Here is a 144,179-nt window from a genome sequence, read left to right as displayed (position 1 = left end):
AATTAAATAAAATAAAACTGAATATATGGCTACAATTTTTGAGATTAAGTACGCAAGAACACGACTTGAATACACACAAGTTCTTGCCTCTCTGTTAGCCCCATGTTCCCAAGCCTAATGCATAAGTAATGGCACTTAAGGCAGTCTTCGCTTGTGGTATTGTTCAAAAACATGAAATAATTTTCACCTTCGCACATATTTTATATTTTATACTTGAGATTGATCTTTGTTAATTTCCCTCATCATAAATCAAAGATAAACTCAAGCAATCTAGGTTGTGTTGAATTCCTAATTAATCTTTTTCGCAAAGAAACATCTCTTGCGTCTGCTTCTTGACAGAAATTAGATAAATACTTTTGAATTGCCGCTTATTTAGTAATTTATTGGTTATCTCAACTCTTTTATGATTGTGCCCAATGAAATAATGAATACATTATTTCTTATAGCTTGGATTAAAAATCTAAGTAACATTTTGATCCAGAATGTCAAAAAATGTATTTTTATTCGTGTTTCATTGAATAACTAAACTAAAGATAAACAGTACATTTATCTGCTTGAATTAGTGTGTAGTCTATACAATTTTAATCATTTTATTTTGTAATTTGAGTATTAATACGAGTGTAATTCTCGTATTTCTTGCCCAAGAACTTTCCTTGAGCTACTTGTTGAACATAACGTTACTATTTCAGTGGTAAGCTACTTAAGGAAATTCCATTTCATAAACTGTGTTACAAGAGTGATTATTTGTTTACTCGATTATGTAACTATCAATACAGTAAAACTCCTATTATCGTTAAATGGGAGTTGTTATAGTTTGGTAACGTAAATCATGTGAATGGCGTTCCTGTAACGTCTTCTTAGTGCTCAAATACTTTTTCACACAGTTTAAATATTTTTATTTATTTTTAAGTGAAAAGAGTTGTAACATGAACTCACCGTTTCCTAGGAGGGTTAATATTCACAGACTTAAATTACTACTTAACTATAAATCTTTTTTTAGGAAAGATATACCATTTGATCAAATTACCAATTCTTTGTTTAGGATGTTAACTTTTGAAAAAGAGAGAGAGAAAATCAGTGGAAGAGGCCTAGTTTATGTTACTGCTGGTTCTAAAAGTTTTGTCTTTGTTTGTTTTACAACAGTTGTTTCGAACTTTAAAATACATCCATGTATTAACTCTCGGTTACAAATAAAAGTGTTCATGTTTAGTATGAATTCATACATTCCAATGGAGTGTCTTTGTAAAAAGATGTTTTCACCACACTGCACTGTTTTAATGGACTTTCCTCACAAGGATTTAGTCCACAGCTGTTTTATACCTGCTTAATTACGCACTACTGTACTGTATTGTGGGGGAGCGAGCTGGTCTAGTGGTTAGAGCGCGGGACTCCGGCTCCTGGGGTCCCGGGTTCAAACCCCTCCAAATCACCAATGGATTTTATCTAAGTGATATTGCCGTAACCTCTAGGTCTAGCCTAAAGTAGTGTGAAAAACTATTCCTGGCTCATGCCTAACGTCCTAGGACAAAAAAAAACTGTACTGTAATGAGGTTTTACCAGACATCAGCTGTATTATACAATGAGTGGTTGCATTACAATCAGTGGAAATGAGAATGAGAGGATATAAACGAAAAAAAATAACCTTTCTTAGAAGTTATGCGTAGTCATTAATTGGTGGGAATATATAACGAATCAGTACAGTCTTTTGGTTAGCTTAGAGTAGCATGCCGAAGAATATCATACATCACTCGTCCAAAATGTGTTTTGGGGTCGTATTGTAATCACTATTAACCAAACTAGTAACGTAAGCAATATACTATCGTTGAATTACTGTTGAATCACGGTTAAAATAAAGATTACTAGTTCAAATCTGTAACATTTATGGCATCTACTAGATTGAACATTGGTATACGAGTATTATCGTATCCAGGCTAGGTCAAGCAGAAGCCATTTTTGAGCCATGTAATACAATAACTTTATCTGATATTAGATTTGATACTTTGACAAAAATGTAGTGCATCTCATATTCCTTATATATCGCAAGTTATTGTAATGATTAATATTTTGGTACACTATTTTTGATTACCAAGACTTTTTGTAGAGTTTAATTCAAATAATTTTGATCGTATGGTTTTAACAACCAATTCCAGCAAGATTTGGTTAAGCTATGCAAAAGCAAACTGTATAATACACTGTGAGGTATATAGTGAGCAAAGCTTGTTGATACATGTGTGTAGTACAAGTTTCTAAGCTATTTTACGCTAATTAGCTACATTAACAGGTACGCTAAAGTTGCAAATTATTCATGATGCACTAATTGCTAAAATATGTGTAGCGGCAGCTGCTAGGAATCCTTGCTAACAAAGGAGATTAATTTCGATTTGAAGGCAGTTGGAATTCGTAGCTGATATTTTGACAGGTGTTTTTAATGTACAACAAATTAGTATGTAGAAAAAAATAAAAATGAATTATTATATTCATAAAAAGACGTTTAAAATATTTGATCACATTATTACCAATTTACTTATCTATTCAGCCTCACTTCTATTCAACATCTTGTTCAAACAATTATACCATATTCATGTTTTTTTTTTTCATAAAAATTAATACAATATTTGTATACAGGGTGTCCCGGAACTCTCTACCAATATTTTAGGGCATTGATCCTGGGTAAGAAACATACCTAAATATCATATTTAAATTGTCCGGAAGTCCTTAGTTACTCATAGCCGCCATTTTGTTTTTTTCAGTTATTATTTTTTTCTATAGAATGGTTAAACATACGAAATAGAAACTTTGCACAAACATTTATGACAACTAGACAAAGCTACCAAAAATTATCACGATTTTTCAAATTCATAAAACAAAATGGCGGTCATTTAAAATTTTTGTAAAATCAATGGTTTTTGAGTTATTTAAGAAAGAAAATTTTAAATGGCCGCCATTTTGTTTTATGAATTTGAAAAATCTTCATAATTTTTTTGCAGCTTTGTCTAGTTGTCATAAATGTTTGTGCAAAGTTTCCATTTCGTATGTTTAACCATACTTTAGAAACAAATTAATAACTGAAAAAAACAAAATGGCGGCTGTGTGAGTAACTAAGGACTTCCGGACAATTTAAATATGATATTTAGGCATGTTTCTTACCCAGGATCAATGCCCTAAAATATTGGTAGAGAGTTCCGGGACACCCTGTATATTATAATTAAATTAGTTTGTCTATTGTGAAGAAGACAAAGCCCGTATGACAAGGAATTGGAAATCTATAAAATATAAATAGGGGCTTATGACAAGGAATTGGAAATCTCTTTTGTCAAGCTGAGTCATAAGTTTTGAGGTTAATAAATGGGTATTTAAGAGTATCTAAATCTAAATGTAAAGGTAAAACTGGGAAGAAGGAAGGACGCAAGATGCAGAGATGTATTTAGGTAGTGTGTTGGGGAGGCCAAGTACCATTTAGGATACCAGTGGCTACAGCAGTAAGTTTTTTTTTCGCTGATACCAATTAAGTTGATTTAAATTATTGATCCCATTGTAATTTGATTGCAACAACACATGAGAAATTTCACCATTGTTTCTTATTTAACTTGATAACAAAAATTGTGAGTGGCAATTTTTCTTTTTTCTATTTTCTTGGACATTGAAAAATATGCCTTTCCAAATAAATAGCCATACTATATAAATAAATAAAACAATACAGAAACGATAGAACAGTACTTAAAATAAAAGGTTAATAAATTATTTGTAAAAATATCGTAAGGAACAATAAAAATGTGCGTAGGTTTAGAGACTAACAAAAGACAAGTTGAAGGCTCTCGCCCGTCAAGACAACAATGTGAAGCACTTTAAGCGTTTAAATTTCTTTGAAGCTGAACTGTTTTGTGAGTGTGTTTGTATGCATATTTAAAAATCCAGTTATATATTCTTTTTATTCTTGTTGTTCGTTTCTTAAACCGATTATTATTTGGGTATCTCAATGATCCGGTAATGTTGCATTTAAGTACTTTAAAAGTCACCGTTTCGTAAGATTTAGAATAAATTATCCTTATTACTACTTTGTTCTTGGTTCTACAAAATGTATCATCATACGAGAATGAGTTTTAACTATTTAATACAATAGTATTGTAAATGATAACCTTGTATACGTGATACCAAAGTTAATTGTTGATTGGGATATTGTGAAACTGAAATGGTACAGAAAATAGAAGGTAAAATGCAATAGGTAGATGAAAATAATAGGAAAGTCATGCAATTTGGCGTCCTGCAACGAGGTACAATTTAAATCATCTTTATTCTACTTTCTGCAATTTTTTGCGAAGATTTATTTTCAACTCATAAATATTTAAAGGAGTTTTTAAATGTAAATTTCCTATATTGCTTGTCGTTGCGAAATGTAAAAAAAAAGGTAGTCGTGTGTAATAAGTTCATGATTATACTCTTTTGACTTTTATATTTTACTAGCAGTCACCCGGAGCGCGTTGCTGCGCTTAACAAACTATTATTTTTAATAGTAATTTGTTTTGTACGATAAATAATAAAAATGTATACAAAAACGAAAATAGAATATTTATTTTACTTAATTGTCAGTGGATAATAACTTTTTAGGCGTAAGTTACCCTTTTCTGCCTACATATTTAATAGAGGAGAATTTAAACGTTGTTGAGTGTACTATTCCAAATCATGACTAACACAGAATGTTGTGATTATTAAAACCTACAAAACAGTTGGTGAAAGTAAACATCTGCTTGTAAATTATTTATTTTTTTTAAATTGTAGTTCCAAACATCTGACATTGGACCCCTTAAAACCCTCTGGCATTGACTATGAATCCTTCATAGTCAATGCCTCTGGGGTGGAGCCCTTTTGACGGATCTGTACCAAACTTCACACAACCCATCCTTGAATGATACTTAATAATGCCTGAAAGTTTCATTACAAGCTGTCGAGTGGTTTCGGAGTTCATAAGGTACATAGTTCCTCTTTTATAGATATAGATTTGTATTCAAAATTAAATCGATGTTAATACGTTTTAGATATATGTATTGCATTGCTAAAGCTAATTAAGCTCTTGAAACGACCTGCTGCAAGCGAAATTACTAAACTTCCATGTGCTTTTGTCACACAAAGGTAAGAAGAGATATAACTAATCCCCGAGCTTTCATAACATAGGACTTTGCATAATGGGCTATTTAAATGCTTTATGGAGACCTTCCTAGTATTACCATCTGTACACATTGAGCTTTGTTCTATAAACGGGTAGTATTGAGGTGTATACAGTTAAAGAACCAATTGGCATGTTAGTTTGTATCAACCAATAACATTGTATAACTTTTTATAGGACTGAAATCGGGGCGTCGTCCTGTAGTCCAGCTACCTGGAGGTCACAAATTGTGGATATTTATAAGCATGATCTGTGGATGTGATACTCCCTGGTGTGGATTAACGTCCGCTTTACTGAGTGCTACGACTATCCGCAGTACTATCCTGATAATTAAACCAATTCGTAAATTACTAGGCAAAAGTAGATTCCACTATATACTGTAGGTCCCTTGTCTGCCATTGGCTGTATGGGCTATTAATTAACAGCTTTGACTTTAGGGAAATATGTCGGCCTTAGCCGCTAACAAGACTAAAAGATCGCGCCACTCAACCTACACTCATCTCCATTCATACTTAAAATGCCTACCTGCGAATAGTCACCGTTTCAATTAAAAGTATAAAAAACAGAGAACAGCACTATTAATTTTATATTTATTTATGATGGCAGCTTTTTTAACTAAATGAAAGAGCTATGATACACAATGAGAACTATCAAAGTAGAATTGTTAACAGCTAATTTTGTTTAGGTTTTTACCGTCATAAATAGGTTTAGATATTGTGTGAGTTAATTGGGCGTTTTAATTTTTTTAAGTTCATATTTTTTTAACTTAGTCAATTTTTTTTTTTCTACATTTTTATAAACATGTATGTTTGCATTGTATGTTTGTTTTGTTCTTTTCAAAATGGCCAAAATAATGTCTGGGAACCGGATTAGTGTGTTTCTATTTTTAGTGCTATACTGGTAAGGTCAATGACTTGGATGAAAGGAAGTAGGCCTACAGTATATAACATTATAAATGTGAAAGTTTGGAGTGTCGCAAATAGCCAATCACGTTACAACTACTTGACCAATTGAGCCAATTTAGTCCTTGAATGAGCCAATACATCTTGGGCTTAATGAACATAGGCATTTCTTTTATTTTAATACTCTCCTAGGGCTTTGCCCCGATGGCTTCTAATGATTCTATGTTGTTCTAATGAATACACTTAATATAGAATTGTCGAATTGATATGAACCAGGTGTTTGAAAATTATTTTGTTGGTACGTTATCAAAATTCTGGACATTTATCTGTTAGTAATTCTTTTACACACTAGATCTAAAGAGGATAATTTATCTCTTAAGCAATCTCTTGGCGATGCAAAGTGCAGATATGGTAGCCGGTACTTTCATATTTACAATATCATTTAAAGACACAAAATATGCTTTAAACATGTATTGCATTCGTCACAAAATATTTGCATTTTTTCGCTAATTAGCATTTTATTGCATAATACTTATTGTAATCGTTTAGTAAAATTGAAAAAAAATCCTTTTTCGATAACTTATTTTATTTATGATTAGCACTCAAGAAATATCATTAGAGGTTCTTGAACATGAGTTTTAAACATGTCTTCTATCATTAAGCTGGATATTCGATTTTATCAATTATAAAACTAATCACAATCATGCTAAAAATATGATATTCAATTATTTCGTCGGAAAATTTATGAAAGATAAAACATTGAAAGAAAAACATCAAAAACTGTTTTGAAGGTGGGGAACACGGTGGCATGTAAAGGTTTTTTAACAGGTAATGTTCCTTTGTGAGATCTTAGATGGGGCAATAATATAAAATAATATAAATAATAATATAAAATGACAATAATATAAAATTGGGGCAAATAACTGTAACCATGTCAGTTAATGCTATTAGTGAAATCCTCTCAGTTTAACTTCAGTAGCGACATATGTGGAACTGTGGTGATTATTTTATCAACGGATTTTAATAATACGTTTTATTTATCATAAGAGATCGTTTAGATATTTATTTCAATTGTCATAGGTAAAGCTGCGTCGGGATGTGCTAGTAATACAAGGTACATATATACAAAGGTAAAGTACGGTAATTTTGGAGAAGGCTTAAATTGGATAGATAAATTTTGATGGCAAACTTATCTATTATGGGAAGAAGACAACTTTGAACGTAATTTTACGCTATTGCTTGCGCAGTATCATTAGTGTGACTGCTTCAATGGTGCATCATTATTTTAGAAGAAAATCTTTTAGAGCACTCTGTACAAATCCTATCACAATTGATATTTCTGTATTTGATACGTATTTTATTCATTCTTAACAGCTTTTTTAATGCAGTATTTATGTCATAATAATGTTTTATTGATTTGGACTTATTATGGGTAAAATATAATGGTGTGGTGCCGGCAGATATTTAGATGAAAATGCACGACACAAAAGTAACGCATAAAGAAACCGTGAAAATGCAGGAGCAATATTCAACGATAGGGTCAGCCCATCTAAACGTTGCTTTTAAATAATATGTTATTTATGCAAATGCATTTGACCAGTGTTCTTTTATTTTGTATAAATTGAGTATTCAAAATATTTATTTGTACACATACATGTATTTATTTAATCGAGAGTACTAGTTTCACTTTGAATCTTAGAACTTAGTTTTAAGTTTAATAACGGATAACAAAACAAATATTCTTCTCAAATTCTACTTAATATTGAACATTTTTATCCATTAAGTTGGTAAGACATTATATATAAACTATACAACTAATATATTATAAGTAAGCAAACGTGAAATTGATACTAAAGCAATATCTTTAGTCAAAGATTCCTTAATCGACATTTTAGCTTTCGGTTGAATTCATTTTACTAATTTGAAACGAACCTTTGTTATAGAACTATTAGAATTTAGTACCCGAAACTAAGTGATACTGTAATATTGACCAATGAAATGTACTGAGACAATCACGTTGGGTTTTACTACAAAAAGATACTTTTGACTTAATTAGCTGAAACAATTAATTGAACGATTTTCCTGCTGTTGCATTCCTAGAAAACTATTGTCTCGTTAAAATTTACTCATTTGTTACTTCTTTGGCATCGTAATTGCTTCAAAATTAAATATTTTTAACTGGAAAGTCAAACAATAGATATAAACTTTTTTACATGAAAACATTTTTATGCAGGCATTTAAAATATTTATTATAAGACTAGCAAACCTATCTAAATATTTGATTATCATCATTAAAAATATTCAAGTTGAAAGAATGTTGTTTATGGTATTTGGGAAAACTAAAACCAATAATTATAGTCATCTCAAACCTAGGTCTATCGACGAAAACTATGAAAAAAGTTATAAAACTAACCTATCTAAAAATCCTCTAAATTTGCTTTTATTGCCAACAGCATTTTTTACGTATCCACCAACGCATTGACTCCTTATTATTTCGTTAAGAGCCGCGTCGTATAGTCTTTTGTCGTAGTTTATGGTGTTTTTATTGTCAGTACATCACACCCTCTCTTATCCGGCCCCCAAGGAACTGGGCTTATGTCGGAAAACCTAGAGGAGGGGTTCAAAGAGAAGACTTGTCTGGTTAGCCGAGCAGTTATAGTGCTAACCTTCAAATCTGAAGGTTGGTGGTACCATTCTAACTGCAATCGTTTTGGATTAAGATGACATTTGTCAAAGGGCTATCATTTAATGATGCTTTCTAACAAAAAGATGGACGTTAGTAAGTGGATATAACTAATGTCGATCTTTTTTTAGATAGTAACAAGGACAGTTAGTTAGGATAGGTTGGGACAGTTATCTTTAAAAAAGGTTTAAAATGTCAATGTCCTCAATACACACAAAGAAAATAAAAATTAATAAAAACTATGTAAAATAACGTACCATCCATACTATTTACTATTGTACTGATATAAGGGAAATGTTCATTAAATTTAAATTATTTTAATTTACAGGATATATAATGTACAATATGAAATGTCTTGATCAATGGTTATTAGTTATACAAAATTACACATCACTATGTTGGCAGAACTGGAGACCAGCTGTCAATCAACTCAATTCAAATCTGTAATGAGCTAATTTCTTCCTAGTTGGCTGATTCCGCTGATTCCTATTATATGCACAACTCATGAAATAACGAGTTCAAGCATAAGCCCGACTTGGAACAAATGATAGTACATAACCATTGGGAATGAAGTCTATTCAAGCCAGTCAATCTCTTTGGAGTATTACCAAGTAAGACTGTTGCCTTATCTTAGTTTACTGAAATAGTAAAGTACATGTTTACAGCTAAGGAAGGTTATAAAGGGTTTCTTTTTTTAATTTAGAAGAATAAATTCTAATTTGTTATCACCATGAGTTGGAGTAATTTGTTCAGCATCCTACTATCTGAGGGAAAACACCAAATCGCAGGCATCAAATCCCATTTTAGCTGTCAGTGAAATGTTGAAGAATAGTAATTCTAAATTAAATCTTCCTATCCACTCTCCGGTGATTGGCCTATTCAGAGGTACTGGGCAGAGTGTACTATAAACATCGTTACTTAAGGCATTTGATAAGTACTACATTTAGGTATGGTTACGTTAGATAATTCAAACAGATTAGATGCATTCTATGATAAGAACTATACTTTGTTTAAATATAGATTCCATAGTACTTGAAGAGGAATAAAATCATTTGTAGCAATTGAAAATAGTCACTGATATGAATAATGGGAAAATGTAATCAATCGTGCTTAGGGAACAGTGTGGTGAATTCTATTATTGTACTTTTTTATTGCAAAGCCTCTTTGCATCAGATTTAGGTCGAGCGTCTATGCAAAAAACCTAGAAGCCCAGGGTTGCTATAGTGGTTTCAATTTTGGACCTGGTTGACCTGCTGTATTTAATTTAACTTTCTTACCAACAAGACACTGTTCAGCCATACAAGAAAACGGTGTCCAGAATACAACAGCAAAAAAGTTAATGGCGTACTTAGCAAGTTAATATACAGATTTAGCATAACAACTAAATATTTTATTTAGATAACATTAAATATTTTGTTATATATCAAATGTATTATAAATACATAACAAATATTAATATTTGAGGTGGTGTCTGTCTGTCTGTGCGGCTGCCACGACTAAAATACTAAACCGATACAGCCAACATTAAACACACCGATGGTCCACATATCTAGGAATGTCATAGGCCTATTCACTTCCCTGAGTTCCACTCGGGCTACGCCCCTCGGATGTCCAACGTTTTGAGGTGAGGTTTTCAAAAGTAAATATTGATTGGTCTCCATGGGAGCATTATAAAATTCACAATCTTTGTTTACCTTTGTGTTGACATTTCAATGTAAACAATCAGAACTGTTGAATGCTTATTTGACAATTTCAGACAGCTGATCCAAACAAATTAAATAAATTATTTTACACAATTATTTCTAAAACGATGTAATTGATAATGAAATTTTAAGAAAGATTCTATAACCGTAAGTTGTTATTGATATGGAGACAATTCAATGTAGGCCATACCTTTTTGTATAAATTTGGTGGATTTTAGTTTATAAATTTGAACTACTTTTGGATTAGGGGGTATAGTACATATTCCCGTTGCGAAGCACGGGTATAGAAGCTGATCTATTTATATAATATACATTCAATATTTTATATAACACATAAATTGGCTGGGTAGCTGATTGGTTATAGTACTTATAATGTAAAAGGATGCCAATCTGATTCGGGGAAAAGTATGTAGCTTTTAGATTGTTCAAACTGAACCCAGCTGTCTCTGATTGTTGGGTTTTAATGAAACTATCTTGACCAAATAAACAGCTGATTATCGTAGTCATCTTACTCCATTCTACATTTACATTGCAATATTCATCTTAAAATACGCGCATAGGTTAGTGTCGCTGTCTTAAAATTTAAATGACAATATAGCTGTGGTTCATGCTGTAGGTGCAGGCTTCAATTGGAATGACTGAGACATGAAATGAGATGGAACTTGACTATGATTGGCACAAGTACGCCTGCATCGTTATTATTATTTTATTAGAACGATCCTATACTAAATGGATAAACCATAAGCGTGATTAAACTAATTTATAAATTGTCTACTGCTGATCCATAAGGATAAACCAAAAGAATATGTTTAAGATAATTTCTTAGTTAGTGGTTTTAATAATATGTTCCTAATCCAACATAAAAAGGGAATACATTTTCCATTACAGTTATATTTTGTTTATTTAAGCTGTTGAAGTAATACAAGAGTCTAAGAAGTAAATTCAATAATATTTTTTACAACAACAGGAGACATCCAGGTGTTGTACCTGAACAGAAGATCCATATCTACCAGTTTACATCTCTGTTACATAAGACCAGATGGAGAGAAAGTCATCCATGACAGCTTCTGCGAAGTCGGTGCCAGCCAAGAACATATGAGTAATAGGACAGATTGCAACTCTTACGTTGGGTGAGGTAATAGGATCGGCTCAAGTAACAGGTTGCTCCGGAGTAACAGGTTACGCCGAAATAACAGGTTAGGTCTGCAGGTTACTCCAGGACAATACACTAAGATGTTTGATAATAGGTTCTGCTGAATTGATAGAGTATCAAAATTGGACCAGGAACTGTGATGAAACCGGATTAAACGAGTTAAGAAAATAAATGTTGGTTGATTAACAAATAGCAGTACCTATTTGTGGAAAACAATAGGATATTATTATTAAATGAAATAAATTATGTGATCTGCAGTAACAGGTATTTGTGTAATACTTGTAACAGTTTGCAGCTTTAGTAAGAGTCCAGAATCATAGAACCAAGTGTGAAGTTTTTTTTAATGGCCAGTTAACATTCCTATTTAATTGATCTAGATAGTTTTTATGAAGTAACGAGTTAGATAGATACGTAATATTGTAACCAAAAAAAATAGGGCGAAAAAGGTTTCTCTCTTAAATAAACAGAAGTAACTAATTTAACCTTATTTATAAGGTATAGAACCATATAAATATTAGAACCTTATTTATAAGAGGAATTTGAACCTTAAGCATAATCAAAAGCTAGTAAACCTATTTAAGGACCAACTACTTACTTAAAAAGTTATTTTATTAGAATTAATTAGTACTTAAAACTAATTGTTCAGGCGACTTGAAATTATTTGCTTTAAAACTGTTATGTTGTTCTGAGAATTAAATAAAGTGTTATTATGTAACAAAGAGCAGAATCTACACTTTGGACTTGTTTTAATTTCAGCTGTTGAGAAAATCATGTATAAAAAACTAAAGAATGTAAATGATGGTGTACCACATTGTAATATTTTACTATAGGGCGATGATTTAGCAGTATATTCAGTTATAAAATTGGTGTAGTTGCCAATATAATTCCCGCTTTTTTCGAATTTTGTAAAAGATAGTTTTTTCATTAGTTGGGAACCAGATACAGTACTTTATAGTCAATTAGGATTGAATGAAACAAGAGATGCAGTTTTTTTACAGTTATGTAGATGTGCACTAAACACTCAGTAATTAATTAAATACGCTTTACAGTAGTTGAATCAGAGAATCCTTACAGACCTCCTCATTTTAATTTAGTTTTTAAGGGCACATTACACAAAATGAGTATCATTAACATTTTCATTTAGCTAGGATCATAGACTAACTAGGAAAATGCTTCAATAAAATAACTTCAGAGATCAACTCCACTTTTATGCCAGATAAAATTCAGACTGGAAAAGCTAGTTACTTTAAAGAATAATAAAATAGTTTGGTATCTTAATAACTTCCACTAACACCATCGTCTGTTACCAAGCATCCAGAAGTTGCAACTCTCTGTAATGTAACCTCATTTTCATAATGGCAGAGTTTTCCAAACAATAACGATACCTAGAATCCATAACTGTTTGAGACGATCTCGTTTCGATGAAGTTCTTTTCAATTTAGAACTTGGTTTTACAACTCTTTGTGGTTTTCAATAACCGTAAAATTACAAAAATATTGTTTGAATTTTAAATTAAATTGAAAACTATATAAAATATATAGCTACAATATTGTCAAAAGCACAACAGCAAAAATAAAATGATTGATTTTGTAAATTTTTTGATGTACTGACAACCAATTAAATGCCTATAATATAATATGTAGGATATATATGTATTTACCACATCATAAAAAAATACTTTTCCTTCTATGTTAACTGGTTCATCCCATGTCATTAAACTGTTCTTTAGCATTTTCATCGGTATTTCTTGGAAAATATAAAAAAATATAATTTTAGCGAATTTCCCATATAGGGAATAAGCCTGAAGAATATTACCTGAATATTACGTCAGAATATTACCTGGACGCGGGACCGATTTGTTTACCGTTTTGAGGTCCCTAGAGGCCAAAAACACCATCCGTTCAAATTCATATATATATATCCGTTACACGATAACTATACACGATATATCCACAGCACGATAACTCGGGCATAAATGATCCGATTTTGATGAAATTTGGTACAAACGTGTAAACCTACGTTTATTCGAACGAGTTCGCGATCCAGCATGATCGAACCATGGGAACGGGGATTTACGGGGGGTTTTATGGGGTAAATATAGATTTTTCCCACTTTTGACCCAAAAAACGTAAAATTTATCAATTTCTTTCCAAACCATTTTTTAGAGCTTAAAAAACAAATAATATAGTGTATTGAAACGTTGTTATGCGCCTAATGGTTACGGAGAAAATTAAAACCTAAGTACTTGTTAAACTTATTCTATTCAAATCGGGAATAGTATTTTTAAGTAGACATTTCAGTGTAAATCCAATCAGTTAATTGGAAATTCACTTAGTCCGCAGGTTTGCTGCGGCGGGGGTATTATATTCATGTTGTCGCTTATATTTGCGCTCAATTAATTCAATTTATCTTTATTTCAAGATACTTAAATCTACAATCAATTATGTAGATCTTTGTTGAGTAATAACATTAACTATTGAATACTGAATTATTAACAAGGGTAATATACTGTATTAATGTTGTAAGATAATAGTACAAAATAATGACAATGACAAATAATAGTGATGAATAATGATTTAAGATTTAATGAATCGTAAATTTTCACGATCTTTCAGCCAGATCTGCGTTTGATTTCCTTGTGTACTTGTTAACTTTTATGTTTCTTATATTTTTTATAAACTTATTTCTGAACGCTCATTACAGACGCGGTTGATTCAATAGCAAAGAAAGCCAAACACTGTCCAACCACATGTTTACTGGCACTATTAGCCCAGCAGCGCCTGAAGGACTTTTAAGACCCTCTACCAGTTCCCGAAACTGTTTGGACGAGAAAGTACAGGATTGTTGAGACGCTGGAGACTTTCCCTGCAGCGCAGTGGCAGTCAGGACTGATAGCAGACTAGGTAGGATGGACGTGGGGGACCGTCTTCTGGTGTTGCTGCTGGTAGTCTGTAGTCTAGTAGAACTGTGCCTCACCACACAACCCAGAGTGCTCACCAGTCAACGTAAGTCAATTTAAATTATTAATTTTTTTGAGAATTTTATTCAAATGAGATTGGAAATCAAAAAATTTTTTATGATTTAAAATATTTCATGAATAAGTTATGGTTTGTGTATGCTCATACTCATTCATGTTTTCACCGTATTTCATACATTGTGTCAAAGATGTATTGTTGCGTTTTTTTATGACGGTTAACCTAGAGTTCCCGTGCCTACCACTATAACGCGAGAGCTTGCACGGGGTAAATATTTACCTCATCAAGTTTTTTGTTTGGTTAGTAAACAACATGCAATTTGTTTGGAACACACTACAAACATTAAGGAGAATTGTATTAAACGTGTATACACTTAATTATGTGAACATATCAATAGCTTAGTGTTACCCATTAAAACAGCCAATACAAGTTTTCTACTTCGCGGTCTTCCCAGATGCTTTATTGCAATTTTAGCATAACAGGATGCCTTTTTAGGTATAATTCCATTGAACAGAAATTGTAGTGGGTAGGTACGCACTAAGAAGAATGGCAGGGATGTGCAGTGAATCCACTCTTAAAATTATTTACCATTCATACATTAATTCACACATTTCATTTGGAATTTGTCTGTATGGCTCATCTAAATTAGAAAATCTAGATAAAATACTTAAAGAACAAAAGAAAGCAATTAGAATAATAAAAACCCTACATCCAGGTACATCATGCAGGGAACATTTTAAAATGCTAAACATATTAACAGTTTATGGTCAGTTTATTTTAGACACTATTATGATATTTTTAAACAATAAGAAGGATACAATTTTAGAACAAGAAATACACCATTAAAAGACGCAAAAAAAAATGAAATCATACCCACTCACCATAGACTTGAATTTTACACAAAGAAGCCGTCTTACAAAGGAGCAAGTTATTTTAGAAAATTGCCAAAAAAATTAAAGTGTCAAATAAATAGTTCCAAATGTAAACTAAAACTAAAAACTTACTTGGTTTGCAAAGTATTATATTTCATAGAAGAGTATATGAATAATTAAGCAAATGTTAATTTAAATAGCTAAGTTGACGCTATTCAGATGTACTAACATGTACTTGTCTTGTACGAATGAAGATAGTTTTATTTGATTTGATTTGTATCTGCCATTATTGCGAAATATCTTTTATCTTAGTTCTCACTGCGGTAGTTTTAACGAACAGGCTTTATCCGAGTTTGTAGGGCTAAATATAGTTTTCTGTTTTTTTTTATAATCTTTGTTGTTTTTTACCAAAGGAATATTTATTTAAAATTATTGGTACTGGATATGACAATGAACACTAACTTGCTGCCACACTGGAGTATCTACTTTATCTCAAATCAAAAACGTTTCATAGGAGATGTACTCCACGCGGGCATTCTATGATTAATCTTGCGGTTAAGTCTAATCTACTTGAAAGCATAATTGGTTGATCAAAAAGGTTACAAAAAGATTGGAAGGATTAAAGTCTGAAAGAATTAAAGAATTCATTACAGTAATGTAGCACGTAATGAAACCCCATTTGACTAAGCAGGTGGCAAAAGGCTGTTTTCTGGACTAATTTCATGAGTATAAAGTCTATTAAAACAGTGTAGGCCTAGTATGACCAAAATATATCCAATTAACTTAAAGGGATACTCGATTAGATTGTTTAAATATCTGGCAAAGGCTAGGATACGCCCCCTCCCACTAATTAAATCATAATATCATAAACAACAGGATTTGACATTCGTATACATTCTTTAATGTTTTACATGGATAATTCAACATTAAATATTTTAGCATGTTACAAAGCTTATTTGCCATTATGCAATGAATTTGGTTGATCCAAAATAGGACAAAAAATACAAGAGATGAAGAAAGTATGAAACTTTTATAGATTATTTAGAGAAACAGGTGAAAGTGATATGTGTCTTAAGTTTGATTGAGAATTACCTAAACCTCTCTGTTGTTTGGGGCATTCCAAATTCTCCAACCCCTAAACTGTAAAGCCCCCCCCCAGCATTTTCGGATCCACCCCTGGTCAAATCTAAAGTAGTAATTTCACACTATTTGGGCAACTTAAATAGCCAGAGACTAAACTTCATATTGTTTGATTGTAAAACTGTGTAAACCCTGGTCAACTGGTCAATGTCGACCCGTCCATCAATAACATAATTACCCAATAGCTAAAGGGAAAATTTACATCTGAACCCATTATCAATTCATCTTAATTCCAAAATGTTTGTTAAAGCCTGGTAATCTTTTGTAACTTCAATAATGAGAAAGAACTTTGATTACATGTGAATTAAACAGTCAGTATGGATTAGTATGGAACATATAAACCAATATAAAAATATCGGTTTATTCTTAGTATACCTCAAAGAAGAAATATTACATCCTTAGTAATTAAAACACATTATGTAATTCAGTAATAAAGAGCCTAAAGAGTATAATCTATCATTTTTTCCACACATCAAATCAATATATATTTTGTAATGCCACCAAACTTTAAGATATCACATGTTAAGATGTACAGTAAAATAATTACCTATCAAAATATTTAATTAGAATCTTTATCAATGAACCTCCTTTGTTTATTCTGTATTTATCAATGCTTCGGTGAAAAAAATCACTAACAACGCAATATTTTGTTGAGTATTTTCAATTAGAGTTTATTGTAACAACGAATAAAAAAGTTAACGATATTGTTATTGCGTTTGTCTTGTATTTTTATAAGATTGCAATCCTCTTGACAACGTAATCTTACCAAGTGCTTGGTTGGTTATTGCTTTTGTTTCATTATTTGTGGTTAATAGACAGAAACCTCTGTTCCACCTGCAAACGACGATAAAATAAAGCTAATTATTCTATTTGTGTGTAATCAGTAAAGTGATGCAACATTATGTGAGTGAGGGATTTTTTCATCAAATAAGCGCTACATTCAAGGAACGTAGCAAACAATTTCATTGTTTATGATTGATAGTGAATGTAATCCTATTTAGGTGATGTGTGGTTAGCGCAGAACGTATAAACAATCTCCGACCAAAATAGATTCGTAACTCTATTCTGAACAAAATAAATATCTCTTGTATTTTTAAGGTCCATATTTTATAAGAAGCTTCGTCAGTACTTTGATTAAAGATAGAATCCTTAAAATATAGAATTCTCCCCTTAAAGACGTGTTATATACCAAACCTCATTATTGTGTGTATAGGTCCCAATGTTTGTGGGAATGACATTTATTACAATAACAATTCCATTTCAACATTCACTTACTTATTGGTGATTGCAAGTTTTAGTTTTAGCTCAAGCATAACCGATGGATGTTTATTTTAAAATAATAACACGGTTTTTTTTAAAGGGTCAGCATTTCTAGAGCATTTTTTTTGTATATTTTAAACTGAAGACTAAAACTCAAAATACAGTTGATAAGTTTGATCCATAGTATGTTTTTAATCCATATGACGTCGAAAGTTTTACATTATCTAGGAAATCTGGGGTCATAGTATATCAGGTTTGCTATTAAGCACTGCAGTACAAAATTATAACCGTCGAATGACAGTTTCATTACAAAGTATTTTAATTATTACATCGTAATGTAAAAACAAACAAAAAATGTCTACAGTGTATTTTGACAAACCTAATATACAATAACACAAATTCACATAGATAACTTAAAATCTAACTGCTCCATATTGTTTGAAAACATATTATCGTTCTACAGTAACTAGGAAAATACCTGATTTTAAACAACCCACGCAAAGGTAAAGCATAGCTTAGGGTTAGTTTATCCTGATACTCTATAATATTATCGCGAAGTAATTCACCGTGCTTATGTAGGTGGAAAAGCTGATAAAGCCTTACCTTGTTAAGGGTTGGTAAATATAAATCTTCGTTTATACTGTTAGGGAAGAAATATCGCTTACACAAAATATTGTGGTTGGTAAATTGCTCTCGCTGTTTAACAAGAATAACACCATGCGTCTACCTACGGCTTTTCATCTCCAGTCTTCCTACGTTGGTGAATAATGAATAGGGCAATTTGAATATCCAACTAGATTTAAGTCCTTTTCAAACATTTTAGCATTAATGTATCTAAATTATATATGTTAGGTGAATGAGTGCTATTTTGGTAAATTGTTTTATAAAACTAACATTTCCAACGCATTTTTTAATTATTTATATCAGCAAGTACATACTGTAGGGAGTTGATACTGTTTAGGTAAATTGCAGATTAAATTATGTTCCATTTTATTTTATTATGCAATTAAATGTTAATCTAGTAATATTTCTATCAATTAATTGTAAAGAATAAAGTGATTTTTGTACTGGGTATAAAAAGATTGATTTTGGACAACTAGTCGCTAATCTTATATACTAAAAAAACTTTTGCAAAACTGACAGCTAGGCTGACCATACTACTGGAACGAATTAAACGCGGTTGGTACCAAATGAAAAATATTTTCCTGTAGATGTGCAGAATCCCTTATTAAATAAAAATAGGCTAAAAATGTACAAACAATAATTTAAAATTATAAAAAAATAATGGGCCTAATGGGTTGCCATGTTGGGGACAAAATAACAACAAAATATAAACATAAAATCAAAACGGATTTAAATAAGTCCTATCAAATGTTTTATTTACAGTGTGGGTTGAAAATAGAGTAATTGTTGTTGAGCAGTTGTTAGTAAGTGATTCGATAATTACGATTCTGTTACTAAAACCAACAGCGCATGACCAAAAATAGTAGTTTACGCAACGATCACGTAAAGATAGTGTTAACGACACGAGTAGAAAATTTACGAGTGTCGTTAACACTATTTACGCTAGTTGCGTACGCTACTTTACCTACGAGCGGTTTTAATTACTAATAATCACAAACAATCACTAATTGCACCAATCGTTAACAATTAAATTGTTAAATGGCTGATTAGTTCAAGTTCGAAGCATCACAATTTTACTTCTTTTCTCTCAATCCTCGAACCTCATTGGTCAGTTACCCGTATTGATAAGTAAAACTGTGCTGTTATGTAAGTAAACAATGCTGTTATGTGAAACTTTTCAATTCAAAGAACTGAACTGAAATGGCTACTTTAAAACACGGTCGTAGGTAAAGGCATTTGTACTCCCTTGGGAGTAAGTACGCCACTGTATACCCGCAACGCATGTATTACAATCAGCTGTTTTATGCAGGTTGACGAAAAATGGTTAAATAATAATCTATGTGTCCCAGAAATAATTTAAATCGTTTAATATATTACGGAAGAGTATTAGATTTAATAACACAGAAAGGTAAGGCTGAAATAAAGTGTAACCGAGAGACGGTGTGTAACTGATCAAGATCAACTGTTTTTGACTTTTGTCAGGATTGAACCAGTAACCATGATTGTCACACTGTAACTACTCTAACCATCTACGCTTAGTATATAACCTAACTTAAGCAGCATGTAAACAACCTCGTTACACACATGCCAGGAGCACTGCACATGAGATTACCTAATATTTACAATGCTAGTCATTCAGGTAGTTTCAACTTTCAGCTCGTTGCGGTAGACACATGTCACAGTGGCTACATTACTCCAGTTGGCCACAGAGCTCGTAACTCGAGCCAAGTCCTCTTGCCAATAAACAACAATGTCGTCCGCGTGTACAGAGTCATTGTTTTAACTGTAAATTCGTGGTTGAGTTTTTTTTCGCTTTAGGGAGGTAGGCCTATATATTAGGGACATTTTCGTGGTAAAACCTAAATATGGGTCCATCCTTTTTATCATCAATTGAATTTGTAATTGGTATAATTTTTTTTCTAAAATATGTATGTGTATGTGTTTGCCTTGTTTAGGAACTGCAAGTCTCGTAAAATGTTCCATTGTTACAGAACTTTTATAAAAGCAACCATACAACAGTTAAGTAACCATAAATCAGAATTATCTCACAAACCTGCTTTACCTTAAAATGGAAAGGAATTTGTTGTACTCAAAAATTGCATCTGAGCCACTCAACTCACTTTTCAAATCATCAGCTAAATTTTAGTTTTACTTTAAAATTTATTTTGAAGGACTTTATAATTTGCACTTTTCCAAAAAGGTGTCAAATTAAGTTTTTACATCACTAATCATTCATCACATTGTTAAATACGTAAGAAAAAATAGTGTTAATATTACGTGTGAGTGTGAGTGAAAAATATTTTTGCTTACACGTGTTAAAAACTCATCATAATCGTTTTATTTTTAGTAAATATCTCATGATTAAGTTCCAGACGGTGTACAATGTTGGTCTGGGTTTCTTACCTAGACCTAATGCGACTACTAGGTACATTGGATCATCTTTATCAATACCTAAACTAACAATAGTACGCAGGGTAAAAAAAAGTCTGGAGACCCCCTGTTAATTTTTAACAGTGCATACTAGAAAAACTAAACTCGGCACACCTTTATGGCATGTTATGAAGTACTTTTTGGGCATAACCGACACTTGGTTTACACCCCCAAAATAGGGTATTTTGGGGGAAACTCAAAAAGTTCAAACGGTAAGACCCATCGGGTGACCCCTCATTTTGAAGGACCTGGCAAAATAAAACCAACAACGCAAACTAAAGGGTGTCCCAATAAGAACGCCGGATTTGAAATGTTAACTAACCATATATTTTCTCGCTAAATTTACAATATGAAACATGAATCTTAAAGCATAGTATCTCCGATTAATAGTTGAGTATTATGTCTTGTAAGTGCCAACCTGCTGAATACTGACAAGCTCGACATTTCTTGACAAAGTTTTTATTCACTTTTTCACACACTTCCTGTTGAATTCCATAAATGGCACGAATCATTTCCTTCTTCAAGTCTTGGATTGTTTGAGGGTTATTGGCGAAAACAAGCGACTTTAAATATCCCCAAAATAGTACTGAGCCAATTTATTCGAACCTATTAATCAATCTTCGGACAGATGGATCATTTGGTGCATTGTCCCGGCCGTAAATAACGCGCATCTTCCGTGCTTGTAGTGCACTTAAACTATGACAACGCGTTGTTCCGTCGTGTAGCGATTCATGACTAAAAATGGGACCTAATACAGAGAAGATCGCTGATAAATTGAGAATTCCTATTGAAATACAGATAAGGATAAGACGCTCCTCAATTCCGGCGTTCTTACTGGGACACCCTTTAGATGTCTCTATCTCAATCCAGTAAAAATGGCAGCTGATTGAAATCTTTAGAAATCAGTTGACCCACTTGATGGGTCTTACCATTTAAAATTTTTGAGTTTCTCCCAAAATCCCCCTATTTGGGGATGTACACCAAGTGGCGATTATGCCAAAAAAGTATTTCATAACATGTCATAAAGGTGTGACGAGTTTAGTTTTTCTAGTATGGGCCGTTAGAAAATTAACGTCTTAATTAAAGTCTCCAGACTTTTTACTAACCCTGTATAGTGATTAAGGTCATTCGGTGGTTGACCTTTTAACGAACCAATATGACATTTAGAGGTCAAACACCTTAGTGTTTAGTTCCTTTTTGAGGTCTTGCTTTCCGGATTACTTAACAATTGTACTATTCTAGAGGTAATACCTCGTTGCCATTGTAATCCTGTGTCGTCTGAATGGCAACCGGTTTTGACACCGTCATTGTTAATCCCAAGACAATGATTCTAGGCTGTCGCTCCTTGTAGGTCGTCAAACGTTAATATTACGTGTGAGTGTGAGTGAAAAACATTTTCATTTACACGTGTTAAAAACTCATCGTAATCGTTTTATTTTTTGTAAAAATCTCATTCCAGACTATGCACAATGTTGGTCTTGGTTTCTTACCTAGACCTAACGCGACTACAAGGTACTTAGATCATTTTTGTCAATACTTAAACTAACAATAATATCTAGTGATTAAGGTCATTCGGTGGTTGACCTTTTAACAAACCAGTATGACATCTAGAGGTCAAACACCTTAGTGTTTAGTTCCTTTTTGAGGTCTTGCTTTCCGGATTACTTAACAATTGTACTATTCTAGAGGTAATACCTCGTTGCCATTGTAATCCTGTGTCGTCTGAATGGCAACCGGTTTTGACACCGTCATTGTTAATCCCAAGACAATGATTCTAGGCTTTTGCTCCTAGGAGGTCGTCAATAAGTCTTAAAAACACATAAACGAGACAATAACCCAATAACAATAACTTTGAACATTTTAACGAAAAATTACTGAATTTTTTACTCATGCGATGCAACTAATAATCACGGCACGGCTGCCGTGTATGTCTAGATTGACCTTCCAGGGACTGACAAAGCAGCCTCATTCATAGAGAAATTATAAAAAATACAATGGAGCTGATAACAGCAATATGAAAAGTAGATGTGAAGGGGAAATCACAGTCACAGAATTTTGCAAAAATTAAAAAGAATATTATACAATAGGTTTTAGAAATGCCAAGTACCGCTAAATAATGTCTTTATCTGCATTGTACTTGTTATTTAGTTACCTGAAAGCAAATCAAATATGCTAAATAACACTAATAATAATATATTTACACGTATACTGTTTACTCACAAGACGGTAAATACATAAAAAAGATGGTAAGTGGTGATCGATTTCGATTGGACTGGAGTGAGCTGGGTCCAATCATTCGCCTATTGGGTCTGATGTTCATTGAAGTGTCCAATCGAAATCGATCACTACTTACCATCTTTTATATGTACCATCTTGTGAGTAAACAGTATAAGTGTAAATATATTATTAGACGTGTTATTTGACGCATTTGTTGTGCTTTCAAGTACAGTACCTCTAAAGCAGGGCATGCTTTTAACTGTTTACATAATATTTTATAAAAAAGCTAATTTATAAGTTAAACTTAAGGGGTATAATAACCATGCAATTAAATGTAGTTAGATCCTATTGTGTGTAAGAGATTTAGTTAAATAGGTCCACTACATTACGTCCTATGCAATATTAGTTTGATGAATGGGTTCATTCGGTAATTGAATGGGAATTACTGACCCACATTATTACTGTACAAACTTATTTATGTTTCTCAACGGTTTATTTAGCACAACGTAAAGTTTAAAAGATTTTCACAAAGGTTTGAAGGCAGCTCATTGTTATTAATTTCAATACCAAACCAAGCACCAAACATAAATACCGATATAAATTAATTTATACAGGGTTGATAAAAAGTCAAGACCCCCTCTATAGTTGTTTAAGTAAATATACAGATATATCCTTTTGGTGGTCGTGCAATCTTAGCAGGAAGTTTAATTTTATGATTTTGAAAATATTGATTGTCCCCCAAAATGGGGGGATTTTGGGGACAACTCAAAAATTTTAAACGTAGACCCCCATCAAGTGACACATCATTTTTAAGTGTTTATAAAAACTTAGAGAATGGTGAAAACCAGAGATCGCTATCTCTTCTCTATCCAAAATGGAAACCAATATTACCATTACATTGATTTTTACATTTCAGCCTTTTATTTTGGATAGAGTAGCTCTGGTTTTCATCACTCTTTAAGTTTTTGCAAACCCTTAAAAATGAGACGGCACTTGAAGGGGTTTGCATTTAAAACTTTTGAGTTGTCCCCAAAATCCCCCTTTGTGGGGTACACTCAAAAATGTCAAAATCATAAAATGAAACTTCCTGCTAGGATTGCTTGATATTTCTGTATATTAACTTAGAAAAATATTGGAGTGTCTTGACTTTTTACTCACCCTGTATACGATTATAAGGTTAAATATTCTTGAAGAGTAAATCTGCTCTTAAATAAGCTAAATCCTCCGACCTTGATAATATAATAAGATTGCAGCTCGGAAACAAGCAAACAAACTAGGTCGAATAATAAATCACTAAAAGACTATTCTTATTCGTTCTATAAATAAACTAGAGACTAGACTAAATAAAGAAGTTCGGTCAAATCCTCAGTGACGAATTGTTTTAAGATTTATCGTCGAGTTAATTCATTTCATTCGAAAACAAATTTCTCAAGGGGTTTATTCGAGTTTCTAGGTCGTCCTTGATTTTATACAACTCCAGTATTTTTAACGTTATTCAAATGTGAATATTTTGAGCAATAGCAATTGTGTGGAAGGCAACTAAACATTCTATTGGTCTATTTTATATCCGTGCTAAAGTCCTGATAAGTTGTTCATTTACTTACCAACAACTACATATTTTAAACTATGATTGCATATACATATTTTGAATTAATGCTCTTAGACATTATGCCTTTTAGGTTATAAGTTAATTTAACCTCATGCTTGTCCTTATTGGTTTAAAAATATGATAAGTTATTTTAAGGTGGCCTTATTTTAAGCAAATCAATCAGCTTCCTTGAGCTGTCAATCATCTAAGTAATCAAAAAGAGCATTTGTTTACTTTTAGGTTACATCAGTATAAAATGTTAAATAATTAATATAAAGTATTGTAAGCCTACTCGATAGTTTAAAACAAGTTAAATTATCTATCAATATTTTTCAGACATTAACTTTTTTTTATATGCCTTTAATATGACTTTCGGAATATTTTACATTGCATAAAAGCATTAAATGTTTTACGGAAAATGGTTCTCCCTAAATGTGCCTTATCTGGGTTTAAACTATAAAAAACTGAATAACCATTATAAAGTCCTATGACATAATAATTACAAAAACTTATTACTATTAATAAGTTTAGTTAGAGTTTTTTTGTACTTTAAGTCTGCAGAAAGAAGCTACATTGCAAAGGACAAGATGAAGGACCAAGCAAAGTACGCCCTGGGACTGTTCCTTTGTGCAATGTAATGCACCTGACTTTCAATATTTTCACGAATTCTCTTGAGTGTTCCTGAAAGATAGTCCTTGCCCTCAATATATACTGAAAAAAACACTTTTCCCATGAGCAATCCTACTATTAAGTACACGCAAAGTCTCACTGCCATCTTTCTTGCATTTCAACCAGGGTGTGTTCTTTTTTCGCTAGTGAGGAAGCCCCTAACTTAATGATGTACAAGTATTGTCCTTATACCTCATTTAAACGTCGTAAAATTTTTGAGAGTACATGAAAATCGGATTTTAAGAACTCAAAAATTTAACATAGTTCTTTAGTTGCCTACACAGTAATTACCTTTGACTATTATATCATAGTCAATGGTAATACTTTATATACTAACACTGACACCCAATATCAATTCGTTTTAAATGTTTTATTAACTTCCTACATACTAAAATCATAATTATTTTTGTTCCATAAAGTAAGTAGTAATATAATCAATTTGAATATAAAAATGCACTATGTAAACATGTAAGCGAACCTGGAATGTTAATTAAATCTCGTTACTATGACATAATGTTTACGCTTCAGAAGAAAATTTTTAGCCATGATGTACGGTTCAAAAAGTGTTTTCCCAATGATTCCCATTGCATAGAACTGTATACGTATGCCATGGACAAAAACTAAATAACATATAATTGTTAATTATTTTGGAAAAAAGGTCCTATGTTTTTACACAAAAGCAGTAACGAATAATCACAAGGAATCTAAGATACAAAACGTATAAAATAAGCCCAACCAAACGGTAACCAAAATAAATCCTTTGTCGTTTAAATCACCCATCAATCATTACACACTCACCTAATGAACAACGAACAATGAACTCGTCAAGGATTAGTTCCTCGGTCGAGTGACCCTGAATGAACGAGAACGAATTCGGAAGTGATTACATTCAAATACGTAAAGCTATTCTCGGATAGAGAAAGTTGTTGCGTAGATTACGTGATCGAGGAAGAAAGCGGGGAAAGTGACGGCTAAGACGGCATTCCTGCAGCTGGACCGGGCATAGAGTAATCCAACCTGGGCTGACCCATAGAGTAATGCTGTAACGCGGCGTCATAGTGACGAGTGTATAATAAACACTAGGTCATATATCGCAGCTACAAAAAGACGCTTGGAACTGTGGAACTTTTGTAAATTGCACTTAAATTAGTAGTTGTTTTTGTGAACACGTTATAATGTGTAATTTATACATTTTGACAACTTTTTTTAGTTACTTTGGGTATTTTATGCCATTAGCATTTTTTTAGAGGACTGTTCAAAAACCTTTCTAATTTAACCATTTTATTGATGGCATAATCAGGTGTCCAACTACAAATGGCATCTAAGTCCAAAATCCATTATCACGCTTGGGAACGAGCAATCTTTGTATTTTAAAAGGGACATTCCAAATACTCGGCTACCAAGTAAATAAGTACGCTTTAAACACAGAAGAGATGTTAAAGATGTTGTAATTTTTAAAAGTTGTGTGTAAAGGTTGTACAATTGAATTAGCTCAAACTAATATTGTATTAGCTATTAAAGTTAGAAATTTACTCTCAAGACTCAAATCGTTTTGTTTATTCCTCACTGGAAATCTTTTATTGTCTATCAAATTTGATTGTTGTTTGGGGTTGATAATGCACAGGTAATTTAACAGTGGTATAACAGTGGATAACAGTGGTAATTTTATGCTTGGATAAAACTTTGTTTCTATTTCTGACGTTATTGTTCTAAGATAATTGTTTTAGTGCACGTTATAAGATGACTAACTTTATGTATGGAAATTGTTTGTCATGTATATTATAGAATAATTGTTTGTTTGATTTTCTAGCTGAATGGCTCAAGAAACCATGTCGACGAAAAGATCCAAACTTAAACCAATGTTTGAAGGACCTGTTCCAGGGCATGTTCCCTTACATGGCAAAAGGTAAATATACTTTAATTATTTAGATTCGTTTAAAATTTGAAGGTTCTGATCATGTCTAAAATGTTTTATTCGTCAGTGCCTAATATGATCTATAAAGTTTCTGCATTGGACTCCAACCCATAGATTTACTACTGTATTCTAAATTTAGTTCATTAACTTGGTGTATTGAATTTTACTTATCGCTCAAAATAATTATATTGGTGTTTTCAATAAAATAATAGTACGCATCAAATTAAACCGCAGGAAAAGCTGTTTTATAAAGTTATCAAAAGGTTTAATTCCGACGAAATGTCTTGTATAATCACAAAACATAACATCTAGTTCAAACTTTAAATCTGACAAGGTGAATAAGTGCTCTGAACTTCAAAGTCGATATATACATTTACATGTCAAAACATATTGTACATTATTTTATGGTAAAATAATAAGGAATCGCTATACAAATTAATGATAAATTATGTTGATAGAGCTAACTATGACGAATCTGAGCCTGTTCAGCTAATCAGTTACAATTTGACAAGCCACATTGAATCAGTACTTGTAATTTTCATTTTCTCCATAGGTATCCCAGAAGTAGGGATCCCCAGGTTTGAGCCCCTCTACATCGAGAAGATATTTATCAGCAAAGGCCACGGTGCGGTCACACTCGCTGGTAACTTCGACAAACTCCACGCTCACGGTCCCAGCAACTCCACCACTAGGGCGGTCAGGTGAGCATGAAACGAAGCGTTCCAATACGGATACTCATGTTAATGAAACTGCATACTAAGTAGCTTACTAATAACGTACTACTATCAACAAGATGTAACGGAACCCCATGCTTGAATCAAAAGTTACCTAAACGTACCTCAGCGAATTAAATAGGTGATGGTGTTTTAGGTAAGGTACTTTCCAAAGCCTTTGATTCTTATAAGGCAACCACATCATAGACTCAGTAGATGAGTCAGTGTTCCCTCTTACTCCTGACAGAACCTATAATTCATCACAAGCACCAAATTCTTAAGGCGAGAATTCCCGTTAAAATCCAAATACTTCATTCGATTAGGGTTATCTCTGTAACATCCCTTTTCCAGCTGTTCTAATTAACATTTTACGATTGAAGTGTAATTTAAAAGCTTATGATTTAGTGGAGGTATGAATAGTAATCAAAAGGCCATTTCCTTTAGGGCTTCACCCTAGTAGCCTTTTGATTTACCTTTACTTTAAAAGTGGTGTCAAAGATCCAGAGATCCTGGCCAACTTTTGTATAACTACGGATTTCAATGTGAATTATAATTTAACAGCTGTTCGTCCCTCGAGTGCTCCGCTGCTCCTAAAATTCTTGGCGAGCTTTATCAACAATCTCACTTCTGGCTATAAAGTCCAAGTAGTTATTTAACCAGATTATTTAGATGGAAGGGCCAAACACATTCTTGCTCTTCATTTTCTTAATGCCTTACAGATTCTTCTTCAGAATCAAAGTGTTAAATACAAATTTAAAATCGTATTACAAGGTCACTGGATTCTACCTTCCTATTAGACAACATAATATTTTTTGTAATTCAGTCATTTTGTAAACGAATACTTAATTGGCCTTTTCTTGGAAAGGAAGTTTTTACACTCATCTAATTGTGATAAGTGATTATTGTCAATGCACTTCTGAACTTTAGCACTTCACAAAGTCTATATTCTTAACCTTCATCATCGGTCATGGAACTAGTACTTAGGAAAAGGTCTTGTTAAACGTAGACTCTATGCTAAATCAATAGCCAATCAAATCAAAATATAAACTAAGGCTAAAATTTAAGTATCTTCCAAATTCCAAAATCATTACACGTGGTCTACGTAAAAAATGTATGTGACTACAAAGATATGACCAACTTACCCAAAACAAATAGTATTTAAGAGCAAACTACTCTTAACCTATGTAAGATCAACTTTGGACCCTTTTTCGCAGATTGGACGTTGACAAAGGACGGTTGGACATCAGCCTACACATCCCGGTGATCCGCACAGAGTCAAAGTACGACCTTAGAGGAAACATTCTGCTGCTGCCCATAGTAGGGGTGGGGGACGCAAGACTGCTGCTTAGTAAGGACTATATTGGACACAGCTCTTAAACTTATAAAACGTTGATAGTAGGCTTATATATGATTCGAAATAATAGGATTTGACTTTACAAATTATAATTAATTATACAAATTATAGTAAGGTGTATTCAACCCAACCAGAATTTACCTATTGTTGAATTTTAGTAGGGGTAAGATGATGACAGTGAGGACGGATGAGTTTGTACTACTAATGTATATAACAATTATGAACTCAACTGTAGTCACACCACTTTACGATGTTTTTCGATCTATTCTAGTTTAGTTTACGTTGGCCTTTACAATATTAGATGCACTGTATGATAGGTTTTCAAAACATATTTTCACTTATTCGTTTGTTTATGCCTACATAATGTTATGATAATGACTAACCAAGACTGTCCATCTTCGTATACAATACCCTGTCTGTGTGTATTCCGGAATACTCGCTTTTTAACTAAGTCTAAATTGCTGTTTTATTTGCTATATAAATTACCAATCATCCGGTAAACCACTATGTAAGCTTAAGGGATCTTAAACGTATAGCATAATTAAGGTAAAGGTCAGTACATGAACATGCTTGGTCCAAAAATCCAACGGATAACCATATCTACTTTTAATTTTAATTTTTATAATATATGACCTACTAACTTTATTATAATTAGGGAACGTGACAACTGATGTATACATGAAGGTGGTGTTCCCCAAGCTTCCAACAGGGCAGGAGGTGATGGCCGTAACTGATATGAAGGTGGACTTCAGAATGTCCAACGTGAGAGTCCATCTGGACAACCTCTTCAACGGAAACAAAGTTCTCGGTAAGGACAGTAAAATATACTAAGTTTCGCAACCAATCCAAGTTACATGCATTTAGACGCGAAAGATTTATATAAAATTTGGTGCAGAATCACATTCCATTGCAACTTTTTCCTGCTCAGACGGTAAATTTACCAATACTTGACAAACCGTTGACATTAAAGAAAATTAACTTCCTATGCTCTTTAAGCCAAACTGAGACTACACGTTTATATGTAACGTTTCTGAAGATGCTTTCTAATCATGTTCCAAACCCAAATCATATTAAGTTTTCCCATAAAGCATTTGACTAACACTCTCTCTTCTCCTTTAAAAAATACCACTGGCGTAGACAAAAAAAAAACTAGGTAATTATATTATATATCATGTTCTGGGAAGATATTAATTATCTCTATACTTTAAAATTGTTGTTTAAACTTAGACAAAAAATATGGATTTTCAGTTTTAAATTCACAAAATGTATCAGAATTAATTGGAGTTACTTTCTCACTACTCCTGCGTTTTTTCAACAATCAGTAGTACGAAATATTGACAGGAGTATGCAATTGTTATATTATTAGTCAGCTGTACCAGCTTTATTTATTTCAAGGTACAAAACAGACACAATACATACATACGGGATCGAAAAATCTTGGGGATGAATTATTCAAACAGTGTGTTGACTAGAATTTGATTTAGCAAGTAGTAAAGCATTATAGCCAGCTTGACTGAAAGACATTCAATGTTTACAAACAGCTGTTAATGAATTACGAACTTTATGGTGCGGGCCCAGTAAACAGCAAACTTCTCTTAGAACAGGAAATCTGTGTTCTCATCAAATTATCTGACCAACGAATGTAGACGTGAATTTTAAAGTTGAAGGAGTAGTTCCAGATAACGCTTAGAGAGTTAATTACGTTAGTAGGAAGTAATAATGTTACTAGTCTTAGAAATGTGGTGTAGTTATTTTTCCCCCAAAGAAATACAACCGATTACTTAACTAACTAAACACTAAATTATAACTGACGTAACTTTCCGCTGAAAGAGTTTGAACAGTTCGAAGGGAAATATAGGAATTCAGACCTAGTTAGGATTTTATGCAGAACACAAATCAAATGAGTATGAATATTCCAACGAGTATTCATAGTACAAATATTTGTAACGTGTACTTTTGTACCTACTTCAGACATAATAAAACGAATAAGCTAAAGTGGAAGCTGTATACCTTAAGCCCAATATTAGAAGAAAATTATCTTACAAAGTTACAATTTTGGTAGTTTGTTTTTAATATATTCTATTCAATGTATTCTTATATTTTGTCAATAAAATATGAACTAGAGGTTTAACTTGACAAACACTTATTAAAATATTAACTAAACAATATTTTACTTGCAGGCTAAATTGAAGATAACAATTCAATATCCAGAATAATTAGTTTATAAAATCGTAGAAATTGTGTGAGCGAACTACAACAAAGGTTTGAAATTATTTCCAATTTACCTTAATATCCATTTTACACTTCGTGGAATTCCAATAGCGTATTATATTCTAGAAATTCGTTCCTAGATATTAAAATCATCACTGAACGCTCAATCATCATTTAACGCCAATATAAGCTTCAAAATTGCTGGAATATTAATTTATAAGCTCTTTCAAATTTGTTTTAATACCCAGAACGCGTTTACCCGACCCAGTTTCCACTGCAATAGTTAATTAACAAGATACAGTATAGGATTTGTTCGAGCTCCACCCATGCAATAACCAATTCGGCTTAGTTTAGTGAGTAGTTAACGCTCAACGCCTTTCTAGAACAGAATGTAAATACTGTATCTAGTTTGTAACTAATGAATACTTGTTTAAATCATTGAATATTTATAAACTAACTTCAAACGAAAGTACATTTACATGTTAAAATGTAATGTAAAAATATCACGGTGGAAACTACTGCATTTAGCTTAACACTTTGTCATTGGTTTTCGATTAGTTGTTTTCTGTTCTACATTGTTGTTACTCAATCGACTGCAAAGGTATTTAGGTAGCTAGGTATTTTTCTTCGTCTATTTATAGATTCAGGAAAAATATTATTTAATAACCATACATTTATTAAAACTTTGTGATCCCTTTCTAGATCTGAAAGAAAATACATTAGAACACATGATTTTTTTAATAGTTACGTCGGTTTTAGGGTTAATATATCTTCAATGGAGGTTTATAATGTGTATTCATTTTTTTTTCAAAATCACCAATATTCTATTAAGTTTTGAGACAATAATATTATTAACTTGTGTATTTTATTAAGTTGTGTCTCTTGTGCAGATTCTTCATTTTAGTAAACTTAGTGTGATCTACCATGTGGTATTGGTTTTTGTTCATTGAAATTTAAAGGTTTTCCAGTTGATTAAAAAATTAGGTTTTTTGAGTACAGCTAAATTTAAAAATGTAGATCACGATTCTTAGAATTAAAAATCTGTACGAGAAGAATGGGAGACATATACAAATACAAATACAAATACAAATATATTTATTATGAAAATTACAACAGCTTGGCCTCACCAAGTTTATAAAACTTGTCGGTGAGGTCCAATTGATACAATATAAGGCTAACAAACAAATAATTTACATTTTTTTTCTTTTTTTGAACAAAGATTTCTTAATATTTCTACGGCGGTTTGTGGCAGGCACTTTAACTTAAAACAAAGTAGTTGGCAGCACACTAAAAAATCTAAAATGTTGTGACATAAATATTGCTTTACAATCTACGGAATTCTTTTGGATTACTCATATTTGGTCCTCTTTGTTTTTTATGGTTCGTAGACCATGTTTGAACTGTTTGTTTGTTTGCACAGCAGACTGGCAAACATATGAATATATGGTTTAACAATATAGGTATGCAACTAAATTCTGACAAGAGTAGGATCTGTAAAGAACTGAGTCCAACTAATATCATGTAGTTTATGTAATAACGTATAATCTCCTCCTATCAATTATTCTTTATCTTCTCTAATCTCTACGCATGTATGTAGGACACACGGTCAACAATTTCCTCAACAAGAACGCTATGGAGGTGGTAGACGAACTCAAGGACAACGTCGGAGACGCTCTGACGGAAGTCTTCAAGAAGATTATGAACGATGCCTTTGGCCGAATCCCCACAAAGTTTTGGCTTCCAGAGGACGACGATGTCAGTGAATAGTTGCCTACCCTTCCTGTACATACCCCTAAACATTTAAGTGTTAAATATATTTTTTGTTTTTTGTAACTTGTTATCTGTTTGCCTTTTTCTTTAGTGTATAAGGGTCCTTGAGGAATGTTCACTAATTGGTTATGAGATTTAATAGTTTATCCTCAGAGACTCTGAGGTTTATCCTAGGACGATCCTACCTGAAGAAAAAATCTTTGAAATGGCTTTGTTATAATGTATTGATAAATGCATACTAGGACATGCATTTGGGTAGTTGATTTATTCGGGAAAATAAGAACGAACAAATCGATTACAAGAATTATGTTCGCATGAATGTTCACCAATGAAATGCACGTAGTGTACAAAATCATACTAATTAAAATGTTAGCTACTGTCTATAAAATTACTTTTGAAACAAGGAGACTGGCATTCCTTCTGCCCAAAATGTGTATTTTAAATCAGAATACTCTTAATTTATTGTCTGGAACAAACTACAGTTCTTAGAATTAAATTGCTGCATTTAATATCTTTAGCAGTGATTGTTTGCTTTTATATTTCTGTTTTTTCCTATGTATTACGGTCCTTAAACTTTTGTAAGTGAGAAAGTAAGTCAATTTTTCCAAATTAAAAACAGAAGTATTATTTTCTTGTAAAAAATCTTACCCATGTGTGCAAAAATCCTACCGCCTAGATGGATGTATGAAAAAACTATTAGATATTGAAAGTGGAACTGAAAACGCAGCTTTTGTGTAGAATCTGAAACCATAGATCAAAAGTTAGTTACTAACTATTTAAGCAAATTTTTTAATCATGTAAGGCTAAAAAGGAGGATTAATTGTGTTAGGCTTTCTACAAAGAGTCGTAAAAATACTCATCCACTCCCCCAAATGTCATTTTAATATTATTTTTCAAAAGTTAACTAAGTTGTGTGGCCCATTAAGGGTTAGCTGGATCAAATTTTTTAGCTGGAAAAGAAACAACTTCCATGTACAATCTTTCTCCACTAAACAGATCAATAATAACGAGAATTAAGGGATACACAAAATTTTACCCTTCAAACACAATTATTTGTGGTATAAGTATATTCATAGAAAATACATTTACAGCACATATTATCCTAGTTTACTCTAACACTATTCGTAAAATATACATACCTTACATAAATACAATAAAGCTTACTGTACAATAAGATTTCATGATATTAAACAGCTGATGAAAGTGGAACATTAATGCCTTGCAACAATCGACAAATATTTATTCGGAATTCATTGTTGAATAGCTCGTGTTTTAGTTAATAATATTAATTTATCATTCAAGCTTGATTCAACATTAGCAAATAAATATAATAAAAGTATTTAAGCTGAGGTGCAAAAGAATGCGGAAGTGGCTACTTTGTATACGCAAATAATAATGAATACGTTGTACCAAGTCATAAGAATGTCAAGGTTGACCTTGAAAAAACACACGTGAGTACAATGACTTCTTGTTCAATGATTTGCAAGTGATAATTCTTGGCATCATTATTATTTCCTCCATCTAATATTATCCGGAGGGTTATGAAAATGTCTACAAAAATGCTAGCCACTTTTTTTAAGAATTATAACTAATGATGAAGTAAAATGTAAAGACAAGTAATGTGAAAAGGAAAATCCTCTTTAGGACTCTAAAACATTAAATCTTGGAATTCACTGAACATATTAAAGTTAAAAGAATTTGTAGAGTCACTAATGTATAATGGAAACGCATTAATAAAACATTTTCACTTGGACGCTAAGCTTCTCTGCCGGCTATTGCACTACCTTTATTGAATTGCCAATATCGTATAATACAGTAGTTGCAGAACATAATTTTTAATCAAACTTTACCTTAAATTTGTTAGAATATTTCAGAGGTTGTCTGATTAAATCCCATGTTTTATTTTTTTACAATTTCCTTCTGCTGAACGAAAAGTAGGCTTATAATTTGTCATAACTGAATTCTTTAATAATTTTGTGGCCGAATAATGTTGGCTGTTAAAAAAATGGTTTCAAATTGAAGATATAACCATTTTGGTATCATAAATAAAATCTTCCTAAATTTTCAATTATTAATTTCTTATGACATAGGACGAAAATAGTTATTTGTGTAACTAGTGAGAAAAGTGAGCAATTGACTCACTCGAGAGAAATCCTTACTCACGAGCCGTAGGCGAGTGAGGAATGGTTTCTCGAGTGAGGCAATTGTACTTTGAACTCGAGTTGCACATTATACTTTTCCTACAGTTACCATAAAACAAATAAATTGGTGAAGAAACATAACCTATTTTTACACAGAAGTGAACTTTTAATATAACATTTAATAAGAAGTGACAAATACAACAGTACAACAGCTGACCAGCTGATTTACAGCCAGTGCTGCCAACGTATTTCGCGCGCATACGACGTTGCCTGCATGTTACGTGCTCACTATGTCGTGCCTTCACGTTGCAAATCTGGAGTGAGACAAAGTAATTAGAGTGAGACAATGTTAACATTGTCTCACTGATGCTTTCTCAAATCAGTGAGAGAACATGTACATTGTTAGGTAACTGTAGGAAAATGTATATAAATACTTTTCCCCCTTATAGTACAATGTAAAATTATATTAGAGAGCTCATAAATTGATTCTTTTTGGTCTTTTTGTCTCTTCTCTCACAAAATGCTTTCTAATATGTCTATTTATTCTTTCCTTCGTTAGGTCTGTAAGTCTCACAGTCCTGTACATACAACGTTTCGTTCCTATGCGCAGCACGTCATCAAGGCGCCTTCTCTGGTTTGCTCGTGGTGGTGGATGTAGTATTGGCGGGTGTGTCAGGGTAGATGTACTCGTAAGGTACCAGATCCGCGATGTTGGTCAGTAGTAGTCGGAACACCTCGCCTATAGCTTCTCCTATAGCCGGACCGAGCTCTTTGGTCACTTCTCGCCAATTTTGGTTGAGGAAGTAATTCATGTTTTCTCCTATAAAATAATGGTTGTGAGATGTGGTGAAAGGGGATGATTGATAATGTGTTCTTAATTCTATTATTTTAATTATAGCTGGTAATCGCAATAATGGAGAAAGATTCTATGTAATCTATTGCTATTGAACTCTTTTAAAAATAGAGTTGTGACATTTTAAATCCCACAAACAGAGATGTATTTTCATTTTATTCCACTTTCTGATATTTAATTGTTGCCAAATTTTTCAAACCCTTGTTGATTATTTACCAAACTTATTGTCGAAATATTTACAACACTCTCATTGCTCTTAAATGTATTTCAAAATATTTCTAATGGGGATTCATATTAACAAGCCATAATTTAACAGTAGTTTCACCATTCGTTTTTAACCAACAGGTGCTCAATTAAAGTAAAACCATATTTAGTCAACCAGTTCCTGTTAACGTAGTAACATTTTACTTAACATTAACATTTTAAAATGAAATATGTATTTTTCTAAAACAAAAATTTGTTTTAGTTTCATAAGTTAACTTAGGAACACCCGTGGAATCGTATTCAGTAATTTTACTGATATGTACTGTCAATTTGCGCAAAAATAATCAACATTGAATGGCAGAAATGTTGATTAAGTTGCAACTAAACAGCAATGTCTAAGAGATAAAAATGAGATAAAAACAAGTGAGATAAAAATGGGGTATTATAAAAGCTCTTAGTTTTTTCACACATTACTTTAGGTTTAGACACTGGTAGCGGCATTATCACTTGGATAAAATATAGTGGTGATGGGCGGGACCTCAGTGACCTACCACCAGACCAGCTCGCTCCCCACTCACTCACCTTACAGTTTATCCATAAATTAAACATACTGTGCTTGATTGAGGAGTAAGCTGGCGTAGTGGTTAGAGCGTGGGACTTCAGTCCCTGAGGTCCCGGGTTCGATCCCCGCCAAGTCACCAATGGATTTTATCCTAGTGATAATGCCGCAACTCCTAGGTATAGCCTGAAGTAATGTGAAAAAAAATCCCAGGCTCGTGCCTAGCGTCCTAGGACAAAAAAAAAGAAAAACAAACTATGCTTAATTTATGAGTTACCGTTGTTGATAAGGAGTAATTAGAAGAATTCAGAATTGATCAACTTACCTAACAGTTTGTCCCCATTGAAGAGGTTTTCCAGGTAGAACGATGCTCCCCCGATGTCAAAGTCCAGACTACTCTTGGTAAAGTTCATGTAGTGCTTGGAGCCTTTCTTGTTCAGAACCCAGTCATACTTGTATGTTATCGTCAGATCATCTGTAACAAGTGTATTGTGTTTAAGACTAATATTAACTTATTAATGATCATTGCTGCGTTAGTATCTATAGTTTTTAAGTATTCAATTATAGTTGGTTGCTTCAACCAATATCAATTGTCGCTAGTGTTAAGTTTGCATATAAAATACATTTATTTAGTTAAATCCTGAAAGGTATGGAGTTAAGTGACGTTACGCTCATTCCATATTTTGCTTTACTTTAATGTCCGTGCTCTTTGAATTTCTATACAGTAGTAATAGCTTCACCAATTACTTTTATCCTATGAAAATCCTTTAGGAAAACTCTCATGTTATCAGATTGATATACGTATGGAACATAACATAACTTATGGTCTGAAACCAAAGGTATCTAAGTAAAATAAACGTTTATTCTTAATATTTTGTATGGAATACGAATATGTAAAGTTTATAATATTTTAAGTAAGTAAACAATATAAATAGTGTGGCTGTCTTTCCATTCATTAGGGATCCAATCAATAAATTATTCCCAGAGCACCAATTCACAACGCTTAAAGCTTTGGGACAGAGAATTGGGTCGATAAGGCAACGTACTGGATACCGGTAGGTGATTTTTTTACTTAGTTGTTTTCAAGATTCAAGAGGCAGACCTTATTTTTCTCTCAAATAAACAAAATAACCTAAATAGTTTGGTAGAGTGTTAAAATAACTCTAATAAAATTTGTATATTTAACAAGTCTTTTATAATATTCCTCAAAAGAATATATAAATCAGTTTACACACTTTAGATGTACTTTATGATTCCTTCAATATCTAAATCGTCTACAATGAATGTTTTGCAACACAGATGATAACGATGTGCAGGAAATTATATCAGCTGCTGATACAGCATGCAGATATGTTGATGAATTTAAGCAGCAAATTAAATCATGACCCGAGCTGCGTTTTCTCGTCATATTAGCTAATGGAACAGTATAATGAAGAGATGACCCTTCGTCCTCATCTCAATGCAACACTCTAGGCCTTGAACTTGTGTGTGACTAATCATTAAATTGAAATTTCCTCAATTATTTTAACAACATAACCATTAGATTGGTTTTGACTAAGTCCTTGCCAATATTATGCATATAAGTGACCTAAAATGTAAAATGTACATTGAGGAAACTTGACACATATTATTTATTATTATTTATGTTATTTGGGCTATGTAGCCTATAATTTTTTAAATTAAAATAAATAGATAAGTTTTCACTAATCCCTTAATCTAGTATAAATTTTTTAATGAAATCCTTCGGTATCCTTTTCTAATAGCTAACCGTACCTGCGGATACATTTTTAAATTACACTAATTGAAATTAAGTTGGAAACTGATTCCTGAGAGAAATAAGCTTAAGTGTAATGTGACTAAACGGGAACAGCTTAAGTTTTAGTCTAAATGACATTCACTTTCACAATACGAGTTTAAATTAGCTTTCTTGAATTCATATTAACGTGTTCGTAGGTAAAGAATCATTTAATTGACTCATAGGTGGAAAGAATTATAACACACCCTGAATTTCGGGCTATTAAGGCTATTCGATTGGATTTTATTTTATTTAAATTTACTAATTCCACGATCCAACACGACGCGAACAACCCCAAACTTTAGCAACTACTTGTTCCTGATTTATGATATTCTTTTCATTTGCCACCAACAATAGTCAAGAATCTAAATAAATAAAAAAAAATGCGAGGACACGAATACACAAAATTACATTATGAATCTACATTGTCGGATTTCTACTTTTAAAGAATTAAACTAAAAAATAAAATTGTGTGGTATAATCCTCAAATTTGACCGAAAATATGAAAGCAATGAGGGTTAAAATCAAAACTTATTTGAATTCTTCATTTTTCGTTAAATTAGACATTTTTATCCTCAATAGAGAACAACGTCATGGATTTTTAGTACCAAGACCAACCAAACAATGTTTTCTTATCATTATTTAGATTAAGATTATAGAAGTAAAATAAAAATAATAAAGGTATAGTAATGTAGCTACTGATTGTGATGTTGGCGTGTCCGTTCCCCATGATTGGCAGGATCAGGACCTGGCCAGTGATGTTGTAGATGCCTCGGATGAAAACCGAGGGAAACTTGAAGTCCCACTCGATGTGTCTCTTTTTCAAGTCCGTTCTGAAAAAAATTGTAAATTAGAATGCATCCATTTCTGCAGTTCAATCCCTACACTAAATCAGAGAACTAATTACTGTGATTCTGCTAAAAAGATGTTGCTTTATTTTTCAGTTTCATGTTCTTAATGGAATTTGAATTCATAAGGTGCTGGGATGATTCTCAGATTTGTGTACAACTCACTCCAAGAATGCTCAGCTAGCAATCCCCATGAGACTAATGATAGATCAAAACAATAGCAGGATTAACAGCTTTCCTATATTTGAAAAAATGCTATTCATACACTAGAGAAAGAGGTTAATCATATTTCTGACAGAAGATCCCTTGATCCAATGTATAGAAATTGGAAGTGAAATAATTCCTTGTGAAACCATCAGGAATTTTTCCCTCGCCGACAAATTTGGTAAAGTCTTTAAAAGATGAAGATGATTAGGCAATTGCAAATAATCAAGTACAATCGTGGTGAGGAAAAAACAGTCTATGAGACCCAATAAGTAACATTGCTTGGTAAAAATAAGTAGCCTATCTTTTTGGGCACTTTTTCCTTGGACAATTTTAAGTTTCATAACCACGTCACAATAAATCTATAGGAAATTGAATTACTTTCTCTTCATCTAAACCATTACTTGACAATGCAACCCTGAGTACCGCGAATAGAACACGACTGTAATATACTCAATAACTTAGTCAAATAGTTCATGGATAAAATGCTAATTATTCCAGCTATGTTGAATGTAGGCCCACAATGAAAGATATGGAGGGTACCTTGCAGCGATGAACTGTGCATTCTTGAGGCCGTAGATCTTGCACTCTCTGACCATGAGGTTGATACCGACCTGCCTCGTGCCTTGCCTCACAGCCAGCTGGTCAATCACTAGAGGGTCCAACTTGGGCACTCGGTACTTAGGGTCTCCTGCAACAGTACAGGGTGGGCTAAGGTATGAATGTAATATACAGGGTGTCCCACGAAGAGGTTGTTATCGTGAATTAATGTACCGTACGATGGAACACTCTACAAAATTGAATCTCCACAGCTACGACAAGCATACTTTTTTTAAAAATCACCCCTTAATCTTATTTGATTATGATCAATCATAACAAAATTGAGGAACATAAAAATGTTTTGGTGGGTTTTCGTTCAAATGGTGGGTTGATTGACATTTGGAATTTGGTCTCGATGTTTGTCAATTGTAGTAAACCAAATTAAAGTAATTAAACAGATAGCATAATGGCAAATCATCAATTAAATTAATTTAACTCATTACACCTTTGAAAACTGATGTCTATAATTAATTAGCTATGCACTACTACGCTAACCATAAATGCTGTTGTTATTTTGTTCCTCCACTTTTTTCACTGAATTGTCAGAAGCAAATGTGACTCGATGTTTTTTACGACATTATAACTGTAAAGTTCCAAGTTTGTAGAGTGTTCGGTACGTTTGGTATATTAATTAAAAAATTCAATACCTTTGTGGGACACCCTGTATAATGGTATACATAATATGTAATGAATATATGGCCTGTGGATCGTCCTAATATTGGCAAATAAGGTGAATCTACAGTACTACAAAAATGTAGCACATCATCAGGTTACCGTGTCTAGCTAATTAAGAATCCCTCACTGAGGGGCAATCTAAAATTTCTGACAAACTCCGTCATGAGCGACTGAGGCTAGGTGAACAGCTAGCCTAGCCCATCTTTCGTTTAGAATAGATATTATAACCTAAAGTTGGGCAACCTTTTACCCAGCACGAAACAGCCGTGGGTGGTTTACATTAGGGCTTTCGGGCCATCCTGACAGCAGCAGAGGCTACATAAACAAAATAATACTAGAGCAGCAAGAATAACATTCTCTGATACAGTCTCCGAGACAAGAGAACATAATTTTGCTTGTTTAAATAGCGTGTAAATCAGGGGTCTTGTAGTAACTGGTATCACTATGGCAATAATGCAATGATCACTCGATTAGAAAATACTGTGAAAAGTTATGGTGAGTGTAGATATTTACAGTTAATCGTGGCGGATCACCTTCATGAGAAAACTTGTTCTCATGTAAATGAAGTATTAGCTAAAGACCTACAGCAAGAAAGGGCCTCTTTGATAGATGGCCGTGTTTGCACCTTGGTTAAATTATTTATTATTCGTTACTAATTTTTAACCTTGGTTAAAATTAAAGCATATGTAAATGCATTTAAATTATTGAAAATTGTTTTCCTCATTTATTTTTATATTTCCAAGGTCGATTAGTAAGGTAATTTTATCACTAAAGACAAATTCACAGAACTCAAAATATCATTTTAATTTAAATTTTGATAAAAACCCACACGTAAATCAATTAAACATTCCCGCAGAGTAAACTAATATTTGAATCGAGTTGAAAACTCATTAAGTTCTAGGAAAGTTCTAAATTGAACTGAAGCATTGTTGTCTGAAACTGAAACGATTATTCAAAATCTATCAGTAAATGTATTGGTTTACGTCATATGTATATGCTTATATATAATCTGTGATATTGTGTATACTGTATACACTTACCGTTGATGAAGTGCGGTATAGCCTGCTGACCGTGTTTGACCACGCAGTCGTTGAGGTTGGGATCGTTACGACTACATGCTGGAGTGTACCACGCTGCAACAAACACAAACAATTCGATGAACTGTACGTTGTGACAAACGTACCAATGAACATCATGCTGCATCAAACTCAAAAAGTCTGAGATTAACATGCTGCAACAAACACAAACAATATTTTTTTTTACACGTTGTGACATACGCGTCAATGAATATCATGCTCCAACAAACACAAAAAGTCTGAGAGTAACATGCTGCAAGAAACACAAACAATATAATGAATGACACGCTGTGACATACACGTCAATGAATATCATGCTCCAACAAACACAAAAATGTCTTAAATTAACATGCTGCAACAAACAAATCCATGAGTAACATGCTTCAACGAACACAAACAATTCTATGAATGACACGCTGTGACATACACGTCAACGACTGTCATGCTTCAACAAACACAAAAAAGTCTGAGTGTACCATGCTGCAGCAAACAAATCAATGAGGATCATGCTTCAACGAACACAAGCAATTCTGTGAATGACACGCTGTGACATGCACGTCAATATAAATGTCATGCTCCAACAAACACAAACAAGTCTGAGTGTACCATGCTGCAGCAAACAAATCCATGAGTAACATGTTTCAACGAACACAAACAATTCTATGAATGACACGCTGCGACATACACGTCAACGACTGTCATGCTTCAACAAACACAAAATGGCTGAGATTAACATGCTGCAGCAAACAAATCAATGAGAATCATGCTTCAACGAACACAAGCAATTCTATGAATGACACGCTGCGACATACACGTCAACGACTGTCATGCTTCAACAAACACAAAATGGCTGAGATTAACATGCTGCAGCAAACAAATCAATGAGAATCATGCTTCAACGAACACAAGCAATTCTGTGAATGACACGCTGTGACATGCACGTCAATATAAATGTCATGCTCCAACAAACACAAACAAGTCTGAGTGTACCATGCTGCAGCAAACAAATCCATGAGTAACATGTTTCAACGAACACAAACAATTCTATGAATGACACGCTGCGACATACACGTCAACGACTGTCATGCTTCAACAAACACAAAATGGCTGAGATTAACATGCTGCAGCAAACAAATCAATGAGAATCATGCTTCAACGAACACAAGCAATTCTGTGAATGACACGCTGTGACATGCACGTCAATATAAATGTCATGCTCCAACAAACACAAACAAGTCTGAGTGTACCATGCTGCAGCAAACAAATCCATGAGTAACATGTTTCAACGAACACAAACAATTCTATGAATGACACGCTGCGACATACACGTCAACGACTGTCATGCTTCAACAAACACAAAATGGCTGAGATTAACATGCTGCAGCAAACAAATCAATGAGGATCATGCTTCAACGAACACAAGCAATTCTGTGAATGACACACTGTGACATGCACGTCAATGAATATCATGCTCCAAGAAATACAAGATGGCTGAGATTAACGTGGTGCAACGCATGGTGGTTAACACAGTTGCCGTGCTAAAATCATTTAGTTTCTCAACTTTTAAGTAAATTGGGAAATAACCTAAATACATTAATTACCAACAAACAAAACAAAATAGCAATATACACACTGATTAAAATGCCTCACAGTAGCCTTATTTTCTTATTATATGTATAAAAATAAGATATAAAATAAATAGAATATTTATAAAAAAACTAACAGAATCCATTAGTAAGAGCTCATCATGTGAAAAAGATCTAGCACAACATTGAATTCTATCCTGTACTGTATTACAAAACTCATAGCTTTATTGGAGCCTGATTATTTATAAATGTGACAACTGGACGTACCTACATTGCAGGTTGCTGCACTAACATAACCGGCGTAAAAGAACGGTACTAACAGTACAGTGTTTCGTTAAAAAAGTAAAACATGATGTTTCATGTAGCCTACAATGAAGAATGCATTATAAAACTGATTGAATTTTTTGATTAAACAATTGCAAGTGCAAATACGCTATGAAAATGCATCATTGATTTTCACAGCCAATCTCAGAAAGCAATCAGCGATCCAAAACATTTCAGTCATTAAATATCAGAAGATTGGATTTGATTATCTATTTATGTCACTTTACCCTGTAATCCAAATCCAATATTTATAAATGTGTAAAATTCCCTTTACCTTTTGTGTAAAACACTGTCGATCTATACACGGCCAAAACAAGTTGTATTTTTATTTCTAGCGAAACACATGGATTAACATGAAATGTGGGCAGAGAACTGTTGGTATTTAACAATTCACTTAGCTAATGATTGTATGGTTGAATGCAGTATTTACGATTACACAGAGCTTTAACCAAATACAAATCCAACTCAATGGCAATATTTGTAGAACGTACCTGTAAATTTATTTGACTTTGTTTTATAACAAAGCTACTTCGAAAAGCGCTTAATTTTAATTTACTGGAACGCAGAGCTAGCCGTTAGCTACAAGTTAGCAGTACTTAAACATTGTTTCCTAACAAAGAAATGTCTGTGATATTCACAAATAAAACCCATATAATATCTTTACACAACAAAAAATTCCAATAGGGTAACTATATTTAATACTTGTTTATAAACTTGCAACGAATTTGGGTTCGCTTCTGCGCTCTTTAATAATCTTGTTCGTTGACTAGATCCACCATAAAAATAAACCATACAAATCCTAAGATCCGTAAATAAAAATTTAAGGTTTTAATCTATCGATTCCCCATTAGAACGCTCATTAAAATACTGTAATGAAAATATGTTAACTAAAATGTTAATTTTCTGTAGCGTACAACATGATTCTTCTTCCATCAAATAACTCGAGTCTTATTTTTAATGCAAGATGAGTCTGGTTATATAGTCTTCATGTATGTCAATTATTCGGTCCCGGCATAACTCATGTATTTAATGTAACATATGCCTGGTCAAATGGTATGTATGTGTGTCAATGGGGCTTACCATGACTCATGTATTTTATGTAAAATGAGTCTGGACATAGGATTTTTGAATGTGTCAATTGGGGCTGGCCACAACTCGTTTATTTAATGTAAGATGAGCCTTATAGATAGATATATTCTAGATATAGTCAATTAATGGGGCATACCATAACTCATGTATTTAATGTAAGATGAGTCTGTTCATATAGTCTGTATGTCTGTTAATTAATGGGTCTCACCATAGCCCATGTATTTAATGTCAGATGAGTCTGGTCAAATGTTTTGCATGTGTGCCAATAACTAGGGCTTACCATAACTCATGTATTTCATGTAAAATGAGTCTGGACATAGGATTTTTGCGTGTGTCAATTGAGGCTGGCCACAGCTCGTTTATTTAAATTAAGATGAGTATGGTCATATGTTCTAAAAGTGTAAATTAATGTGGATCTCCATAACCTATATATATGTATTTATTTTAAGATGAATAGACCTATGGTCATATGGTCTAAATGTGTCAATTAATGGGGCTCACTATAACTCGCGTATTTATTGTAAGATGAACCTTATGTTCTATACGATTGTCAATTAATTGGGCTATACATAAATCATATAGCCTAAGTAATGCAAGATAAGTCGGCCCATATGTTCGTTATGAGTGTCAGTTAATATGGTTTTAAAACACCTGTGCCCATGTATGATGGGTCTTGCCATGTCTCCTATATGTCATGTCTATTTATGAGGCTCGTCATGTCGGTTGGTTCAAGGTAATCTTGCCTCACGTGCGTTACTCATTGGTATTGCGACCACACTGTGTAACTTCTACAAACACCACCAGACCCGCCAAATTCTCCCTCGCAAATGAACAGTGTTAGTCTGCAATGTACACTCTAATGAAGTACTACTCTTTGTTCGTCAGCTGATTTAATTAGGATAGTTAATAAATAAAAAATAACAAGATGTGATTGAAAAAATTTAAAATTACTAACGGTTTGTCTTTTTTGTGGATATGTTCACATTGACTTTCAAAAGTACTTTGACAATTTTGGTAAAGAAAAATTAGACGTTATGTTGTTTTAAGGAGAATTGCAAGAAATGAAAAGTAATTGTTTACCATTTATTTCTACAAACTAAAGAAATTTTATTTAACAAATTAGTTTGATCTTTTCTATTGTGAAATTATTTTTAACTTTTTTTCTCTCTGAAAAAGTAAAAATATGCTTACCTGTATTCCAATTTTATTTCAATCTCAATCTAAGGCCTTGTTTATGACTCTACGATGCTACAAATTTTATATCAACTGTTTTAATTACTTACTACTCATGACGAGTAATAGCTACTCCACAATAGTTTATGAATAAGAGTCCACCCATATTAATTCCAGTTCTAAAACTTTTTAAGAGTCGTTAGTAGTGATTTCAAGCCTTAAACTACAAGGGTTAACACAATCTGCACAGTTTTTCCCTTTCCCCACAAGGTCGACAGTACAGTAACAGCGGATAACACTAAACCCATTGTTTTATGAACTGAATTCCACATATGAACAGAATCATCCACCAAAATAATATTGCATATCGTTTAATATTCTACATCGTTGAGAGTTGATAATAATTATTAATAGCCTAGCCGGGTTCAACTCATTCTTTATTCTACGTTCCTAACATTATTTACTGACAGATCGTTTATATATATTTTTTGCAGAATTGTTACTGTAACTGGAATTTGGAGTTAAGTTGAATTTTGAAAAAATCCATAATTTTGGGAATGCTAGTGTCGATGTATAGTTAAGTACACCACAATATAGGATATCAACTATACATAGTAAATAGATTATTCAACCCAAATCTTTGTACCTCTTGAAACCAATCAATTTCAAAACAGGTGAAAAAGCGATTGGTGCAACACACTAAAAATCGAAGACTCTTCAAGGTCAAACTAATTGGTCGAACAGGTTGGACTGGTGTTTAACAGTTTATATAAACTGTAGAATGCGAGTCGAGCCACTAACTAGGCTGGAGTCGACGAACCGAGATAAATCTGAGGCGGTTCCGTATATGTGAGGCAACTGCAAACCTGCTCAGCTTGCAGATCCACTGCTTGACTCATTGTTACATAACTGAAGTCACTGTGTCAGTTGGTAACCTCAATATCCTCAATTTACTTTCCATTGATCGGCTACACAGCTCTAGGTGGCTGGGGATCTTCAGGAGGAAATGTTCAGACATTGTAGAAACTGAAATTTGCTTATGAGTCTATGTTTCAGACTACTTTTGGAACAGTCAAATTGGCCAACAAAAGGAGCGTTCGGCCACACAGCTGTAGACCAATGGCTCATCTCCAGGGGAGAAATATCCCTTCTAGACATTGTACAAACTCAAGGATACAATCTTATTTCACAGAATATCGTTTTTCACGCTTATAAATTGACCATCAACAGTCGGTTGAGCTTCAAACCGATGGTGGCAAGAGACACTTCGGGATGAAATGTTCTGTCTTCTGTAGAAACTGAAGTAACAGTTTAAGATTGCTTGTGAGGTTATTTCCAGATTACCGGTAAACTCTATTTCCTAACATTTACCTTTAACAGTTCCGACGGTGTTTTGTGACAGCTGACATAGCTGTGAGGTCACAGGTGAGACAGTTCAGCTACCAAAGTAATTCGTTTACTGAAACTAATTGGTAACTCAAATTCCATCAGTTCTATTTTGCAGTTTCGTTTTGCATCGAACTGCCGAAACTGTCGAAAGACAAAACTATCCATTGTTTCATAAATTGCCCTTTAAGGTCGTAATTCCTTTCTCAAGGGGACTTTCCATTTGTATACCTAATGTTAAAAATACCTCAGCTGTACTTATTTGTATGTCATTCTTTAAATTAATTTATAACCTTATTAAAATCAGGTGTGATTTTTTTAATTTTTATTCTGCTTTGTTTATTTCAGCCAATAGTTAAATTAATACTTATGAAGTCAAACGGGGTGAAGCCCGTGGGTAACAGCTAGTTGTTATAACAGTCGATCCAGTGCAGTTTGTCATGGATACCAATTAACCCATGTAGACAATTAAATATATAAATCAATCTAGTGTGAATCAATTATAAATCAATTATATTCATAATGTGACACGGACGTTAATATATTCTATAAAGTTTGACACGGGCGTAAGTTTTACATCGGGCTTCAATGCCAAAGTCTCAAGAAACGAGGAGAAACGTCGAAGGATGATAAAAAGAATACAGTCTGGATATAAAACTATATTCTTCTTTGTTGAAGCAATGTAATTAATCCATCAATATAGTTAAAATTACTTAATGACAAATTTTAATCAAAAAATTTATAAAACTAAAAATATTTGAATTTTGCAATCAAAGGTAAATATATTCCCTGAATTTGAATAACGCATTGCTATGTACTGTATAGGCTGATTTATATTAGACATTCCCAAATTTATATCACAATGCTCACATTAATATTGCATTGTGTCTAATGTAACAATTAATTGTGACAATGCCTGAGGTTGATTGATAACTCTGTTCAATACAGTAATTGAATCCAGTTTAATTAGTGTTCATCATAATTAAAACTGTAATTCGTTAATCAAGCAATGATTTTTATTACACTCTAATTGGCAATTTCGATATCTGACATATTAACTGGAATAATTGTAAGCAATTTTATATTTAGTGTTGTATTTATGCAATGATGGCCTTAAATGATACACTTGATCATTTAATAATGAATGCATTTATTTAAATGTTTTAATTGGATACTTAAACCAGTATATTTTGAAATGCCAAATAGCATCTTATACCACAGATATTTATAGCTATTATGTGTCCGTTAGCGCGATAACTCGAATAATATAAAAAAATAATCCGATTTTGATGAAATTTGGTACAAACGTGTAAACCTACGTTTATTCGAACGAGTTCGCGAATCAACATGATCCGACTATGGGAACGGGGGTTCTGTGGGGTAAAAATTGTTTTTCCCATTTGACCCTAAAACACAAAATTTCACAATTTCTTTTCAAACCATTTTGTAGAACTTAAAAAAGAAGTAATTTTGTATGTTGAAGCGTTGTTGTATGCCAGACAGTTACGAAGATAATTAAAAAATTTAAAATTCCTATGTTATTCTTATGGAGAATAAAAAAACATGTTATAGAACGAAAAAATGTTGTAGTTTGCTTGTTTATGGGTATATTTTAATCAAATGTGTCAATTGTGTTTATTTCATACTCGCGATCAACATTTCAATAAAAAGAACACAATACAACACCTTCCCTGTAGCAGCAAACCTAAGTACTCATTAAATTTAACTTAATGTTATTTAAATACGAAAATAAATCTGAAATTTTTTATGGAATATTTTAGTAGAAATCCAGCCAGGAAAATGGAAATTCGCTTAGTATCTCTGGTTTGCTCCAGCAGGGGTATTTTAGTATTGTTAACTAAGATAAATCAAATGTTTACTAGGTGAAAATTCAAATACTGTACAGTGCGTGCAATGACAAGGATAAAATATTCTTCAAACATTCACTTTACGAAATATGGTTTTATTTCTTTTAGAATAAATCTTTGGCACATAAAAAGAAATTTACTGCTACTGTAAAAATACTGTAAAATATTACTCGAGGATAAATTTTGAAGAGATGTTGAAATAGTGAAATTACACTGATTCTATTATTGTTTACGTTAACACTAGTTTAATTTTAAGTAAAACCTTCAGTATCCAATAGACAATGGTAAAACTTATCGAACCAATATCGTCAGGTAGTATGAAAACTCTTATAAAGATCACAGGTAGTGATGACAAAAAAAGTTATTTAGAAAATACAATTAATTATCAGTCATAGCGTAGTCAGTTGAACCCACGTTGGATCCTAACATAAAGGCAGTTTTATATTGGTAGTAATGAAAGGAAAGCACTGGCGTTTGTAACAGACAACAATTATTATAGAGAGGCTAGTAACATACGTTTTCATATCGTATATTCTAATATAACTAATAATACGGTATACTCAGTATCGTCTTTGACTATTTCATACAATATTGACCTCAGTATTCAATAGTAATGGTAATCATTACTGTAGTGTTGTAGGTGGTCGTTTTAACATTTGTCTCATGACTAACATTGTTACCTCACGATACGTGTATATACTGATGATGAGACACACTACATTCTAACTGACAACCTAGTGACCATCACATCATTAAATACAATATAACCTGATACTAGCTAACACATACAACAGACTACTGAGTAGCATATACTGTAGTGTTGTAGTTGGTCGTTTTGTCAACATTTGTCTCATGATTAACATTGTTACCTCACGATACGTGTATAAACTGATGATGAGACACACTACATTCTAACTGACAACCTAGTGACCATCGCATCCTAACCTACAATATAACCTGATACTAGCTAACACATACAACAGACTACTGAGTAGCATATACTGTAGTGTTGTAGGTGGTCGTTTTGTCAACATTTGTCTCATGATTAACATTGTTACCTCACGATACGTGTATATACTGATGATGAGACACACTATACATTCTAACTGACAACCTAGTGACCATCGCATCCTAACCTACAATATAACCTGATACTAGCTAACACATACAACAGACTACTGAGTAGCATATAATGTAGTGTTGTAGTTGGTCGTTTTGTCAACATTTGTCTCATGATTAACATTGTTACCTCACGATACGTGTATAAACTGATGATGAGACACACTACATTCTAACTGACAACCTAGTGACCATCACATCATTAAATACAATATAACCTGATACTAGCTAACACATACAACAGACTACTGAGTAGCATATACTGTAGTGTTGTAGTTGGTCGTTTTGTCAACATTTGTCTCATGATTAACATTGTTACCTCACGATACGTGTATAAACTGATGATGAGACACACTACATTCTAACTGACAACCTAGTGACCATCGCATCCTAACCTACAATATAACCTGATACTAGCTAACACATACAACAGACTACTGAGTAGCATATAATGTAGTGTTGTAGGTGGTCGTTTTGTCAACATTTGTCTCATGATTAACATTGTTACCTCACGATACGTGTATATACTGATGATGAGACACACTATATTCTAACTGACAACCTAGTGACCATCGCATCCTAACCTACAATATAACCTGATACTAGCTAACACATACAACAGACTACTGAGTAGCATATAATGTAGTGTTGTAGTTGGTCGTTTTGTCAACATTTGTCTCATGACTAACATTGTTACCTCACGATACGTGTATATACTGATGATGAGACACACTATATTCTAACTGACAACCTAGTGACCATCGCATCCTAACCTACAATATAACCTGATACTAGCTAACACATACAACAGACTACTGAGTAGCATATAATGTAGTGTTGTAGGTGGTCGTTTTGTCAACATTTGTCTCATGATTAACATTGTTACCTCACGATACGTGTATATACTGATGATGAGACACACTATATTCTAACTGACAACCTAGTGACCATCGCATCCTAACCTACAATATAACCTGATACTAGCTAACACATACAACAGACTACTGAGTAGCATATACTGTAGTGTTGTAGGTGGTCGTTTTGTCAACATTTGTCTCATGATTAACATTGTTACCTCACGATACGTGTATAAACTGATGATGAGACACACTATACATTCTAACTGACAACCTAGTGACCATCGCATCCTAACCTACAATATAACCAGATACAAGCTAACACATACAACAGACTACTGAGTAGCATATAATGTAGTGTTGTAGGTGGTCGTTTTGTCAACATTTGTCTCATAAATAACATTGTTACCTCACGATACGTGTTTATACTGATGATGAGACACACTACATTCTAACTGACAACCTAGTGACCATCGCATCCTAACCTACAATACAACCTGATACTAGTTACATACAAAAGACTACTGAGTATCATATACTGTAGTGTTGTAGGTGGTCGTTTTGTCATCATTTGTCTCATGACTAACATTGTTACCTCACGATACGTGTATATACTGATGATGAGACACACTACATTCTAACTGACAACCTAGTGACCATCGCATCCTAACCTACAATATAACCTGATACTAGCTAACACATACAACGGACTACTGAGTATCATATACTGTAGTGTTGTAGGTGGTCGTTTTGTCAACATTTGTCTCATGATTAACATTGTTACCTCACGATACGTGTATAAACTGATGATGAGACACACTATACATTCTAACTGACAACCTAGTGAACATCGCATCCTAACCTACAATATAACCAGATACAAGCTAACACATACAACAGACTACTGAGTATCATATACTGTAGTGTTGTAGGTGGTCGTTTTGTCAACATTTGTCTCATGATTAACATTGTTACCTCACGATACGTGTATAAACTGATGATGAGACACACTATACATTCTAACTGACAACCTAGTGACCATCGCATCCTAACCTACAATATAACCAGATACAAGCTAACACATACAACAGACTACTGAGTAGCATATAATGTAGTGTTGTAGGTGGTCGTTTTGTCAACATTTGTCTCATGATTAACATTGTTACCTCACGATACGTGTATAAACTGATGATGAGACACACTATACATTCTAACTGACAACCTAGTGAACATCGCATCCTAACCTACAATATAACCAGATACAAGCTAACACATACAACAGACTACTGAGTATCATATACTGTAGTGTTGTAGGTGGTCGTTTTGTCAACATTTGTCTCATGATTAACATTGTTACCTCACGATACGTGTATAAACTGATGATGAGACACACTATACATTCTAACTGACAACCTAGTGACCATCGCATCCTAACCTACAATATAACCAGATACAAGCTAACACATACAACAGACTACTGAGTAGCATATACTGTAGTGTTGTAGGTGGTCGTTTTGTCAACACTTGTCTCATGACTAACATTGTTACTTCACGATACGTGTATATACTGATGATGAGACACACTACATTCTAACTGACAACCTAGTGACCATCACGTCATTACTGACAATATAACCTGATACAGTACTAACTAACTCATACAACAGTCCATGGAGAATCAAATATCGCGACAAAACCCCTAATAACATAATGGATACAATTATAAGTCCTTAAAATCCTTGATTTCTTAACAAGTGGCATGCAGTTCGCCCGTATGAAGTGGGTTCACTTAAAACCAGGGTGTGTTGGTTGCTTTGGTTTGCACCACAGTTCTTTGGTTGTCAGCATGGTGCTTTGGTTTGTACCGACGATGTGTGTTTCAAACGACGCTCTAAGACATTTAAGTCAGAATATGATACGGATCATGCAATGTGACCTTGAGGTCTATGCTTATAAAATGTATACAGTAACATAGCCTACTTCTGTAGGTATAGATGGTATTTTTAAGACCAATGAAAAATATATTGCTAGAGCTTCCAACGCATGTAAAACATTCGCGTTCAATTTGGTTAGAGACCTAGATTTGGTTTGATAACATAACTGATGTTTCTGCAAATAAGTTTAGGTTTTTTATTTGTTTCGAAGAATTGGCACAAAAAAAGATGATATGTAAAAGATATTTTTATCTACACATAGTTGGAAACTGGTTCCACCAGCTTAACGTGGTAGCTGGTAGGTTGTTCAGCAAATCTTTCCACTCTTGGATGAATTTCATAAAACTCCCTCGTTAGAAAGTTAATACATTTTTTCTATCCAGAATTGGAATTTGATTGGGCTACCTTTTGGTTGTGTCAGATTAGACAATTAGCAAATAGGTTAAGAGGTCGACCACGATAAAGCGGTAATGGCTTCTTATGAAATATGAGGAGAAACTTGAATGACAGAAGCTTGGCTTGCTGACTTACACTTGGTAATTTTGACACGAATTGAAACCCTTATTCAAAGAGCTAAATTAAATTATGTGTACACTTATAGAATTTTTAGGTTTTAAACCTAAATGGTAAAAACAATCGATCAGGTAAGCGCGAATGTTCTTCAGTTTCTACATTTCAAATGGGCTGGTTGTAAAATTATTTTATATAATATATTTTTAAATGAGCTGACCAATGTATTGGGGAGTGTAATTAATTTGTTTTCAGTGCTATATATTTATTTTTTTTCAATTTTTACAGAGTGCTGCGGTAAAATATGTAATCGGGCCTAATATCATGTTCTGTACAATAAAGTCAGCAATGTGATAATGTAGGCCTATACAGTCTGCGATGAACCAAATATGGTTGCTTTTATCTCCTCCGCATATTGTAACTTTTCAATTTATACTACAGTATAACTAAAAATATCCTCGAGACATACAGTGTGTAAATTAAGTCTTGAAACAAATCTGTATTTTTTCAAACTGAAATAGATAGAGAAATATTCTAAGTGTGGCGTTGACTGTTAACAAAGGTTCCGTAATTTTTTACATCAAAATATTTTTAACCCCCCTAACAGGGTAGTGGATTGGGGGTGTCGTTTTTTTCAAATAGCAATTCCTATTGAGTGACCCCTCATTTTGAAGGATTTGTCAAGAGAAATACAATGAAGCGAATCCGAGGTAGATATCTCACGCTTAGCCAAAATGGTAGGTATTCCAAAATTTGAATTATGTGAGCACCGCCCATTACACCGATTCAAATTTGGAATGTCGTAGGAGACCGAATGGCTAAGGGTGAGCGTCTAATACCTCACATATCTACCTCAGTTTTGCGTCACTATATTTCTTGAGACAACCCCTTAAAAATGAGGGGTTGCTATTTTAAAAAGTCAACTCTACCCCCGCCCTGTTAGGGTAGGCCTATTTAAAAAAGATAGATCTATTTCTGTAAAAAATGGACTTATTTTTCATATTTTAGTGAAACTGGTGATTTTTTGCATAAATTAAATTATGGAATACCTGCCATTTCGGCTAGGGGTGAGATATCTGCCTCGGGTTTGTGTCATTGTATTAATCTTGACAAACTGTTCAAAACGAGGGGTCACTCAGTAGGGGTAGCTATTTGAAAAAAGTCAATGTTAGGGGGTTAAAAAATATTTTTGATTTAAAAGTTTACGGAACATCAACAATCAATGCCACAAACAGAATATTTCTATCCATTTCGTTTTTAAAAATACAGATTTGTTTTCATTCTTAATTTACACACATTGTATATAGTTGAGAACCCTCATCGATTAATTCTTGTCATTTAACGTACGGTGAACAAAATTTAAAAGCACAATAAACTAATAATATTACGCATGTTTATTGGTACCACCACATATGATATAATACTTTTGTTAGTATTATCATAGACAAAAAGAATTCTTTTTGTCAATGTTATTATCCATCGAACAAATCCTTTACTGCTATCTAGTTTTAAACATAAGTAGTTGTACAATGCTTCAGTAGCCTCAGACATTAATTCGCTGACATAATCCCTAACACATTTTATAAATGCGTAATGGTTTTGATTATTTTAAATTGTTCTCTGTAAATGTTTTCATATTTCCTGAAAGGTAATAATACTGGCAAACGTAAATACAAGAATATATAATTCCTACTTTCCAGGTCTAAACAGTAAATGTATTGGTACTAGCTAGCATTTGTAAATCAGAGAGAATATTCTACTGTTCAAGTTTGTACAGCAAACATTGTAGGTTATCCATTCAGTTTATACGGCTAGTATTTTAGTATTTACCTGTAGTAAATCCAAGGCAATTTCTTACTTTTCAAGTGTGTATGTAGAGTAAGTTTGTTGGTAACAGTAAACCTATAAATAATTGTGTTCTCTATTGAAACGTCAAATCTGTCGACGCCAGCAAGTGTAAAGACGAGAATAATCTATTCATCAAGTTTGTGCACCAAGTCTCTCGATACTGATTGAAATTAAGGGATATTCTGCTTTTGACATGTCTATAACGGAACGATACAGCAAATTGTCAAACATAGTCTACCTAATGAGGTAGACATAAACAGTTTTACCTCCATCTACGTTGCAAGGTAAAGCTGCCTCTGAACTGGTCTGGAGAAAACTCTATTTTGTTGCTTCTATCGGTAATTAGCATGTTTAATTACCCAACTTGACAGAGTAAATATAGTTTAGGTTGAAAACCTGCGCTACTGGTTTTGTTGTAAACAAACGGTGTTTTACCCATGCATCTGTTATAATAACATTTGCCTGGACATATTGTTGAAACGACTTTAGTCTATATTTATTTATATGTATGAGCACGAATGTAATCATCATGATTTTAAACTTAGTATCAAAATTACATCAGTTATCAATCATAGTATGCCTATTAGGCTATTCTAAGATGCAACACTGGCTCAATTTGAGGCAAAGATAACAAATTGAAGGATGAGTGTAAAATGAATTATGAGAAAGATTTGCTAATGTTTGAAACCGTACTGAGTCATTGTTTTATTGTTTATACTTTGTTAATAAACTAGGGGTGGTGCTACATTCCAAATCATAAATAATAAGAGCAAAACAGCGCAGAAAACCTAATTGTTAACATATAAAACCTCCAAATACTACAGATGAATTATATGGATTTATAATACGTTAGACACAAGAAACCAAACGAAAATGTTAATTCTTCAATTTTAAGTACAAATTGACAAATATTAAATAGCAGCATAGTAGCTTGTAGCAATTATCTAAAACATTTTGTTATATTATGTTATTTATCTTGTTACATTATGTCGGCCTTAACAAGACTACAAGATCGGCGCGATCATAGTGCGCACTCATCCTACACATCTCCATTCATTAAAGTATTTAAGTTTCTGCACTCAACATTTTTTGGATGGATATTAAATTAAACTTAGGCTTATGTATGGCTCCGACGGATGAATTTACTTAATTTGATTATTTTCTGATCCGTTAATGTGATAATTATTAATTAATTTTGTGTATATAGTATATTTATCAGCTAGTAAGTTACGCCTTAGGATAATATTTTTTTCATTGCGCAATTCCATCAAGTTTTGTACACACGTAATTCAAAGCATTAATAGAATATCTCAAATATTTTATCAATCATACTCTTCAACCTACAATTAGCCATATACAACGCGCGCGTTTTATAACACATCGGATAGTCTGACTACATAGTGCAAAATTGTCTGTGGATAATATGTAAACATGTATGTATGCTAGTTGTACTCACGTAGTTTAAGAGCCTGTGATGTAGAGAGGACAGCTGCAAGGAGCAAGTAGGACGCTGCCATGGCGGAGGTCGACGGGGCACTAAACACCAACACTAAACACTAAACACCAAACACCACTCACAACCGCGGACCGTCCACACTGCAACAATCGTCCGTAGCGTCGCGACCAAACTTCAGATCCAAGTTTAGAGTCCCCCGAAAGATTCGGTACCACGAATTGTTGTTGCAATAAATTTCTTTTCCTTGCAAAATAAAAATTCTACTACTTCTTTGGCTCGGCGCTAGAACGGTGGTAGAAGTAACAAAGGTGTCGCATACATTTTTGTTCAAGGGGCAACCTGATATTTGTGTTCATGGGTTTGGGAAAATACCATCCTCTGCTAACAAATCTATTAAAACTTTAAGAATGTTTTCTTCTCCCTAAGATTCTAACCACTTTATTATTAGACTGTGTTTATTGCTATAAATGACATCCGTCCGGTAAGAGGATGATCGATGATTTATAACTATCTACTAAATACAAGGGTTTTCTCTGTTACATTCATGTTTCACCCGTCTCGTCGTTCACTTGGTTTTATTAAGCACTAGCTGTTGTACCCGTGCTTTGCAACGGGAAGAGGACATAAAATATAAACGTTTTTAATCTTTATCTCTTGCATAATAGTTACACATCCGCCAACGGCGCCAACGCTTTTAGAAACAAAATTCAACTTTTATGGCCTTAATAGAAACGTTTAAGTTATGACTTTTAAATCTGGTAAGTAGGTGGTGGATACAATCATTTTGGTTTTGATTAATTTTAAATCTTGTGTAGGCTGATATGAGAAAAACTGACCAAATCTTTGAGTAAAACTTTGACATACATGATTTAATTACCAGATTTACCTTCATCTCCCTTAATTACACATCTTTTAATTTATTATTGACATTTTAAATTTCAATTTTGAAGTTGCAAAAATACTAATTATTAAATTTAAATATCTTTATATTAAACTCTTCTTTATATTAAATCACAAATCCTTTCATCTTCAGTTTTTTCACTCACAATAAATCATTAGCTAAACTAAGTCAGCTGTTATAAACTTTAGAAATATTGCTGTGCCTTATCAATACAGTCTTTTGAAATATTAAAGAAACATAGAAAAAATATATCTATAGGTACTATAAAAAATTTCAAACAAATAATTTAGCATTAAAGACAGCAGACAAAACTAATATGATTATCAAAGCATCAAGGACTAAAAAATATAATAGCAAATACAGTATATGTTTAATTGCATCTCTGATTCTACTATACAAAAATATCAACAAACAACAAACCAGTTCTTTTAATCAGTTCCATCGTCCCTTGCCTTTACATTTTCACACTTACCATTAAGAAAACATAGTAACAGATATTTCATTGATTTTAGAAACAAAAGAGCACTGTGTACTGCTTAGTTTTATGATATTGTCCTTGGTTTAATTTAATCAGTGGTGTGGCAAAACAAAACACAAATAATAAATGTATCAAATAAAGTAAATGTGAACTGAAAGCTATGTTAAGATAAAATAAGAGTATTTTGTATTACCATTTGATAATTAAATATAGTTACACATATTCAACATATTTTAGAAAACAAAAATCAACGACAATAGTTATTGATGATATTCTTTAGTTTAATTTAAGCATAGGTTTAGCAAAACACAATAACTTAATTTACCTAAATATACATATAAAACACAATGTGATGTGCAAGTTATGTTAAGTTAATCTAACATGTGAAGCAGTTAGAATTTATTTAAAGTAGCCTCCAAATTCATACAAAACATCTATACATTGTAATTTTCATACTGTTTCCATGAAAACATATCAATAACATTATTTTCACTTAAGATTATTAACTTAAGACGCTTTAAAATATCCAAAGCAGAGCCGGAGTTGATACAGCAACGGTTATAAAATCTTTTTTTATATAATCATTGACATAGTTTTAGAATAAATAATCCATCATAAAAGGTTAGATTAAAATAAACCTACTTCATATTTATGGAAAATATTATATTTAATTTCTTTGTATCAGCTGTCTGAAATTGTGAAATATACAGTTTAGCAGTTCTTCTTGTTTATATTTAAATGTCAAAGCAAATGTAAACAAACACTGTTAGTTTTCTCATCACAGCCATGGAGACCAATCAATATTTACTTTTAAAATGTTCACCTCAGAACTTTTAAAGCCAAAGGGGCAAAGCCTACGGTAAGTATCGAAATGTGAATAGTCCTATAATGGTCCTTGGTATGGTAGCTATATTTTTGTAAAATTTAAGCCCAGTTGGTTCAGTAGTTTTTTCACCTATTAGTAATACACATACAGACACCATTAGATTTTTATATAATAGTATAGATTATTCAAGGATAGTTTGTGTGAAGTTTGGTGCAGATCCGTCAAAAGGGCTCCGCACCAGAGGGTTACATAACGCCGAGGAAAACTTTATGCTTAAATTCGAGTAATTGTCTTAAATCTTAGAGTTGTTTAAACACTTGTTAGAAACTAATTTGAAATATCTCTGTTTGCGTCGTCAAGGTTCACCTACATTATTTCTGCTCTTAGTTTTAATTTATAACTTATAATGAATGCTAAACGATCCGTTTCAATTCTAGAACATGTTGCAACAAAGTTTTTCCAGCATTGAGAATTGAAGAAAACTGTTGCCTTAGGCCTACTGATGACCTGTGTTTAGTAATTTTAGTTGGGTCATTTCATTTCTTTGATTTGAGACATCCCCCTAATCAAACGAATTTTCTTCGTGGATACCCTGAAAAGTGAAATGATATCAACCATTTCATGTGCTCCATTTTCTGTCAACTGGACTGTCATAATCCGCTTTGAATAGGCTAAAGCAGCAACACCATTGAAAGTTGGTTAACGTATTTTAACGTGTTGTCTGTCAGTCTCACGTTTTTCAGTGGAGTTTCTCTAAATACCTGTCCCAACGTTTTGAAAGTATGGATTCATTTGTCGAAATAGGTTGGATAACTCTTGTAGCTATACGATTTGGATAGCAATTTTCGTATTCTCTTTTTGAACAGCGTATATTATTTGCCTTTCCTAAATCATAAAAATAAACTTGAGCGTAACAAACTCGATCGTTGAATACATAAACACTGATTCCTTCACTTATGTTTGGTCTTATATTGCCACTAAAACTTTCAATAGCAAATGAGTTGTTGAAACTTCTTATTTTTGACTTGAAATGTCTGGATTGTGTTGGTAAATTCAGTCAATAAACCTTGTACTGTATAAGTTTTTCCGAGGAACTGGCAACATAACCATGAAGTAAACAATCCATTTGCGTTTTTTCTAAATTGAAGTAGAGCGAGTGATACAAAAGTTTACAATAAAAACATAAGGTACGCCTAGATATGGTATAATCTTACTACTTGAAATCATCATAGTCAAGGCATTAGTATAGTTTTGTACTAAATGTTTTGAAATATCTTGTTTGGTCTGTGTTAGAAGTAAACATTTCTTGCATGCATTCATTTGATCTGACATTAGGCAAGTTTACTTTACCACCGTAACAACACTCTTAGTACAATAAAAATATGTTTTGAACAAAAAAAAAAATAGCACAACCGGGGAATTTGGTACAGATGTTGGGTGTACCTTCCTTTTGAACATACTAAATGTCCCCTAAAATTGAAGCTGTGCTACGGCCACCATGTTGGAAAATGGCAGCATATTTCTGTATTTTTCGCTATAGTGACATTATTATTAGAGATACAAGAAAAAGCTAAATATACAAAATGTAGGTCATCTAAAAATACACATTTTTTGTACTAACCATCTTTCTCTAAACCCAACGGTTTTTGAGTTATTTGTTATTAAGTATATTTAGTTTTTTTCTATTTATCAAAAACTAGTGTACCTGTTGCTCGAATTCGAGCAATTGCGAAGCATTACAGGCGACTCACGAAGATTATGGAAATACTCACGATCTACACAACAGTTAGATATAATCAAAATCTTTTGTAAATATCTTATCTTTTCTCAAAAAGCTTATCTTGTTTTTTAGTGTTTCTACAAATTTTTCCCTCTCATAGCCGCATTAGGTTGTCTATAATAACAATTAAAAATGAAAAAAAAATATTTCTTTTCTTCTACTTGGTTGTGTTCTATGACTTTTTCTATGTTTCCATTGTTTGCAAATCGGCTATTTCAATGATTGCTCAATAAATGTAGCATATTGTTAATTCAGTTTTATTTTTAGCCTATATCAAATTGTCCAGGATTTCTCGCTTTTTTCCATTGTAATAATTTCACCAACCCAAGTTTCGTCTACAGATGCAATACGCCAAAGAATATCAAGAGTTACTGTGATATTAGGATTTTCCACTGATTTGGTAATAGAACATTATATTGCAAAACATGACACGATGCAGAAGAAAATCCAATTTAAAATCAGAAAAACCCATTGCAAATACTGTAGGCTACTTCATTTTGACAAATTCAATAAATCACAATTTAAATATTAACAGCTGATTCATTAAAAAGTAGTGTAGAATTATGCATATGGTCGTAATGTAAACAAATCTGAAGAGGCAACTTTAAAGGCTTCTGGGGCAGAGCCCCATGGGAATTTACCTCGTTCCTCTTTTGATGGCTCATCTACAGACCAAGACCTTTCTTTAGAGACCCCTACCAAGTTTCTACGCCCAGCCGTTCTCTCAAATTAGCTGTGACAAAAACCCCGTTTTCCTTCATAAGAATAAAATGGGATAGGAATTTAAAGGCCACTGGGGCAGAGCCCCAAGGGAATTCACCATGTTTCTCTTTTGATGGCTCATCTACAGACCAAGACCTTTCTTTAGACACCTCTACCGAGTTTCTACACCCAGCCGTTCTCTCAAAATAGCAATGACAAAGAAAAACAGTTTCAAATTAATATATAGATAGGTGAAACACATGGAAATTGACCGTTCCTTTCAAGGATTATGATAATTTATCCCATTTAGTTACATAGTGTGATACTATAAAATCTTAAAATGTAAGCTTATTTTATGAGTAAAACAACTCCGCCACAGCAAACCTGCAGACTCAGCAAATTTCCATTCAATTGGATGTTTTATTAAATGTATATAAATAAAATTAGGTTAAACAGGTACCTAGGTTTGCTGCTACAGGTAGGTTATTATAGTGTGTTTTTTTTTTGTAAAATATCAATAACTTAGTATACAATAACTAATTTCCCAAGTTTGATCATAATATATCTAAACAAGCAAACTACAACAGTTAACTAATTCATAAGAATAGCATGGGAGTTTGAAATTTAAAATTTACAAATTTGAATATACAAATTTTGGTTGTGTTTAATAAAATGATGGCAATTATTCGTTACAATTACAATATTAACCAAATGGGTTTTCAAAGGAGATGGAGCCTGTTATTTAAGTAATATTAATTCGTACCAAGCACCGAAAATATTGTATGCAGTGAGGTAATCTACCATATTTTGTAAAATACGCAATAGTCATATTAATATTTTATCCTCATTTTTTTTCCATTTAATAGTTAACATTTTAGTATTTTGATGGCACCACCACACTAACTAACTATACTTGACATCCCATTGTAAATTTGGAAGGCTGTTCTTCGTGTCTAGTTCATGTCGGTGACTAATTAAGTATGGTATAGTATAGTTTGAAAACTAAGTATAGTTAGTTTTATTTATCAAAAATCGGTGAAACCCATCGCAATCGACGGTTATTTTCAAGGTTTACGACAATTATTCATCCCACTTAGTTGATATCATAGTGATAGTGGTAGGGCCATCAAAATATAAAAATGTTAATTTATTAAATGGGTAAAAATGAGTATAAAGTTTTAATATGACTATTGCGTACTTTACAAAATATGGTTTTTTGATTTTTTTTTTAGGTTTATGGAATTTTTCTCTTATTTTTACTGCAGTATATGTGCTTCGTATATTTTTTCACTTCCAAAGTGAGTTGCATAGCAGAACCGTCGATGTACTGTATAGCAGAACTGGCAAATATTATTCATATCACCAAGTGAATGTGTAAATGGCTCTCTTTTTCTACTCTCCTCATACGCATAAGATATCTTATTATTAATTGTCTCCTACTCACGTTTTCAATATTTCTTCTTTGAACTTGAGGCATTTTCTGTTCTTCCTACAAAACTGATTACCGGTTTAACTTGGTCTTAACCTACTCAATATTACAAACATTAATATTTACTCCCAAAAAGCTAAGGAGTTTCTTTTATAATCAGCTGTTTTTTGTTTTTAAATTTGTTCTATGTATTTCTGATGAGGAAAACCCAACCGTTGAGAGAGGGCCTCACGCCCTTAGGAGTAGGAATTTCAAAATTCTAAAACCTTATTGCAAAACTACTTATTGAGACGAATCTTTTGACACCTTAAACATTGAAATTGGTCCACAAATAAGGGAGGAGTTGCGTTAACAAAAAATGGCTTCACGTATTATATAAAAAGAGTCTAAATAATATACAGCCGCTTATGTAACTCACTGAGGTATACAAATTCTAGACCACTTCTAGATGTGCCAGGGAGTTGAAATTTGGCACACTTGTAGTTCTTGGCCCCAAACCACCCATAAAATTCCAAAAAGTCGCATTTTCAAATTTTAACCCCCCCGAAATTTCGAATTTCCCAACCATGTTATTCTTATGGGGAATAACATTAAAAATGGCCGACTTTGGTGTGCCCATCTGAATGGTTTAGAAACGTGCTAGAGACTTCAAATTTGCGTAGTATTGAACTATGGGATCTTAAATTAACGGTAAATCTTGCAAAAGTCCCATTTTCAAATTTTAACCACCCCAAAAATCCAAAATGGCGGACCTCTGAAAACGATAAAACGCGTTTTTTTCAAAGGGCTATAGCTCGAAAACGGTAAGTTTGAAAGAATCTTAGCGAAAGGGAATTAAATTTTCTACAAAACCCTCTTAGGCGTTTTCCGGAAATCGCACTCCTTAACCTTCAAAAAACGCCCTACTTTCAAAATTTAGTAAATTTCTTTAACAATTTTTACGGTTTTCGCTATTTTTTCATATTTAAATAATTCTTTTTTGCAGACATTATTAGTGCTCTGTGTTCTCCTTAATTTACTTAAAATTTTACTCATTTAATGTTTTTTTGTATCTTTACTCCTTAACCCCCAAAACTTAGGTTTAATGTCAAAATTTAAAGGTTTTTTACCACTTTTACAAGCCCCATGTTGTTCTTATGGAGAATAACATTGAAAGTGGTCGACTTTGGTGTGCTCATCTGAACCGTTTAGAAACGTGCTAGAGACTTGAAACTTGGTATTATTGTAGTAGGGGATCTTATATTAACGGTGAAATGTGCAAAAGTCCCATTTTCAAATTTTAACCCCCCCAAAGATTCAAAATGGCGTACCTCTGAAAACAAAAAAACACGTTTTTTTCAACCGGATGTAGCTTGAAAACGATAAGAGCTAGAAAAGATTTGAAAGGACCTTAGCGAAAGGAAATTAAATTTTCTAAAAAACCTTCTTTGGCGTTTTCCGAAAACCACACTTGTTAACCTTCAAAAAACGCCCTACTTTCAAAATTTGGTGAATTTCTTTCAATTTTTTACCAGTTTTCGCAATTTTTTCATACCTTAATAATTCCTTTTCGCAAATATTATTATTGCTTTGTATTCTCCTTACTTTACTTTAAGTTATACTCTTTACATGTTTTTTCGTAACTTCACTCCTTGACCTCCAAAACTTAATTTTAATCTGAAAATTTGAAGATTTTTTGCCACTTTTACGAGCCACATGTTATTCTTATGGAGAATAAGATTGAAATATAATTACTTTGGTATGGTCATATGAATCGTTTAGAAACGTGCTAGAGACTTGGAATTTGGTACTATTGTAGTAAGGGATCATTAGTTTATGGTGAATTTTGCAAAAGTCCCATTTTCAAAAAATTAACCACCCTAAAAATCCAAAAAACCTCTAAAAACGACAAAACACATTTTTTTTAATCGCCTATAGCTCAAAAACGGTAAGAGATAGAAAAGATTTGAACGGATTTTCATGAACGGGAATCAAATTTTCTACAAACCCCTATTAGGCGTTTTCAGAAAATCGCAATCCTTAACCTTCAAAAAACGGCCTACTTTCAAAATTTTTGTAAATTTCTTTAAATTTTTACCGGTTTTCGCAATTTTTTCATACTTAAATAGTTTGGTTTTGCAAAAATTAATATTGCTTTGTATTCTCCTTACTTTACTTTAAATTTTACACATTACGTGTTTTTTCGTAACTTTACTCCTTGGCCCCCAAAACTTAGGTTTAATGTCAAAATTTGAAAGTTTTTACGAGCCCCATGTTATTCTTATGGAGAATAACATTTACCCCATAAAAACCACCATAAATCCCCATTCCTATGGTCCGTTCATGCTATAGATTTACTCTGGTTTACTTAAGGTTTCATCCCCCTATCGTATTTACAACCCCCCCCCCAAATATTAAATACCCCCCAATGTTATTCTTACAGGTGCATAATTCGAAATCACGTTTACTCATTTCTAGATTGACTGGATATCTGAAATTTGGCATAATTGTCGATCTTGCGCCCTTTCCGAAAAGTGAAATTTTACAAATGTAATTTCCCCCCCCCCCCCCACGCAATATACAATCCCCCCCAATGTTATTACTACAGGTGCATCGGTCTAAATCAATTTTACCCACTTCTAGATTAGCTAAAGATCTCAAATTTGGCTGAATTGTAGGTCTTGCGCCATGGCCCATTTGTATTTACCCCCAACCAAAAAAGGGGGCGTCGTATTTTCAATCCCCCCCAAATATTAAATCCTCCCCCCGAATGTTATTCTTACAGGTGCATAAGTCTAAATCACGTTTACCCATTTCTAGATTAACTGGATCCCCCACGGAAATTAGAATCCCCCCCCAAATGTTATTCCTACAGGTGCATCGGTCTAAATCAATTTTACCCACTTCTAGATTATCTAAAGATCTGAAATTTGGCTCAATTGCAGGTCTTGCGCCATGGCCCATTTCTTTTTACCCCCAACCAAAAAAGGGGGCCTGGGGGCGGAGCCCCCAGCGACCCAAAGGCAAGTATAGATATACGGGCTTCTAAGTACTTCCTAAGCCACTACAGCACATTTTCTACCCTTGAACCATTTTTCAGCATACACATCTGTCAACTGGCAACAATAATCACCAGGGATTGATTATTTCCAAAGAAACTTAACTATAGAACGCAATTCATACTTGGAGAGTCAGTTAATTACTTTCACATTTTTTATATATGGCCAGACTAATCATCTCATAGCGGTGGGAACCAGCTAAATAAATACCCTAGTGAATGAAATAAGGAAATAAATAAACAGCAACGTAAGAATGTCATTGATCTCAGATTCAAAGTGGCTTGCTTGGTTGTGACGAAAGCGCTGGTGATGAATATCGGATTGGAAATATTTCTTGTAATCAAAAAACATATTATCCTTATCTCGCATGCGGCGGGAGAAACAATAATTTTACAAATTTCTACAACACAAACTAAGTATAAACGTGAGCAATAGAGCTGTAAATGGTGTCATTCTGTTCACAAATGATGTCAGTAAGCGCTGAGAAGCCTCACTTTAGCGCAGCGTACATGCGAACTACGGAGCTATACGCAAAATTGGTTCTTACTTACAAAAAGCCCTTGTAAAATGCCTAATTCCTTAGTAAATAGCCCTAATGTAAATTTGAAATAAAAACTTAAGCAATATTTATGAATTCTTAATTTTATGAGGCCTTTTGCCAGCTATGCTGGCATCATCAGACACATCACAAAACTTTCAGCAGTGGTCATTCGATAGAGTTCGTGCTGCTGTGGAAAACAGTCTGCATAGGCCAGCCCGAAAACAAGCGGCTACCCGAACATGTCTGACTACGCAGTTACACGAATTTTGAGGTTCATTTTAATCCCTACAGATCAGTTTGAATAATAATCTTTTTAATTGTGTTATCCATACAGATAATCATGACGGAACCTCTCCATGTTGACCTAATAGAATAAAAGCATGGAACTGCCACTGAGTTGTAATGACTAATTTACTACTTTTTTAAAATGACTAAATAACAACAGCGCGTAGCTCATACAACCACTGCTCTATGAGTACAAGAAATGGCATTGTATAGGCTATCCAACGAGCCTACTCCTACCACCCTCAGACGGCCTGTCGCTTAACAGTGCGCTGAAGAAAATGGATCGTTTTTTTGCCGCACCCTGTAGTAGTATTTATTATATGTGACGCAATCTATTCCGACTTTGTCGGTCAACGATGCAGTATTCAAGTAAATAAGTTTTTTATTGTGTGTCTTTATTGCTTGGTTAAAGTAGCCTACTATAGTTTACCCCTGCATGTCCCAGTGTGGTTATCAAAAGCATCCTTTATTTTTGTATTAACTTCTCATGAACACTACTTTGTTGTTCAGATAAAATGTAGAGTGCCATTTGTTCATGAATAACCTTACTATTCACATGTGAATGTTTAAAAAAATGTTGCATATACTTACAAAGGGCTTGATGTTATATTGGAAGAGCTTAAATAAGGAATTTACGTTAACAATTCAAACTTATTACACTGCCAATGAAATTCAAGTAAAGATATTTACTGAGAAATCCACTCTGAATATGTTTGCCCACTCCACTGTGTTATCTTTTGTGATTGTTAGAATTAGAGGAAATAAAATAAATCAGAATCACTTACAAATTTATAAAAAAGTTTATATTCTTTGACAACTTCATCATTCTATAACATTTTGGGAAAACCTAAACACAGCAAAATTTTTAAATATTTTAAACTTAAACTTTTCCTTTGTTTTAGAGTTAAAATAGAACTGATTTATAAAACCTTAGCAGATCAGATGTCTCTTATGCCACCTCGGGTGACCTGAAACAAACAAAGAAAAGCTTAAAACAAACAGAAGGAAGATAAGATGGCACAGTAGAGCTGGTTTATTGCATAGCTTTATAATAGGCATGGCTGTTACTGTGGAAATATTGTACCTGGACAAAAATAAAGGTTTCATATGGAAAGGAATGGTAGGGATGGACAGTCTGATGTACCTGGTCCTTGGTTAAAAACATTCATTTAGGCTTATGGTACCTGCTACCATACACTAAATAATATAAATACTTCTCATCCCATTGTAACATTTGAAGCTCATTTTTTAACCTCCTTCATGTTGGTAACATTGGGAGCTAGTGTCGACAAAATATGGTTACTATTGTTTTAGGGTTAATTTCATGATTTGTGTTTCTCTGAGTTATTGTTTATGATTAGGTTGTTTTATTTGGTTGAGTATTTCAACAGCTCAAGTAACAATAAACAAACCAGGATCCTAGTGGCCTGGAGCTAACAATAGAATTGTCTTCCACGATCTTCCATAATTGTCTTCTTTGATCCATAAAGATGACAAATCTACTAAAGGTCTATTTTTAAACCATGCTATGCTGCTAATAACCAATTGTAATTTAAAACGTTTGCTACTGCAATAGTACGAAATTTTCCATTCACATGGACCAGCGACGCACATATGCGACGGCCGGTTTCCACCCATAGACTGCCGTCGCATATATGCGACGGCTAGTCTCCCGAGCCGACGCATATTTGCGTCGGGGTTCTAATGTTATTAAAGTTCTTATATCTTTGTAGTGGTCTATTTGAAGGCACTGAATTCCCTGCAGTGGTCTACAGAGATGTCTGACACACAACTGCGTCGCTTGGTCTGTGGATATGATGATTGGTGACATCATATAATAGTTGGAAAAACTGGTCTTCACTTTTCTGCATCACTGTATGTATGTATGCAGTATGCTGCATTATCCTATGTAGCTTTTACATTTGTTCAGTTATAAACTGTTCTTGAATAATCTGTTTATTTTTTTACTGACTTTCACCTTAAAACACAAAAAAATGAACTGTCGCATATATGCGACGTTTAGTCTATTTCAAGAAAACTATGATAATTTTCACTATTGTCTTCGCTGTAGACCGGGCGTCGCAAATATGCAACATTACTAAAGGTTATAAAAAATACAAAAAAACAAGAATAATTTATTTACAAACACGATTGTAGCGTATTACAATGTAAATGATCACTGTTTTACAGGTTTTCGCCCGTGGTCTGTGTGTACTGTTATCCAAGTTACAGCCGGTCTATGTGTAAGATTCAAATGTATACCTCGGTCTGTGGCAATGACCGCGGCGTCGCATATATGCGACGCGCAGTAGCGAACGTGTTAAAATATATTCAGTAAAGGGGGCCAGTGTAAATTATGTAAATTAATAAAAATGTATAACAAATTTGCAGAAACAGTGAAGTCCTGTTGTTACAAATTTGACCTTAGCTTCTAATATCTAGACAGCACTGCTTCATCTGGATTGTGAAATACTCTTGGTACTGTCTGTGGGCTAACATTCACATAATTACGAACCTTCCTCCATTTGACTTTCAATCAAGTGTACCCATCTGTGTGAAAATCGGTTTAACATTGCCTTTATATTAGGGGGTTAACCGCATAACCTGCCAACAACTACTGTTGAATCTGAGATAAACGTCTTGTTCTTGCCAATATAAAGTAAGAATCGATTCTCTCTATGCTGACGGCAATTGGTAAAGGTGGATGACAGCAAGGGCGGGTCCAGGGCTAATTTTCGGAGGGGGCCATTCTATCGAGGGTGTGGGGCTATTTTAATTCTAGGCCAGCATGGCCACAACCTCTGGGGGGTTTGGGGGGTATGGAATACCCCCCATTGTGGGAGGGGGTCCGGGAAATTTTGGAAAAGTTATACTTACAAAATCGATTTTAAGCACTCTGACAAAGAAAAAGTTAAATCTCTTGTAATCTGAAAGGGAGAGTTTAAATGCAAAACTTCCTTAAACCATTCATAAACCTTTTTCTGTTCTTACCGGCCCTGTTATTTCACCTATCTATTTTTAAATGTTTAGTTTCATGATGTCGACGCGCATTGTATTCCTTTAACAATGATTGTTTCGGAAAATAAAAAAGTTCTCCGCTTAATACATTTTTGACGTTTTTAGTGCTGTTAAAAATCGACCATCAATCTTAATTTGCCTAAATAAACTATAAAAAAAATAAGTTAAGGTTCTAACTAGCTACACAGTAATAAGCACTGTCTAAAAATATATAAATTTGAAATCTTTATTTTAAAAAATAAGTGTAGCAAAGGTATGTTTGTGTAAAAGAGAGAGGTCCATACGACCCGCTGGTGGCGCCGGCCTCAGTATCCCACCATTTTGAATGGTGGGCACGTCCTGTTTTTCCACCACACAGCGCACCAGTATCCAGGGGAGTATTAGATTAAGCGTACTCCGTATTAAGTTATAATATAGATGGTATCTGTACTACATTTCCCAGCCAGGCGGGTGAGCATGCAACACTGCGACGTTGATGAGGTATACACTCGAACGCACATGTCTACGTGAGTGAATACTCTGTAGAAACGACAGTGTGGTAGTCAGGTAGACATCGGCAACGTCGCACTCGTAGTACTGTAATGGCGGTTGCTCAATCATGAGTCTAGACTAACCTAACTTAGAAAACAGCTAAGCAAAGCTTAAGCCTTAAACGCTTCCATTACTTACCATTATAATTTTGTCATGTGCTTGTGCTTAAGTGGAGGGATGCACATATGTTGAATCTTATAAAACTGTGTTACTTATAAAAAAAACGTAACAAAACAAATACTCAACTGACTACTGAGCCGCATTTTTTTATGGTGGGTATAGTACAGGTAAAATAATACAAAAACACTCCATATAAACAACAAAATTTGTACATTCATGAAATTTCACCTGTGAGTTACTAATAATATGAGAAATGAAGATCCGATGAGTCCCCAAAATTTTGGGCGTGCTAAGGCCCTTTTTGGGGCCCTTTTTGTTCCGAAGGGCCCTTAATCCTGAATAATTTTGTTTTTACGTTTAAGGTCGTGTGAGGTGTGGTTTTCGATGGTTTTAGTTATTTTAAATCGATTGGGACTAGTTTTATGTGTATTAAACCACTCCGTACAGGGTGTTTAGAAATATTATTACTTTTTACGATATTTAAACATTTATTCATAAAGTGATAAAATTAGTTACCTCCATGCATGCTCTATATAAAAGGGGATTATTGAAAATAACTAATTCTTTACTATATAAGAGGGAAGGATCTCAAGGAGTAAGAGAAAATATTAAATACCCCAGTCACAGCAAACCTGCAGACTAAGCGAATTTTAATTTGCCCGATTTTCAATTAAATCTAATAGTTTAATGAAATGAGGTCTAATAGTTTAATGAATACTTAGGTTTGCTGCTACAAGGAGGCTAATAAAGTGTGTTTATAGTAACATCTTAATAGCCTAGTATAAAACAAATAAATTTGACAAGTTTTACTAAGACATATCTATAAACAAACAAACAAAATCATTTTACACTAATCTCCTTAAGAATAACATGGAATTTTAAATTTACTATTTTTGAATTTTATTCGTAACTAACACACTTACAAAACACGTTAATATACTAAATTATTTGTTTTCTTTGAGCTCTTTAAAATGCTGTAGAGAAAAATTGGGAAACTTTGTCTTTTGAGGGTCAAAGATTACATATTTTTACCACATAAAACCCTGTTCCATGGACCGATTATGCCGGTTTCGTTAAAATTGAACCTAAATTACTCGAGTTATCATGTTTATGGACACGTATATAACATGGATATATTATATTATATATGGATATAAACACATATATACTATTTTGAGTAGATGGTGCTTTAGGCTTCTGGGGCCATCGAAATGAAAACGTAAATCGGTTTCGGGTCTATGTTTTACCATGAGACCTTCGGTAATAGCTTATCTCCTAAATGGGATGTTCGCTAAAAGGGGATGGATGAAGTTTCACACTATAACATGATAACATAGGTTACTAAGCAAAAATTTCAACTTTTAAGGTGGTGTGAATAATCTTTCAACGTGTTTATTATGCAAATCTATTAAGACCAATTTCAAATTGATATGTATTTTTCTAAGGTAGTATTTAAGTTATTTTTTTACATTTATTAAAAATTAAAACAATTGCATTTGTATATAACCTTACATTACATATTAAAATGAAGTACTTAAACTAAAGCTATTTTTCTACAATTTATGTAGTATCTCTCTTTACAATTTCATTATCACAATAATTATTCTCAGACGACTCATTAAAAATTTTATTATTCTTAGAAACTTGTCCATCTTTACTGATTTTGTCCAAGTTGGTGTTCAAGCAGGATTCCCCTTTACAAACCTAAAACCTTGCATATTGCAGAACAGGCAACACCAATCTTAAAGCATGAACAATGTGGTGCAAAAACACCTTTCATACATACTGACGTTTGCAACTTGTATCTTAAGTTCCTCAAACTTATTTTCAATCAATCCAAGTACAGTTATCTTTCGTGGTTATGACGACCAGGACAGCACTAAGACATCAGAGCAGCATTGTCGGCACAAGCATTTTTGTCCTGAACAATGGGAACGAGGTTTATGGGGTAAAAATTGGGTTTTCTTATTTACTTTACCCTCAAAACACAAAGTTTCCCAATTTTTCTCTAGAACATTTTAAATAGCTAAAAAACAAATAATTTAGTATATTAACGTTTTTTTGTATGGTTATTAGTTACGGATGAAAATACTAAAATTGTAAATTTAAAATTCCCATGTCATTCTTATGTAGAATAGTGTACAATGATTTTGTTTGTTTGTTAATAGATATATTTTGATCAAACTTGTCAAATTTATTTGTTTTATACTAGGCTTTTAATATTTTACTATAAACACACTTTATTAGCCGCCTTGTAGCAGCTAACCTAGGTTATCATTAAACGCAACGCTATTTTAGATTTAATTGAAAATCAAGTAAGTAAAATTAAAATTCGCTTAGTCTGCAGGTTTGCTGTGACGGGGGTATTTAATATTTTCTCTTACTCCTTGTGATCCTTCCCTCTTATATAGTAAAGAATTGCAGTTATTTTCAATAATCCCCTTTTATATAGAGCATGGAGGTAACTAATTTTTTTCACTTTATGAATAAATGTTTAAATATCGTAAAAAGTAATAATATTTCGAAACACCCTGTATGGAGTGGTATTTGTTTTATACTAGGCTGTTAAGATTTTACTATTAACACACTTTATTAGCCTCCTTGTAGCAGCAAACCTAAGTATTCATTAAACTATTAGACCCTTCTTTCAAAAAACTATTAGATTTAATTGAAAATCGGACAAATTAAAATTAGCTTAGTCTGCAGGTTTGCTGTGACGGGGTATTTAATATTTTCTCTTACTCCTTGAGATCCTTCTCTCTTATATAGTAAAGAATTACAGTTATTTTCAATAATCCCTTTTTATATAGAGCATGCATGGAAGTAACTAATTTTATCACTTTATGAATAAATGTTTAAATATTGTAAAAAGTAGTTAATATTTCTAAACACCCTGTACGGAGTGGTTTAATACACATAAAACTAGTCCCAATCGATTTAAAATAACTAAAACCATCGAAAACCACACCTCACACGACCTTAAACGTAAAAACAAAATTATTCAGGATTAAGGGCCCTTCGGAACAAAAAGGGCCCCAAAAAGGGCCTTAGCACGCCCAAAATTTTGGGGACTCATCGGATCTTCATTTCTCATATTATTAGTAACTCACAGGTGAAATTTCATGAATGTACAAATTTTGTTGTTTATAAAACTCTATTTTACCTGTACTAGTAGTAGTATGTTCTGTATGACTGACGCACTGACGTGAGGAAGGCATAGGATGGTGGGAAACGGGGATGTGCGCGGCAATTTTTAAGTCAATTTTTCAAATTATAAAGCTTGAAAAAAATAAAAAAATAACTGATTCTCGGGGGGGGGGGGGGGGGGGCCATGGCCCCTATGGCCCCCTCTCTGGAACCGCCACTGGATGACAGACAATTGTTCAGGTGAAAGGTAACTTACTGCAGTCTGCAAGATGAATATTAAGCTGGGGCCAGTATTTTTTTGGTGTTGCCTTACTATATGCCATTCTACAGTATTTTTTAGTATATTTGCTAATGACACTAATTATGTTAGGGGCATGGTACGAGAGGAAGGCCAAACAAAGCAAGTATCGGTTTTCGGTACAATAAGCTTTTATTTTTGAAATCGCAGAAAGGATCAGTAAATGTTGCATGAAGGAAGAAAACTCCTGATACTGATATCTTCACGATTGCAGAAGATGATTAAGATGTCCCCTTGACAGCAAGAGATGATGTATATCTCTTTCACCAATGAAGATTTTTAAATTATTTCTTAGACACCCCAGAAAAAAGATAATGTCTCCTCCACTCCTCTTGGATAAATCCATGATTTTGCAGAAATTGCAGAAGTAATGATTTCTCTCAGTACATTGGGACACCACAATCACAGATTGAAGATGATGACATGGTAATGAATGCACACTAGGCCTAATCTAATTTTGTGGCTAGAGCTTATAATAATTTTTACACGCTGACGTAACTATTGTGCCTTTATCACATTAATATATTTAATAATTATCATAATGTTACACAACACTACAAACAAAATGCTTTTAAATGAACTATTATTATACTATTATTATGTCTATTATTATACTCACAAAAAGTTTTAAGATGGAATGAAACAATTTAATCGTTTAAATGATATCAGAATGGGTTAACTGAATATTAACTGAATATTTATGAATAGTATTATTTATGTTTTAGAAGTTAAGTGTTTGGAAATGACTTGCTAGTCCTAAATTTCTCTCTCGCATAGACATTTTTCATTTCATTATTTAAATTCAGGAATACGAAGATTTGAGAAGTCACTAATCACTTATTTTGGTATTTTAATAATTTTAACTTTTTTTAAGCAGGGTTCTTGGAATATTAAAGAAATTCCAAGAGCTGTACGATGTGAAATTTAGGCAAGGCCAATAAAAAATTTTAGATGTCATTGCAATCACAGGATTTCTCTGGCTTGGCCCGACAGCAGTGGATAGTCATAATTTCACTGCTAATTCAAAGTCACAAAGTACCGGTAAGAGAATTAACAATTCTTCAAAATATAGTTGTATCAACAGTTTTCTTGAATCAAGGATCAGAATCAACCCTCATTTAAAGGTTTCACAATGAAATTTACAAACTTTTTACAATAAACAAAAAGTACAGCTCATTCTTTGTTATAGATTTTTACCTTACCGTAACGAATGCCTAGGTAGAGCTCTTAGATAGCTGAAAATGAGCGTTTGGGCAGCAAAAAATAACTTTTTTGTATTAAGTAGAGTAGACGTTCTAAACATTATTTAAAAAAATTAAGAACCCAAGTGGGGAGTAACAGTCCAGGTCTACCCTACAGTTAGCTTATATAATTAATTACATGGGAATATAGGCTAATATAAATGTGTCTCAGTAAGATTACCGTATATGAAAGTAAAGTTTACTAGCAACAATTCCATAGCCTACCAACCTTAAATTCAGCGGAACTGTTCTGCAGATTGGGGCTTTTGAAAATGACTCCAGCAAATTGAGATGTTGATGGCAAGAAACCAAGAATTAGTCTGTTGTTTACTAAATGGCCAAGACATTCTCCGAGGGCTGGTACAAGCTGGTCTTCTCCACGGGAAATGCGAGTTGTCAAGTGGTTTGTAACAACAACCTATAACAGACACATTTGGTAAATGTAATTGTACATTAAATATCCAGTTTACAGTAGGACAGACTACGTAAACCAACTTGTATTCAAATAATACATAGCAAGTACCGGTAGAAAGGAGACTTGTAGGCCAACCTAACTTATAGGCCTACCTTAATAGTTTATCAATAGGTACTTCTAGTCTTAGCCAAGGTATCTATTCTTCTAAAGATGTGAAATTCAGAATCAGGCCAACTGTACATTTGTCACTGGTGTTCAGCCGTGAAATTTTTTACACTATTTAAAAATGTACTTTAATACTTTCTTATTAAATGGCGACCATACAAAGTAGGTATTTTAAGCCAAGTATGAATGGAGATGAGTGTAGGATGAGTGGGGCGATCTTGTAGTCTTGTTAGTGACTAAGGCCGACATTCCTTACACAGCTATTAATTAATAGCCCATACACCTAATGGCAACTAAGGGGCCTACAGTTTATAGTGGAATCCGAACCACATTTTTAGGTGCCTTGGTAGGGCTATATACGAATTGGTCTAATTATCGAGATAGTACTGCGGATAGTCGTAGTACTCACTAGTGCAGACGTTAATCCACACCAGGGAGTATCGCATCCACAGTGCATACCTATAAATATCCACAATTTGTGACCTCCTAGTAGCTGGATTACAGGACCACCTGTCCAAGTCTGAATTGAATTAACAGCTATGCCTAACGCTCAATTAAACTTGACACTCTAGCATATTAATTTAAGTTAGTCCTAAACTACTCCACCAGGTGAGTTGTAAAATATAGACTACAGAGTTAAGTTCTAAGCTAACTTAACTTAGCCTATGTTACCTTAATATTTTAGTTTGTTGGGTTTTTCATTATGACCAATAACTTAAGTAAAGGCCTATCTTGTTGGTCTTTGAACATTGACACTTTGCGGTTTTAAAAGGTAGCCTAGGTTACTATTGAAATTCGAGTTACCGTACTCAGTTTAAATAATTTAGGTCTACATTTAACTTAACTTAACTTGTTAAGGCATACTCATGCTTAAATTCTTTTTTTTAGAAACTGGCTTAAAGATTTTATGAGACAAACTTTAAATCAAAGACTAAATCTGTATTTAGGCTAGGGGTACCGGAACTATGCTATGATTAGGCCTATTAATGCAGCCAAATAATGTTGTGAGAATATCACAAAGTCAGCACTAAAAAATAACTTACCGGTACCCTATCGAGTTATAATTCTGATGATTTATTCAACTCAATAGTTTTGAGTGCCATTTTCAAAGCCCCATCTCTACTCTTGTTGCCACCAATAAACCCAGAGTGATGAACAAATATACATCCTTCAATCCCAGCGATTTTGGACAACTCCTCATCACGTAATCCTTGCCATTCATGATGAAGAAACTGGCGGCATACATAACTTCCAGCATTGACTGATACTGCTTGACATCTCCAATTTCGGTGACTATCAGAAAAAATTACAAACAAGATGGGATTTTCAATGCTCAATTCTTTCTCAAGATTGAAAAAATGCTCCTTCCAAGGGCAATGTCCCTCCAATTCAATGATTTGCCCACTCGGATCAACACTAAATCGCTTTGCAATAGCATTAGCTACCATACTTCTTGCTGGCCACCAAATTGTACTTGCTCTGTTTACTTTGCTAATAAACTCACTTCCAACATATTTCTGAGCCTCAGAGAACGATGCTTCTTCGTCATATTCACTGTCAGGAGTGTTCCATTGCTTGTTAAACTGGTGACATCGGCTACTCAAATTGGTTGTAATCCGATACTTAGGCTCACCATCGAACATAGGGATGCCATTATCAATTCCATCAATTTCTTGAATGAAATTCTCATACACATGATCAAAGACAGCTTCAACTTCATCTAGGCTTGTACTATCACCTAAAATTTTCTTGATAATGTCCTTTCCAAAGTGGCAATAAACTAGTCCGGCACTGCTCAACTTTGTGGTCCACTGTTTACCTGGGATGATAGAACTCATGCTTTCATTGAAACCTTTTTGATGGTGGTCAAATCGGCATTTTTCTGGATCATATTCATTGCCAACATCAATAACTATGTCACAATCTTTTAACACGTTATCATCGCGCGATCTAACAATATTTGAGTCAGGAAACAATAGCTGTAACATGTAAGTTCCCAAAACCTCATCACAATGAAATACGCCATTGTGAGTTCCAATCTTAATTGGACTTTTCTTAAAGCGCTTGAAAATTGTAGAATACATGACGATAATTAGTAAAAATTATGATTTTACACTTATGCTAGTTGTAGGTTATGTTTCTAGCATAACCCTTCCTTGAGGTAAGTAGGCTAAAATATCCAAAAAACAGTTGTATGGACAGTTATTAAGAGTTATATAATAGAGCAAGAATACAAATTAAATAAAATTATATGCTAGCTTCTCTGAAGCGAAACCCTTAGCACCACAGTTGTTTAAATTAAAAATTGACGTAGCGGTAAACGTGAAATTCAATTTAACTGAACATAACATAACCTCAAAATAAGCCCGGTTAATTTTTTAAGCAGTCAGCTGTTTTTTCATCTCTGTAAAGAACTAAGTTGGGAAGGCTCAATTGTGTTATCATGCAACTGTTTATAACAACTGAGGCGTAACTTACACAATTTTCCCTAAGTCATAGATTAAACATACTCAAGTATTATTTAGTAAATGAATCCAGTGATATCCTTAAGGAAAGTAAATGATTTAATTATACAGGCCAATCAATTGAATACCAACCATTAGTAAAGTACCTATTTGAGAAAGCAGTTGTTAATAGATTATGGAGTTTCCTAGAGTCCCAAAATATTTTATATGAAAACCAGCACGGATTTAGAAAAAACAGATCGACAACCAGTGCCATGCTTGGCAAGGCCGTAGCCAGGGAGGGTTAGGGGGTCAAACCCCCCCCCCCCGAAATCCCGAAATTTAGTAGTAAAAATTAACACTTAATTAACAGGACCGGTTTTGGCAGCACGGATCAAACCGACGAACATCACTTGTCATTACATCGCTTGTCATTACACTTGACTCCAAAAGAACAAAACATATCGCCTTTAAAATCACAGTAGGTTTCACCTTCTGATAAATGTGGTGCTCTGAGCATCTTGACTACAACGAATAACACAGACAGGCTGAGGAAAATATGTCTAGACCACAATGTATAATATGTATAACATTGCAGGGATGGAATGTATGTAATTATGTATGACTCAGTGGTAGGAGTGGAGTAAGGGTGGTTCGTAGGCAGATAACCTCGTGGGGTATGTATGATTCATCGTTCGAGCGTCCGTGCTGCCAAAACCGGTCCTGGGCAGGGAGAACTCCCTGCCTGCGGATCGATAGCGGTACCTACAAATTTCACGCACTATTGCGTTTCAGAAAAGCTTTGATTATACGTCCATTTTAATTATTAAAGACCACTTAGCTAATGTGCAACTCAACTTTTCATTTGTATCTTTTTAAGAGCTTTATTTTAAGCTTTCATCGGAGTTTCTAACTTGTCCCGTCCCTGAAATAAAACGCCTTTACAAACACCATAACAGAATTTTTATTTATTGACGAAAAATGCTAAAACTTATAAATATGCTTTATAAGTATATGTTCTAAAAGCTATAAAAGTTTCATGACGATTAGATAAGTAGTTTGTTTGTTATAAAATGTTAAAGTCGCCCGTTGTTGGTAAAGCGCCGAAAAACCTGTACTTTTTTCATTCAACCCGCTGAAAGGCTGAGTTGAAACTGAATAAAAAATTTGAAACCAACACACATAAACGCAGAAATAAATTCTTAAAATTATGATGTAACTTGTATTTTTCTACGTCTACTGGTTACGTTGCAATAAAAGCTCAAACTCGAGTATCTATACTTTTTGACCCGACAGTAGGTTTAATAAAAAGTGTAAGTTAAATTAGAAACCACAACGGAGGATTATATTTTATATTTTATTATGTTTTACAGTAACTATTCATATTTCATATAATAATTCTATTAATAAACCTGATCTATTAAAGAGGTAATAAAACTACGAAGGTTCAACAAAAATACTTTACTCAAACAAAACAGTTTTATCTTCCTGTAATATTGTACATAGGCCTATGTAACTATATCAACATTTTAGAAATAATCATGGGAATTGGTGTTTGAATGAAAGTTTTTAAATCTGTTACCCACAGTCATGACCTGACCCAGTGGTGGTTCCAAGGGGAGGGGGCTTCAAGGGGCTGAAGAAAGTACCAAACGTGTTTAGGAGGATATGGCCGTAGCCTAGAGTATGGTTACAAATTTATGAATGCAATCGTCATATTTTTTTATAATTTGTCATAATTTGTAAATTTATACTTGCTTATGACAAACAACAGGTTAAACGGTAGTTTTTTTTTAGGATTAGAGACAGTTAGGCGTTAAAAAGTCACTAAACTACTTTAAAAATAATATAAAACATTTTCCGGGGGAGGACCCCCAGACCCCCCTCTCGTATTGGGGGGGTGTTCCACACCCCTGACCTGACTCCCCCCCCCCCCCAAAAGTTTGTCCTGGCTACGGCCTTGATGCTTGGTCTCATAAACAGAATGGTGAGGGATATGGATTAACGTCAGCAAGTAAGTAGCAGGGATGTTATTTAATTTTAGCAAAGCATTTGACCTCGTGAACCATGACATACTATTGAGCAAAATGAATGATCTGGGTATTAGAGGAATCGCTCATGCCTGGTTTTCTTCGTAGGCTACCTGAAAGACAGTCAACAGTTTGTTACGATACTAGCTGTAAATAAAAGTGGCTACTTGTAGAACCACTTCCTCTTCAGAAGCCCCAGTCAGCAGAGGTGTGCCCCATTAGGGTTCCGTCTTGGGTCCGATTCTCTTCCTCATCTTCATAAATGATGTTCCATCCAGCTTGAATCTAGCAATTACCTTTGCCTATTTGCCGATGACACTTCTATCAACATTTCAAATCCTAGTATGCTGGCCTTAGAACAGACCTTATTTCTTGAATCCAACTGCCTGCTTCAGTGGTATGAGGATAATCAACTAATCTCTTGCTTGAATGCCAACAAAGCCACACTCCTTCAATTTAGCATTTCTCAGCATCGCACATCCACTGACACTGACATACACGTTCTTCTTGATGATACCACTATTTGCCCCTCCCCAGATGTTAAGTACCTTCTTGACGAGAACCTAAAATTTCACAAGAATATTGATCACATTTCAAACAAGATATCTGTAGGGATTTTCATGCTCCGCACTCTTAAACATACCGTTTCGTCCGAGGTTCTCTTGACAGCCTACTATGGACTTGTTTATCCTTATCTGACATATGCTGTACCTGTCTGGGGGCGTGAAAGCCAATGGACTCAGTTCATATTTAAGCTCCAAAAAAAGGCTCTACAAACTGTTTTTTCCCTTCACCGTCGTCAATCCTGCAAAGATGTCTTCAGATCACATAGTTCTAAACTTTCCCTTCCATTTACATTTTAGAAACATTATCATTTATTAAGAAAACCCAATCATCATAGCTCTCCAAGTATCCATAGTTATCCTCTCCGCAACAATAATTTCAATCTTTCAGTATCACGACACTCAACCACTTTCTTAAAAAAAAACTTCCACTTCAATGCAGTAAAACTTTTTAATGACCTCCCTCTCCCTTTGAAATCCGTACAGGACATTGGAAAATTCAGGAAATGTGTTAAGTTGTCCATCTTGATAAATAAGGTCTGCAACAGCGTCCGGGAATTTGCTGGTAGTCTTTAACATTATTAAACATCACAACCAAACCATTTGTATATACAGTATGTATTTACTATAGTTAATTAATCTGTAATAATTGTAATTTCTTGACTTTTGGCCAATGCAATGTGTATTGTTAAATCTAGGTTAATATAGGACTTTGACTTTGAAAGTCAAGTCCAAATGGCCCTTTCTTACACCTAAGCTGTTAATAAATTTAATACGAACAAGGAGTTAAATACACGTACAATACAAAATAGAAATAATGGAAATAAAAAGAAACTACTAAATTATTCAACCTATAGAAAAGATATTAATTGGTACAAAATCTTTGCATATATAAATACTACACTGAAAATGAAGAAAATATTACAATTCCTTGATCTCTATTGTAGAAGAGGACGAAGGTAAAATCTATTAAACATACTCCCTTGAGTTGGTTAGTCTACAGTAAATAGTACAAGGTTCAAGTAGTGTTTTAGTTCTTGGTACGTTCTAAGCATAATTTTTTCATGACGAAAAAGGAAAGTACAGATTCAAGAATATCTATAGTAATATTGGTTTTATTTGGGTAATCTGTAGAATTCTGGTGGTGTAAATGAAGAGGTTATAATGTTAATTTATTCCTCTTTAACTTGCAGAAGAAATAGACATAGGATATCAAGAGTATAGGCTATATTTTTTTTAATTGATATAATTTTTCAATGATATTGTAATTTATCAACATAGTCCTGGAGGAAGCTCAAACTCTGTTTATAATAATAAAAAAAAATAATTTTACCTCACACACAATCAAATATCTTAAATAGTTAATACACCCTATATAGAATTTACAAATCAAACTATTTTTTTTACTCTAAAACCCTCTGAACTTACCCTTACAAACTCCCTGCACAAGTCACAATCAAAAACACACTTACCGCCAATTTGTAGCGTTGAGCAAGATCTTCCAGATATTTTAGCATTTTACATATTGTGACAGTTCGTTTCAGCATATCACTCAGGTGAAGGAAAGGAAAAGCAAGACTGTCAATGATTATGAGTTTCACCTGGATGAGAGAAAACATTGCATTATTGAATAAATCTGAAAGAGAACTGTGGGAATCAGTGTTGCTCTTCAATACAAGTCCTTCAATCATCGTTCATTTCACTATTTCAGCTGTGTATTGGCTAGGTTACACACTACACGGGGTAATTTTCCAAGCAACAGGACCACAACAGAACAATAAAAAAGAAAAAGGGTTTTTGGCTAGGACAAAAGTTAAAATCCCGCTAGTAAATTTAATTCATACTTTGCTCGTTTCAGATGTTCATATGTTCATTGACACATATTTTAAAATGAAACCAAATATAATCCTTACTACTAAATCTGTTTTTAAACGGGGGGCGCCAGAATATCGTTCGCTTACCGCAGAACAATGTCTAACTAGAACTGGCCATGGGGTACGTTTAGATAATTTACCATCTTTGTTAAAAAGGCGATGAGAGTCTCTAACATTTTCTACAGCCTCTTCAACAGAAGTTATCAACCAAGTGCAGCGGGGTAAACTGGGTTGGCTTACACTACATGTAAAATACCCAGCTTGTAAACTTGTGACGATGTTGGTTTTTAAAAAATGTCTTAAAAATGGTTTCACACCAACCATTTAATTTAGAAACGAAATTGCATTGTATTACTTAGCTTGATAAATGTACGTTTTGTTAACTCGTGACTGTGAACACTTATTTAAGCTACCTAGGATACAAAATCAATGATATATTTTAATGTATAATCAAATAACATGTTGAATGGTTGTATAAAAACTATTACAATAGCTCCAAACCTAATAATAGTGTAATTTTCTAACATATTTTAGTGAAATTATAATCAGGCAAATGGAAATTCGCTTAGTCTGCAGGTTTGCTGCGGCAGGGGTATTTTATTACAGTTAGAATCTTAATTATTTCCTATATCCATGAATAATTTTACAATGACTTATTCTCTGTAAAAGTAAAATATTATAACGGCATTTCAAAAATAATAGAACAGCCTCAGTTAGTATAGATCAAAACATAAGCAAATGACGAAGTACTTGCAGCCAGCAGCTTTCCGGCTCTACTGTCCCCGTCTATAAAACTGGTAATAAAAGAGGGGACAGAACTAGTGCAGTAAACTTAGACTAGATAGACTAGAAACTTAGACGGGGAGTAGACTAGTAGACCAGTAGTAATGGTACAATTTATTTAACTCAAAGGGTCTCAATCTTAGCTTTCCTCTACTATAGAATCTGAGATCCATGGGGAAGATGATTAAGAGTGTTTAGAGGGGTGTTGGTATAAAATCACTATCTAGTAGTTAAGTTACTTCATGCTTTATAGATGTCTAAGCATAGAAGAAAGCAGAACCCTTCCATTCCCTTAATGCCCCGAATTCTAAAAGGCTAAAAATATATTTGGTCTCAAAGAAACGTACATTCATTCTTTATTTCTTGTTGCGAATTTATTTTTGAACCTATCATTCTCTTTGTCATTTTTTCATTATTCCATATCTTCAGACTGGTATACCGTAGGCTACATAAAGTTTTTTTTTTTTCAAATTAAAGATAACAATGGGAATGTGTTTAAGCAGTTGCCTTACTAGAGAACTGAGACCGTTAACTTGTATTGGTGCACAAACTGGCTGCAGTTATAAACTGGTTCTAAGTCAAGACCTCTATCATGTATCTCTGTACTAACAACTTACGATTTGTTAATTATAAAACTGGTTTGCAGCCTGTTAGGAAATTGAACACATGGCGCCCAATAATCTAGCTTATTTATAAAACTTGACGTTGTTACTCTTTGTAATCTGAAAATTAAAAATATTCTGGATGATATTCTGGATGTCCTTATCACAGTAACGAGGATTATTCATTTCTAATATCTTTTACAATTGAAGAGATAGACAACAGAAGGCAGATAAGACATTCAATTGTTAAATTTGTAGCCAGTTTTAGAACAGAAATAAACGTAGTGAATTGAGCCAAGAACAGCGTAGGTACGGCGTTTTACGTCAGCGTACTAAAATTGATTTCTGTAAACTATGCTAACTTTTTAACCAAGCAAAACTGAAAAAATTGGACTCCTGGCCCCATTTTACACTACAACACTTTTTTTACAACAAACACTGAAAAAAATAAACTCCTGACAATTATTAGTTAAATGGATATGAAGTCACTTCATTGAATCACGCTTTAGTTTTGAATCTCAAAACTGGTCAATCACATCTCAAAACCGAAACTTTTCATAAATTTTGATAGATTTAAGATTTGTTTTTGACACACCACTAATCATAAACGTCACTGAGTATACTACCTATTTCAAGGAAGGTTGGTTGTTTTTACCTGTGGATGATCCTTTATAAACTCATCTAGACTGAGAACAGTTCCTAATAACTGGTAGTGATCTTGTGTTGAAATATAGTGGTACTGCTCAAAAGATTGACTTTCTAAAGTTTGCAGTAATTGAGAAGACAACTTATTTTGTCTACCAATATTACAGCAATGTTCTTTGCATTCCTTACTGATTTCTGAAAAATAATAATTTTTAAATTTATTTGCGCATTAGATGTATAAATTTTACCATACTAATTTTGTTTGTACCATTTGAACCACTTATTCCTTATAATACATTGGCTTTCAGATAAGTGGTTTGAAATAAGCCTGTTTCAAAGGTTGATAGCGAGGATAATCAATTCAACTGTTGGATTTCAAAACATAAAAAAGGTAACTTATTCAGACACTTACGCTCCTTCCGTCACTTAACTCTTTCCGGTTGAAAAAAAAAAACGGTTTTAAGCTGTGTCTATGTTTCTTTCACATTACATGGTTCCTGACCGTACAGCAAAACGACTGTGTTTACAACATCACAAAAAAAACATAAACAGTGTCCAATTAACAGTCAGATTATAAACAATTAACATTGCAACAGCTGATCTATTTGCACTGGCTAGAGGGCTCTCTTTCAGACAAAAAATGTGCAGTATGAAAAAGCTTGCATTCAACTACACGTACTAGGTACCACTGACAGCCACGGTGTGACAAATGTCCGGTCTAGTAGCAGTAAACGGCTGCAAGATGGTACTGTTTTCTGCCATCGTCGTAACCATGTAGTGTGAAAGCTCTTCTTTACACTACTAAAAATTTACCCCTAGTGAAAACCATAAAGTGTGAAAGAAAGGTAAGTGCTGCCACCACATAAATCTATAGTAATGATTCTATTAGTCATTGAATTTGTAAACTAAAAAAGCTGATCATGGCAATGAATTATCTGTTTGATAATTTATCACTATAAGTTGCTTTTAGCCTGCCACATGAAATGTATTTTACCTTCAACCGTTTTTTAAAGTAGCCATTTCAGTCCAGTTCTTAGAATTTATAAGTTTCACTTTACAGCTGTTTACTTTCATATCCGCATAGTTTCATTTCATATCCGCATAGTTTTCTCATATCCACACAGGTAACGGACCAATGAGGGTTCAAGTATTGAGAGAAAAGAATTAAAATTGTAATGCTTCGAACGTCAACTAATCAGCTGATCAGCTGATCAGTTGACCAATTTAATTGTTGATCCGACTTGTTCATGTTGATACTCGCGTATTCTTAATTAAGTTGGTGGAAGTCCAAAAATAAATGAAATATTTGCCGAATTATACCTGATACAATATTATTTATGGTAAGAATGCTGCTAGCAATGTAATATTTAACGAAGTTTAACAAACACGTAATTACAGGAAATCAGCTGATTATACAACAAGTCGTTGCATCACTTTCAGTGGCAATGACAATACACGAAAACATAACCTCTCTAAAAAGTTATCATTAGTGATTGTTAGTAATTAAAAAACGGTCGTAGGTAAAGTAGTGTACGCAACTCGCGTTAATAGTCTTTACGACACTCGTAGAAGTTTTTAAGGCACTCGCCAAGGCTCGTGCCTTAAATTTTCTACTCGTGTCGTAAAGACTCACTTAACGCAATCGTTGCGTAAACTACTATTTCAGCTAGCTTACTGACAACTTGGGTATAATCCATAAAGCCTCAATGTGTTAAGTGAGTCCGTGGCTCAGTCGGTATAGCTTACGGTCACAGACTTTGGGCCATTGTGCCCAAGGCAGCGATGTCGTGGGTTTGGAGCCTGGTCACTGCCGAAAACATTTTATCAGTACAGATCACCTTTGTACTGTACCGGCTCACTCCTTGCTTTGCTGTATACGATCCACGCACAAGCGGTTAGTCTATGTGGACGGGCAAATGCAAGGTTAAAAGAGGCCGCCAACCTCTTAAAAAAAAAGGTCTTTAATATTTTCTATTACACTCCTCAACTATGGAGTGTGCAATTTGGAAGATATATGAAAGGTATGTACAAAGTCGGCTTAGTGTTAAATCTGCAGCTAAAGTCCTGCTGCAATTTTTATCTACAGTACCTGAGAGTCTGTTTGGTGAGAACCCAGCATCTGTGTCTATATAGACTGCTTCGCCTCCCAGACCTCCAAGACTGTGATGTAGCTGGACACTGACACACAACTGTAGACTAAAACAACACATGTCATCTATCTGAATGTGAAGAGTGTTTACAACTTACACTGTTTAGTTCTAAAACAGTTTCCAACATCTGGATTAAATAAACATTTCAATTTCAGTTTTTAATTAGAAGGGTTGAGTAAAAATGGTTGACCATCCAATCAATCCCAATAACTATGTTTGAGTCCCAATAACTATTTAATAATTTAAAGTTTCCCTGAATCAAGTATCTTATATTCGTTTCAATTCAATTCTTTAAGACAGTGACACACACTGCGGAGCATATTTTAAGCTGAATAAGAATGAAGGGTGAGTGTAGAATGGAGTTAAACAACCTGAGTAGCTGTGATACTGCCTGAGTCTGACTATTTCTTAGCCAGGACCAAAGAAACAAAAGAATCCAAACTTTATGTTACATGTTTTTGGTAGGCACAAGATCATTAAGGATGAGGAAAATATAGCAAAATGCATGTTCTTTCTGGCACATTCCCAATTAAGTATAGACTAAAAACTAAACAGGAGCACACTTGGTGGCACAGTTTAGTCCATATATTAAGTCCTCGCCAACATATTTATTAGTCAAGGTTCTTAGGAAAAATCTGTTCAGTATTCATAATAATCATAGACTAAACAAACACAACTATTTTCTTCTACTATTACTTGTTTTAACCATTAAAAAACTAGCAAAATCTGTCCCAATGATAATAATGTACTAATGGTGCTGCAATTCTGAACAGAGATAAAGAAATGTATTTGTACCACAACTGAGTTTTCCCACTGCCAGGAGCACCACAGACTTCTAGTATAGAGCCAAGAGGGACTCCTCCTCCCAGAAGATTATCCAGCCTCAAACTGAATGTCACGATCTTCTCACACTTCTCTTCTTCCTGAAATCATAATGGGATTATAAATTTATTGGGCACCCAACTGACCCAACCAGCTCTCCCTGCCAAACCAACTAGACTAGTGCCTACTGATACTGGACTTGGTACCTTGATTCAACCAGCTCTCCCTGCCAAACCAATTAGCCTAGGTCCTACTGATAAAGCTACTGAACTTGGTGCCTTGTCTAATATGGTTAGACTTTGGGACTTATGTCCATATGGCCCAAATTTGTGGTACTCCTGTCTATAAAAATGTTGTAAACAAAGAATGTTTTTTTTGTACTCTAAAACTCCCTTCGATCACCTATTATTACTGTACTTGATAACTATAGGCCTACTTTATAACTGTAACGGTATATATTACTTTACTGAATGAGTTGGTTAGATATTACAATTGACAGGTGTTTTTAAAAAATCGCCTTTTTTATTCACATATACTGTACAGTGTTTGTTCCCATTCAATTCTTTCAGACAGTAACACACACAACTTAAATCCTGAATAACTTAACTTCTTAGCCAGGATCACATGAAACACAAGAATCCAAATTTACCCTAAACTTGGAACACAAACTTGTTTGCTTACCTCTAAAAGAGTGAGTGCAGTAATCTTTTTTGGACTTTTCAAGCAACTTTTGAGATTATCTTGGATATCTGGATGTGACTTGAACAGTTTCTCTACTTCTGGATCCAGATCTAAAGCAAAAACAGGTATAATATCATATACTCTTAAAGCATCACAGTTCATATAAAACGTTGGTGTTACCTTAGGCGTTGAAGGTTTCATGTTTAAAAAAGAGAAAGTTTAGTTTTAATTTTCATATTTTGTTGGTCCACAAGTCTATTTCGACAGTTTATTAGAACCTCGTTCTAAGCAGTTGGTTAATACTATTTGATTGAATACCAAAATAAAAGAATTTTTTTCAGGTTAGAAACTTCAAGAGTATTAGATAGTATTATAAAAATTTTATACTCATATAAATGAAATTAAATCTTTAATTTTTTATGCAAAGTTAAGGCCACATGGCCCTTTCTTATACTTAACCTGACATTCATAAATATATAGAAATAATAATACACAATAGGATTACTTAATGCAATTAAACATAAACATATATGTAACACATGTCTCAGATAAAAGAAGAAAATATTGTACATGCAAATCTAACAAAAAAAAAAACACATACACACTCTCGCATACACGCATCAGCAAATGCGCAGAGAAATAGTAGCCCTAGGACACGCCAGCCGAGACCATCTGTTTAAAGTAGAGCTTCTTCAGTGCCACCACAAAATGGGAACGTTTTTCATATACATGTCTACTTAAAGATAACCGGTAGTAGATAAGTAATTTTTACATAGATAAGATTCTCCTATTGGCATTTGCAAATAACCAAGGGATAACTATAATTACCTTCACCATGCTGTAAGAGATCATCAGCATACACAAAGCCTGCATCTTGGAGTTTCTTGATGGCAAACCCAGGGAGCTCAAGGCAGCAGATTGGCAACATACTGTCAGATTTATTGAAAACTAATGTAAAATTTCTTCTTTCCAGTTACCTAAAAACAGAAATAGTTATTTGTGTAACTAGTGGTGAAAATGGCACTTTGCTGCACACGAGAGCGGCGAGTGCGGAATGATCTCGAGTGCAGCAAAGGCCTTTTTCACTCGTGTTACACATTATATTTTTCCTACAGTCACTATAAAGCATATAAATAATTAGTCTTTCAAACACTATACAACACGGTTTTAGGTTCAGCTGGCAACACAAATGGTGCCCTAGAGAAAGTAGTACCCGCGGTCCGTATCACTCCGCTATTTTTCCTCGGCAAGAAATGTGCTCCGCGTTTTGAGAATATAGTTCCGTATGTTTTTGTAATTTGAAGTGGTTTCCACGCCTAAAAAAATGCTTTAAAGGTATTTTCTTGTTTATTAATATCGTAGGAATGTTTTAAAAACGTTTAAATGAAAAGTCCAGAAAGTTCAGAAATACCTAAACTATAAACACGAAATGACAGGTTAAATCGTAGTTATAATAGTCAATCAGCTGCTCATGGTATTATTATCTTCAAGTGTTGCCAACCTATTTCCAAGCGTGCACGGATTACGTGCATAATAGAACCACGTTGTTTTGTGTTGTTTCGTTGGAATCCTGATGTGCGGCAAAGTATAAACCGTACGGCAAAGTATAAACCGTACGGCAAAGTATAAATATGCAGCAATTAGCAGCTTTCTGTACTATAAACAGTACAAGGAAGCCAACTTTGTCGGGTGACTGTAGGAAAAATAATTAAACTGATTTTGCGTCTAAAAAGTGTCCAAGTTAAAATGTATGGAAAAAATTTAGGCGGATTGATATTTATTTTTTCCTTAAATATGATTTTGCCACTGAGAGCTGTATAAAAAATATAGGTAGAAAGAAATACTGTATATTAAAACTATAACGCAATTCATTATCTCAATCAACAATTAAATTATATCATTAAGACAGTAAAGATATAACAGTGAACTTAATGATTGGAAATAAAACTCAACATTGAACAATTTAAAAATTTAATCATGAGTTTTAGAGCTAAGAGTTTATATTGTTTAAGGTAAATGAATAACATTAAAATTTAAATTTGTGACAGAACTGATTTCAAAACAAATATTTTAGATCAAAACTTAAACTATCAAACTTAAATGTGTCACCTAACAAATACTGTACTATTTTAAAGGCTCCGTTTAGTATATATTAGCTTTGGAATATGTCAGTATGATATTACATCTTTTTTTCATTTAAAAGTTTTAATTTTATTTTTTTTTTATCTCCAATAGGCCTAGAATTTTCATAATTTAGCTTTTAACAGTTCTGTTACCTTAAATTTAGAAACAACCCAATAGCAATATTTATCAATAGGTAGCAATAAATGAAGTTAATTTAATAGGCCTATCAAGCCATTATAGTCTTAATTAATTTCATCCTAAAATGTTTTAAAGTAAATATTAGTCCACAGGTAAAAAAATACATGTTAATCTAAGGTCTAAATTCAGTATGCAAATCACGATGCAAATAATTAGATATCGGTAATCTACAATGAATAAATGTCAAAATGGTGTTGCAATTATCTACATTTTTTTAGCTTATGGTGCGGTAAGAATTTTTCGTTTTCAAAACCTAGGCAAGTTCAACTTATCCAACAACGTTTTCCTTTGGGTGAAAATGTTTAGTTAATTGGGAGGAGTCGTTCAAAACTAATTCCACATAAATTTCAAAATATGTTTCAAATAGCCATAAATGTACAATCACATTTGACTAATTAAATCGAATACAGAATGTCACAGATATGGTCAACTTATTACCATTTGCAGTAAGAAAAGCTGACATGTCGGAATGCCCTGATTGCATTCTTCTATGCGAACGAGAAACCCAATACCCAAAATATACAAAGTGTTTTGTTAGAAAAGGAACGCTGTATGAATGTGTATCAATGTTCTCGCGTGAGAAGGGCCATAAATCATCAAAGTGTCGGATTGTAGGGTGGTTTTAGGGGCGGAGGAGGTCAAACGTGAAGGTGACAGGTAAATGCTATAGGTCACACTTATCGAATGAAACTATAGATTCTTCGATAGTGAACATCGATACGAGATAGTAAACATTGATACGAGATAGTGAACATCGATACGAGATAGTAAACATCGATACGATATAGGTAAGCTACTAACAAGTTGGTAAGTAAGTGAATAGCAGACGACGAGATCGGGACATTCCATAGAATCGGGACTTTAACTTAATGAGTGGTTAACTCTAGAAGATATTGGACTTAAACTTATCCAAAATGTGGGAATTATTACAAACCAAAAATGTATCCACTAGGCCGATAGAAATTTCCAAATAAATAGGACGGTTTTAAAAATGTAAGCTAGGCCTATACATAGTTTGACATCTGTTTTACTAATTCGTTTCCCGAAGTGTAATTGCCACTTTACATCAATTATTCTTGCGAATTTATTTATGAAAGTAATGCAAACGTCAGTGACGAAACTTGTTCCATTCACCATTCAAATTACATTAGAAACAGTACTAGGTGAAACCCGTCGAAATCGACGGTTACTTTCAAGGCTTACGTTAATTCATCTAACTGCGATAAATTGGGTGAAATATACATATTTTGAGCATTTAGCATTGTTTAAAGAGTAATAAGTGTAAAAAAATAATGATATTAATTGCGTTAGTTGCCAAATTTTTTTGATCATTCAATGAATGAAATATTCCCCATGCCGTACGTCATCGGAGTTATTATTAGTATCTGGTATCTCTTCCTTTGGAAGAACCTTTAAATAGTATTAAAATCGTATTGGTGGATCTTTTGTAGTTAAACACTTCCGTGATTTCATCAGTGTAATATTATTTTATTTGAAAAGAAAATATTTTTTGGTAAGACATATTCTAATTTCAAAGGGAGGTATGTCCGTTACAGTGTAATTGATTTTCTTTCGTCACGTCGCGTCAGTTCATATCGTACTTCAGTGCCGATGATTGAACCCTCTAGCATAGTTTTGAGAAATTGATTGTGGGGTTACTGTTAAAGCTGGAATTCCTTGACATGTGGGATGTCAGTTAGTTGTCTCAGCCCTATCAATAACGTAAAGTTGTCAATATAATCTCTCTACAGAATGTTAGGTGTAGTGGAATACTTGAAGTGAAGTTGGCTTTTTTTCTTGAACTGTTAGGGGCCTCCTCGTTCATATGGTCTTGCGGCTTCATTGGCAACAAATAATGCAAATGACATAGCAATGGGACATTTCAAAAAATCAAAAATACTGTAAATTGGCTGATACGTATATATTGACGTTTACATATTGTTAATCAACGTATCTTATAAAGGATTATGTGATCTAGTTTAAAAAGATAATGACCTTTCTGTCATGACAGGAGCTGCTTAAATGGTATTTTCTCTTTGTACCATATTTTACAGTAAAAATGTCGTGTTATTTTCAATAATGTTAGGCCTACCAAACCAGTGCGCCAAAGTCCGTAATATAGGCAGGTGCAAATAATTTGTCAAGATGGGTACCATTTTTGGCAATGTTTCTATGTTTGGATTGTATTAGACACGATAAGAGCAGATATTTCTACATAAATATTTGATATGTGTAGAATAATATGATAATATGAAATGTATGCAATAGTGGTGAAAAAGGCAGACACCAACCCGTACAATAGATATAAGATAGTTCAATAATAAAATACAGTAATTTAAGAATTGCTGTGATAAAAGGATTTTCCACTGATTTCGTAATGGAACGTTATATTGCAAAACATGACATGATAAAGAAAAAAATCAATTTTAAAATCAGAAAATAACATTGCAAATACTTATTTGGTAGAATTCAGTAACCCCCAATAAATTTGTGTTGTTTGAAATACAATTTAAAAATGAACAGCTGTTTCATTAAAAAGTATTATTCACATGGCCAAAACCAAAATGTAAACAACTCTGTGGAGTGATCTTTAATGGCTTCTGGGGCAGAGTCCTAAGGGATTTTGCTTAGTTTTTATTTTGATAACTCATCTACAGACCAAGACCTTTCTTTGGACACCCCTACCAAGTTTCTACGCCCAGCCGTTCTCTCAAATTAGTGGGGACAAAGTTTCCAATTAAATATTTAGATTCCCCCATGTTAATCTTATGGGAGAAACTCCAACTTTGATGACCTATGGGGCAAAGCCCGAGGGTTTTTATTATTGGAATTAGTGAAAGGGGGCGTCTACACAAAAAATACTTTATTTTGACACGTCGTTTGTAAAAATCCGTCCATTATTAACGGAGGAGTAGTGTTTTCTAGAAATCGCCTTCACCTATTATATATAAGGATTCCTGGATGTGCTTCTACGATCACTTATTGCAGATTCGGGGTATTCAGACGACGGCCGTGTCAATCTCGACGAAACTTTTATTCGTAGAGATCTGGGCTTCATAGTGGTACATGTTAGACGCATTTATAGTTATGGTTAATAAAAAAACAAGTCCCCCCTACAATTATATCGCTTAAACGCGACCTCTAACTAGCCTATATCCCACAATTTGTAGTATTGACCCAATTTGATTTATAGCACGTTCAAAATTGGGTTATGATAGTGTCTGAGAACATAAAGTAATATCGGATTTCTTATTGCGCCTACGCCGGAGCCGAATCGTGAGCCGTTCTAGGGTTTGGACAGTTTCCTTTGCAACGGCACAAAATGAAATAGGTAAACCAAACATAACGTCCCATCGAAGTTGACTTTGACCTATCGATTGTGTATCTATTACCTATCGATTAGTTACTATTAATTAACTCTACTTGAGCATAACGTCGACGGCATCGAAGTTGACTCAACCTATCGATTACCTCAGACTAGCTTAATTGGTATTCTGCTTCCCATTCGTCTCTTAAACTCTTTAAGAACAAATTATCGATGGTATCGAAGTCGAGTTGGCCTATCGATTGCTACTACGCCACTGTAACGTAACTGTAGAGTAGTAGCAGTAGTGGCAGCGGCGGTAGCGGAGGTGGCGTTCCACCAGTGTCAGTGACAGTGGCAGTCATGTCTCGGCCTAGTGGCGCACCACTCTATACCCTCCTCGTCCTGCTGCTCGTCTCCAGGAACGTCTCCGGGTCTACCATCCCTTGGTGGAACATCAAACTTGCGCAGGAGCAAGGGTAATTCTTTTCACTTTTAGTAGAGCAATAGAAAATTTAAGTAATTAGCGTTTCTAGTGAGTTTGCATTACGGTGGTTATGAAAAAAAAAACACTGTTCAATAATTAAATTTAAAAAAAATAAATAACCAATCGTTTTGGTGTTTCTTAAGGCTGTTTTAGGGGCTTGGTGTATTTTAGGTATTTAAAAAATGTTGTATTACACATTATAGCTCGTCGATGTTATGGGTTGTAATGCATAATTGAAAGAGGCGGGGTTTATTTAATTTAAATGGATTTGTTAATTTGTATTACAGTGAACAAATGTGTTTTCACAAGCTTAAACTAATGACGCTAAACTATGCTCAACATTATAGTTTTTCAGTACAATGCGACTGAATTCAGCTTTAGTAAGTAGTCCACTACAATAAAACATTCTTATGAGTTATAAATGTCATTTTCTATACTTAAATAACAATAAGTTACCACATAAGTTATACCGATACCAGATATTGTCTTTTTGGAAAGTCCCCGAACGCTTAGAATGTCTCTGCCATTAAAACATGCCTAAAGCTTCAATTAACTGGGAGTGGTTTTATTCTTTTAATTAAACATCAATAACCATACTTTATATTACAATTTCAGATCTTGTGATACAAACTAAAATTTTATACGATTATTGCTCGGGCGGTTTGAACGGAAAACGTACCGTACTAAAGGAAATGCGATCCAATTCATACTGCTGGGTCTGTTAAACTGAGAGGTTAAAATGCTTGCATACTAATTTTTTTTCAATTTTTTTAGTAGTACTTAGACGAATTAGAAGGAGTAGATTCAGACAGATTGAAATCGTACATTCCTCAATCTTTGGGCTATGAAATAAATACATTGAATTAGCTATAGAAACCCGTGCCTATAACTCATCATTCATTTTTATTTGAGGCGAAAGGCATCCATCCTGTTTGATTGGTGGCATCACAAAATGACACATGTAGCTATATCTCTTTATTCTCATGATATGTACTACACTACTACAGACGAGAAAGATGCCTCTCTCTCTCTTTAATCTGTGGTGATATGTTGGGACGACGTTGACACACGGTGTGAGAGAAAAACGAAAGTAGAATAATTGAAAACTTCGATACTTGCGAAAACCTGCTGATGCATTGATCATAATAATCTAAAAGCCCAATAAATTGATTTGGCGACACAGTTTGAAGGCCGAAGGCGTGGAACTTTAAAAAGTACTTCAAACATTTCTTGAGGTCAAACCAGCTAGGGTTTTTTATTATTATTATTTTTCATACTAACTTAACAACCTAGAATTTTACACATTACATCAGGCGAGACCCAGAAGATCGTGGCACTATTACATAGACTACACTCATCTCCAGGCTTAAAACCCCTACTTAGTATGGTCGCCATTCCAATGTAAAGTATTAAAGGTATTATAGCGAAGAGCTGGTGATTGGCATGATTTTAACCTTGGGGCACGAGGACCGAAGCTCCAGGCTGCTTAGCTTGCTTTTAAACTGACTACGTTAATATAAAAACACTCTAACCACTCGGGTATCCAACTACAGTAATGCAATTCGTTTGACATTGTACACTAATTAATGTAGCAACAAACATTATACGAGGAGCACTTCCTGGCTATAAGCCTACAACACAGGGCAATAAACAATAGGCGAGCGACACGAGGCGAGGCGCCGGCGCTTTGTTTAATTGTTGGTCAATTGAAGGGTCAACTAGTATGATGTACCATGACATTCATCATATTGTGTCCTTCCTTGGGCTTATATTATCAAAATAGACCTTGCCATATCTACGGGCCTTGACAGAAGTTTGGGTCGATTATGAGAAGAGAGATTGGCCGGGTAGCTGAGGGGTTATAGTGATCCTGGCTTAAGAAACAGCTGATCTTAGTCAGTAACAATGCTTTTACTGTATACACATCAGTATCAATCTACACGCACCCTTCTACTTCAATCATGGGTTGAAATACGCACCTAGGAGGGAAGGAGGCGTACCCATCTCAATTAAGGCATATCTCTGGTAAGGCAATGGTAGACTATAATGTACCTAATGTGAAATTGGTTCAGAAATCGGGGTGGTAAAATTACGAAGTGGGAAAGAGTCTTGTTCGTGCGTTAGTGTATTATAATTATTTATTGACTTTAGACACAGCTAGTGTATTTTATTGCAAAAGTTGTGTAAAATCATATAGTGAAACGTGTTTCTGTTTGTAAGTGTAATTCATACTCAGGAACGCTTTAGAATGCAATCAGTAGTTTAAAAATATACAGGTATCGTTATACAGTTGGAGAAGATAACAAACAGTAAACGTAGATCTAAATTAGGACTATTTTAGTAGTTTGGAAATGGAGAGTTGCTAAGTTTGTTATCTGTATAACCTGTTTTATCGGATCATTTTTTACCTATATGCTACTGCATCAACGAGACGTGCACTCGTGCACAATATCTACGATAGCGAAAGACAACCTAACCACTTACAATGATGGTTAAGTTCTATAATTTACTAGCCAGTTATTTAGGTTACTTCAGTACAACGCTGAAAGTATTGGATTACAAATGTGTTGTGTGATCTGTGTCAACACGCAACAACAACCGTGCTAGGCAGTGAATGCAGTTGAGAATTTATCGTTCTTTGTGAAAAAGTCGCACTGCATTTGAAATGATTCAGCCAATATTGTGTCACGCAAACCCAAAGTCCATGTAGCTGCTCAGGTTGGTTTCAATGCTAACATTATACAGTAACAGTGTACTATAACGGATAACTGAATAACTAATTTATCTCAATCAATATCGCAATTGTTTTTTCTATAAAGGACACGGTTTGGAATTGAACCGTCAGTCGGTATGATGGAACCTGTCTCCAGAACATCCAGACCTGGGAACTGGCCCGTCCCTTGAACCACTATCGACTATCAAGCCCCCGGGTAGACCGGGTCAAGATAGGTACAGGTTCCATCATACAGACTGTAGACATATATACAAATATTAATAACGACTAAATATGTAATGACATTGACAGTTGCATATTATGGAATGTACCTTTCATTCTGTAAATGTCTATATTCGTCAGAAGGTTTCATTACGTTCTTTATATAGGTATAAACTTCGCAAGCACAATTACGCTGGCTATAACGACTGAAAGCAAATTAACTAGCGATGGAAATCGACGTTCAGGAGGAGGGGCGAACGTAATGGCAAAAGTCGAACAGTCGAAGACTTTGGCATTTGGCCGAGCCGAGACGAAGATGGAGATAACACCTGTATGTCACGCGAGAGAGCGATTGCGAGCGATCACGCAGACCAACCTACAACATCAACATACCGACGTCGATACTGGAGACTGATCGATACATGCCTGACACACTAGGCGCTCCTTCAATATCGGTGACAGTAGTACAAAACAAATATATAGCATAGGTAATACTGTACAGCAACGCAGACCAACCTCCGACATCAACATACCGACGTCGATACAGTACCGGCGACCGATCGATACCTGCCTGACACACTAGGCGCTCCTTCAATATCGGCGACAGTAGTACAAAACAAATATATAGCATAGGTACTACTGTACAGCAACGCAGACCAACCTCCGACATCAATATACCGACGTCGATACAGTACCGGCGACCGATCGATACTTGCCTGTCAAACTGGGTGCTCCTTCAATATCGACAACAGTAGTACTACTACACATATAGCACTACAGCAAAGCAGACCAACCTCTGAGTCCGACATCAACATACCGACGTCGATACCGGCGACTGATCGATACTTGCCTGACAAACTAGGCACTACTTCAAAATCGACAACAGTATAATACACACGTGCACTAAAGCAATGGAAATAAAGGTAGGCTACGCGAGGGGGTTGTTTAAGAGCGATCACGCATATATATCAAACTATTACATTTAGATGTACCCAACCTAAATGACATATTTTCTATTGAAATATCATTACATCTAACTGTTGACAGAAATTAACAAATAGTGATGAAGTTATTGGTGTTTGACAACTCTTGACGTTAGCCTTAGTTATCCAAGATGTTTTTATGTTTGCAGACCAAACGCATGTGTGGTGGAGGAGATTCCAGGGACAAAACATCAGATCTGGACAGAGTGTAAATACTGGAACAGCCGAGATGTATGTGGATCAAAGCCGTGAGTAGCAATTGAACAAGTCAAATATTTGTTTCAGCCTATTAGTAAGTCGTTTAAACAAAGTGGAAAATCACTTGTAAAACAGTAAAACTGAAAGGAGTTATACAAACTTATTTTTGCTAAACATTACGTTTGAAAATAAATATAAACATTTAAACTCTTAGTTTTGTTTTAGAAGAAAGTTAGATTTGTAATATTAGTTTTAAAATTCTGTTTATGCTGATATTTATGTAGAGTATTAGCAAGTATTGTTATGGTTAGTTTTAGACTCTATCAAAATCATGGTAGTCAAGGGGATTGTGGGTTGGGAATTGCTAGATGGCCAGAATTTTGCTACGGTCGCGGAAAACGACCATGAAGTCTCCGTGATCACGGATGATGATGTTCGTTCACAACGTCTTCAAAACATTACAAGATGTGTGTGACGTATCCGTAGTCGGGGAATGTGTTCAGAATTGCACCGTAATTGTAATCGTGGAAGATACTCAGGAATTCACCGGAATCGCGGACGACGTTCACGATGTCTCCGTGATCGCCGAAAAAGTGTATAATGCTTCCATGATTGTGGGATATAGCTGTGTAATCGCGGAAGAACTTCACGATTTTGACGTGACCGCCCCGGAGATAAACAATTAGTATGTTTGAATTATTTTTTTTTATTGAGGCTGTCACTTAAAATATGTACGTCTGCATGTTAGGTAGAAATAATGCCCTTCAGCCATGTTAAGAGGTGTGACTTTACAGCACAATTATTTTGTTACGATTTTTGTCAACACCTAGGAGTTTGTACCTGGACATAAGTTTACTAGGACTTGACTTGGACCTGCCCCTTGAAATGGAGCCTTGGTTTCAATTAAAGCTTAAACAGTATCAACTTACTTCTTTCAAGAAACTTGTTAAGATTGCATTGCAGTAAAATATGTACTGTTCACAACCCAAATTCTAACAAAACAACCCTTCAGTTACAAATAAAATCTGAAAAATTCAATATAAATCATCTATATTTTCTAGATTGCTGAGATATGAATGTTGTGAGGGCTTCAGACAAATACCAGGAATTCACGGATGTACAGGAGGTAATGCAACTACTAAGACGTACCATTCCAAAACATTTTTTAAGGTTAAAATTACTTATTAATAAGCAAATAGTAAGAAAATCTTGAGGAATATTAATATTACTCTTAATTCATTACTGTGGAACTGCCATCATTCCACGACTTAATTGTGTTCAATGTACTAGGAAAGTGCTATATTTTAAAATAAAATAGAAACCATTAAAGATTGGTATCCTGATTGGATTTATTTTTATCAATCAAAGCCTATCCACGATAAATAACAAAGAAACTATTTTGTTAATTTTTTTATTTGATATTATTCTTGATAAGTACTTTTATATTTTTTTAGAATTTATGAAGTATTATGAATATTTTAGAAGTAAAAGAATGGCTGCCAATTTTGTTTATACTTCCAAAATTTATACCTCCTCAGTCCTCTTGAGTTATTTTTTAGAACCTCTACCACACCCTTTCTTCTCCTGTGAAACTTCTATCTTCAAATACTTATAACTCAATCATTGAATCATTCTTCCCTTTTAGAACTACCACCATCCATCTACTTTAATATTCTCCAAGAACCTTCCAAATCCTCCTTCATCTAGAATCTAGAGTTTTTATCCAAAAGAACTTCCACCTGTCTCCATCATCGACTAAGGTATTCTCCTTGATAACCTCAACCATCATCCATCAGCTATTCTCTCCTGCAAAACCACCATCATCAAATTCTTCTGTATTTCACTTCTGAATTTCTGCCTCAAACTTTTCCAAAACTTGATCCTTTAGTAGAAAACTCTTTCTACCCCTCTTCCTTTTCCATTTTTCTCCGTCTTTTTACGTCCAAAACACCTGCTATCAAACGGAATACCCCCGCCGCAGCAAACCTGCAGACTAAGCTAATTTCCATTTGACTGACTGGATTTACACTGAAATGTCTACTTAAAAATATAACATTTATTCCCTATTTAAATAGAATTAGTTTAACAAGTACTTAGGTTTGCTGCATCAGGGAGGGTAAAACTGTAATTTTTTGTAAAATGTTAATAGTTAGTAAGAAATAAAAACATTTTCCAAATTTGATCAAAATATGTTCATAAACAAGCAAACTACAACAGTTTACTTATTCTCCATAAGAATAACATGGGAATTTTAAATTTACAATTTTTTGGATCCGTAACCATTAGGCGCATAATAACGCTTCAATATACTAAATTATTTGTTTTTTTAAGCTCTACAAAATGGTTTGGAAAGAAATTGCTAAATTTTATGTTTTTTGGGTCAAAAATGGGAAAAACCTATTTTTACCCCATAAAACCCCCCGTAAACCCCCGTTCCCATGGTCCGATCATGCTGGATCGCGAACTCGTTCGAATAAACGTAGGTTTTCACGTTTGTACCAAATTTCATCAAAATCGGATCATTTTTACTCGAGTTATCGTGCTAACGGACACATATATATATATAAATATATAAATATATATATATATATATGAATTTGAACGGATGGTGTTTTTGGCCTCTAGGGACCTCAAAACGAAAAAAAAAATTGGTCCCGCGTCCAGGTCTTACCATGAGTACTACGGTAATAGCGTATTCCCCATATGGGAAATTCGCTAAAAATAACCAAAACTTCATGATTCTATGCAATACATAGACAAAACATTTAATTATATAAATCGAGTGACAGTTTTGCATTATGGGACAATCTATGTTGACATTTCTATTCAAAGTTGAATTGCACATTCATTTTATTTGGTTCCAGTAACACCTCTACAGAATGTGCTGGAGACAGCCAAGAAGCTTGGTGCAAGTCAGTTTGTCAAATATATAGAAAAGGCTGGCCTAACAAGGGAACTGAGTAACGATGGTCCATTCACTCTTTTTGTACCATCAGATGAAGTATTTAAAGTAAGTCTGACTAAATTAATATTTTGATTTTAAATTTGTTACAGGTACTGTATATCATATACTTGCAAAAATATTCCTGGTTTGTTTAAACAAATAGGTACAGTTTGAGTTAAGTTGAATCCAGGTTATATAGTAAAATATCATCAAATTGTCCTCAAGGTAGTGTGAACACTGCGATGGCTCTTAACGGTGAGGGATGTATTTTATTTTATAAACTTTTACATCATTAGCATTTTATGACGATTTTGGTAAGGAATGGCCCAAATCATTGTCTTGTTACTACCAAAGCATTGGTGAGGGTGGGAACACGTGGGATTGATATTCCCACTCTGCTTTTTTAAAAGAAACTATATAGGCTATAGGTAAGCGACCTGTATTTTTCCGTGACCTTGGTAAGCTTTTCCGCATTGGAAAATTTACGACTGCACCACTGTAAGTTCAAAGACAAATGAGTACTATCTCCTTGTCTGTACTAACGAAAAACTTTTGTTACATAGCATCATTAACGACAGCCCAATGACTAATGGCATTTCAAGAACTATGTTCCTCCTAGGATCTGCCGAGGGACCGAAGGATCAGATTGGACACAGCCAGTCCAGACCAGCTCAGACCTATACTGGAGTATCACCTGGTGGAGGGCCGAGTTACTTCAGCTCAGTTCAAGGCTGATCTGCTGGTACCAACACGATACAGCGGACACAAACTGCGGATCAACAAGTACTCTAGTCGGGTCTGTATCATGTGACCTGCCAATATAGAAAATATGTGTATAGGACCAATTAACTGTAGTGAAATAGTGACAATTTAACATTAACGTTTTGGTAGCCAAATTGAGCAAGATATTAAATAGCAAACTGTTTGTAAATAAAACTGTGTAGAAAGAATTTCAAGGGGTTTATGGATTAAACTAGGATGAGATTGGTTAATGTTTATTTCAAATTCTATTTATTTCTAGGAGGACCACTATTTATCATCTATTTAATTAACTTAAAATGTAATTTTTTCATCGTAGACTTCAAAGTACAGTCTGTAAAACACTTCTCACTTTGACAATTATTGCTCTGCATGAAAAATGTTTGACTCTTCCAATACATCGTAAATTTCATTTGTGTGTAGTCTCGAGTCACTTAACATATAAATAAGAGGTTAATTTACCTTAGTATCGTCTTGTGACTCATACCTCCTCAGAGGGCGGATGACGATCGTTTCGGGGACTATGTCAGTGCATAAGGCCTACCTGTGGCCACAGTAGAAGTAAAATATTTAATGTTTTTATGTTTTGTATATTTGTTTGTGTGTGTTTAATGTTTCAACGATTTCATCAAAATTGAGGTTTGATGTTCTTGAATATGATCTGAAGAAGGCAAATCAATTTAAATAATGTCTTCAATAAATTTTAAGGTCAGTCGGTGGCTTATTTGGTAGCGTCACAGACTTCGGGCCCAAGGAAGCGATGTCGTGGGTTCGGATCCAGGTCACTGTTGTAAACATTTTATCACCTTTGTACTGTATCGGCTCACCTCTTGGTCACTCACTTTGCTGTATACGATCCTTGCACCAGTTAGTCAATGTGGACAGGCAAATACAAGGTTAAAAGAGGCCACCACTCTTTAAAAAAATTAACGATCGTCATCCGCCCTTTGAGGAGGTATAAGAGTCACAATACGATACTAAGGTAACTTAGCATCTTACTTACATTGCAAAAATGTCAACTGAAAATAAATATGTCTTATGTATCTTGTGTTCTGGGGTCTGGCCAAACATATATAAAATACTATTTAACTGTACAGGCGAAGCTAGGGCCACATGGCGCTTTCTTGCACAACCTGTAGACAAGATCTGCCAATATCAAACCCATAACAAACTTACTCAAATCCAAGTTGATTTTTGGTGCCCCTACACTTTTTTAATCATCACAATGTCCTCTCATCTTCTTTCATGACCAAGCTACCTAAAATTCTCCTTCATCTCAACATCTGGTCTTCTATGTGTATCTGTGTTTCAATATACTCTTCAAACTCTGCACATTGTCTTCAAATGTTCATTAACTTTTCCTCAATATTTCATTTTAACAAGATATTAAGTTGTTTTGGCCACTGTTTAAATACTCATATACTCTAGCGTACACACTGGTTGAATTATGACTATAATTTTTAACTACTAATTCCCTACTTTTTTATGTTTCTGACAGGTGTTTGGAACTCTTTTAATAGTTTTTATTCTTCCATGTAATACCTGCATGTCACCGCTTCTTAATTTCTTATTTCATTTTCAATTTTATTGGCTGTTTTTAGCAGGTCAGGAAAACAAAGTACCCTATTGTTCCTAAAGTTTGTCATTAAAAAAATTTTATGAAATAATTTTTTGTCCACCAGATAGAAACTGTGAACTGTGCACTACTGCAGCGCAAGGACCAAGAAGCAAACAACGGAGTGGTTCACATAATCAGCAGCCTGTTGGAACCTTCTTACTCTCTGGAGAGGGATTTGGCAGAACTTCTGGCTCAGGTAAATCAGATAAGTATCTATTTTAATAGCAACCAATAATTGTATAAGGTAAGACAGCTCAACTCAATAATTCAACTTAAGTTTATTCATTTAGGAAAAAAATTATACACAGAAGAAACAAGTATTTTTAAAGACCTTTGATAATATTTATCCAACTAGCCTAATATATTTTTCACCTAATATTTTTCAGGACGGTAGATTCCAAGAACTATCACGAGCTATGGACAAGTCAGGACTTATGGTCAAACTGCGTGACCCAGAACAGGCTTTCACGATATTTGCTCCTTCAGATGAAGCTTTCACGAAGATTCAACCTTCACGACTTAGTAAAATACTGAACGACAGAAATGCTTTAAGAGGTAAAAATTAAAGTTACCTTTATAAAAATTTAATTAATTTAATTAAAATTAAATTAATTAACCTGGATGAAGATATCTGCAGGGCTTGCCAACCAATCAAAAGATTTTTTCAAAATGAACTAAGCTTTTGCCAATCATTACATATTTAATGGACTGTTCTGGCAAGAGAATCGGCTGATATTCTGTAACAAAATTAATACCTCAGCAGCAAAAACCCTCCAGGTGAAGTAAATTTCTAGTTGATTTATTAAGTTTGCTTTATAACCACTTACAACAATAACTAGGGACATTTCACACCTTGCCCAGTATGACATTGGACATCTATTTTTCCTCTTGATAGCCACAATACACATATAGCTAAGGCATGAACAGCCAAATAGAAAAATTGCCTAAGAAACATAAACTTTTGAAAGCATTTCAATGAAAAATGTATCCCTACCCCATAGCCATTTACACCCAAGAAAGTATTTGGCCATGTAAACTAACTTCTAACACTTTTTTATACATTTACATGTCTTTGGTTAATTCATCTTTCTACTTCTTCCAGCATCCAGGATATCTTATTCCATCCGACTTTTTCATCTATACTAATTTAACTTATCTCCACTCATGTTTTTGCTAGCTCCCCTTCTTATAACACGTCCAGTTCTTGACTCAGCAACATTGTCTGGTGCTTAAAACGGATCCATTTCTTTCCTATTACGCTTGGTTTTTCTTTCTCCATTTTCTTTTATCGGTTCCTAAAACTTTCCCTCATCGCCTGGTTAAGGGTTTATGCTTTTGATCCAAACGGAAGTATCATTCTTATTATTGTTTTGTAGATTTAAAGTTTCAACACAGAGAAACGCTTTGATGTTAAAATAAATTGTTCAACTTTTACATACATTATTTGACAATTCCAAATGTTATGTATCATAGTTGTAAATAATAATATACAACTGGTATGATTACAGAACTGCTAGACAACCACATAGTGCCTCATGCAATGTGTACTCCTGCTATTATTGACGAACACAAAGTGCGCACTCTGGGCTCTGGCAAGGTCACCATCGGTTGTGATAGGAAAGGTGTCAAAGTAGATGACAATCGGCTACGAGCGGACTTTACACTTGGACTCAATGGAGTAATTTACTTGGTAGACAACGTTCTGATGCCAGATAGAGGTGAGAAAGAAGTTTTTAGTTAAAAACTTAACAAGCTTGTATCAAAAACAGTAGATCGAAGGTAGCGCTTTGAGCTGATAAGCCTGAAATTGTGACTGCTGCATGCATTATTCTATCATTGAAGTCAGCACTAGTTTGCCCAAGTGAGTTACACTGTCATGGTTATACATAGTTATTCACTGTATTTATATCACAAACAGCAGACTATGAACATCCATCCTAAATCCCAACGCTGCCTTTATAACCTCTACTGATATATTAAAGAAGTTGAGATTTTAAAGAGCATTCTAGTGCATCCCAAATATACTTGGTGAAAACCTGATGTTGGCCTACCTGTAAAACCCTAATTTGTAAAACACATTGCTGGACAAATATTGGAGACACCAGTTTATATTAGGCATACAAACAAACAAGACTTAAATCATTCTATGTTCAATTTGGATTGTTTTATGTTTTCCGCCGTCCTTGTTAATAACTGATCTATATTTATCTGAGTGATCTACTAATGTATTAACTCAAAAATGTTTCCAAAAACTGCAAATTTAATGTAAGAATCAAGAGCATGATTTTTAAGTTATCTAAGGAACATGTCAACCTTAGTCAGTAACAAGACTACAAGATTACACGGTGAAGTTGGTTTTTAAAAATTAAAGGTTGATTTATGTGTTACAACTGATAAAATATTAATCTTAAAATATTATTCTGTTTTTCACCAGCTAAAAGCATTATCCAAATATTGGAGGAGGAGAAACTGTCATCTTTCTTGCAGCTTGTTCGATTCTCTGGCTTGGAGGATGCTTTTGAAAACTTTGGAGAGTACACAATATTTGTGCCATCAGAAGCAGCTATGTTTTGTAAGTCAAAGTATGAACTAATCTCATTTAGATAGTTTTTTTTAAGTTAATTTGGTTTTAAAATAACTGATTTAAAAATGATATGCTGCTTTAAAGATATCTAATATATAAAATTCTCGTGTCACAGTGTTTGTCTGCAAACTCCTCCGGAACGACTTCACCGATCGTTATGAAATTTGGTGTGTAAATTCTGTAGGTATGCGAATCGGACGTAAACTATTTCCCGTTTCGAAATTCTTAAAAGGGCTCCGCCCCAGTGGCTCTGGAGTTTCCCATGTTAACCTTATGAGAAATGGAATTAATGAATCTTAACAGCTGTTTCAATTAAACAAGTTGGTTCTGTTCTATGTTGTTCAATAGCATTAAAGTTACAAGGATTACCAACAGGGTGCAGCACTATTATTTCTTTTACATTTATGACAATAGCTAATTTGCATCCAAAAGGTGAGTGAGCGTAGCGAACGAACTTCAACCTGGAGGCGAGTGAGCGTAGCGAACGAGCTAACCTGAAGGCAAGTGAGCGCAGCGAACGAGCTCCAACCTGAACGAACTTCCTTAATACCTTAATACCTTCTTCTTCGTCTTTTACCCACAATGTGGGATTGACAGCGTCACTTTAACACGATTACTAATACAAAAAACAATATTTACAACTATTTACATTCAACCTTCAGGCTATTTTCTTCTACCTGGAGGCGAGTGAGCGTAGCGAACGAGCTAACCTGAAGGCAAGTGAGCGCAGCGAACGAGCTCCAACCTAAAGGTGAGTGAGCGTAGCGAACGAGCTCCAACCCAAAGGTGAGTGAGCGTAGCGAACGAACTTCAACCCAAAGGTGAGTGAGCGTAGCGAACGAACTTCAACCAGGACGTGATTGAGCGATGCGAACGAAATCATCTTGAAAATTAAACGTAACGGTACTTTCTTTCCATCGGTCTGTCTTAGGGGAAACCTATAACTTAGGCGATACGAAGTTCGCCGGGTCAGCTAGTTACTTTATATATTTGTAAAATTAAGGGTGTTTTTTAAATCAACGATATTTTAATCACCTCAGCCATATCCTCTACTATGCTACAGTTAGGCATAAACAAGTTTCATAGTTTCATAGCTGCCAAAACAATGAAAAGGAAAATCAATGTTCCCACCAAGTGTGAATGTTTTATGATTCGATTTCTGTGGACTAAGGTGTGGTGTTAACCACTATTGAAATCCATCGCCAGATGAATGAGATGAAATGAAATGAAATGAAATGAAATCAACTTTATTCATACTTTGCAAACATGTGCACGAATGGCGTCATTACATTGGATCAAAATCATAATGCTTAATCCTAAAAAAGTACAAAAGATATAATCACTATTGAAAAAGTTCTTATTCTAATATATTATGTAAGAGGAAAAATTCGTTCTTTGAATACAGGGGATTGGTTAAAAAGTACATTTTTAGATTATTTTTAAATTTTGTAGTCCTTTAGTTTTGTTGGAAGAGCATTGTAACATTTTATACCCATATACATTGGTTTTTTTTTTCAAAAAATCTTAATCTATGTGAAGGTGTTGCATAGTTATTTCTGTTTCTGGTATAATATTGATGAGAATCCCCTACCAGTGAGACATTATTTGAATTTTTGACAGTATATAGTATACATTGATAGATATAATAGCTATATACAGTCATTATGCCTAGTTCTTCAAATTTTTCCCTAACAGAATCTTGCCAATCCAAATTTAACATAATGCGTATTGCTCTTTTCTGGAGAATTAAAATTCTGTCTAAATTAGCTTGTGATGTTCCTCCATAAATACTTATACCAAAGGATAAATGTGAGTGAATATGAGCAAAATAAACCAATTTTAGGGATTCAAGTTTACAAAATTTTTATAATCGATAAAGTGCAAATAGGCCTGTTGACATTCGATTTGCCACATGATCAATATGATCATTCCAGCTTAATTTACTGTCTATGTATAATCCTAGAAATTTAGTGTTCTCAACAATTTGTATATCTTCATCGGCTAATTTTAGTGCTGGGTAATCTGAATTGGTATTAGTTTTTAGATTAAAGCGTGTAAAATTAGTTTTGGAAAGATTTAGTAATAGCTGATGATCTGAAAAAAAGTTATTGATGTTCATCAAGTTATCGATGGCAGATTTTTCTATCTCATGAACCGATTTTCCGCTTACAAGAAGATTAGAATCATCGGCATATAAACAGATGGTATTCATTGTTGAATTTGAAATAACATTGGGTAATCCATTGATATATGTAAGAAATAGTAGAGGACCCAAAATAGAACCCTGTGGTACACCATGTTTAATTGTTCTCAACTGCGATCTTGTTTTAACCATCTGGTTATGATTGTTTAAGTGTGTAATTTCTACAAACTGTTTCCTATTAGTTAAATATGATTGAAACCATTTTAGTGAAATTCCTACAACCCCTAGTCCTTCCAATTTTTTTAACAATTTATGATGAGATACACTGTCAAATGCTTTGCTTAGGTCCATAAATATTCCAATTACTTTATCTCCCCTATCTACAGAATCAATTATTGACTCAATATATGTAGCAGCCGCTGATATTACAGAATGGTTTGATCTAAAACCGTGCTGCTCTTTATCGAGTAGATCATTACTTTCTAAAAAGTTAACGAGCTGATTATACATAGCTTTTTCATAAATTTTAGACATGACAGGTAACAAGGCTACTGGGCGATAGTTAGAAACATCTAATTGGTCCCCTTTTTTATAAAGAGGTTTTACTTTAGAAATTTTTAATTTATCTGGAAATATGCCGGATATAAATGATGAATTTACTAAGTGTGCAAATGGTTTTTTAAGTGAACTCTGTGCATGCTTTATTACTGTTATGGGAACATCGTCGAAGCCTGATGATAGTTTATTATCAAATATGGAAATTATTTTACTGATATCTGTCTCACTGATTGGTTCACATCTAAATTTATTTTTTTGGTTGGTACTAAATTAGGTACTGAAAAATTGGGTGTATTTATTTTTGGAATTACATCAGAATCAACTACATTGACATAAAAATCATTAAAAGTGTTACATATAACCGTAGGGTCATTATATACTTTTGAATTTACCTCTATTTCATCTATGCTCTTCACAACCTTTTTTTTTGTTTTTTATATTTAAATTAATTAAATTCCAAGTTGTTTTGGACACATTCCCTGATCTCAAAATTTTTTCATCCATATAACTTTGTTTGGCTTTGAAAATATTTTTTTTTTAATGCTTTGTTCATTTCTTTAGCTGAATTCACTAAAGATTCATTTTTTGTTATCCTCCCTAATGTGCTTTTTTCTATAATTTTTTTCCTCTCGGTTTCTAGCTCATGATTATTCCAAGGGACTTTTTGATCAGTATCTCTACATTTAGTAATAGGAAAGCATATATCAAAGTAATACATAAAAATACTGTTGAAGATGTTAAATTTCAACTCTACTGGTGCAAAGTAGACCTCCTCTACAAAGTAGATAAAGTGTTTAAACCTATGAATTGTGCATAAGGAGTGCTGGATGGACTATAGAGGTGCTTTAAGCATTTTCACAATTTTTTACGGATATTTGCACGGTATAGGTTATGGTTGTTCATTTGTCTTCTTTAAGGTAGTGATTATAGTTAGGGGATTTTTGAGCTGGCCTACGATTTGAACTACTACTTGGTTGTGAAAGGAGCTTATGGAGCTTACCTTTTTTTACCGACAGCCCTTGTAGCATGGACATTTATCAATAATTTTAAGATTTCCTAAAGCATTCCTTTCATTTGCTTATTGAAAAATCTAGTTTAACTGGTTCAAATAATAAAAGTCCTAGGGTTTAGGGTGATCCATAACATAACATTTTAATCCATCCCAAAGGTGTAGATAGGCACATACAGGATAAGCAAATGCAGAAATGCCAACAAAAATTTTAATAATACATAGGCAACTTATTAAGTCTTTATTTTACAGCACTCCCGGCAGAAATCCTCAGCTCTCTAAAGAGCAACAAGGAGAAGGCCCGTAAATTTGTTTTGTTCCACTCAACCCAGGGGCGAATAAAAACAGACAGAATGAACAACAATCAGGTAAGTAAAATCTGCTACCTTTATTAATAACTTATTTTTAACTGTTATTCATTCTTTTTATTAATACACAGATGTTACATGAAGGTCTTTGAGATACTGTGTTGATTTTGAAATTTCTTCCATGTTCTTTTTAAAAGGCTACCTCCTACAATAATAGGAGCTTCAAGGGATAAATCACTGGAATTCTTATAGAATTACTATTGGTTTTAATAATAAAATTGGATATGATCTTGAATATTTATGCTTTTGCAATTGATACCCCTTAGTTTATACATAACTAGCTGATGGCCCGTCCTATGTACGGGAATCAAGTAGTCGATTAAAACTGAATATAATTCAGAACAGCTAGTTTACACGCATTAAGAAAAATTCAGGCAGTTTTGCGAATAGGGAGAATCGTCTTGTAAACAAATATCACATGATCACCTATTTCTTTCATCCGATTATAGGTCTATACAATCTAAAAAACTGAAACCCTTAACTAAAATAGCTTCGACATTCCCTAGCTCTGAAAATTATCTTTGTTTCAACACGTAGTGATATGAAAATCCATCAAGTGGTTGATTCAGAATCGTGAAATTAAAAAACCCTGACACGTTTTAATATAAATGATTACTCATAAGGTTAACAAGGGAATCTCCAGAGCCACTGGGGCGGAGCCCGAAAGGACTTTTGAGATAAGAATGCGTCTATATGTTAATCGGGAATGTGAGCTATCATCACACCAAATTTCAGCCCGATCCGACCAGTTTTTTTGCGTTTACTTGTCACAAGCATACATACATACATCCAAACTTTCTCATTTATAATATCAGTAGGATAAGCAGATTGTAGGAAGCGATAGAGAGAGGTGTTTTAATGAATGTGTCCTATGGAGGTGAGCTGAAGCCCAAGGCCTTGAATAATGGGTCCTGGTAAGATGATCTTAAAACTTGTATAAACATTGGGTTTAAAAAATGTTATTCAAAAAAATTAAAAATAGATTTATATCATTTTTTTATTAGTGAATAGATGTACAAACTATTCACATTTTTTTCAAGTTACTCAACCTTAAGAATCTTTGTTTTATTGTACATTTTCAAAGAAAAATAAATATTTCTATACGAGTTTTGTGTTTTATTCCTGGACTACATCTCCTAAAGTAACTATGGATGATAATTGAAGCATCCACGTTATGGTTTACCTACGTTACATACAATTGGTCTTTATAATTAACGCCTGGGCTAGGTCTCCCAAAGTAACGGTGGGTGAACCTCAAAGCAGCCACGTTGTGGTTCGGCCACATAACAGTTGGTCATATAATTAACTTATAATTTACGATAAACACTCTATTCCAGAAGCTAATGTCCCTGGACGAGCAAAACCCATTGCGTATTCAGCTGTACCGCGCAGGTGTAACGACCAACGTAGGTCCTCGTGTGATGGCAGCAGTGGAAGGTGCCTCTGTACAGCGAGCCGACCGTCAGTGCATCAACGGAGTTATCCATATCATCAACAAGGCTCTGTCCCCAGTCAACCAGACAGCTGGGGAGTACCTCCATCAGAATGGAACTTACAAGTAATGACAGCATGTGACTCTTCATAACATTATTTATAAGAACATTGGAATTGTTTATGTTTTAGCAAATTTTCCTATATGGAAGTAGCTATTAGGTGGCATGGTAAGACCTAGGCCCGGGACCGATTTCCTTTTTTCATTTTGATGTCCCCAGAGGCCAAAAACACCATTTGTTTAAATTTTTATATATGTGTATATATATGTGTCCGTAAATACACGATAACTCGAGTAATTTTTATCCGATTTTGATGAAATTTGCTTTAAAGGTGTAGGGAGGCATAAACTTAAATGAGTTCGCGAACCAGCATGATTGGACCATGGGAACAGGGTTTAACGGGGGTTTTATGGGGGAAAATAGGGTTTTCTAAATTTTACCCTCAAAACACAAAATTTCCCAATTTCTCTCCAGACCTTTTTAAAGAGCTTAAAACACAAATAATTTAGTATATCAAAATGTTTTTGTACGGTTATTGGTTACGGAGAAAATTCAAAAAAAATTTTTAGTTTATATATTAAAATTTCCATGTTATTCTTATAGAGACAATGTGTTCAAATTCGACATACATCATACTATCCAAATATGCATACACCCAAAATGTATTTTCTAACTTCAAAACCGTAAAGTATGGTGTCCCACAGGGATCTATACTGGGTCCCTTGTTATTTCTTTGCTACATAAGGGGGTTTCCAGGAGTTGTAAATGCTGGAGGATCTGTATGTCTGTATGCAGATGATACAGTAGATATAAAATACCATTTTCAGCTCAGTCACATAAATCCCACTTAAAAATTAATTTCGAGAAAAAGATCAGGAAAATCCGACTTAGAGAAAAATATCAGGAATAAAAATCTTTTTCAATTGCAAAATATTTTATAACTATTTGCATTTTGATTTGAAATTTCATAAAGAGAAAAATATCTGAAAATAATAATTATGTCAAACGCAAAATTTGCATTTGAAATTTGCGTTTGAATACAGCTATTCCTATTTTATTTTCGTGCAAATCCAATTTTTAAGTGGAAAAGATGTGTAAATAAAATTAAGAGAAAAATATCAGTGATTTAACTCTCAGAGAAAAAGATCAGACCCAAAAATAATGAAATTCATTAGGAGATCAATAAACTCCAAATCCACAATCCAGATCCATAAACATCAAACTGCAGGTAAATCTGAGTGCGCAAGCGTTTAAGTTGGCAGTGCGATTGGCAGAACTGCATGCGATGCACTGTGCGACCTTCACTACAGCATAAGGAAAGTAACACTGTCAGTGTGCTGTGCACAATGTCCAATTCTCAGTCGCAATATTTACAGATTGCATATGATCCAGATTTTGATTTTTATAATAGTGTGAGGAAGTTAAAATCCTATCATGAAGAATGCGTTAAAGTTCTCAGTGATGTTGAAACAAGAGATTTGGAAGATGTGAAGAATAAGTTTGCAAGTGGTGAAATATTGATTCCAAAGAGGCCTGTTTATGGACTAGCAAAGATTTTGGAGCTAATACCTGCTAAAATGAATGATCCGAAAAAATTACACTTGAAGCTTGTTGGTCTGCTTGTAACAAGTCATAGTGTCAGTGATTTAGTGCTACCAGACAAGAAAAATCATGAAGCAGTATTTACATTTTTGACAAAGTGCAGTGATTATTTAAAGAAGTATCAAGCAAAACAATTTTTTTTGTGTGCGGCCTTTGGTTTATATCTGGAAATTTATTTCAAAAATTTTAATAAAGGTGTAAATGAGGAAAGTTGGGGGCAACATGTTAAAACAAACTTCAGTATTTCAGAAAGTCATGCACGGAGCCTAAGAATTGTTGGAAAACTTGTTGATACTTATCCTAAGCTTCAAAAATTGTCAATTACATTCAGAGACTTTGTCAAACTTAGAAAGCAAATAAACAAAATGATGGAAGTTGAAGAGTATAACCAGTTCTGGAGAAGTAAGGAGTAATGAGTAACCACTTGCTGAGTCTTGGCGTGATGCCAGAGACGCGTTGGCTTTGCCAACGCCTGAGCTGTACAGTGGGGTTCTATTTAATGATTAAATAAATGTACCTACCTTATTTCCCTTTCCTAAAAAAAAAAAACAAAATAAAATAAATAATAAAAAAATAAAACAAAAATTAAAATTTAATTTAAATGTAGTTTGACTGTAACATAGAATCACTCAGTTGCAGTCAGGCATCATGCCAACCGCTAACCCGGTTAGCGCTACGTCACACGAAGTCCATTTTAATGAGTGACCACCCATTAAAATACAATCATTTGCAAAATCTATTGCTTTTGATTTTCTGTCTTAAACATACGTCTACTGTGATTTAAACAATAGTTACTTTTACAAGGTTTTCCGCAAATTTTCCCTTTTAAGTTTCCTTTTTTAGCCACATAAGTGCATGTATTCTCATGTGGATCACAGGTGTCATGTGGACAATCCATGAAATATGGCATTAGAGCTCGCTCCAATACAAGTATCAGTTCGTCTTTAGGCAAACCCACATTGAGTAATTGAAGGTTTTCGGCAAATTGATTAATAAAGTTTTGAACTTGGTCCATTGTTTCTTTATTACAGAGATAAAAATATTTATCCCATCCCAACCTATTCATCACTTGCCAACAAAATGCTACAGTTTTTAGTTTAGATACACTGTTATCCTTAACTGATACATACATTCGCGTAAGTTGTTTGAAATCTTGCAGTTTGCTTTCATACATAAATTTTCTAAGGACAAAACATAACACTAATTCGAAGCTTATAAAATACTTTCTGGAATCATGTCCTATATTTATCTCATTGAACTTATTTTTAAATGTTAAAAAATCATCGTATATTAGGGATGCTATAGAGCTGAACTGTTCTGGTAATCTCTGATAAAAATATTTTCTGAATGCATCAACCTCAGTGATATTTTGAAAAGGTAAAACGTACCTAACAATTATAGCACTGCATTCAGCACACACAAATTCCCCTTCATAACTATTAGTTTCAGTATCTTTCTCACATACTTCACAGAACATTTATTTAGGAACGTTATCCTTTAACATTTTAATAACTTAAAAGCTATTAAAATTTCATTTCAGCTAGTCAAATTACTGTGAGAAAATTATGTTGTGTTTTTTCTTTCCGTTTGGCAAGTTTGTAGTTCCCTTATATTCAACATAAATATTTGCATTTTTCATGGTATTAATATATTCTGGTGTTAACTTTGAAGTCCAACTTTCTGGTAGTAAGAACTGGAAATCCTTAGTTGTAATGCATACTCGGCTACCGAAAGATGTTTCAACAATTTCTAGATTAAGTACCTCGAATTTTTTGTTTTTCTCAAGATCGGGAATCTTTGTGTATCCATTCAGGTTGTTTAGAATATTTTGTAAGCCTTCCATTTATTATATAAAATAAATTTCTTTAACATGCTTGTTACAAATGAATAACCGGTTTTACCAAACCTAATTTCGTTTCTATTGTGTGTAGCCTATTATACACCTCAACCAATTCGACTCCATTTATCGCATCATAAGCGCTATTACTGCGACTTATACCACATATTTTTCTTCCGTTTTTAATTTTTATACAATCATCTGTTACTTCCAGACCCTTGAGAATACCATCAATCTTGGTATTCACTTCGTCCAACTGTTCTTTTATTACCACATCAGTTTTATCGATTGCTTTTTTCGCATTAACAATCCTTTTCTTTTTCACACTGATATAATGTTTCTCAAATGATACTTGTTTATTTGCTCTCTCTAAAAGATCATGTTTTACCTCATCAAACTTTGAATTAGCTGTGTTCTTAAATTCAACTTGCATTTGCTTTATTTTCTCATTAATTTCTGAAGTATTACTCACTCGTAACTCTGTAAGTTTTTCATTCAATCTTGATTCCGAAATTCCTGATGAATTTCTTGTTGTGTCAAGTTCCTCTCCAAACCGATCAAATTTAAAACCACTGTTTAAAAACATATTTATCTCTCTTTATTATACGTGAGATTTCTTTCCATTGTTCACCTTTTGATAACCTACGTAAAACTTCTAAGCACAAATGACCACATATTGGAGGATCTTCATACTGTTGAATTGAGTCTGTATTATATTGTATGTTTTTTGCATTTAAATAGTCAATCAATTCAATGGGTGGTTTCGCATCTCCAAACGAATCAAAGTAAATTACGTTACTGCCATCCTTGTAATAGCATGTCCAGTGAGTTCCACGTGAAAAAATACTATCTAAATTAATTACTCCACATTCAACCTTATGCGGTCTTAATGGTAAAGTATCGCGCATAAAAACACCACGAAAGTTGTTGATACTTAGTTGTTTTGCGTAATTTTCAACATCACCTAAGGTTAATGGTTCGACTTTTTTTGTGTGGCTTCTAATAATATTGAGTCTAATTTTCTGTTGATTTGTCGTTTTAACCCACTTCCTTCGATAACTTCGTCTAATTCTCCGTCGATAAGCTCCTTAAGCCAAGGGATGAATTTGTTTTTTAAGAGAGGAGCTACTTTATTTTTAACTAGGGGTCTAACAACATTTTTGCCCAAACCAAAGGGCAATTTATCCTCAACAAAATTTAAAATCTCCTTAAGAAATCCCCCATCTTTGCTCTTCTGTAATTGTTCGTAAGTGATTGTAAGCCGCAAACCTTTGTTATTTTTCTGGGCCTTAAGTATAGCCTTCTGTTGTCCATCCGTAAGTAATATGAAGTCATTACCTTGTAGCTGATCGTTGGAAAGCCCAATAATTGCACTCTTTTGTTTTTTTAATGCAATTCTAAGCTTATTTTTCTGCCTTTCAGACAGATTAATTTTATGTTTATGTAGTGTCATTTATTATACAGATAAAAATTTTAATAGCGAATCGCTATTAAAACTATAGTTTCTTAAGCACTATTTATTTATTCTTGCTCCACTTGTAGATGTATGTTAAACTCAACCATAAATTCTCCACTGACATCCTGATACTTTTCTATCAAATCCCAGCAAACTTTTGAGGAATGATTACGAATAAAATTTTCCGATAATCTTTGGTATTTGCTTAATACCTCCCAACAATCATTATCGAAATTAGGAGACATCTCTTCGAGAAAACTTTCAGTAAATAATCGGTATTGCAGTAATATTTTCCAAACAAACCTGTGTTGATATATTCTAAACATATCGATAGGTGCATGAACACCATAATGTTGCGATAAAAGTTCCCAATTAACATAACGATCGAATCGCATGACAAATTTATCCGTGAGAACTCCATGAGGTTCCCGTAACTCCTTCCAAACTAATGATTCAAAATTCTCCATTCTTTATTATACAGATAAAAATTTTAATACTCAATACTTTAATACTTTTGCTTTGAAACAGCGACGTACTTTATGAGCAGTGCCCATAAAATTAAACCATTTTATATTCAACAATTCATGTGCAATTCCAGAATTTTTTGTTTCAGTTCATCTTCACTCAAATAAGAGAAAAAGTGATTTCCAACCCATTCAATCAGTAGTTGTTCTTTCATCCTGTTGTAAAGGGTGATACTGTTAGGTACTGTGATTGACAGAATAACTTCTAAATCTGAGAAATCAACCTTAAGTTCCTCTATTCTACTTTCCCTGTTGCATTTCTGGATTCTCAAAACATAATATGGGAAATCATCGTTGTTGTTTTTCTTGATTAAAACAAGTTGATGGTGTTTTCTCTCGTCATCAGTAGGTTCTGTTCTATCTACTTTTAAACCCTCTACCTCTCGATTAAGATCTGTGATGATTTTTTCCTTAATTTCAAGCATGGTTTCTATTATCAGTAATTCATTTTGATGTTCAAGTTTTAGTTTGTACTCACCGTATTTACGGATAGAAGGAAGTACCTCAGAGGTCACCCAACGTTTAAATGATTTTGCTGCTGGAAGTTCTGATCCAAATATTAATGAATATAAACCTGATTCATTGATAAAAATTGTGTTTGGATGTAACCCCCGTGCAGCCCGGGGGTTGTTCAAGTCTTGGTAAAAAAGTTTATCTTCTTCATCAACATGTCTTCTTATTGCGTCATCTGTGTTCATGTAACCAATAGCTTCAGCTACGTCTTTGGCTTTCCACCATGGATCACCAAAAATGTCTAAAAGCATGGTAATTGGTGTTTCGTTATACCTCAATAAATTTTGTTCGATCATTGTAATTAAGTCATCCATTTATATATAGAATAGATTTCTTTAATACTAATGGATAAGTTTTGCAACGTATAATAAACAATGGAATTATACTGTTCGAAATGTCGCAAGAAAACAGCATCTTTAAATGTTGAACAAGTGAAAACTACCAACAATAAATGGCGCTTAAAATCTGTATGCAAAATTTGTAACCACGAAAAAAGTACATTTACTAAAGCACCAGAACCATCCCAAGTAATCAAAGAAGTCAAACCCTTAACAGGAAAACAAGCGTTAAAAGAAGCTCAAGAACTACATAAACCTGTCATAAAGAAATTTCCTAAGAGAAAGATAGTCACACTGGGGGTTGATGATCTCTGGGCTGCTGACTTGGTAATAATGGATAAATATGCATCAGAAAATGATGGGTACAAGTACATGCTGAATGTCATTGACACGTTCTCTAAATACGCTTGGGCAGAACCACTGACGAGAAAAAGTGGAAGTGATGTGACGAAAGCATTTTCAGTAGTTTTGAAGAGAGCAAGTGCTATTGGACATAAACCACCAAATCTATTGCACACAGATAAAGGCTTAGAATTTGAGAACAGAGAATTTAAGAAACTACTAGAGGAACACGACATAAAAATGTATCACACTGAAAACGAAGAGAAAAGTGCAATCATAGAGCGTTTTAACAGAACTCTGAATGGTCGGATGAAAATTCAGTTCGAAGCACGTAAAAGTTTCAGATGGGTTGATATTTTGCAGAACATCCTGAGAAACTACAACAACAGTGAGCACAGAACTATCGGCATGAAACCAAAAGAGGTAACAAAGGATAACGAACATGATTTACTGAAACGTTTTAAAACACAAAAGCCAACAAAAGCTAAGCTGAAAATCGGAGATAGAGTTAGAATAACAGTGAAGAAAAATATTTTTAGCAATAAATATAGAAGAAACTGGTCAACAGAGATTTTTGAGATATGTGAAATTCAAAACACAGCTCCAGTGACTTACAAAATTAAGGACTTATCTGGTGAAGTCATAGAAGGTTCATTTTATGAGCAAGAATTGCAGAAGACATCACTTTAAAATTTTAATGGATATTATCCATTAAAATCACTTAAACTTTAACTAAACTTAGATACACAATATTTTTCACACCATCATTTTGTAGTAACTGATTGTCCTGATCTTTGATAACTACCTTGATTTCTCTGATAGTTTTTGCACTAGTTTTCAGTGGAACATAAAACTTTTCCTGGGGAACTTCTGATATTTTGTAACCATGAGGAACGTTTGGGAAGAAATGATACAAAATTTCAGTTTCGTCATGTTTGTGCCAATGTGTGTCATGGTTTACAAAACTGTGTTCGACTAGATTGCAGTGGATCTCTATCACATCTACTGCCCTGAGTTTTGGAGTATTTTGGCCTACAATTGTTTCGTTCACTTTATAGTAGTTGTTGACGTCACTACTGCTTGGTTTTCTCTCAAATCCAATGAGGTCACAAATAACAGGGTCAAGATAAAATTTTACAGGAGAATATATCACAACTCTATCGTTGTATTTAGCTAACAAGAATTTTTGTGCATCAACACCAGCAGACAGAGAAGAAATGTATTCTCTGCATTTGCTCTGAATTTTTTCTAGAGTCCAGAAACCAGGATCGAGAGTAAAACTGCTGATGTTGTTTGATATCTGCCCTTCTTCCAAGCGTTCCACACAAAAGTAAATTTGACTTTTTTCCTTTAAATTTGCGATGTTGTTGTCTGAATAAAATCCCGTTAAGGCTATCTTATAATCTCCATCATCTAAATGCATTGGTTGTGCAAGGTGAAGAGTGAGTACAGATGTTTGTCCAACAAGCTTGAAATTTTTCATTGTATAATAAATGGATATCACTGTTTATTATAGGGAAGAAAAAAATTCCGAACTTTTACCGAGACCTATTCGAGCGCTGATTGTTGGTAGTTCCGGTTGTGGTAAAACTAACTTATTACTCAATCTTATATGTCAAGAAAAAGGCATCAAGTTCAAACATCTGTATGTGTTTAGCAAGTCGATTGAGCAGAAAGCTTATTCGGAACTTCGCAAGCACTATGAGAAAATAGAAAATAAAAGTGGAAAGAAGATCGCACATTTTTTCGCACATTGTGAAGATCTCATCCCTCTTGATGAATGTCAAAAGAATTCTCTCGTTGTGTTTGACGATTGTCTAATGGAAGAACAAAAAAAAATTAAGGATTATTTTATCAGAGGTCGTCACAAGAAAATATCCTGTGTTTATTTGAGTCAAAGTTATGGTAAAGTTGATATGCAGGTTATCAGAAATAACGTAAATTTCCTCTGTATTTTCAGTCAAAACAAACATTACACTAAACGTATTTACCAAGATTTTGTAGGATCAGACATGACGCTAGAACAATTCGAAAACATTTGCACGGAATGTTGGAATATTCCTTACGGATTTTTAACGGTAAACATGACAAAGAAACGTGGTAAATACATGTGTATGTTGAAATGTGAAATACGTGTGAAAACGTAACACCAACATTAAAACGTAACGTCAAACGTGAAAACGTAACGTCAAACGTGAAAACGTAACGTCAAATGTGAAAACGTAACGTCAAACGTGAAAACGTAACGTAAATTTACGTTCGACGTTTAATTTTTTTCTCCATATAATAAAGATGAATGCTAAAGAAGCTAAACGACTGAGTAACATCGAAAAAGATTTACTCAAAAAATTCAGAATGGCTGAAAAAGAAGAGGCGAAACGAATAGGTAACATCGAAAGAGAATTATTAAGGGAAGAAAGTGAATGTGACGAAGAAGAAACTGCGAAATCTACGCACATTCAACCAGAGAGGTTAACTCCAGCTAAAGCTCGGAAACTGGCCAAACTAGAACAGAAACTTAGGTCAGAATTCGAAACTCAGTATCAGCGAGATATCGCCGAAATTAAACAAAGAGAAAAGAAGTATGAACCTATAACGAAAGCAATTAAAGAGAAGAATGAACAGACAACTACAAAAGATATAGTTCCGATAGCATTTGCCACAAGTACACCTAAACCAAACAGAGCAATCAGGTTTGAAGATGAGGAATTCAGTGAAAGTGAGGACATGTCCGATTCTCCCTTAGGCCTTCCTTCTACTCCAGAACGCGAATCATTCAGACAAAATAAATCTCTAAAACAGCTGTTGGACACTAAAATGGTTAGGCTGGGCTTAATCGCAGCTAGATACTTCCCAAGAGCTAACGATAAACAGTTCGGAATTTATTATGATGAAAATGAAGAGAAGGTGAAAATTGGGTCAGAGCCGGTAACGTTTGATAATGATGATATTATACTGATAAACCTGAAAAAGAAGTACAAAGGAACAGAGGGATTATGGCGATTGTTGACAAAAAACGATTTCTTTGAGAAAGAAGGCATGTATACAGACGAAGATTGGGAAGCATACAAGGAGATTTTACTCAGTACAAATTCACTTTACCAAAGAAACGATCCCAACACAAACAAACCTAAATCCAGTGGTGGGCGAAAGTACAAAGGGATGATTAAGCAAATTTGGGAAGAACTCACTAAAAAAGATGATATATCTGGTTCTGGTCTCGCAATGTACACAGAAAATCCAATCGAATATAAATATGTCAGCAATCTGAGTGAACTCGTCAAACGCTTAACTTATATTCAAGCACAGGAAACAGCAGGGAACAACAATTTCCATAACGAAAAACTAGCTTTAGCGAAATTCCTTGGTGATCGACTGGAAGAACTCATAGAAACTCCAAAGGGAATAAAGTACTTAGTGCGTTGCCTCTCTGTGTTACCGGAAAGTATGATTGAGGGGAAAGGTGTGTTAAACGATATCATCAACAATTTACCTTTTGAACTACATTGGCCTGGTATGCAATTCCTAGGACCAGGAACTAAACTTGCAGAGAGATTGAAGCGAGGAGATCAAGGTGTAAATAAACTGGATGCAGCCGCAAAAGAACATGATATTTGGTACAGAGATCATAGGAATGCGGAGGATCGTTGGATAGCTGATAAAGATTTGCAGAAGAAAGCGTGGCAACGTGTAATTTCTGATGATGCTGACTTAATACAAGAGAGATTGCCTGCTTTAGTAACAACAGGAGCTATGTGGGCTAAACGTAAATTGGGATTAGGATTATCTACCAGTGGTAATGTGTATCCGGACTTTGATTAAAAATTTTCATCTGTATAATAAACAAAGATGAACAAAGTATATAACGAATATTCAAGCGATATTATCAGGAGTGACTTTAGAACAGTCATGCCTGTTAGTGAACTGAATTTCAACACACCCAATAACTACACTGTGTTTAAACTAGATCATGGAGACTCATTTTACGATGGTAGAATTATGTATCACATCACAGGAAAACTTGTGAAAAAGGCTGATGGAGCTGAATATGCAGATGGATCCACAATAAAACTAGTGGATAACTTTGCGGCATTTCTATTCTCTAGAGTTGAAGTGAGAAAACACAACTATCTTATCGATAGTGTAGAACATCCCGGAATCACTAGTACAATCAAAGGGTTGGTTTCATATTCTCAAAGTCAAAGACACACTTTATACTCAAGTGGTTTTGTCTCCAATTTCACTGGTGGAGGTAAATTTGAAGCTTATGGATCATTAGGACATCTTGGACTCGGATTTTTCGACAGTCTACGTTATCCAATGTTTAAGGGTGGTTTTGAGATTTCGTTTATTCGTGCAGAAGATAACGATGCGATATATCACTGGAAAGGAACAGAAGCTGGTGCTACTGAACCTGCCGATGGAAAAATTGTAATTGAAAGTTTCACTTTGAGAGTCCCAATAGTTGAATACGCACCGACAAGTAAAATTCAATTGATGGATTCACTAAAATCTCTGAGCGACAACGATAAACTTGTGTACAAATATTTTCAGTGGCAATGTATAGAACACAAAGGAGTGACTGGATCCACGTTCTCATTCGATATTACAAATTTATACAGAAATGTTACCAATCCGCAGTTTATCATCATCGGACTTCAAACCGATCGTTCAAAGAACCAGAAGAAAAATACGTGTGGATTTGATCATTGTAAGGTTAAAAATGCTATAGTGAAAATTAATCAGGAAAGATATCCTCAGGAATCACAGAACTTAGATATCACAAACAACAAGCACATGATTCTGTACGATATGTATCAGAACTTTCGGAGATCCAAGTTTGGTGATGATGATGTACATTTATCGTTAGATCAGTTCATCAGGTTGTACCCACTGATTGTGATTGATACTTCGCTTCACCCGATATTGAACGACAGATCAAAGAACGACATACAAATTGACCTCGATTTTTCCACGGCTATTACAGGAACAAGTACAGTCGCATATGTTGTGGTTGTATCCCTGACAAAATTCTCTTACGATATTACCAGAAATCTGATTAAGTAAATTCTCACATGTTATTTTCAAGAATCTCGGTTCTTGAAAATTGAACCAATGTGTTAAAGAAACTGCATTGTAATATAAAATGAGCATCAAACAGTTTTGTGAAGAGCATGGTGGGATTCAATCTCTCATTCAAAAACCTGAATTTCAATTTGCCTTCGAAAATTGGGAGGTTTTGAGTAAAATTTGTGAAGAATTTCAACACTTTGAAAACAGTATGATAAGGCTTACATCAAACATTTTAGGACTAGGAGGTCAGAGCCCAAACCATAGCCTAAGAATAGTAAAGGAGATTTTAAGAGAAAATAAGGTGAAAATACCTAAAAAGTCAAGTGAATCTGAAATACGAAAACTAGCCTTTAACCATATTGCACAGGGAAATTTATATCATCTTAAATCCGTGTTGTATTCTTTTGATTAATTTTAACAGGTAATAACTGTTAAAATATGTGAGAATTGAGGGAAAGTACAGGAGTGTTAAAGGAATCGAGTTCTCACATAAAGTACAGGAGTGTTAAAGGAATCGAGTTCTCACATAAAGTACAGGAGTGTTAAAGGAATCGAGTTCTCATATAAACTACAGGAGTGTTAAAGGATTAAGGTTCCAATATAAAATTGAATTGAAAATTTTTTAACCGTATAATAAAATACAAGCATGATGAATAAAAGAATGAACAACTCCTTAAACCGTAGCCTTGGAGTAGCTACTAAACATTGCGAATATTGTGATGTAAAAATCAGTTACAAAAACTGGTCACATCACACTAAGACCAAGAAACATTTGGCAAAATCACCAGAGATAAAACAGGTAAAAGTAAAGGATCTTAAAGATATTGCAAAGGACTTGAACATCAGAGGAATATCATACATGAATAAAGGTGAACTTATAGAACAAATTAACAGGGCTAAATACAGGCGGTTTGATGAGGAATGTCTGAGAGGGTTGAAGGTGGATGAGCTCAGGAAATTAGCCAGGGAAAATGGACTAAAAGCTCCGAGGAAATTTCGAAAGAGCGAAATTATTGAGATTCTGTTGAAGCCGCAAAATCTTCAGTTCAAACAGAGCGTTGCGCAGGACTTAAGCTTCAGTGATGATCTATTTGAGCCGATTAGAGAGAGAAAACGCATCAACAAAATTGTAGAGATTGAAACAGCGTTCAAGGGAAGATTGAAGACGTTCAAAATAACCAACACTACTGGTATACTCGATCCATCTCAATTTCTAGTGGATTCTGAAAATACTGTTATCCAGAAAGTAACAGAACAACTTGAGCTCATGAATCTCAAAGTCAATCTTGTGTTACTGGCTGATTACAAACGAGGACTTGGCAAAACTGCAGAATATATGGAGAAAAATTTTAAGACTGAAAACAGCGTAATTCTAAAAACTACAAATTTACAGAACTTTTACTCTGAGGCTTCTGGGAAAATCTTAAGGGAAATGGAAGAGTTTTATGCTAGAGGCTCAAACTGGGCATTAAAGAGGATCAAGAGTTTGCAGTTGAACGTGAATAAGTATGTGCCACTTAGGGGATCTTCTTACATGGATTTGCCAGAATTCATAAAAAAGAAGCGTGCTATAATCAACGTGAAAAATGATGATAATAAGTGTTTTATTTGGTCAATTCTGTCTGCTCTTCATCCCGTACCTAAAAATTCAGATAGAGTAAATATGTATAAGGATTATGAGCATGAATTTGATGATGCTTTAAAAGGATTTGAATTTCCTTTCAAATTGCACGATATACCCAAGTTTGAAATTCAATCAGGAATATCGGTTAATGTCTTTGGATACGATGATGAAAAACACTGTGTATATCCACTATTGATCACCAAAAATAAAACAGAAAAACATGTAAACTTATTTTACATGCAAAATGAGTCAAACTCACATTACTGCTGGATTAAGAACATGTCAGCATTAGTTCAAAAGCAAATGACTAAAGATGGACATACAATTTATATCTGCGATCGATGTCTTGGGAAATTCAGCAGTAAGGAAAAGTTAAGCATCCACGAAGAAGACTGCAAAAATTATGCTGCTGTAAACATATCACTTCCTGAAGAAGGAAGGAACACGTTAAAATTCAAAGACTACAACAACTCACTGCGTGTTCCTTACGTTATATATGCTGATTTTGAGTGTTTACTGGAGAAAAAAGAAGAGGATATTCACAGAATAGCTGAAGGACTTGGTATTGATCCTATTGGGAAAGAAAGAGATGTTCTGGCTAAAGAGATTTTGGATGTATCGGGTGTTTCATATGAGATGGATGAGAATAAGCCTTACACTATAAAATATCAAAAGCACACTCCAGTCAGTTTCTGCTATTATGTGAAAGGCCCCGACGGACACTATAACCAGTTGTTTGATTATGTAGGAATGGATGCTGCTACCATATTTGCAGCTAGAATGGAGATTGAATCCTTAGTGATCAAGAAGATTTACGATAAAGTAGTGCCTATGCTACCATTAAGTGAAGAAGAACAGCATGATTATGTTACCGCAACTCACTGTCATATCTGTAGCTATAAATTGGGTAATGACCGAGTAAGAGACCACGACCACTTAACAGGAAAATACAGAGGAGCTGCACATTCAAACTGTAATTTGAACTATCAGAACCCATCTTTTGTACCTGTGTTTATTCACAACTTAGCTGGCTATGACACACACTTATTTATCAAGGAATTTGGATATTTACAAGAGCAAGTAACAGTAATACCGAATAACGAAGAACGCTACATATCATTTTCTGTCAGTCTTCCAGGTTGTATGACACTGAGATTTTTGGACTCATTCAAGTTCTTAAGCAAGAGTGTAGAAGGATTAGCCAAGATAACACCTAAGGATATGTTCAGAGAAACATTAAAGTATTTTTCAAGTGAACAAGTTGACTTGTTCACTCGTAAAGGTGTTTTTCCTTATGATTACATGGATTCCATAGAGAAAATGAATGACACAACTTTACCAGGAAAGCGTTACTTTTATAACAGATTAAATAAGACAGCCATAGACAGTAAAGACTATAAACATGCATGGAAAGTGTGGAACACGTTTCAGTGCGAAACTTTGCAGGACTACACACAACTATACAACAAAAGCGATGTCTTAATTTTAGCTGATGTTATGGAAAATTTCAGAGACGAATGCCTGAGAACTTATGGTCTTGATCCTGCATGGTATTACACACTTCCTGGTATGTCATGGAGTGCTATGTTGAAAATGACTAGAGTAAAGCTCGAATTGTTGACTGACTATGACATGATCATGATGATTGAGAAAGGAATCAGAGGTGGTGTATCTCAGTGTTGTCACCGATACGCTAAGGCAAACAACAAGTATATGAAAGATTACGACAGCAAAAAAGATACTAGTTATTTGACTTATCTCGATGCCAACAACCTTTATGGATGGGCCATGAGCCAGTACATGCCTTATGGTGATTTTAAGTGGTGTGACACGAACGTAGATGTCACTACAATACCTGATGACTCAAAAACTGGCTACATATTAGAGGTGGATCTTGAATATCCAAAGGAATTGCATGATCACCACAGAGATCTTCCTCTGGCACCCGAACACAAAGTTCCACCAGGATCTAAGGAAACTAAGCTTGTGACCACATTATTTGACAAAGAAAAGTACGTGCTACACTACAGAAATCTGAAGTTATACTTGTCACTTGGATTACGCTTGAAAAAGATCCACCGCGTTGTCAGCTTCAGTCAGTCAGATTGGCTAAATAAATATATTGATCTGAACACAGAACTCAGAACCAAAGCTAAAAATGACTTTGAGAAAGATCTGTATAAGCTCATGAACAACAGCGTATTTGGTAAGACAATGGAAAACATCCGCAATCGTGTAGACATTAGACTTTGTACTCAAGAAAAACAGATTGATAAACTAGTTGCTAAGCCCAACTTCAAATCACGATCAATTTTCACCGAAAATTTATCAGCAGTTCACATGGCTAAGACTAAGCTGGTATTCAACAAGCCGATTTACGTAGGAATGAGCATTCTTGATCTGTCGAAAACTCTCATGTACGATTTTCACTACAACGTAATGAAGGCAAAATATGGAGACAGAATCAAGTTGCTGTACACAGACACTGACTCGCTGATTTACATAATATTCACTGAAGATTGGTACAAGGATATCGCAGGAATGCTTGATCACTTCGATACTTCAGATTATAAGGAAGATAATGTATACGGTCTGCCTAGAGTAAACAAGAAAGTTTTAGGCAAAATGAAGGATGAACTTAATGGTCTCATAATGAGAGAGATGGTTGGGTTAAGGTCGAAGATGTATGCAACAAACGTGGAAGGGGATGATGAACGTGAAAAGAAGATAGGAGTTAAGAAGTCGAAAGGTGTGAAGAAAAATGTTGTGGAAAATGAGATTAAATTTAGTGACTACAAATGCTGTTTACTAGAAAATAAAGAGATCATGAAGCACATGAACACGATCAGAAGTTATAAGCACAATATTTATAGTATAGAAATGAACAAGAAAGCACTATCACCTAAAGATGATAAGAGATATATACTAGAAGATAACATAAGTACACTACCTTGGGGACATTATAGAATAGTTTAGATAAATAAATACCGTAAGTATAATAGTATAAGTATAATATAAGTGTAATAGGTAAGTGTTCTATAGAAGTCGTTAGGTTGAAAATCTATATAATATTTTGAGTAATCAAATAATATTTCTTCTAATGTTATATAATAATCTCTTATTTGATTACCAACTTTTGTTTTCAATGACATACATAATTTTTTGAAATTTCTAACAGATAATAAAATCCATGTTTTTTTACCTAAATTATTTGGCTTTAATGATTTTATTTCATTTTGTATATTGTTTTACTAATGGATTATCATATTTTATTTCTGTATATTCTAAATTATAATTTTTTAAAGATATTAAAACAAATATCTTTAAAATTTACAGAGAGTGGTTTCCCACTCTCTGGAATTCCGTGCTGAATACTTTACAGCACTACTGCGTTACTGCTTATCATGAGTGGCTATGCAAGGTCACTGCAACAGCTGCAGTTCTGCCAATCGTGCAGCCAACTTAAATACTGGATGCACTTAAAATTCCCAGCAGTTAGATGGTTTTCTGCTTATGGATATGTAAACAAACCATAACACCATGGATTCTGATATTTTTCTTAAGAATTAAATCACTGGTCTTTTTCTCCTAATTTTAATTTTAGATAATTTTCTGAAGTTTAAAATAAATTAATATTTTCTGATCTTTTTCACTTAATTTTATTTACACATCTTTTCCACTTAAAAATTGGATTTGCACGAAAATAAAATAGGAATAGCTGTATTCAAACGCAAATTTCAAATGCAAATTTTGCGTTTGACATAATTATTATTTTCAGATATTTTTCTCTTTATGAAATTTCAAATCAAAATGCAAATAGTTATAAAATATTTTGCAATTGAAAAAGATTTTTATTCCTGATATTTTTCTCTAAGTCGGATTTTCCTGATCTTTTTCTCGAAATTAATTTTTAAGTGGGATTTATGTGACTGAGCTGAAAATGGTATTTTATATCTACTTGATACAAACATAACAATTACAGGTAAATCTCAAGGAGAAGTGGAAGTTAAGTCTTTTTTAAATTTATTGTCAGTAAATGAATTCACAAATAAACAAAAATCTACTAATAAATTCAAATAAATCAAATATTTTATCTTTCTCCACAAGGCAATCAAGATTAAAATTACAATTAGATATATATCTTAATGGTTCAAAATTAAATCAAGTGGAGCACACTAAATTCCTTGGTCTAATATTAGACCAGCATTTGACCTGGGATGAGCATGTGAAACATGTGGTAAAAAAATCTACAACAGGTATTTATGATTTGCGACAAATGTCCCGTGTCTCAAGCATTGAAACTCTTAAAACTATCTACGTTGCTTTAATAAATTCACATATAGCTTATGGAATAGCTTTATATGGTGGTACCACAAAAAAAAACCTGGACAAAGTTCTACGTCAACAGGAAAAAGCTCTTAGAATTATCTTTAGTATAAAAAACAGAGAATCAGTTAAAATGTATTTTTCTAAATTGGGTATAATGACCATCTATGATTTATACATTTTTGAAACTACTCTACATGTAAAAAGTACAGATTATCAAACTAAAAATTTTCACAGTTACAATTTACGAAACACCAGGCATGTAGAACAACACAGATTGAAGTTATTTGAGAAAAAGACCAGTTTCATTGGCAACAAATTTTTATTTAGCCTACCCAAAAATATTTTTAATGAACATAATTACAGCAACTTAAAAAAAACTATTGAAAAACTATTTGCAATCTAAATCATTATATTCAATAGAAGAGTTATGTAATTTAAATGATTAGAAATATTTTATATTTTAATTTATGTTTGTAATCTATTATTTAGGATACTTGTATACCTAATTTTTTGTTTCTCTTACCCTTTCTGTGACGCAATTCATGTATTTGCTATAAAATACTTGATGAATAAAGATGATTTGTATTGTATTGTATTGTATAGAGAATATTGTAAAATGTTGTAGGTAGTTTGCTTGTTTATGGTATATTATGATCATTGATCAAACTTTACAAACTTATTTATCTGTTTTACTAAAAAAAAACTTTATTAGTTTCCCTGTAGCAACAAACATAGGTACTAGTTAAACCTAAGTGATAATTTTATAGATATAATTAAAAATCAATTTAGGAAATTGAAAATTCACTTAGTCGGCAGGTTTGCTGTGACGGGGTATTTTGTAAAGTGAACAGTGCAAACTCTGGTCTTGATACCATTGACCTTTTCTTAGATAGCATAATTAATTGACAGCTGAAAGACAAATTCCATCTGAGCCCAAACTAATGTTCGGGACCAAACCAGACACTTATATTTTAAGGTATTAATTTTTATTTACAGCCATTAATGTATGTGTAACAATATTTAAAGGGTAATTCTGAGCAATTACTTGGTCAACCCCAATTTTTTTCATACTTTACTACGGTCATCCGGATGTTCTTAGAAAACAAGAAACATATAATTTAAGACCCGCAAGGTTAAGTTAGGATAGGTTAGGATAAGTTAGGTTATGAATTAACCTAACCTAACCTAACCAAACATAACGGTACTGTCGCAACTGGCCTTAGAGATATCTATGTGAAACTAAAAAAACATAATTCAGCCCCGAAAAGTTAATATATGTTATATACAAATAGAAATTACCTCAGTAATCCCCGGGTTAAACGTCCTCATCCGAGTCAGCGGCAACTGGATCAGTGTTCTGTTGCGATGGTTTTCCATTGTAAACTTCACTGATACAAATGGTGTAGACTCGATTCTATTCCAACAGTTAAACATGTCGTATTTTTCTTCATTTAACGTCATCAACCTGCCACATTGTGTACACACTTTGGTACGTTGCAAAACGCTGTGTTCGTACAAAAAAAGTGTTAACTTTTCCTGATCTTCACTTGAAACTAAGTAACGTGTTCTCACACCCGTCACATAAAAAAGGATTATCGGAGGAACCACTAGCCATAGCCATAACGGTACTGTCACAACTGGCCTTCCGCGCGTCTCCCGCAACCTATATACTAACCTTGGCAAGCCACTGTTATCGCTTGGAATTTGAAAGTTCTTATCGCTCTGCAACCTGCACGATGGCCTTGCGGGGCTTAAATTATATGTTTCTTGTTTTCTAAGAGCATCGAGATGACCGTAGTAAAGTATGAAAAAAATTGGGGTTGACCAAATAATTGCTCAGAATTACCATTTAAAGTAATCAATGATTGTTTTAAGGGATAAACTTAACTTTACTTGTTTTAAGGTAAGTACTTAAACTGTTTACAAAATCATTTCGTTCAGTAATAGGGCTATTTACTGGGAAATGTTGTATAATCCATATGAAATTAATCAAACTAATATTTTGGTATATTGCCATGTACACAAAACATTATTTGAATCACATTCCTTTTAAAGCATTTGTGTTTTAAAGCATTTTTAGGCCTAAATCTAAATTCCACGGGCTGAATCAAAACCCTACAAATCTAAACGGATTTGTGCAAAAGAGTATTGTACAATTATTATCTAACAACATTATCCTTGCAAAATGTCAGAAAAAGCATGTGATTACTGGTTTTGCGATATCTTCTATGATTTATCAATGTTAAAATACGTTCCGTTTATTGTAAAACTTCTGATTATCATGCAAATGAAGATCAGTGGTAAAGTTGACGCTGGCAATACTGTTGTGTGTAGTTATTCTTCAACAAATATATATACTATACTCATGCTAAATAATGTTATTGTTATTGCAGAATTTTCCTGAAGGCTATGGAACAAGTGTCATCTGACAATTCTGACTTAGATTTCACCAAACCTAAAACATTTTTTGTACCAAGTGATGAAGCTTTCCAAAAGATCGGCAAACTTCGTCTGCAGCAAATGCTGTCTGATTCTTTATATATGACTAAGGTAAACCTAATGACTAGATTTACACATTTAGTAAATCACAAGATAAGTCAATGTTTAAAAATTTATAACTATAAATTTGAATGGTATTTTTAATTTTTTTTTCTTACATTAGGGTCTATAGAAAAAGTTAGACGTCAACTTTTTGACATGCAGTTAAATTAGTAAATACTATGTAAATTAGGAAATAAACATATGTAGAACTATGATAAACATTGTCTTAATCATGTCTTAACTAAAGGTAGTTTTAAGAAATGCCAGATTTCTCCATATATTAAAAGGCAAGCATGTTCCTTGAAAACTCTTTTCTCAGCTTGTGTACATTGCAGGGACCATCTATTAATATAGTGGAAGAATATTAGGAAAATCGACCTAACAAATTTGGACTACCTAGAAATTTTGCACAGTTGTTAAGTAAGCCAAGTTCTTGGAAATGTCAAAAGTCCCCATAAATCCCGGCTGTGCTTCAGCCGCCATCTTGGAAAATGGCGGCCAATTTTTACTTTTTTGACAATATTTCACAAACTATTGGCATTAGAGAATTTTTGTAAATTCAAAAGTTAAAGAACACCTAAAAATACATATTTTTTATTTTTTTTATTTTTTTTTTTTTTAATTAAAGAGGTTGGCGGCCTCTTTTACCCTTGCATTTGCCCGTCCACATAGACTACAGATCTGTGCGTGGAACGTATCCAGCAAAGCAAGGGGTGAGCCGGTACAGTACAAAGGTGAACTGTACTGATAAAAGTTAGTGGCAGTGACCAGGATCCGAACCCACGACACTACTGCCTTGGGCCCGAAGTCCGCGAAGCTACCGACTGAGCCACCGACTCACCAAGGCTTCCAATATATTCCAAGGTTTTCTCTATCTCTAACGGCTATTGAGATAAATAATAAGAATAGTTTTTAATTTAAAATTCCCATGTTATTCTTATGGAGGAAAAGAAAATTGTAGCAGTTTGCTTATTTATGGATTTATTTTTATCAAACCTGGTAAACTTATTTATTTTATACTAAGCTAATGATATTTAACATAAATACACACTTTATAACTCTCCCTATAGCAGTACTCGTGAAATTTAAAGTTATTTTAATAGGGATTCTATTTTACATTTTTAGGAAATATTTTTATAAAAATCCAGGCAGGCGAATGGAAATTCATTTTTTTAGACATATTAACAATCATTTTTCCCTATTAGTATTAAAGGAAAAAGTAAAATAGAATCCCTATTTAGGTAAATAACTTTAAATTTAACGAGTACTAGGTTTACTGCTATGGGGAGAGTTATAAAGTGTGTATTTATGCTAAATATCATTACCTAGCTTATTATAAAATAAATAAGTTTGCCAAGTTTGATCAAAATATATCCATAAATAAGCAAACTGCAACAATTTTCTTTTCCTTCATAAGAATAACATGGGAATTTTAAATTAAAACTATTCTTATTATTTATCTCAATAGACGTTAGAGATAGAGCAAACCTTGTAATATAAAAGAAATGTATTTTTAGGTGTTCTTTAACTTTTGTATTTACAAAAATTCTCTTATACCAATAGTTTGTGAAATATTGTCAAAAAAAAAAATTGGCCGCCATTTTCCAAGATGGCGGCTGAAGCACAGCCGGGATTTATGGGGACTTTTGACATTTTCTTTATTTAGGCATACTAAAGAACTGTGAAAAGTTTCCACTTAGTCCGAATTTATTAGGTCGAAAGGCATTTGTATACCTAAAATTCCTGGACTAATACTGTTAGAGAGATATTTGGCTGTAGATGTGCAGAATTCCTTTATAAATTAAAATAAGCACAATAAAATTAATTAATAGCTATTTACATTACAAGTGTAGTAAGAGCGTTTTTACATCACGCAGGTGAATGTTGTGCAACGAGCGGAAGCGAGTTGCATAATTCACCCAAGTGATGTAAACACGCTCTTGCGTAACGTGTAACGTACAAGATTTTACCTGACCCGACAATATACATGGGGGTTACGTACAATATTTTTCATTATCCATTTCACTCATCTTCTAACAGTAACGTTCTTTTACAAACAAAAGCTAGGTTAGGAAAATACTTTAAAGCATAACAATAACATTCAAGCGCACAGCTGATTTCTAGCGTTGAACGTCGTTGGCTCCATAGAGGTATATATTTTTAAGTAAAGCACTCAATGTTATTTAAATGGGTTTCATTACCTCACCGAGTGAGTTTTTTCAACTTTACATCACTCAAGAAGTAAAGAAGTTGTATACATCACAATTGGGATAGGGAAGTTTAACATGGCGGGTTAGGTAAAAAATATAACATGGGCCATATGGGTTGTCATGGTGACGAAATAACAATGAAATATACACAGAAAATATAAAAAATGGAAGAAATTCCAATCATATGTTTTATTTACAACATGGGGTGAAAATAGAGAAGTTTACACAATATATTATATTTTTGTCGAGTTTTTGACCACGGGGTGGCCTCAAGTTTGACTTAATAACTTCATACAATCAGCGTGGTATTATACAATAGTCAAGTAATTATTCTTTTTAACAGGTGGTGAAAAATCACATAAGTCAAACGATGGTGATGACTGACAACTTCCAACCAGATTTACATTACAGTGTTCCGTCATATTTCAACATGCTTTCAATGATACAAGAAGATGGTAGGATAAAGGTAAGATTGAGACATTTTTCTTAGTACCGTACACTGCTGAAATTTGTTTGACTAAGATCATTGACTATATATACCTGTACGTATATATAGTCAATGCTAAGATCAATTAATGCTGAAAAATAAAAACTTAATTATTTGACAAAAATATTGTAGTGGTAGCTGTGATGTAGATTGGAGAAATCTAGACATACGGTAATCTTTGCAATCTGTGAATTGATTAAAGGGGTCGGAATTCAATCATATTTCCACTGGTGCCTGTCACTCATCTATATATTATTTCGCTTTTCTGGGTTTCATATAATAAAAAATAATGTCTAAAAAACATCATTTCAGGAGACGTTCAAACCAACTTATACAGGGCATAATAACTACCACAAAATCAGAGTGGGAAAATATTATCGATTTTAATGTGAAGCTAAAACTGAAACTTGAAATAGGGTCATCTTTCCTCAAGGGCTGAGCTAAACAAAGCAATCTTATGAAAGGAGTGCAATACTCTTGCTTCAGAAAACTACACCTGGATAATATTCCAATTGAATGTGTCAACATATTCAAAACTAATATGAAGTTTTTTTGTTGTTGAATGTGTCAATAAAATAGGTATTAGGCCTACCACTGACTTTTGGATACGGAACTGAAGTAGACATCTTATATAATGGACCAGCTGTCGCCAATTTTTTAGGCCTATTAAAAAACAAATTCAAATTTTTTTTTTGTTTCTGACATATTTCAGTCATAAACATCAACCGTTTCTATATAACTACAAATAGAGTAAATATAGACTGGCAAAGGAAGGATCCGCTATGTGCTGCTTGGTGTTTGATTCGCTGCCGTCGTCGGCTACCAGCAGCACTACAGCGGTATGCGCTGTAACAACACGACAACCCTTGCGGTGGACACCAGAACTTATGCTAACCGCAGCACAGCTGACGGTCTATATTTATTCTATTTGTCTATGCTATAACTAAGCTCACAATAAGATGTCCCATCTGTTTGACTTGGTATTAAAATGTTGTGATTTCGAAAGAAATATCAGTAGTTAAAATCAGCATGATCTGTCTGTGGCTCACATCAACTATGACGATTTTGATTAAAATAACAGTTGACGACTTAAACATGAGGATGTAATGTTATAGTTGTATCAATAGTCAAAGTCAATATTACTTAGTTGTAAGTTTCTGTTAATATTATCACATCATGTTAACTAACAGACGTTTCACTCTTACTCCGAAGTGGATTCCTCTGCTACTAAGCTGCAACAATCTTAAAACGTCTAACAGTGAAATTGAACAGACGAAGCAGTTAGCGCGAAAAGAAAAGAAAACAACATTCAAATAAAACTAAAGATTGATAACATTCTAACTTAACTATACTTTCACATTTTCTAAACCCAAGTAAGATATTGGCAATAATTTATGAAAACGATTTGTTTCAGGTGAATGGCGCAACAGCATCAGAATGTGACATTTTGACATCAAATGGAGTTGTTCACAAAATTGACAAAGTATTACTACCAGAAGACAACAACGATGTTTGAGGAAATACAATGTGCATTAGTGAAGGCTTTTAAGCGTGTTACATATTTTAGAGTATGGCTAGATTATTATTTAAGACTTCAGTTGGCAAGTTGGGCTAGTTTTGTAAAAAATAAATTATAATTGTACATCTTGTATTAAAGTTGTTGCTGCAATCCTAATTCTTACACTGGTCAGTAAATGAAAACCTACTTTTTTAAGTAATACAAATCTGTTTTTCATCAAGTCATTTTCAAATGTAAATCATGAATTACCTGAATGAATATAATATAAACTATATAAGATTGGGAATAAAGTTTGGGTGTAGTGGATGGAGAGAAGAGGCAAGGAGCGAGCTGGTCTAGTGCTAGATCTTGGGGCTTCGTTGCCCGAGTTCAAATCCTGCCAATTGCCAATGGATTTTATCTACTATGTGATAATTCTCCAATTCTCTTGGAGTATCCTGAAGTAATTTACAAAACAGTTCCGGGCTAGAACTGTCGTCCTAGGATGTGAAGGTTGGGCATACAAAATAAAATTTAAGTGAATGTAAGGGAGGCTTTATAACTCTCGTTGTAGGTTATATTTTCAGTTTATCTATTCATACTTTGTACCTGAGTCGATATAGTGCAGTAGGCCTATAATCAGCAGGTTTCCAGTTTGATCCTGATTACCCCTAAGTCATATGGTAAGCTTTTTGAAGGTCGAAACCAAACCCAAGTGTTCCTGATCATTGGGCTTTTAACACGTTCGCTACTGCAATAGTAGGGAATTTTTCATTCGCATTGACCTGCGACGGCCGATTCCCACCCATAGACTGCCGTTGCATGCGACGGCTAGTCACATTAAAATAGACTGCCGTCGCATATTTGCGTCAGGGTTTTAATGTTATTAAAATGCTTATATCTTTGAAACGGTCTATTTGTTTTTCAAGCAATTAACGATACTTGTCCCAGGTAATTTAATGTTACTGTTTTCCTAGAAGCTGAGCGGAATGCTATGTTAATCTCTATTCCGCTCTCTGCGTTCCTCTCTCTGCTCTCCGCTTCCGCGCCTAGGAAAACCAAGCTTAAGGCCTCTTTTATGCACGACGTTTTCGGTCGGGCGAAATCGTCAGGGGGAATCGTTGTCCCTTTTATGCTTTTAAGCAGTTTTTCCGCCGAGCGGAATATGCTAGTTTTTTATGATGCCCGCAGTGGGGGTAGTCATTGCTGCCAACTATGGTCATTTTTCCATAGTCATTAATCCAAGATGGATCCATGTTTATTGGTTTATACCCATTTGTGGCGTAAAGAAAAAAAGACAACAGCGATGGAGGTGGGTATACAGTGTACACCCGGTGAATGAAAGTCTTAGGGTTGAAAGCAATGACAGTGTTGGCAGTACTGCAGGGTTGCCAATGAGATGGTGTGATTGCCATTTGTACAACAATTCCCATATCAATCCCGGGTATACCTTTGATACAAAAATTCCCATGTCAGTCCGGGGAATAAAGTAGTATTATTCCTACAAAACAGTAAGTTTGTATTATTCCGTGGATTTAAACAGAAATGTAATTTTTCCCCAATTACATCTCTTTATTTGTACTCTTCAATCAATTACAATGAATAATGATAATCTATTTATAATGAGGCGATTTCAATACTGTGGATGACAGAGGTAATGGTGACGGGCTGGACTTTCCAACCACGAGTTGCTCCAACTACCAAAAATGTTTGTTTCCTGCACAGGTTCTGTAACCTCAGGGCTTTATTGTTCGTTATTTAATAAAATAATTAGTTAAATTATTAGAAGAGTATTGTGTTTTTAATTTATATTTGAATAAATACAATATCATGTAATACTAATGTACAACCTTAGTGTATAAATATGTATTATATTGTACCTGTTGTATTTGAAAAGAACAATAAAGAATTTTTCAATTCAATTCAAATTCAAAATTCAGAGCGTGGGCTAGGCAGGCAGCACTACGTTCCGCCCGACGGAAAACGCAGTTACATAAAAGGGTTCCATTTGAACCTATGTAAAAACACGCTCCGACGAAACGCCGAAACTCGGCGCCGACGGAACGCTGAAACGCGACGGAGATTCCGTTGTGCATAAAAGGGTCCCATTTGACACCATGTTAAAACACTCATCGACGGAAAGTCCGATAGATTCTGATAGATTCCGACCGACGGAAAAGGCTGTGCATAAAAGAGGCCTAAGCAAGGAAGTATGATTTATCTATGCTATTTATCTCTTCAGCCACATTTTTTGGATCACTTAAAACAGTGCCGTTTTCCAGCCTATTGTATTATTGATTACCTTCCAGTATTGAGCAGAATCACCATTACAGTTATTAATTTTATTTGTTAGGTAATTATTTTTTGTTGTATCTATATCTGTTTGTAATTTCTCACAGAAACGATTGAAATAATTATTGAAAGTTAAGTCATAAGTTCTTTTTTATGTATAGCATACAATTGTTTACACTTATCTAATCTTTTAATCAAGTTTGAATTTATCCAGCGTCTGAAAGATTTTGCCTTATGTAGTCTGTTTTGTTTACGGCTTAACATAGAATTACTTGCGATAGACACTAGTTTTCCATTAAATATGTTGTAACTATAATTTACGTCATTTGTAATGAAACATTCTTCCCAGTTTTCACTTTCTAATTTTCTTTTCACCAAATCATAGTTCACAGTGTTTTGAAAATAGAAGAAGAAGAAGAAAAAGCGCTTTATTTTCAAAATACCCAGTGCACAATACAAGTTAATTCGTCCCACGCAGGAGACGTGCCTACGCACTACAGCAATAACCTCTAGGTCGTCTGCTGGGTTGGCACGTCTAAAACTAAATCTAACAAAACAGTTATTGGATTCCTTTAAAATAAAATTAGAAATCTTTCCTTAAACTAACAATTATGGCCAATATTTTAAAGTTAATAAATATAAATACAGTCTAACCAGTTTCTCTAAATTCCTATAGTTTTATCGGTTTTTTTGTGTTGAGATGTTTGGATAATTAAATTTGTATATTTTTTTCAATTGTCAAATTCTTGTATTAAAATCCACCTGTATTGCCAGGCGTTTTTTTAAATAATTTACTAACACTCGCCAATCCCTGCCATTTAAAAAACTAATATAAACCCCTTCAGAAAGGACCCTATTGTGTAAAAATGTTAATCTAAGATTACTTAAAATTGGACATATAGAGATGAAATGTAATGTGGTTTCAATTTCGCCCATATTACAAAGAAAACAGAACTTATTTCCCGTTGACCAAGGTTTACCATTCAAATAGAAGCTTAACATAGAATTACTTGCAATAGACACTAGTTTTCCATTAAATTGACGTACGATGATTAATCATTGATAATGAAAACCCCTCAATATATTTCATATAAGTTTGCCAAAAGACTGTTTAAATAATTAATATATAAACAGTCATATGTTTTTCAATTGTTCTGTTAAAAAACAGTAAATAGTTTAGTTGTTGTTTGATGTTTGAATGAAATAAAGAAGATGGGGTTTTGTTCACATTTATTTTTGTCATTTCTGATATTTTATAATAACTGATCGTCCGTGATATCGAGTTGATCGAATCACGCATAATAAAATTGACGATGACAATTGGCGACCGTGACAGGATTTTAAGAAGAAATGACAAAATTAGGAGAACCACCAGCAGACCCGGTGAGTATGTTACTAGTAAAGATTTCGGCACAGTTAGATACTCGATCAAAACAATTGGATACTCATTTGGGAGGCATCAAAAATGTAATTTCATCCTCCATTAAAAAGATTTCGGAAAACCAAAACCAATCAAAATCAGAAACTAAACTTATTACTAACACCTATGAAACAGACAAATCGGACATCGAAATTAAATACAATGAAATCAAATTCAACAATCGGGAAAATATCTTGGAGTTAGCCGAGGACTCATCGGCCATCCCGGGAGGTATAGAGATCCTACGTCAGACAGAGCCGTTTGATGACTCATTGGCCTTATCGGGAGATACAGATGAGATCCTGAATAGTACAGAGATGGTCCAGGACTCATCAGCTATCTTGGGAGATAGAGAAGAGATCTTTCGACAAACAGTGATCGTCAAGGAATCATCAGCCATCTTGGGAGATAGACAAGAGTTCCTGCGGCCAACAGAGAGGGTCGAGGACTCAATGGTCATCACAGGAGGTGCAGAAGAGATCTTGCGACGGACAGTGATGGTCGAGGACTCATCAGCCATCTTGGGAGATAGACAAGAGATCCTGCGGCCAACAGAGAGGGTCGAGGACTCAACGGTCATCACAGGGGGTGCAGAAGAGATCTTGCGACGGACAGTGATGGTCGAGGACTCATCAGCCATCTTGGGAGATAGACAAGAGATCCTGCGGCCAACAGAGAGGGTCGAGGACTCAACGGTCATCACAGGAGGTGCAGAAGAGATCTTGCGACGGACAGTGATGGTCGAGGACTCATCAGCCAACTTGGGAGATAGACAAGAGATCCTGCGGCCAACAGAGAGGGTCGAGGACTCAACGGTCATCACAGGAGGTGCAGAAGAGATCTTGCGACGGACAGTGATGGTCGAGGACTCATCAGCCATCTTGGGAGATAGACAAGAGATCCTGCGGCCAACAGAGAGGGTCGAGGACTCAACGGTCATCACAGGGGGTGCAGAAGAGATCTTGCGACGGACAGTGATGGTCGAGGACTCATCAGCCAACTTGGGAGATAGACAAGAGATCCTGCGGCCAACAGAGAGGGTCGAGGACTCAACGGTCATCACAGGAGGTGCAGAAGAGATCTTGCGACGGACAGTGATGGTCGAGGACTCATCAGCCATCTTGGGAGATAGACAAGAGATCCTGCGGCCAACAGAGAGGGTCGAGGACTCAACGGTCATCACAGGAGGTGCAGAAGAGATCCTACGAGGGACAGAGATGATCGAGGACTCATCAGCCATCTCAGGAGACGAGGATGGGATCCTGCATCGGACCGATTCTCCTGTGGTCACGTCAACTGCAACGGACACCAAGATACTACCTGCGTTCAATGTTACGTCGTGTGAATACTTTGAGGTGGAACACAAGCTAGGGAAGGGAGTGTACCTCTTGAGGTCTGATCCACCAATTATGGTTAATGTTAAAAAGGTTTTAATGTCGGAGTTAAAAATACTCCCGCAAACTCTCCGTGAAGCAACTCAAGCAGAAAATGATGTGCAAGAAGCAGAAGACCATAACGATGCCTCACCTGGGTATAACTTAAGGTCTAGAAAGAAGAAGATTTGAAATACATATTGAGGGTTTTGGGGGGGATGATTAACGTACGATGATTAATCATTGATAATGAAAACCCCTCAATATATTTCATATAAGTTTGCCAAAAGACTGTTTAAATAATTAATATATAAACAGTCATATGTTTTTCAATTGTTTTGTTAAAAAACAGTAAATAGTTTAGTTGTTGTTTGATGTTTGAATGAAATAAAGAAGATGGGGTTTTGTTCACATTTATTTTTGTCATTTCTGATATTTTATAATAACTGATCGTCCGTGATATCGAGTTGATCGAATCACGCATAATAAAATTGACGATGACAAAATATGTTGTAACTATAATTTGCGTCATTTGTAATGAAACATTCTTCCCAGTTTTCACTTCCTATTCACTAAATCATAGTTCACAGTGTTTTGAAAATAGGATGAACTATCTTGCTCTTTTGATATAATGCTCTTATTTGAATGGTACATCTTTAAACCTAATAAACAGTGATCAGTTAATTATTGAATATATTTAAATTGGCATGTGTGATAAAAGTATGATCAACAAGCGTTTTAGAAGTGTTGGTAATTCTAGTTGGATTTTGTACAACAAATATAAAACTATGATTATTTAACAAGCTAAGGTAGTTCTAAACATTATTTTGACTAGAACTTAATAAATTAATATTCACATCTATAATAATAGTAGCCTATTATTTTTCAAATCAATTAATTTATCAGATAATTCATTTATAAAAGTAATTTCAGAGTACATTAACAATCTATAAATACTAAAAACATTGGAAAATGTGTTTTTTTTTATTTTTACCTGCAGAACCATAACATCAGCCGTAATCATTTCAATATTAATTTGTGATACATTGGCCTCTTCATTTACACTAGTGTACCTGTTGCTCGAATTCGAGCAATTGCGAAGCATTACAAACTTTGTTTGTTTGTAAATATCTTATCTTTTTTCAAAAGCTGATCTTGTTTTTAGAGTTTTCTACAAATATTTCCAACTCATAGCCGCATTAGTTCTCTATAATAATGATTATAAATGAAGAAAAAAAACATTATTTCTATTTCTTCTACTTGGTTGTGTTCTATGACATTCTTATGTTTACATTGTTTGCAAATCGGCTCTTTCAATGATTGCCCAAGAAATGTAGCACAGTGTTAATTCAGTTTTATTTTCAGTAGGCCTATATCAAATTGTCCAGGATTTTTCATTTTTTTCCATTGTAATAATTACACCAACCCATAGTATCGTCTACAGATGCAATACGCCAAAGAATATCATCTACGTGCAACACGCCTACGTACAATCTCCAAGAAGTGGTAAAAAAGGCAGAAACCAACCCATACAATAGACATAAGTTAACTCAATAAGAAATAATATTAAGAGTTACTGTGATATTAGGATTTTCCACTGATTTGGCAATAGAATATTATATTGCAAAACATGACACGATGCAGAAGAAAATCGATTTTAAAATCAGAAAAAACTATTGCAAATACTTTATTTTTGACAAATTCAGTAAATCACAATTTAAATATTAACAGCTGTTTCATTAAAAATTTGTGTAAAATTGTACATATGGTCATAATGTAAACAAATCTGCTGAGGGGACTTTAAAGGCCTCTGTGGCAGAGTCCCAAGGGAATTTACCTCGTTTCTCATTTGACGGCTCATCTACAGACCAAGACCTTTCTTTAGAGACCCCTACCGAGTTTCTACGCCCAGCCTTTCTCTGAAATTAGCTGTGACAAAAACCCGTTTTCCCCCCATAAGAATAACATGGGATGGGAATTTAAAGGCCACTGGGGCTGAGCCCCAAGGGAATTTACCACGTTTCTCTTTTGATGGCTCATCTACAGACCAAGCCCTTTCTT

At 34.0% G+C, this 144,179-nt stretch overlaps 4 protein-coding genes across 5 annotated transcripts; 2 read left to right on the top strand and 2 right to left on the bottom strand.

Moving 5' to 3' along the window:
• The first annotated feature begins 14,445 nt into the window (after positions 1-14,445).
• Positions 14,446-33,399, top strand: LOC128991443 (protein takeout-like). The gene is made up of 6 exons (XM_054414319.1): positions 14,446-14,607; positions 27,188-27,283; positions 27,846-27,993; positions 29,220-29,353; positions 30,015-30,167; positions 33,168-33,399. Exons 1-6 carry the CDS (start codon positions 14,511-14,513, stop codon positions 33,335-33,337), a joined length of 798 nt encoding a protein of 265 aa, XP_054270294.1. The 5' UTR covers positions 14,446-14,510; the 3' UTR covers positions 33,338-33,399.
• Positions 33,400-33,863: 464 nt separating this feature from the next.
• LOC128991444 (protein takeout-like) lies at positions 33,864-57,568 on the bottom strand. Of its 2 annotated transcripts, XM_054414322.1 has the most exons (7): positions 57,446-57,568; positions 42,260-42,352; positions 40,488-40,635; positions 39,592-39,725; positions 37,423-37,572; positions 36,070-36,301; positions 33,864-34,081 (listed from the first exon to the last, which is right to left on the bottom strand). In XM_054414322.1, the coding sequence occupies exons 1-6, from the start codon at positions 57,504-57,506 to the stop codon at positions 36,099-36,101; spliced, it is 789 nt and encodes a 262-aa protein (XP_054270297.1). In that variant the 5' UTR covers positions 57,507-57,568; the 3' UTR covers positions 33,864-34,081; positions 36,070-36,098. The 2 variants fall into 2 exon arrangements, with proteins under 2 accessions (XP_054270297.1, XP_054270295.1); XM_054414320.1 differs by lacking the exon at positions 33,864-34,081 and having other exon boundaries at positions 34,180-36,301.
• Positions 57,569-68,240: 10,672 nt separating this feature from the next.
• Positions 68,241-89,882, bottom strand: LOC128992976 (DNA repair protein RAD51 homolog 3-like). Its single transcript, XM_054416724.1, has 8 exons — positions 89,783-89,882; positions 88,955-89,064; positions 88,247-88,374; positions 87,391-87,497; positions 85,312-85,496; positions 82,870-82,998; positions 76,010-76,198; positions 68,241-68,393 (listed from the first exon to the last, which is right to left on the bottom strand). The coding sequence occupies exons 1-8, from the start codon at positions 89,880-89,882 to the stop codon at positions 68,364-68,366; spliced, it is 978 nt and encodes a 325-aa protein (XP_054272699.1). The 3' UTR covers positions 68,241-68,363.
• Positions 89,883-94,894: 5,012 nt separating this feature from the next.
• Positions 94,895-137,201, top strand: LOC128991442 (transforming growth factor-beta-induced protein ig-h3-like). Its single transcript, XM_054414318.1, has 14 exons — positions 94,895-95,059; positions 99,135-99,233; positions 100,245-100,309; positions 102,048-102,193; positions 102,747-102,923; positions 104,569-104,700; positions 104,891-105,059; positions 106,013-106,222; positions 106,939-107,076; positions 111,051-111,166; positions 112,504-112,724; positions 132,691-132,847; positions 135,392-135,514; positions 136,950-137,201. Exons 1-14 carry the CDS (start codon positions 94,944-94,946, stop codon positions 137,049-137,051), a joined length of 1,971 nt encoding a protein of 656 aa, XP_054270293.1. The 5' UTR covers positions 94,895-94,943; the 3' UTR covers positions 137,052-137,201.
• Positions 137,202-144,179: the final 6,978 nt, after the last annotated feature.

The sequence above is a fragment of the Macrosteles quadrilineatus genome, unplaced genomic scaffold (assembly GCF_028750875.1).
Source record: "Macrosteles quadrilineatus isolate MER2022 unplaced genomic scaffold, UCM_ALF_1.0 Scaffold_4__1_contigs__length_99947679, whole genome shotgun sequence".
NCBI classification, from domain to species: domain Eukaryota; kingdom Metazoa; phylum Arthropoda; class Insecta; order Hemiptera; family Cicadellidae; genus Macrosteles; species Macrosteles quadrilineatus.
Note: the sequence above shows the minus strand (reverse complement) of the source record. Positions and strands in the feature narration are given on the sequence as shown.

What these genes read in the sequence shown, in the direction of transcription:
- LOC128992976 (XM_054416724.1), bottom strand. Translation starts at nt 89,882, where the DNA reads ATGTTGCCAATCTGCTGCCTTGAGCTCCCTGGGTTTGCCATCAAGAAA. An exon ending in AGTGGGAAAACTCAGTTGTG is followed by an intron (nt 87,498 to 88,246) that starts GTACAAATACAT and finishes GTGTTGTTTTAG; the next exon opens with TCTACAGTTGTGTGTCAGTG. An exon ending in TTATAAAGGATCATCCACAG is followed by an intron (nt 82,999 to 85,311) that starts GTAAAAACAACC and finishes TCTCTCATCCAG; the next exon opens with GTGAAACTCATAATCATTGA.
- LOC128991442 (XM_054414318.1), top strand. Translation starts at nt 94,944, where the DNA reads ATGTCTCGGCCTAGTGGCGCACCACTCTATACCCTCCTCGTCCTGCTG. An exon ending in AATTCACGGATGTACAGGAG is followed by an intron (nt 100,310 to 102,047) that starts GTAATGCAACTA and finishes ATTTGGTTCCAG; the next exon opens with TAACACCTCTACAGAATGTG. An exon ending in ACAGAATGAACAACAATCAG is followed by an intron (nt 111,167 to 112,503) that starts GTAAGTAAAATC and finishes ACTCTATTCCAG; the next exon opens with AAGCTAATGTCCCTGGACGA.
- LOC128991444 (XM_054414322.1), bottom strand. Translation starts at nt 57,506, where the DNA reads ATGGCAGCGTCCTACTTGCTCCTTGCAGCTGTCCTCTCTACATCACAG. An exon ending in TATACCGCACTTCATCAACG is followed by an intron (nt 40,636 to 42,259) that starts GTAAGTGTATAC and finishes GTACTGTTGCAG; the next exon opens with GAGACCCTAAGTACCGAGTG. An exon ending in GCACAGTTCATCGCTGCAAG is followed by an intron (nt 39,726 to 40,487) that starts GTACCCTCCATA and finishes AATTTTTTTCAG; the next exon opens with AACGGACTTGAAAAAGAGAC.
- LOC128991443 (XM_054414319.1), top strand. Translation starts at nt 14,511, where the DNA reads ATGGACGTGGGGGACCGTCTTCTGGTGTTGCTGCTGGTAGTCTGTAGT. An exon ending in GGACGCAAGACTGCTGCTTA is followed by an intron (nt 29,354 to 30,014) that starts GTAAGGACTATA and finishes TATTATAATTAG; the next exon opens with GGAACGTGACAACTGATGTA. An exon ending in CAACGGAAACAAAGTTCTCG is followed by an intron (nt 30,168 to 33,167) that starts GTAAGGACAGTA and finishes GCATGTATGTAG; the next exon opens with GACACACGGTCAACAATTTC.